Source organism: Manis javanica, chromosome 8, assembly GCF_040802235.1.
Source record: "Manis javanica isolate MJ-LG chromosome 8, MJ_LKY, whole genome shotgun sequence".
NCBI lineage: Eukaryota > Metazoa > Chordata > Mammalia > Pholidota > Manidae > Manis > Manis javanica.
Window position 1 is genome coordinate 9196234 of NC_133163.1, and position 121896 is coordinate 9318129.

A 121896-nucleotide genomic window follows, 5' to 3' on the forward strand; every position below is an offset into this window, starting at 1 on the left:
GCGGCGCTCCGGCTCGGACCGCCCCACGGAGGCCCTCATTGGGCCGGCTCCGAACTGCTCTTTGTGATTGGAGAATATTGGCCCGCAATTACTCGGCTCTACCAATCAGGTTACTCATCCCTCCCCAACAGGTTGGAGGTGGTCCTTACTCCTGCCCCTCAACCTACAGCCTTACTGTTGGCCATCAACAACCGCTTTGTCAGTTGATTGGAGAGAGTGGATGTCCATCAGGGCCGGCCCAGAGGCAAGGAGAGGCGAAACTAGGGGGAGGACGACTTCCCTGCGGAGGGTAGTCGGGGCTGCTGGGATACTCGAGATGACTGGGAGAGGCTCTGGGCGGTGTTTGGCCGTTCCGCGGAACGCTGGGAAGGAGTCACTTCCAGAAGAAGGTTCCGGTTCCTGTGTTAGGAGATAGCTGAGTTGCCAGGGCAACGCAGTTGGCTGGCGTCAGGTTCGGGCCTTGGGCCGGTGGCCCGGCTGGAGCAGGCCTGAGTCCGCCGTTCCCAGCTGAGGTGAGCGACCGTCGCGCCTCCCTTAGGCGGCGGCCGGCTGCGGCGGTTCGTGGCGGGAGCGGGGGCCGGGCGGGGCACTAGCGGCCAGGCCTGCCTGGGGCTCCGGGGCCCAGGCCACGTGGCTGGGCCCTCCCTCGGCCTTGCGCGTACGTGGGAGCAGAGGCCCAGGCCGCCCCATGGCTCCTGCCTCTGCTATGAGATTATTTTCCCAAAACGACTTTTATTTTAGAAGTTTGTAAAGCGTTTTCATCTGTATGATCCCCTCAGGGGTTGGGGCTTCGCTGACTTTCCACCCCACTTAAGCCCATGGATTTAGGTCCAGGAAAGTTTTGTTGAATGGGGAGCTACGAAGGGAATTGGTTCGTTCGAGAACCGTTTTCTAAGCAGCTGCTGCGTGCTAGGGCCGGTGCCCCCCCGTGATCTCGAGACAGACCTGGTGCCCAAACCTAGTAGCGTGAGAAAAAGCAGGTGCACTGAAGCAGGGTACAGGAGAAAAAGCCTTCCTAGGCGCATTGCTTTCTCCATTCTCCACTGTACTTTCTACACCTTGACATGCATGCATTTATTGGTTGGGTTATTGACATTCCTCCCAGGCACTCGATTAAATTCACTCCTGTGTCCTCCATACCTAGAACAGTGCCTGGAAGAGCTGGGCTTAGTGAAATGGCTGCATTATCTGTAGTCTTGGAGCTGCACTGGGTTGGTGGTACCCTAGAGCACACCAGACTTGCAGAAAAAGCATACTCCAGAGGAAGCTGAGGCATGACTGCTCAAGAGCCAGCGGTTCGATGTGCAATTTTCCTCTGATAGTTCCTGGGTACTGTTGCCACGGTGGTAATGACTGTGCCATGTCATTATCTATTTACCAACAGTAAGAGAAGCTTTGCAGTCGAGATATTGTTTAACAGATGGAGTGGTTTCTGTTGGACACTAAGTACTGCTACAAATTACTTCTTAAAAAACCTTCAAAAGATTGTTGCTGGAGGTGACCTGTTTATGGACCTGTTTATGCTTTGGAGGTACTCAAATTTTAAATCAGAAAATAAACATACATGCTGTCATCAAGCGGATCTTACAGTCACTCAGCACAAAACTTGAGCCTGACAAACTGAAAATAAACCCAAGACATTATTCAGAAATACTCCTCAGTGACCTACTTATTTCATCTCCATTGATGTTCTTGATGTTTGGTCGTTTTCTGATGTGGAACCCAAAATTGATCAGCTTCTTAAAGAATTCTTCTTTTTTCCCCCAGATTCATTGATTCCAGGTATATCAGAGGAACAAGCATCATGAACAGAAACATATATGCAATGCTGTGATGCTGACGCATAACTGTTGTTTCAGAAGCCCAACAGTAGAGAATATATCATTTCCAAGATCACCTACTTTTTAGTCGTGCTTACATTGTACTAACACCTTTTTGGAATAAATATTGGCCGTTTGTTCCTGAAAACCCAAAGTGCTGATTGCCTACTTTAAACTGTCTAATCTGCTGTTGTGTTGACTGGAATAGGGAAAATTTGCACACTTAATTTCTGAGGATGCAGACATGGAGCAGTAAGGAGGACTGGCATATCTCTTGCTCCGTGTGTAATAGTGACTTCACAAGAGTAGTTGTGTTTTTTAGTTGTCAAACATTTTACTAAAGAGAATAATTCTATCATTACAGATGAAGAGTAATCCTTAAGCAGAAAGAATACAAAGCCTGTGTTTTTCAAACTTAGAGTTTCTGGGTGTAGTAGAGTATGAGTGAACACACATGAGATGTAAAGAGATGAGAAAGCAGGTCGGTGCCCTTTCAGGGAGCTCACTGGGGTGCCTTTGATAGCATGGTCAAGGGCAAGGCAATAAATCATGTATCCAAACCAAAGAAATTGAAACAATACATCTAAATTTAAGTTTTTAGTAAAGCAAACCACAGATACAAGATGTCCTATTTGTTGAACATACTCCTTTTTATATCTTTGCTTTAAAACCACTCTTGGAGTATTGGCACCAAACATCAGTGATTTAAAGAAGTGAAGAAAATAGTATTCAAAATGTTTCTTCCAAAGCATCAAACTCATATATGATTCAGCATATTAATTTTGAGGTTTCTCTGTAGAAATTCTGTAATGAAAGCATGACAAAAATACACTTCTTAAACGTAGTTGTCAGAAACCTGCAGTGATGCTCAAACGTATTTGGCTGTTTTTAACAGATAAGTCAATCTTTTATTGGTTCATGATTTCTCCCATGTGAATATTAATGGGGAGGTGAGGGTGGAAGTACACAGAAACTTAAGAGAATCCTGGGATTTGGGTCATAACATTAAATTAGGCCCCAACCTAAATATTCATGCCATGTAAATATGCTTAGACATCCTAAAAATATTTTTGTTTCCTGTGCTTATTTATAGATAATGCTTTACTACATTTGGTAAAATTCTTCCTTTCCACCTACACCTTCAGAAGCAAATTCACCATTGAATCCGTAGTTAAAAACCTTGAAGATTTGAGATAGTTTCTTTGTGTATATTAACCCTAAATGAAGAGGATTATTGAGCCTAAGACAATGTTTTACTTGAACCCTCAGCATGTCAGTGTTTCCCAAGCTTGACTTCTGTCTTAAAATCTGTAATGCATTCTAGCAAAGAGGGTGTGTTTCTGTGCATAGGATATGTGATAGAGAATCGTTTAGGTCCAAATTGGTCATTTTAAGAGAAAAGTGGCTGCTTGGGTTGCCCAAGCGGTTGAGCCTCTAAACATTCCTGAGCTAAAATAGCATTTGAAACACAGAATACCAGAGACCTGAGCTGGAACCTGAAGCTTTCTCTTGTGCGCTTACCTATTATCCAGTAGCTTTAGGGCATCACTGCAACCCTGGTTGATTCCCCAACTACCCTAAAAATAATATGTGTGTGAAACCAAGGCAATGCCCAACCCTCCGAGAATTTTTGCTAATCCCTAATACAAAGATAGAAATGCCTTTTGGATTTTTACTACATCTATCTGACAAGACAGCTGTTGTAATAAATACTTCTCTGGCCGTGGGAGTGGCTCAGTTCTGCTAATCGCTGTTTCCCTTATCATGTGGGCTCAGCCTAGACACATGAAGGGCCCACTTCCACTCTCCTGCTCTCCTTATCTGGGTAAAATGAAGAGAAATGGTGTAAATTGGGTTAGTTCAGTCTAGAACAGACCATGGAAGATGGAGGTGGAAATGGATCTCCCAAGAAGCATTTATGAAAAGCCTAGATGCCCAGCACAACCTGTATCTGTTCTGGGGTTTGGAATATAGAGGTGGGAGGCTTGGGTGCCAGTCCTAAGCTCAAGAGTTCTTTTTGACTCTTCATGGAATTTTCCACCCCCCTTATTTTCCCCTTCCTGGGTTTGTGAAAAATGTACTTGTTAGGTCTGCAAAGGGTTATGCCTATTTCAAGATGTCTTTATATAAGGGCTGCAGGGTTTGAAGGAATCTGTACTCTCTTTCTCAGCTCCTAAACATTTGCCCCCCCAAACAATATCATCTTGCATGCATAGCAAACTATTTTGTTCTTCAGGTTTCATGGACATGAATTCATTTACATTGATCCTAAGATAATGGTTCTCAGACATTTTGGTTCCCAAATTATATCCTCTTTCCGATATTTGTTTCTAACATCTTTTTGACAGGCTTGAGCACTTTGGGTTCCTCTCTTTTAAGTTTTGGTACTTCCACAGCACTTCTTAAAGTCCTACTGCCAAATCATAGCATTACCAGCAAGTCCCACAGAAAATTAAATATTCCTGAATTATCTTTGCTGGCTTTGCATTTGTGTATACAGTATATAGATGTACTTTTTATACTTTGTGAAACTAAAATGATAGCAATTTCAATCCAGAAATCCAATTTAAAAAAAAATAGAAGCCATAGCTTTTCACTTCTGGAAGATCTGTTCTCTTTTGTCCCTGCTGCTTTTTTGCATAGAGGACAGAAACTCCCAGGCATTTAAAATCAGACACCTGCTGGACTTTGTTGTGTTGAGAACCTTACTTTATTCAGATCTTATCTCCTAAGGTGATAATAAGAATTAAGTTGTAATCATATAACATGGTAAGGTTTGATTAAAGGTGATGAAAGAATTGACTTTCCCTCAACTCTCTGTGGAATGAAAGGTTTTGTTTTGCATTATGTGTTTGACCAGCAAAAGAGTTTCCATAACTCAAACTGTTACTTTATTCCAACAACTTCTGAAAAGGTGCCTGGACCACAGAATATAAACAACAAGGAGCCAATCATGTGTCAAACCTGTTAAGAAAATGTATCCGTTAGTGGTAGTTTATGTTTGCCCCTGGTGTTTACTGAGTTTGCAGCCAAATGAATACTTAGAACATGTTATTGTCCTCTTTTGAATGATTGCTAAGTTGTGTTGCCAAGGCCATAAATGCTCTTCATGATGACTCAGAATTTCACTTAGTGCTTCAACCTTTCAGCCTTAATAATTTCATGATTCCAAAGTTAAATCTTGCCATCATGCAAATCTATTGCTCCAGGCTTCTTCAAAAATTGATCTAACAAAAGATAAGAAATTCACCCAAGCTTCGTGAAGAGGGGCAGCGGTTTGGAAAGGCCAGGAGATACTAAATATTGCATTAAAAAATTAAATATTTGTTCTGCTTTTATGGCCAGAAAATCCCAATTAACTCTAAACTTTACACTTTCTTGAATGTGTAACCTACTGAGGTATAATTAACCGATACCAAATTTATGTAAGCCAGAGTTTCAGAGTTTTAATAAAAAACTCTATTATAAACTAATTTTACTCTGTAAAAAAAAAAAGGGTGGGAGAGGACTTTGTATAGACCTTACTTGCAAAATTGAGTGACCAAGAGGAGAAGAAGGTGGTGTATTTTCCGGCCTGCTTCCCCAGTGACCTGGTGTTTTCTCTTCCTATGTAGCCTGTGTCAGTGTGGCTCCAAGTGTACGTGTTGGTCCAGTTGGTGAGATATTCCCATTGGTTCATCTCTCTTCATACCATGCAGCTGCTGCCCTGTGATAATTCACATCTACTGCTGGCTGGCTGGGGACAATAATGTCTTCTTACATGAAGGAATTTTTACTTGTGTTAAAAATCATCTTTCAAAATTATGTGTTTTGAGAAACTGGAGGCACTTTGGAGAGTCTCTGCCTTTACCCTGCAAGGCCGCTAGGGGGCACTAAGCCACTTACTTAGGAAGCAGGGTCAGTGAGACCCATTACGTATCTGCGGTCCCTGTAAGATAGAATGTCTGAGAATCAATCAGCTTGCCTGATTGTAGAAAGAGTCTCAATTCTTACCCAAGGCTTGTTCTTATTTTAGGAAACGGCTAACTTGCTTAGTTTTCTAATAAGCCACAAAAGATTAGAAGCAGGAAGTTTGAAAGGCCAACACTAAAGCAGGGAGATGCAAAGACTAACATGTAAACAGATTTAGAAAATTAAGAAGCAGATACTCTGGGATTTTTTTGTTTTTAAAGCAGTATTCTGGGAGCATCTGATATAGGCAGAAGCAAACAGCCCTCGCATGTCAATATTTCTTAAGCATTAGAACCTTATATAATAATTCCAAGTCATCAAGAAAAGGAAATTGTATTCCACATGCTTTGGAAACGTAGTATATATTAGATTGCCAACAAAAAACACACACACATGGCTTAAAGGAGTTATGTTAAAAAATAGATCTCGGAGGAATGCTTTCTTCCCTCATTATGCCAAATAAACAACTCTATTCTACCTCTCTTATGAACCTCATTAGTCCATGGTAAGCAACTAAAAAATGCTAGATTAAATTAGGTGGTGAGGGATTGAATGACATTGACATAAATTGGGTTTTTCTCAATAGTGTGAACGAAATGCGGGGCTTGAGAAAGCTCCACTAATATTAGGCCTGGAGACAGCCATCCATAAGGCAAGTCAGTGCTTGCTGTTGTGGTGTTCTATCCAGGATGTACAGAGGCGCTGAAGAATATCACCACTGCACTGCCTACCCCCAGCCCTACTGCAGCTGCTGTTGAGGACCAAAACCCTTTTCGGGGGGTTTTGTATGTATCACCATTTTATTTTATATGCTCTTCCCCTGCCAGCAGACCGTCACCTTCTAGTTCTACAGAATTCATTTTCTGCCCCTGGTCCTTAGCACGATACCCAGCACTTAGTGTGTGCTCAATGCATCATCCCTGAATGAGGAGCATGGTGAATGGTACAGGACAGTATCTCAAATCCCTTACCACGTGAAACTCATAGTGTTTAGTGCCACTAAATGCATCTGCTGGCTAATTAAAATTTCCTATTTAGCAGATAGGAGCAACCCCCTGATGCTATCTATAGGAGGTGAAGAAACCATGGACCAATGGAGCACCCCCGAGCTCCGCGCTAAGCAGGACACGGAGTGGGAAGGCACTGCCCCTCGGAGGACCTCAGCCTCAGGATGGGGAGTGAGAACGTTAGGACACACCGGAGAGCCGTGGGCTGGGAGGCTGAGGCCAGCCAGCCAGGGCCTTGGGTCAGAGGAAGCTTAGCAGAGGGCGTGGCATTTGAACAGAGTGTTGAAAGAAGGGTAAAGAGCGGCTATTTACTAAGGAAGGACGTTCCAGGAAGAGGATACAACCAGGGCAAAGGCCCTGTGGCCCAGGCGCTCTGTGGGGGAATGCAGGGAGTTTCTTTAGAAATGTGCACATGTGGACACAGCTGAGGGCCTTAGGATTTCATCCTTGGGATGAAGGAAGGTCACAGAGAGCGTGTAGGTGGCAGGATGCTTGAGAGGAGATGAGCCAGCAGGGTGGTTCAGGATGAACTGGAGGCGGCTGAGGCTGACAGGGAGGCAGGGCGCGAGGCTGCGGTTGGGTCCCCTCCCGTGGAACTATGCCGGGCCTCTGGGTGCCATTGGGGAGCGAAGGGCTCCTGGGCAAGCAGACTTTGAAGGTAGGACTGACAGCGTCTGATGGCTGGCCGGATGTGGGGAGAGGGCTGGGAAGAAGAGACGGACTCCAGCTCTTTCCAGGTTGCTGGCTTAGCCACGTAGCTCCTACTTGCTGAGGCGGGAAATTCGGGAAGGGGGAAGGAGGATGAAGGGTTACTCGTGCACATTCTGAGTTTCAAGGAATCCTAAATCATCAGGTTATATCTGTAACGTAGGGGGCGATTATTCAGATTATTGCTTCTTCAGGTCTGCACCTGAATCAAAGCAAGTTGGGCAGGGAGAAGGAGAAAAAGAAGAAAACAGAGAAGAAATCTGGAGAATTTAGGCAGTTAGGGAGGGACAGACTGTGAAGACAGAAAAGGAGGCCAGAGGAGAGACGGCAGTGAGTGCTTCCAGGAGACGGGGCCTGGAGCAGGACGTGTGGAGCCACAGAGGCCCAGGAAGCGTCGGAGCGTCGCCTGGCTTTGCGCAGTGCTGGGTTGGGGTCCAGCTGTCGCCTTGCTCCATGACCTTGGTGTCCTCTGGCTGTTAATTTTGTGTGTTTGAGGCCAACTGAGAGTTTATAAACTGAGCAGACTAGGTCCAGTCCTTTTCTCCACCTTCACCAGTGACACAAGCACACAGACACTGCAGTTTGGGTTCGTTTGGGTGATGACACAGTCTCGACTGCTGAAACTGGCAGGACGTGTGGCTGCCTTCTCTCTTACCTGTTTATGGGGGTTGCTTGTTTGCTGAATATGGCTTTTTTAATTAGCCAAGAGGTGCATGCAGGGGCCATTGCCAGTTTTCTCTGCATCCCAACTCTCCCTCAAAGAAAAGATGTGGGATGAAAGGTCTTTAGAATCCCAGGCCGGGTGATGCGAGGTCGACATGTGCAAGGTCGTGTGGGTGTCTGGGGCCAGCTGTTTGCAGCAAGACTCTAAGGTTTGGTGGAGGGAGGCTCCTGCAGTGAAACGGTCTTCTCTGCTGGGAAATGTCTTGGGCCGTTCAAGAATTGTCATTAAGATCAACAGGTGTCTTATGGACTCATGGACCTGTTTGACACAAGCCCCTGCAAATCCACTAAAGGGGTGTACCTCACCCCAAGTGTGGGCTTCCCCAAAGAACACAACCTTGTCTGCTCTCCTGTCAATGCAGGGGTGGCACACATGCCCTGCCCGAGTTCCACTCCCTTAACTCATTGTCAAGGCCACGCCTCTGTGTGTCTGCCAGGCGGTGCTAGAGGCCTCCCCGGCTTCTGGGCACACTGCCTATCACACGCTGCTTCTAATATTATCACATGCTCACAGCAGCCCCGCCTGCCAGAGCAAGGAGAGAACACTTCAGCAGATTTCAAAAACATGTCTCCAAGGAGCAAAACAGTAAACGATTTCTCTTCCTCCTCAGTGGAGAAGCCTTCCTGACAGCCTCTTCATGAGTTGCTCTCTGTCGTGAAGTCTTGTTTGCAAGCATAGTAATCAGAGGATTTAATTTCCCCGAGGAGCGTATGTTTGCACAGAACTTTACGTTCGTAGTACATTCTGATCATCCTTGTTCTCTGTGATCCTCATGACAGCTCCGGCAGGGAAGACGGGCTGGAAGTGGCCCCATTTCTGGGTGTGGGGACTTGGGCGTGGCTCTCGGCAGCTGGGGGAAGCAGAGCCCGGAGACACACCACGTCAGGAGATTTTCATCCAATGGGCTTTTCACCCTGCCAACCCACCCCAGCACAGGCAACACTCACATCATCAAGGCTGCATTTCGGTTTCAGATCAAAAGCAAATAAGCCAGGTTCCTAGTATGATGTGTTGAAATCAAACTGATGAAGCTGGGAGGGCGAGGGCAGCCACCCCTGTGACAAGAATAATTGCACATCTTACGTGTTTAGCAACTGAAGAAAGAGCAGAGCGTGGATGTGACTTCCCAAGTGCCCAGCAATTCAGAGAACACAAAACCACAGTCATTATCTGAAATGGGCTCAGCCTGCCCTGTGTGTTAATGGTTTATATGAAGTTGGGACTCTGACGTTTTTCTTGCTGCATAATCAACATAACCAGAGAGTTCATCAGCCCTGCTGTTTACACACACACACACACACACACACACACACACACACACACACACACACACACACACACACACACACACACACACACACACACACACACACACACACACACACCAGACTTCCCAGCTGCTGCTCCCTTTATCCCAGCACATACCTCACATGCAGACTTCTCACCAGTTACTAGAGCTGGCACTGTTCTTTGAAAAGTCCCTTAATTGCTCATCAATAACCTTAAATAAGAAACACTTGACATTAATGAAGCCAGAGTTTAACATTCTGGGTTCCACATAGCTCTGGGTAAAAACATAACTGAAGAAATGGATTGGAATCTAATCATGACCAGAAAATGGTCCTCAGCTATGGCTACCAGACAGAATATGTAGCCATTAAGAGTGTGGGCTGAGGCCAGAGTACCTGGCTTTGTGTCCTAAATCAGTCACATGATAGCTGTGTGACGTCAGGCAAATTATTACTCTTTCTGTTCCCTCATTCGTAAAATTGGATAATAATAGTAGCTACCCTGAAAGGTGGGGTTGAGGATTAAATATGTTAGTATAAGAATAAATAAGTTAGTATATTTTAATAAATGTCAAATATCATTATTATTCTCCAACATTCCAGACTGTGCGCTCACATTCTGCCTTATCCAGAATGCCTTTTCTTAGACACTTCAGCCTTCACACCTCTGTCCTCTTTCTGGGTTCCTCTAAGGGTGAGTTCTGTGCCACGCAGTCTAGCATTCGATGACATTCAGTGTCGTCTTGTAATTTCAATGTGAGTTCAGTATTTCCATCTTAATATTGCTTGTCCCGTAGATTGTAAATTCCTGATGGTAGGCATGTAGCTTGCTTTTGTTGGATTTCCACAATTCACGGCCCAGTCTCGGGCAATTACTAAACACTTACACATCCTTGGAGTGTGGTATCACTATAAATAAGTAGGGAAAAAACTGAGGGTGTGGTAATATAAGCACAATAACCAATAGTTAAAACTTAAAAGTGTGAAGACATGTTGACACAAAAACTTGTACTAAAGGTTTATATATAACTAAATATAAATAAAAGCACTAAATGTGTTACTTATCATAGCCCCAAACTGGAAAAACCCAGTTGTCCTTCAGCAAGTAAATGGCTAGACAAACCTGGTCTGTTCATACTGTGGAATACTACTCAGCAATAAAGAGGTGTGAACTTGACACAGCAACAACCTGGTTGAATCACCAGTGAATTATGCTGAGTGAAAATGGCCAATCCTCAAAGGTTACATACTTTATGATTCTATTTATATTCTTGAAACAGCAAAATTGTAGAAATGGGAACAGAGTAATGCCTGGCAAGGGTTGGGAGGAGATCAGAGCAAGGGTGGGAACAGCAGAGGGCTCTTTGCAGTGATGGAAATGGCTCTGTATCTTGAAGGCCTGAGTGTCAGTATCTAGTTGTGATATTATATAGTTTTGCAAACTTAGGTACCATTGGAAAAAACTGGGTAGAAGGTACAGGGGATCTTGCCATGTAATTTATTTCAACTACATAATCTACAATTGTCTCAGAAGCAAATGTTTAATTTTTGCAAAAGAAAGAGTCAATTGGGTTGACCACTGATAGGAGAAAGCCTCTTTTAGAAGGACTTTATTTTTTAGGAGTGAAGTTTGTTGATTGCACCTTAACTTTTTGCGTCTGTTAGTACTTATTCTGTGGAGTAGACCAACGTTTAGTCATGCTAAATGATGTTATTGTCTAACACAATCAAGATTTACATCGTTTCTAAAATTGGGAGGAGGAACTTACAAATGATCTCTGCCAATTCTCTCATTTCTCAGATTCAGAAACTCAGAAGTGACCCACAGTTACACAGCTAATTAGCGGCATTAACAAGGACGGGAACCCAGTCTTCCCAGGATCTGGTCCTATGCTTCCAACACACTTCATATTTTTATTTTACAAAAAGCAGCACAATTCGTGTGTCTAGAAGAATATGTTGAATGACTCTGCTTCCCATACTTTGCGTCTGAGGCAGCTCATTGGCCCTGCAGCAGTGGTGGCCCGGCTCAGTCACTGGGTGGCCACGGCCAGGGGGAAGGCATCCTCCTCACCACTAACCGGGCTGGTGGATGTGCTCACCCTGCAAGCACATGGCAACCTGGAGTGGAACAGACTCACTCTTGGAGAACTGGCAAAAAAAGAAAATAAAGAAAGAAGCTGAAAGCAGAGCCAGGAGGAGAGCCAGTCTCCACGCCCGGATCAGGACTTGTCTGATGAAGCACCCTAGAAACGGCCACCCCAGTGTGAGTTTTTCATCTCTGCTTAGCCAATAGCACTTATTTAAGTCATCACTAAGGGGAAAGAAAGCCAGGCTAGGGGCAGAGAAATGGGAACATAAATGTCCAGAACACCAATTACCACCCAGGGACCCTGGGCACGGCCCCTCCTTTCTGCCCTCTTGCCTCAATTTACCCATTCCTACAACAAGGAGTCAGATAAGCCATAAGAGTCATTCTAGCTTTTGTTCTATGCTTCCTGCGGGGACCAAACACACAAACAGCTAAGGATCACACCTACCAAATCAGACTGGTACAGGATCCCTGTTGAAAACGGCTAATCAACTGCAAATGTGAAACAGACCCAAGACGTTTCCCCAGGCTTATTAAATCAGCCCCTGCTTCCCTGTGAGTGGTGCAGGGAACACACGTGGGGAAAAAGCAGTAAGAATTTCACTTTTTGGGAGACATTTTGTGGTGCTGCACAAACAGCCCCTACTGCCAAATGAGTCAGAATTTCCGGATGGCATAATTTTAGGGCCTGGTTGTGGTTCCCTCTCCGGGGCCACTTCTGAAAGGTAGGCCTCAGGGTGGGGTTTCCTGTGCTCAATTCCAGAGACGACAGGAGGGCTCTCCCCCTATCCTGTGCCAGCATTTTCTTTCCAGATAAGTTTCATTTCCTCTGCTTTCTGGAGCAGTGGGTAATGCTGAAGATGAGTTGAAGACTTCACACCCTCCCCTGTTCTTCTACGTTGCCTACTTAACTGTTTCCCCTTCTGGATGGACTACAGTGGAATGGCAAAAGCCTGCCCTAGAATTAACAAAAAATAAGGCCCTGTCTTTTTTGTCAGCCTTAAGAAAGTATTGGGAAAGTGTTCTGAGAAGAACCAAGCCCTGTAAAACTAAAGATAAGAACAATAGGAACAACAAAGATACTAATATCTGCATGGTATTTTGCAGTTTATGAAATATTTTTACCCCATATATTCTCATCTGTGAAATATTGTTGTTATCCCCACTTAACAGATGAGAAAACCAAGGTTCTAAAGATGTTACATGGCTTGTTAAGGTTCACTCAGTTAAGTAGCAGAGCTGGCCTGGAATTTGGGCTGCCCAGCTCTGAAGCTCTGCAACACATGAGAGGGACAGTTCATTTCTGTGCACAACACTGCCCTGTTCTCCATATTCCCAGGGACTAACACACAGTAGGTGCTCAGGAAATGTTTGATGAAGGGCTGGATAGCTGTATGCCAAAAACTAGTGGGCATACCACACCCAGAACAGCTCACATGAGCTGGGTACTCATAATACCAGGCATAAAACCATTCAACATAAATTCCTGTTATTAGACCCATTTAACAGAAAGGAAACCAAGGATGAGTAACAAGCTGAAAGTTGCAAACTTGGGCAATTTGACACCAGAGCTTGAGCTCTTTACTCCTACCTGCAACAGGGCATCCCTTACTGTAGGAAACTGACTTCCGTCCTTCTAGCAACCTTGCCAGGGCCATCTTAAACCACTGTGCAATCACCTGACCTGTTTATGCCTTACTTGCCTCCATAGAACAGAACTAATTAGGCTTTTCCTAACTACCTGGAGTATCTTTGCAGATATTTAATGAAGAGACCCACATGAAAGCATTTGGAAAAGCAAAGAGCATTATCCAAATCCCAAGTAGTCTTTAGTTATAATGGCTAATCGCCCTCTGCACCTTCAGCTTGGCTGGTGTCACCCCAAGGCCTAACTTCGAATGGAGTCAGGGTGATAATGAGAAACATAATAGGACACCTAGAGCCAGTAAAGGGCAAGGATGGGAGAAGCGCTTTGTGTGTATCTCCTATGACTCTTAATGACTATATCTTAATGAATGGGCACTAAGGGGGTGTGGCTGGCACTCTGGCATTCTAAATCAAGCTAAGTCTACCCCAGTGCTAATTTTGGGTTTTGGTATCCTGCTTTGCCCTCAATTGGGAACACACACACACACACACACACACACACACACACACACACACACACACACACACACACACACACCGTTACTATCTGGTCCTATTTTACAACTTAAACTTTCTCTTAGAACACTGATGAAAAATACCCTCTGGGAAGAATTAGATTTAGGTGAGTTACTTAACTCTTCAAGCCCTGCCTCTTTTTCTTCATCTGCAAAATGGGTGTAGCCACACCTAAATTGTAAAGACTGGAGCCTGCATGGTACAGAGTTCAACAAATTGTGTCTTCCCTTAGCGGCTTTCATCCCCATCCTAAGGAGGTGAAACCACCCTGTGCACCTGTAATTACTCCCAGGAAGAGCTTGGACTAGGGTAGAAGATCTGGGCTGGGGTTGAGGACAAAGGTCTTGAAGGCACTGGGAGACAAAGGCACGGAAAGGTAAGATTTAGACTTTCTCCTGCAAGGTGAAACAGGTGGTGGAGTCGCTGAATTAGGGGTTGGCGGACAGTTGGGAGGATGAGTCTTTAGTGGGCAGGGGCTCCTGGAGAGAAAGGGAGCAGATCCTTGGGCCTCAGGATCGTAGGGGGTTCAGATTAGGGGTGGGATTCACCTTTCTTGTGGCTCACCGCCCATCGCCGCCGCTCGTCATCCTGGCGGTCTCCCAACCTAGCCTGGCACCCAGAGGTCCCCTGCGCGGTGGCTCGCGAACCGTGGGTGGGAGGGGCCGGATGGGGCGCCCTCACTGTCTGGCTGGCTGATGGGTGTCACTTCCTTCTTGTATTTCGAGCCTCGGGGAGGGGTGCCCCTGCCTCTGCCCCAACCTCGGCTCTGAGAGGGCAACACCTGCCAGCTCCACAGCCCTCTCCTCAAGTCTGGACCCCAGAGGAACTCCCTCCCTAGATCTAACTTTCCCCAGGGAAGATGGGCTCCGCGCCATCTGCAAGGATGAGACCGGGGCGGTGGCAGGCGGGAGGAGGGGCCGGGGCTCGGGGCGCAGAGGGCACCCTGGGGGCCGGGCGGGGAGCAGGGATGGGGCTCCCTCCCCCGGAGGGGGCGGTCTGCGTCGGGCACCGCCGGGCTGGTGTCGACTCGGGGGCCCCCGCAGAGCGCGCACAGCCGGGAGCGTCCCTCCTGGACCGGGCCGGAGTGGCGGGGGCCCGAGGCGCCTCCAGCGACGGGTCCCCGGGGACCCGGGCGGGGGCGGGTGTCCGGGCTCCGCCCCGGCCCCGCCCCTCTCCGGAGCCGCCGGGACGCGGGGAGGAGGAGGGCGGCACGGCCGGAGCTGCCCGCGGCGCCGCGCTCCTGCACCTCCGGGCCGGGTGAGTGGCAGGGGGCCGGGCGGGTCGGGGCCTCAGCCCCCGGCCCAGCCCTGAGGCCTCCCCCGGGGTCGGGGGGCGCCGACCGTCCAGGGCAGTGAGGGGGCGCGCCCGGCGCTGGGGCGGGGGCCCGGGTGACAGCTGCGGCGGGCGGGTATTTTTAGTTTAAACCAAACCAACCGTTCCTTGCAGCCTGCGAAATCCCCGACCCTTTCCGCTCCCCAACCCCGGAGGTTCATTCCCCAGGAAGAAACTCCTAAGCCCCTGGCAGCGCGTCGCCGGCGGCCGGGGCGCCTCCTCCAGCCTTCGCTCTGCCTCCGCCTGGGGCAGGCGGACCTGTCACCGCGGGCTCGCGCCGCCGCGCGCCCTCGGCCTGAGCAGTAAACGCGGGCGCGAGTACGCGCTCCCGGCGACCACGAGTTCGCCCAGTAGTACTGGAGGGAACCCAGAGCCGGCGGTGTGGCGGGGTCGAGGGGAAGTCCCACGCGGCAGGCTCGGTTTCATTCAGATACCTCCTGGCTGTGCAGCCTTGGGCAGCTGCTCAGCCTCTCTGAGCCTCATCCCACATCTCTAAAAGGAGGCATAGTGAAGCCACAGATCTGCAGGGACCGAGGGAGCCCCAAATGGATACTGACTCCCCTTAGGCCTGCAGATCTTGACTCCAGTTGACCTGGTGAATGTGGCCCTGTGGTTAACCCAGGGACAGTGGGTGCCCCCAAATAGCCAGTAGACCTCTGTTTCAAAACTCTTGGGCAGGGTACTCGAACTGGGGTGGGTGATAATGAATACTACAGTATTATCACTTTGGCCCTGAAGCTCTGGCTCGTGGCTTCTTTGGAACCCTCTCCCAGGTTCAGGTCTCTTTCCCTTATGAAGGGTTAACTTTCTCATGGCACTAGTGAGGGGCTTTCTGCTGCCACGGGCTGCCAGTGGGGGAGCCTGGCATCCCTGGGGGTGTGCCCTGGCCTATAGGAGGAGAATAGAGGAGACAGTGGGGAAAGTGTCCTCCCAGAAACAGGAGCATGTCACAAAATCAGTGCCCTTCTGAGCTTGGGACAGCCTCTCGTTCACTGAGAAGAGAGGACACTGGCCCAAAGAGGGAGAGGGAGTTTTCCCCAAAGCTGCACAACCAGTAACAGAACCTGGCTCTCCTGGAGTGCCCAGCCCTGCGTTCTGCACTGCAGGGCAGCCCCCAGCCCCCAGGGGTCCGGAGCCTGGAGGCGGCAGGGGTGAGCCCCTGCCAACAGGCTGTTTGCTCCTTTTCCTGTAACCGTGCCCCAGCGGGGCTCTGACACACGTGGGTCTGCACATTCCTCAGCAGGACTGTGCTTGGCCACCGACAGCCACAGCTGTGCCAAGCCTGCTGACCTCGGGGCATCATTTACTGCCAGAGAGGCCCCTCGGAGGGCAGCTGGAGGGGGGAGGCGGCTGGGAAAAGTTGGTGGTGGTACCTGGCAGGTGGTGGGGACAGTCCAGACTCAGGTTTCTGCCTCGGGTGCAGGCTGGTCCCCGCAGGCACCCATCAGGGTAGGTTGAGCTCCTCCGTCTCTGTGGAACAACTGTCCAGCCCAGGTGCTTTCTTTGTAACTCTTGAGAAGCTGCAGACCTGACCATGCCTGGGTGGCCCTTCCGGCTTGTGATGCAGGAACCACAGGCGGGAACTGTTGGGGGATCCCGGCTGGGCTGCAGGATGACCTCTGCCCCTGGGGGCAAGACTGGGCTGGTCCAGCACAACCTCCACGGAATCGTGGAGCCCCTGGGAATCCAGGGGGCAGCAGGGCCTCTGGTGCTGCCCAGCGGTTAGGAATGGGATGGCTGGGTCCTGCCTTAGCTGTGGAACAGTCACTTCACCTTGCAGAATTTTGATTTCCTTCCCCACCAGAGGGGAGATAACCCTGATGCCTGTGTCATAGAGCGCCGTGAGCATCAAAGGAGGCGTTCCATGAACACCATGGTGTGTGGTGCCAGACACAGTCCATGTGAGCAGTTGTCACAGTTCGGGGTGACAGGGCCCAGTCGGGGCCTGATTCCCCCCCCCATTCCCCCAGCTCTGCCCTTTACCTCTCTGCCTTGATATCCTGGTGTTTGTCAAATTGTGGGGTGGCCCTGGATCATCCCCCTCAGAGCTGGACCTGCCCAGCGAGCTAGTCCATGATCCGGGCAGAGATTTGAGAGGGGCCTGCAGGGAGGCTCCGTGAGTCTCTAGGCTCTTCACGAAGCATGTCCTGTCTCTCCCCTCTTATGATTCTGACGGCAGGGCAGGCTGCCACTGCAGGCTCATTTACGGATGAGACAGATTCAGAGGTGGGGCATGGTAGAGATAGGGTTTGAACTCAGGGCTTTTAACTTGATGCTTTTCATTACACCACACAACCTGTCTCAAACAATATGAGGACAGTGTTGCACGTTAATCATCAGAACAATACAGATGAGGAAGGATGCCAGGCATCATTAAGACATTGATATTTGCTGGGAATAAAAAAGATTCTGAGCTTCTTTCTGCTGTCACATGTAAAAGTAGCCCACCAGGGCCACCAAGAAAGGAACCTGGGAGGAGCAGATGGAAGTTACAGAAGTGTTTGCTAACTCGGCACCTGCCAGGGAATCATGGCTTCAGGATTCAGGGTTGATGTGCCTGGGGATGAGCAGCTAGGAAGCAGATGGGACAGTCCTGCAGTCAAAACCTCAATTATTTCATTTCTGAAAAAGAGAGAAAAGGCCCCAACATCCCCTTGAGGGGTTGCTGTAAAGATAAATGAGACAATTGGAGACAACACTCAGCAGAATGGCCAGCAGGATGGGGACATGCTGTAAAGAGGGGTTATAACGGTTTTCATTATTACTAATCCTCCTAATGTAACTGTAACAATGTACCGAGCCCGCACCTCTGCCCGGATTTCGAGGCTGCAGAATTGGCCCAGGGCATCCAGCATCTCTGAAACGCTTTGAAACGCTGAGCAGAGAGCTACTAAGGAAGTTACGAAGCCCAACACACAAACGCTAAACAAGTTGTTGCGTGATCCTTACATGACAGGTGAAGTGGTGGCAAAAATCAAAAAGGTGATTGGCTACCTTAATTAAAAGTCAGATATCATGTTGAGGGGATGGATTGGCACTGGGAAGTCCATGGAGGGCTGTTACAAAGGAATTCACCTTGTACTTATTTGTAAGTACATGCTTGTTTTATGCAAGCCTGTATCCATAAATTCTGTTTCAACAATGTAAGCAAGTTAAAAAAGGCAATGGAATGTAATGCAAAATCAGGCTGGTTATCTTTGGTGGGGCAGAAGGTGCAGGATCAGAGAGGGCCAGCTCCACTCGCAGTGGGATCCATTATCTTGTTTCTTTGGACCAGTGGTGGGCTTGTGGGTATTACTTTAAAATATTTTTATGGCTCATCATTTACAAATATCTACATACAATACATAGTTGGCCTGTGAACAAAATAGGTTTGAATTGTGTAGGTCCACTTTTACAGAATTTCTTCAATAAATATATTAGAAAAAATTTTGGAGACTTGCAATAATTTGAAAAAACATTTTCTTTTCTCTAGCTTACTTTATTGTAAGAATACAGTGTAAAGTACATATAACATACAAAATCTGTGTTCATTGACTATGTTATGGCTAAGGCTTCTGGTCAATAGTAGGCTATTAGGAGTTGAGTTTTGGGGGACTCAAAAATTATATGAGGATTTTCCACTGTGTGGGGGTCAGCACTCCAACCCCCACATTGGTCAAGGGTCAGTTGTATATTCCATTGTATATATCAAATGGAACATTTTCACAAATCTCTCTTAGAAAATCAGAGTCTTCCCATGGATTCAAATGTTTCTTTCCACAGATTCAAATGTTAATCTGGCTGGATTTAAAAAATTAAACAACCACAAATCCCGTTTTATGACAGACACATGACTTCTCCTTCTTTAGGAGAAGTAATTTCCCTCTTCTGAAGTTCACACAAGAAAATGACATTAACACTCTATGATCTCAGATTATCAACAGGATAATTCAAAGTCCTCCCCTGAGGATTTTTGCTTCTAAATCAGAAAATGCTGAAATGTTGGAGCTGACAGGAACTTCAGGTCACCTGGACCAACCTGCTAGTGTCATGGCTGAAGGAAGTGCCCCGACCAAGGTCAACATGAGACACAGGCAGAGGAGTTTGCTCTGGGCTGCCACGCCTGTGTGACTCTCAAAAGGACACCACCGTCACACCTGTGCTACTTCTGTACAAGGGCCACAGCTTCCTCCTGGGGAAAGGTGGGAAAATCGGGGGGGTCAAACTAGTGTGATCATTTTAATTTTAAAAAGTCAAAAGAGAGCTACAACAGGCTGTTAGCACACACTTCCAGAATTTACCTGAACAACAACATCATCAAAAGAAACAGAAGAGCAGTATTTAGAGTCTCCTTTCCTAGATGAGCCCTCTTAGGACAGCTCCTTACATTCCCACTCTGCATGCTCCGTATCTGCGAAGTATTAGTGCCGTGAGCATGCTTATCCCCATTTTCAGTTGGGCAAACCCGTTCCGAGAGGTTAAATGCCTTGCTCCAGATCACATGGTAGGTAAGCGGTGGAGCGGTGTGCACGCAGCAGCTGCGACCCCCAGCAGCCCGGCCCAGCCTGGCGAGGGAGGCCTCAGGACATGCCCTTGTCCAGGGTGATTGGGCGGTGTCTCCCCAGCTGTCAGATCACACAAGGCTCTGAAGGCTGCCAGCTCCAACTGCCAAACCTGCCTCCTAGGACACAGCCTGCTCTGCAGGAAGGGCAGCAATGAAGTGAGAATAGTGGGAACCCATCCCATTGGGCCCTGGTGCTTTCAGCACTCACTTTGATTCCTGGCCACCACTTTTCTGCCCAATCGAAGGTGTTCTTTGGGCCTTCCTCTGCAGAGCTGTCCACCAAGGGCAATGGGACTCAAACAGCCAGGCACCCCAGGACTGTTGCTCCTGGTGGTGGTTTCCTGATGCTCTGCATGCATGGAGGCAGCCGTTGGGACCCCAGCCCATGTGTTCACCTGGGCAGTGGAGTCTGGGGGCAGGTCCCAGCCCTGCTCTGTGCTCTGGGGCCAGTCAGAGCCCGTGAACCCATTTCCCACCTATCTGACTGGGCTGGTGGTTCCTCCCTGTAGGACAGGGCTTCTGTGAGGCTCTGATGACAAAGAACTTTGCACAAGTCAGGCAGCTTTCTGAGACTGGGAAACAAACCCTTCCTGTATGTGCCTGGAGAGATCATGTGTGTGCAGCGTTCAAGAAGCATTCAGAAGCAACAGCTGCAGTGGAGTCTAAGAAAATGCCAGAACCAGCTGGAACCTTAGAGGTTATCTCATCTGAGCTTCTCTTCTTACCTGTGGGGAAACTGAGTCTCCATGAGCAGAAATGGCTGGCCCAAGTATCTCAGGTGCCTTGGAGCTTACCTGGGATCTAGACAGTGTCCTCTGGGCTAGTACCCTTCCCTTAGAACCATCTACCCTAAAAGTCCGTTGCGTCAGCGTTGGTGATGTAACACAATTTGCGGTGATGATTGCTCGAGGGAAACAGAGAGTCCAGCCTTTAGGGTTGGGCCCCGCCGGCCATCACCAAGGACTGGGTGGAGTAGGGGGAGCTACTGTCATCACTGGTTGGACTCTAAGCCAGGAGCTTTATTTGAGGTCTGAAAACAGCTGAGCCCCTGCCAAATTCACATTTGCTGAAATGATACAGCAGGCTGACCCACTGGGGTAGCCTCTTCCTGGTTGTTTCAAAGAGCTGGTTGTTCTTTGGTGATGGGAGGAGTCCACAGTTCCAGACCCGTTTGACCTCCACATGGGAGATTCTTGATTTCCTGCCCTTTAAAATGGGAGGTTGGAGTTAGGGGGTCTGCAAGGTGCCTGAAGGTCTGGATGTTCTCTTCCAAGAGCCACAGCCTTGCGGTGGGTGTTTGGGGCCTCGAGTCTGACCACTTCAGTCTGCACCCTTCCCCCACTGCAAAGGGGGGCAGGTCACTTAGGCAGGTGATTCTCTGCTTATCTGCCTCCTATGGCTCCCTCTTGCTCCCCCAAGTCCCTGGCCTGCCCAGCTGGCATTTGATGCTTCTATAACGGGGGCTAACTCTGGTCCCAAAGTAACCCTGATCTTTCCCACTTACAGCCCACTGTCCAGCTGTTACCCCTGCTTCTCCCCACCAACAGCTCCTGGCTAGACAACACCTCCTCCTAGAAGCCTGCCTCAGCCACCCCTACAGATGGTGATTTCTGTTTTCATTTTCCATTGCACTTCAATATGATATTTAATGTTGGATTCCCCTCTACACTGGGACCTCCTTGAAGACCAGGATACAGCAGTTTTCATTCTCACATCCAAGCTAGAGAGAGGTTGTTATTTTTTTATTCAAAGTCTTTTTGTACTTTAAAGCAGGAGCTTACAAACTTCAGGGGAGTTGATGCTCAGAGCACCCTTGAATGAAGTGATTAATATGATTAAGTGATTAATCATTAATGATAATGATTCCAGGATACAGGAGAAAGGTGGGCTCCAGAGTCATGGCCTGAGGCTGGGGAGAGGTGTGACACATGTCACCTCCCTTTGTGGCCCTCTTTGAGGGACTGCCTTCTGGGAGGACTGTCCGTTTTCCTAGGTTCTCTGGAAGCTAGCCCTGGAGCTTTGCACACATCTCTTGGCCCCTCTGGGACTCATATCTGATGATCATTCGTTCTCTCTTGAGCACACCTAGCTTTCCTGCTTGGGCCTTTCTTCCTGCTCTGCTCTCTGCCCGAAGGGTGCCCGCCCCAGGTGTCTCCGCGGCTGCTGCTTCTGTTCATTGGGATCTCGCCTCACAGTTACAGCCTCTAAGGGACCTTCCTGACCACACAGTAGCTCCCAACCCATCCCAGTCCTGTCTCCCTGTCTCATTATTTTCTAGTACTTAACACTACGTAAAATTATTTTTGGTATTTTTTGCAATTGGATTTATATTCTCTCTCCTCTCCTAGAACTGCATGAGGGCAGGAATTTTTCTGTCCCCAGAGCCTGGCCATAGTAGCTGCTTAGTATGTATTTATGGATGAAGGAAAGCATGAATGAATACAGTGACAGGGAACAGGTGCCATCTAAGAGTCACTGCAGAGTTCATCCTCACAGCGGGCATCAGTTCAGCCCTTACTGACCACCAGCCTTGCTCTAAATGGTCTCTGCATTTTCTATCCTACAAAGACTGAGCATATGAGGTATGCTCAGATATTCCCATTTTACAGAGAGGTTAAGGAACCTACCCTCAGCTACTTAGCAATGGAGTTGGGAGGTGAATTCAGATCAGCTGGCCCCAGAGCTCCTGCAGGTAACCACCAGCCTGTGCTGGCCTTTCCCTGCTGGGGTGCACGGACAGGCCATGGTGAGTCAGACTGGAACTTGGGCTTCCTCGCCAGGCAGCCAGCTCTTTCTCTGCAAACCCCAGTTGCTCTCACACCCAGGTCATTCCTCCAAGGAAATTCTTTCTGTGTGGCCACAGGTTTCCTAGAGTGGGATCCACCCTGGAGCCCTCCATCCTGACTGCACCCTTTTCTCTCTGGGTTCCAAGGAACCCCGTCTGCGGCTTGCTCACTAGCTGTTGGGAACTTGGTGACCACAGCCAGCACTTGTAGGTTGGATGTGAGCCAGTGGGGTTGCCAGGTTAAATTCCCTTACTCAGGACTAGGCAGAAAGAGAGCCTGACTTACATAATTTGCCTATTTATCTGTTTGCTGATTTCCTATTCAGCTTTGCTCAGAAATTATTTTATTCTTTATTGAAATATAATTGGTATACAGAATGATACTGGTTTCAGTGTACAACATAGTGCTTTGACAATTACAAACGTTAATAAATGCTCAGAAGTAATTTTAGAAAATGGATTTTTTAAGGAATTCCATCTTGTGGTACCTGCTGTCCCCATTTCCTTCTGGGTAAAAAAAACTGACTGCGCTGGGGACTGGGGGTGGTGTGGCAGGTGCTCCTGCCCAGTCTCGCTTTGCTCCTTAGCCCTGAAGTCCCTCCGTTTGTCCCCTTAGGAAGCAGTGGGGCTGCTCATCCAGCTCCTAGGTGGAGCCGACTTCGGTTTGGGAGCCAGAGGGACATGTGTTTGGGGCTGGGATCTGGGCCCCTCTGCCCTAGAAGCCCTTCTGCCCTAGAAGCCGTATGCCTCGGGCAGCCACATTCCTTCAAGGAGCTGACACTGACTGAGAGGGACACAGGACTCCAGGGGCACGCCCTGCCCTGAGAGTGGGAGGAGTCTGTGGGTGAGGTGAGCATTTCAAACAGACTGAGCCATCCTGGGGTGTGATGGCTCTGAGCTAAGGAAGCTCAGGGGGCTGGGAGGGGCCCAGGAAGGACCCTTTAATTTTGTCAGAAGGCAGTCTTTCTAGGCCTCAACTTCCTTCTCAGTTAAGTGGGAGGACACGTGCTACACATGTGTTACATGTGCTGGGTGTGTGTGAGCATGTCTTGCATACTACAAATCCCTGCCTGGAGCTGAGAGGTCATTAGTGTTGTTAGTTTCACCCACGGGGCAAGTGACAGCTGTCTTCCTGTGCAAAGAGACTTTCTACTTGGCTGAGTACCTCTCTGCTCCTGGCTCTGAGGTGTGAGGATGGCAGCTTTCAGTGGAATTAGACAGACCTGGGCTGGGACCCTGGCTCTGTCACCTGCAGTGTGATCTGGCACATCACATACCCTCCACAGGCCTGGACAGCTCTCCTGTTCATTGAGGCTGCCCATACCTTACCGGCTTGGTTGCTGTGTGCCACAGATGTGATCGGATGTGTGAGCAATTCCAGCCCAAAGCAGATGCCCCTGGTTTTGGCCTCTTCCCTTTCCAGCGTCTCCAAGCACTCCCCATTTTTCCCAGGTGCTCACTAACTGGGAGGTGACTTTGCTGACAGTGTGGGTCACTTGGCCTGCCTCTGCCCCCAGCGCTCACAGTAGCTAATCCAGCGCAGCTGCTGGTGGGTCAGCCCTTGGCTCAGGTGTTCTTGGCCAAGGCTCAGGCCCTGGCAGGTGCATGGCCACAAGAGGGGCTGGAGTCAACCCAGCGAGCCTTGTCCCCTTTTGGAGGACACTTCTACTGGGGTACAGGGTGCAGACCGCATACCTTGATCACTTGTTTCCCTCCCAGGGTCCCAACCATCCCTAATGGCCAGGGTGACTTTCTTCTTTTATAGAATTGGCCATGGGAAAGAAGTCAGTGTCATCTAGTCAGTGTCACCAGCCCTGAGCCTCGGGGTCCTCCTCAGTACAGCCCAGGGGCTGAAACAAGGTCAGATCTCCGAGTTTGGACCACAGGCTACTAGAAACCGACAGTGTGAAATCGGTGTCCCCAGCTCGCTGCACAGAGCAACGTAACTCCCTCCGCCAGCTTCCTCTCCCACTTCCTTTTGTCTTTTTCTTTTCATCCTTCTGATTATTCGATGTTCTTGTAATCATCTGGGCTCCACATTATGCCAGTGGGTGAATCTCTGGGCCTGTGGCCACTTCTCTTGTTTTTAAAAGCTCCCCAGGTGATCCTGCTGCACAGGATGCTGAGAACCGCTGGGCTTGGTCAGGAGGACTTGGTCTCCGTGTGGTGCTCTGTGGTCTGGCAGCTCTGTAACCCCGGCCCACCGCTAACTATGAGCAGCCCCCTGGCGCAAGCTCGCAGCAGCTCCAGATAGAGTTAAATAAACCGCACTTATAGTCATTGTATTTATTCCTTATAATGGTCTATACTTGGCAATTGATCCTCACCCTGGTTTTCTATTTGAAGTAAAGATAAGAAGTCTCCTTCTAAAATAAGCCAAAGTTTAAATGGTGGGATTTTTTAAGAAGCTAATGAGAAAAAACAGTCATGACAGCATCCCCACATGTGGCAAAAATCATGGATGTGATTTGGCTGAAGTGTGTGTAAGCACGGAACGACAGACTCTAAGGGCCCTCCAGGCCGGCATCCTGGCAGATCGAGGGGCCCTCTGGTACTGGCCCCAGACCTTGACTTCTCAGATCAAGGGCTCCCCCACCCCTGTGCTCAGATCATAAATTCTCCAGGAAGGAAACAAACAGAACTTCAGTGAACAGACCCTGCCTACCCTGCCGACTTTTTCTCTCTGTGTCAGGTGGCATCTGCTTGTCATCACTGGAGAGTTGGCCCGTGTGCCTGTCTTTCATGATTGTGTGAGGTTCCTGTTGTCTTTTGACTGGGGATGTCTGTTAACTAGGGAGTCACACCATGGCCCCCTGGAGAGGGTGGATGCCCCAAACCAGAATCCAGCCACGATTCAGATCTTGGAGGCCATGGGCAGGTGGCACTAACAGAAGGTCCCTGGCAGTGCAGGGAAGACCTCAGCTTGCTGGCAAATATCACGTCAATGTCTAAAGTAAGGGAAACTCCAGAGGAAAAACCCCAATGGAGACACAAGTCCAGCACCTGAAAAGCTTTGTTGATTAGCCCATTCTGGATATCAGAGATTTATTCTATTTGCTGAATGTCAGAGTATGGACTCTTCTAGATCCTCAGGCCTGGTGGAATGCTGTGCTGGTAGGCAGGGGTGGGGTGAGGTATTTCCTTTGATGTGATAGTGTGCATCCCTGCAGCTTTAGAACAGATCAGATGTTTTCTATGAGGGGGTAGATAGTCAATATTTATTTTTGGCTTTATGGGCCATACAGTCTCTTGAAATTATTTACTTTTTCCACTGTATCTAGAAATCAGTTTCCTCCCCTGTTCACCACTGGACTTACTATTTTCTGAACGAATGAACTAAGTCATTGACATGTGGTTCTATTTGAAAGAGCAGGCACAAGATTGAGACCTGTTTCAAGAATAGAAATGATTAGAACAGGGACTTGCTCAAATCAACAAGCCGCATCCTCAGCTGTGCAGAGGGCCCCTAGAACAGGGGCATGCAAATGAATGGGCACGGCTGTGTCCCAATAAAGCTTTACTTAGGAACACTGGAATTTGAATTTGTGTAATTTTCACCTGTCACAAAATGTTACTCTTCTTTTGATTTTTTTTTCAACCACTTAGAACTATGAACATCATCCTTTGCTAGAGATCTGTGCAGACACAGGCAATGGGCTGTGGTTTGTGGCCCCCTGTTCTAGGGGCCCTTTGCACAGCCAAGGAAGTGGCTTGCTGATTTGAGCAAGTCCCTGTTCTAATCATTTCTGTTCTTGAAACAGGTCTCAATCTTCTGTCTGCTCCTTCAAATAGAACCACATGTCAATGACTTAGTTCATTCATTCAGCAAATAGTAAGTCCAGTGGTGAACAGGGGAGGAAACTGGCAGCAGAAACTTGTCCAACACTGGCTGTGGAACCTTGGGTTGGTGTGTTAGCCTCTCTGAGCCTCACTCTTCCATCTGGAGAGGCAATAATTGTGAAACCTGCCACATCAGTAAAATAATCAGTGCTAGCCTTAGCTCTTACCTGGCACACAGCACACTCTCCATGCAGGGTAGCTCTTTGCTCTCCCCTCTGTAATGGGTTCAAGGGGACAGATGGGTGAGTATGCTTTATCCCTTTAGCCAGCCTTGCATAGTTTCATGGAGAAGGAGGCCTAGAGAAGTTACGAGCTTGGCCAAGGTCACAAGCTAATAATAAACAGCAGAGCTAGGGGACTCTGTGACTCGGAAGACCTAGCTGGTTGCACGTGATACCCTTGCAGGGGCTCAGAAGGGAGAGAAATCTAGTGTATCTAGCTATATCTAGGTACTTTCTGAGGGGTTTATTTCATCATTAGCATCTTTCCTGTTAGAGCCCTGCTCTTGGAACTCCTGCATGCTGTGCCTCACATTCATGGGGGACCAGCTTCATTTGGGGGACCTCACAAACCGCCAGCAGCTTGGAGAGACACCAGGCTGAGGGTGTTCTGTGAATATCTCAGGTGGGATTTTGTTGTTCTGTATGTAGGGAGCAGAAGCCGCCACCTGGATTGAGGCATCAGGTGAAGGCCAAGTTTTCCTGCCTTCCCCTCGGGAGCGGATGTCAGTGCAAAATGTTGGTTTTCCCTTGTGTAAAATGAAGATGGAAGTGCCATAGTCAGTCACCCGTTGCTGCTAACAAGCAGAGCCCATGGGAGTTGGGTGCCTGCATTGGGTCTTGCTCTGAATGCACAAGGAAGGCCGGGGAGGAAGCCTGGCCTTGGATTGCAGAGGGCTCGGGAGAGAGAGCTCATAACAAGGTAGACAGCGAAGGGATCAGAGAGTGTGCTGCAGCTGTGACTACCAGCCAAGCCAGGTGGACCCAGCCAGTGTTTTCTGCACACCTTGCAGTTGTCTGAAGCCCTCCTCAGAGAGGGTCACACACACAGGAATCAGATTCCACAGTTGGCTCTCCCGTCTGTCCCCTGGAGCAGCTCCCTCTTGGCTGCGCCAGACTCAGGCTGTTGGAAACCCAGCCTCCACCTCTGAGTGGCTGAGAAGTTGGGTGGGGTGGGGTTGTCAGGACTTGGGGGAGGGTGTCTTAGGAGAGGTTGGTGAAGGGTGAAGCGGATGTGACCACTGTCCCCAGTTTGCCAGAGAGTGAGGGGTTTCCTAGGGCACATGGCTGTCAGGGCTAAAACTGGGAGAGTCCTGGGCAAGCCAGGAAGAGCTGGCCACCTGAGGTCAGTGCAGTCACGGCACCCTGCTTGTGGCATTGGGCGGTCCTGGCCACGGGTGGGCAGCAGCAAGAGGGGTCCACTCCCCCGGGCCTCGGGCCTTCTTCAGACTGGATTGCTCCTGTTCTGCTTACAGAGCCCCTGAGCATGAAGAAGGACTGACTCTGCTGACCCCAACCTGTGAGCACCCAGAAGGCAGAAGCCACCCTTGTCTGCAGGCCAACCCCTGCGCGCCCCAGAGCACAGAGCGTTTAGTAAATGCTGAAGGCTGAATGCTGTGGGGTTTGGGTCTCCACCTCCATTTCCGCCACACTGGGGTGAATTACTCAGTGGCTAATTCATGCTTTGCCACACTGCACATGCTGTTCCCTCTTCTGAGTCCCCTCCCCTCCCACTGCCCTGCCTCTCTGACTCCTCCCATGACCGTCCATCACCACAAGTCGAGTGTATCCCACTTCTGCTCTGTCCCTCTGAGCTGAACCTCATTGGCCCCCCATTGGGCTTCTTTGTTTATGCATCTTTCTCCCCCAGACACTGAGTTCCTCAGGGGGACCCCCCCCCAGCTTAGCATTCCTCTGCTGCACTTGGCACCTGGAGGCCCTGTGAAGGTTCATTGAAGGAGTGAATGGTGCTGAACACATAGAGATTCATTCATTCATTCACTCACTCACCAATTCCTGGCTGAAGGCCTACTGTGTGCCCCAGACAGTGGAACAGGAGCAGTGGACATGACTAACTAAGTCTTCGCTCTGATGGAACTTAACATTCTAGAAGGATCTAGAATCATGTCGATTCAACAAGCGAACAATAAGTAAACAAGACCACACCAGAGGGTTTCTCATGTGCTCCAAAGAAAATACAAAGGAGGAGGCGAGTCGCTGAGCCCCTGCCAATTGCTTGCAGGCCGGGGATAGAGCCTGAAGCTTCATGGAGGGGACATGGTGCACAGGCCCAGCACATGCGGTGCCATTGCTGTGGAGGCAGAAAGAATGCACCCTCTGGGGTGGTGGCAGCCCTACTGTTGAGTGTGGTCAACTCGGGGATGGTGGCATTTGCCTTTCATGCAAAACATGTTAGCCATCAGTCCCATCAAGGAAGTCCATTAAAGCCAGCATTGTATGAGAGGAGGGAGAAAAGACATTTTAAAAAGTCAGATGGTGTTCTGTGCCTGGTGTGGGAGGCTGAGTGTGTGCCTGACCTGCCCCCTGCCTCCGCCCTCGGCGAGAGTACATGCTGATCCCCCAGCCCCCAGCCCCCGGCTGCAGGGTGATCTTGCTGAAGCAGCAGTGAGAAAGGACATGGGCTCTGCTAAGGAGCTGTTGGGGAGAAAGAGGCATCAGGATCACTTGCTGGGTGATCTTGGGCAGGTTATACCACTCGGAACCTTGATTTCTTTATCTATAGGAAGTAGACAGTCATTCCTAGGTGACCGTGGATGGAGACCTCAATGAGCTGATGTACATAAACCCCTAAAACAGTGCCTGACACCCTCTAGGTGCTTACCAATGTTAGTCCTCTACCCCTGACAAATCTTGGGAGGCTTCCTGGAGGCAGTAACGGCAGCGCTGATGGGTGAATGTAGCCAAGCAAAGAGAGTAAGCGGAAAAGCCCCATGGAACTCCGACTGCAGGGAGAGGAGGTGGAAAGAGGTGGGAGGTGAGGCTGCAGAAATGAATGAGGAAGGGCTGCAGCTGTCCCGCTAAGCATTGTCAACTTTCTCGGGTGGGGGCTGAGGTGCACTGGAGGGTTTAAGTCAGAAAGACCCTTGACCCTGGCCCTTCAGTGCTCCTTTTTGCCAAGAGCACTCTGTTCCCTCAGCCTCCTGCAAGACTGGCAGATTTCCTGGGGAAGGAGTCCAAGTCCCCGGGTGCCAGAGCCTCCTGGGCTGGGCATGGTTTGGGTCTGCAGGGACACGGGCCTCCCCTGGGTTCGGTGAGTACAGCCCTGAGAACTGCCATTTGGAATGAACGCTGCCTTCCTTGGGCTCTTCTTACCACAGCTGGAGTGACTTTTATTAATTAAAAAGCAAGGTTCAGGTTCTGTATGGTTTTATAAACCAAACCTGAAAACCCTGGAAGGGCACTTTCCTTAGCTGCAAAGTAACATGTGCTGAGCTTTCTTGTCTGCCTTGTTCCTGGTGGTGACATAGGCCCAAGGTCAGCAGGACGGGGCCTGTGTGGGTATGGGGGACAGCTTCTTTGCACTGAGAGCCTGCAGTGCCTCAGACTCAGTGCCAAGCCTTGGTGTGCTTATTGGTGCCATTGTTATCCTCACTTTATACACAAGGAAACTGAGGGAACAGAGAGGTTAATAAATTTGCCCAAGGACACACAGCTAGTAGGTAAAGAAGCGAGACTGAATCCAGATGGGCCACACCCCCAGCCTTTCCCTTTTCTCTGTAGCATTACGTGAATGCTGGGCCTGAGACTCATTGTAACTTACTTTGAAAGTCTCAGAACTGTGAATCTCTTCATTTGTTCTTAGAATGTCTGTGTCATTAAAGTCCTTTAATTTTTAAAAAACTCTTACTATCGCCTTAAGGAAATTGAAGTTTTAAATATGCATATGATTTCACTGCCCTAAGAGAATTCCTTTTTCTCTGTATTCCTTGCAATCTTTTTTCTTTCTGACACAGTTTTTACATAACTTGCACAGCAGGGTTGGCAATACAGTCCACTGGCCCAATGCTGCATGTTTTTGTAAACAAAGGCATTGGAACACAGCCATGCTGGCATTTACATATTGCCTGGGACTGTTTTCACACTACAACTGCAGATTCGAGTAGTTGTAACAGAGACCATCTGGCCGGCAGAACCTGAAATCCTTACTCTGATCCTTTCCAGAAAAAGTTTGCCACCCCGGGTCTAGAGTACGTACGGTTTTGCAGCCTGCTCTTTTTTAACTTTAGTCACAGTGTTATTCCATGGTGTTTCTGTAACGTTTCTCACTGTAAATGGCCCAGAATATTCCATGGAGTGGATGTCACATACTTTTCTTAACCATCTCCTGTTTGCTAAGACTGTTACTTGTATCTTTGGTGGGTTTTGTTTTCTCTCAGTAGAACTGTCACCTTTGCAAATGTGTTATTTGTTTAATAAAACATACAATGCCTACTGCTTACCAGCACTGTTCTAAGCACTTCATATCAGTATAACTCACTAAATCCTCAGATCACTGAGAAGTTCATGTGATCATCACTCCCATTTTACAGATGAGAAAGTCAAGTCAGAGGGATTAAATTCACTTGGCTAAGGCCACAGAGTTTTTCAGCAGCTAAGTGAGGCCTGAATGGGTTACTAGGTAGGATGGCTCTGGAGTCTTAACAGCTGTTAGGAAGTGTCCAGAAGAGACTGGCCTTTGTGACTCTTTGTGAGGGTGGGGTCCAGGACACTGACTCACCAGAGTGAGCCCCACCCTGCCCCACCCAGTACAGGCTTTCCACGTTACCCAGATTTGGTTATTCTCTCCTCTTCCTTGTTGCAAGTACAGTCATGTGACCACAAACTTTGTTTCTTTGTGACAAATGTCCCTGAAAAGAAGGCTGGCTGCTGATGCTGAAGGGAAAGTGCAGAACCTAAGAAAATGATGTCCCCTGGTCATAAAAATGCCACTTGGGCGGAATAAAGTAGACTGGGAGTTCTGCTTTGTGGCCAGACGGGTCCAGGGCTTGGTCAACTGTTAAATAAATGACAGATCTGCAAATGTTCTAGCTGAACTAAAAAAACCAGCAGCCAGGAAAATGCTGTATTACTGTCCAGCAAATGGAAATGGTCTAGGAAAGTTTGAGACACCCACCCCATGGAATATTCTGAAGCATTTATGATGAGAAATCTTAATGATTAACAGTGTAGTGTGGGGGGGGGGTGTTTGGGTGGGGAGGGGGGCTAGCTTATTTTCAGTCTTCCTCAAGTCAGGGGGTCTTCAGGAAGCTGCTGAGTCCTGCAGACCTCACCAGGAGAACAGACAGACAAAATGCTGCACAAGCTGTCAGGGGGCTCATGGCAGGGGGCCCAGCCCATCAGGGGGTCCCTACACGTTGTAGGAGGAGGCAGTTGAAATTCCCTGTTCCGCTGAGACCGTTTGATTCATGAATCTAGTGAGTGCAGGACCTGCGATTGGGTGGATTCCAGAATGTCTTCGGCGGAGACAGGTCAGGGGTGGGAGGAAGTGTTGAGAACGCTGAGCGCTGTGCCCACCTTCCAGGAGGGAAAAGGGAGGCTGAGCAGGTCATCTAAGAGCGCAGGGTCTGGCCGGCTCATTCCTAGATCTTCAGCACCGACCAGAGCGTCTGAAGCAAGTGGGTGCTGAACCAAGATCTGTCATGAAGGACACTGAGCATCTCCCACGCTCTGGAATGCAGGGAAATCAGGCCTGGTGTGGTTCTCCGTTGGAAGATAGGCCGAGCCCAGCCCTCTGCCTGGGTACACAGGGTCCTTTGAAGGCATGCCCTTGCTCTTTAGCTGGCCTGTCTGGGGGGAATGAGAAGGTACAAGGGAGCAGGGCTGCTCTCAGCCATCAGTTCCTGGAACCCCGGGAATCGGTATCCCTTTTCTAGTGTTTCACTTTGAGCCAACACCCAGGCTACAGGGGAGGCATTGCCAGGCCCATCAGCAGTGACTGTGCATGCCTCTTGGGCTTGTCCCCATCTCAGGCATGCTCCCTGCAGAGGGGCTGGCCCTGAACCCTGGCCTCTGCAGCCAGCGCAGTGTGTGATGGGAAATCCTGTTCTGACTCATGAAGGAACCCCCTTCGTTTGCCTTCCTGACTCACTTCCTCATTTTGCTGACCACTTGGTAGCATGGCACAGGCACTGGAGCCAGACAGGCCTGGCTGGCTCCCGACTCTGTGTCTCAGTAGCTGTCTGACAGGCAGGAGAGTTGGCCCCTCTGAGCCTCAGTTTCCCCGTCTGCAATGTGGCTGCCCCCTCTGCCTTGGTGGCTGGTGGGTAATGGACGCATAACGTCTGCCCAGTGCCCAGCCCACAGCATGTGGCTACATATGCAGGAACTTCTGTTGACATTTTCCCCAACCCACAAGCACCTCCTTGGTCATCTGATGGTCAAGACCCATGGTGGCCTTGATACCCCTTCGGGGCAATCATAGGGTCACAGATGAGCCTGGCATGGGGACAGGGTAGGAGCAGGCAGGACTCTTGGTACCCACCAAACAGCATGGCTGCAGTGTGTGGCTGGGTGCTTTGCCCAGAGAGGACCCCTAGAGACAAACTTCGAGTGCGCATGTTGGGAGGATGTGGGCTGCTTCCATAGCTAAGCAGATGCTTGCATGTTCAATCAGTTGTTGAGAAAAAGTCCTTTGACTTGAACTCTTGGCCCTTTTCTTAAAGAACAGAAGGATGCTTGAGGATTCCATGGCACTGTACAAGGCAGTCCCTAGCAGTCACCTAAGATGTCACGTGCGGGGAGCCAGCTTCTGCACAGTTGGTCAGATGCTGCCTTGGCTGCCTGTGGATCTGTTACTGACCTGAGCCTGCCACTCCCATCCTCACAGACCCTCACTGGCTCCCTATTGCCCACAGACTAAAGTCAGTGCACCGCTTTGAATCCCATGCCATCCAGGCCAGCCTGCCTCCCCAACACTGCTTCCTTCTGTGTCCCTTTCACAATTCCCAAGCCCACTCTGCAGCCTGAACTTGGCCTTGCACTTTCCCGCCTCCCAGGTTTTGCTCACCCTGGAGCATCCACCTGTCATGCCCTTTCCCACTTCTCATCTCATCCAGACCCTGCTCATCCTTTCCATCTCTCCCAGGGTGTCTCCTCCTCTGTGAGCCCTCCCTGGGTCCCCTAATCAGCATCATTGCTCCATTCTCTGCGTTCCAAGAGCTTCTTGTGTGCCTCTCCATTGGAGCCTATAACAGCTTCACAGTTCGTGATCATGCAGCCCATGAGTTGTAACCTGCAGGCCCACGCCTGGCTCAGCACTGGGCATGACCCTGGGCACATCTGGATGTTGAAGTCAAATGGTCTTGGATTTGACTCCTCATCTGCCAACTACTTGCTCTGAGACCTCAGGGTCCCCATGAACTTCTCCGTCTCACTGTTCTCATCTGTAAAATGGAAATGAATATTAAGACCCGACTCTCAGGTATAGAAAATATTTTTATTATTAACTCAGAAATGCTGTTGAATTGAATTGAGTAGCTTCTCACAGGCGAGGTTTTGTTCCTTATAGGAATTTCAAATACCAGATGATGTGTCCTTGAGTTGGAAACCCTGGTGCCCAAGGCTGAGTGCTTCTGAGGGCCTCACTTGGCTTTAGTGTCTGCTGAGACTGCCCAGGCACAGTCAACTGGCTTCCCACCGAGATGCCGTCACTGGAGGCCACACGTCACGCTCCCAGGCCAGCACTTTGCCCATGCCATTGGCTGCATTCAGCCTCTCTTTTGAGAGGAAGAGTTTGTTTTCTGTTTTTCTCATCATTTCATTCAAAACCTTCATGCCATTTGTAGAATGCTTGTAAAACCAGTTTGGAAGCCTTACTGGTGTCAGGCTCTTAGAGGCTATCTGGTTGAAATGGCTGGGTTGGCTGCAGCTCTGGAGGCCTGCAGACCCAGTTTCAAATCCCAGCTCCAGTTTTGGGCACCAGCAGTGACCAGTTCTGAGATTTTAAAGTCAAGTTATTATACTTCTCTGAGCCTTGGGTTCCTTATCTCTGCCATGGGGATGATGATAACCACCTTCAAAGTGGCCTTAAGTATCAGGTGTAGTGGATGCCTATAGAGGGAGGGGCATATAGACTGGCACCTGATTCGTGCTTGGTGATCGGCAGATACAGGTTCTACTTTTTGAAACAGATTTCAAGTGGTCCCTAAGCTTTCCAAACATCTATACAACATTGATAAGGGACAGGTTTCAGATCCCTGGAAGAAAGAACTTCCTTCTTGCCCTAATTATATGAAAATTAGGCTGTTTGGAAGCAGTAGTGAGACAGTCATACTGGAGGTGTGCAAGAGTCTTGGAGGCCTTTTGATGGGCTTATTTTAAGGAAATTAAAGCAAAGATAGGTACTTTGAATGTAGCTCCGTTTGAATGGCTCTCTTAGTTTTGGGCTTCTGATTGCTTCTTGGTTAAAAAAAAACAACTTTATTGAACTATAAGTCTACAACATACAATTCACACATTAAAGTGTACTATGTGATGCTATTTAGTGTATTCAAAGTTGTACAAACTTCACCCCAGTCATTTTCAGAACACTTTTGTTACCCCCAAAAGAAACCACACACCACTCCCATGCCCCTACCCCCAGCCCTAGGCAACCACTAATCCCCTTTCTGTCTATAGATTTGCCTGTTCATACATTTCAGATAAATGGAGTCATGCTCTATGTGGTCCTCTGAGCCTGCCTTCTTTCATTTGGCATGATGCTTTCAAGGTTCATCTGCACTGCAGCATCATCCCTACTCATTCCTTCTTATTGCTGAATAATATTTCATGGTATGGATATAACATCTTTTATTTATCCATTCATAATTTGATGGACATAAGGATTGTGTCCACTTTTTTGGCTATTATGAGCATTAGTGTGCAAATTTTTATGTGAACATATATGCTTTCCTTTCTTGGATATATACCTAGGAGTGGAATTGCTGGATCATACGGTGACTGTGTTGAATCATTTGAGGAACTTCCAGGCCGTTTTCAAAGTGGCTGCTTCATTTTATACTCTCATGAGCAGTGTCTGAAGGCCCCCCTGCTCCACATCTTCACCAGTACTTGGTGAGCATCTGTCTTTTTGAGTAACCAACCTAATGGCTGCGAAGTGGCATCTCATTTGGGTTTTAATTTACATTTCCCTGATGGTCAGTGATGTTGAGCATCTTTTCATGTGCTTGATGGGTATTTGTATGTACATCTTCTTGAAGAAATGTCTATTCAGGTCCTTTGTCCATCCATTTCTTTTTTTATTTTGGTATCATGAATCTACAATTACATGAGGAACATTATGTTTACTAGACTCCCCTCATCACCAAGTCCCCACCACATACCCCATTACAGTCACTGTCCATCAGTGCAGTAAGATGCTGTAGAATCACTACTTGTCTTCTCTGTGTTGCACAGCCCTCCCCGTGCCTCCCCCGACACATTATACATGCTAATCGTAATACCCCTTTCTTTTTCCCCCCACTTATCCCTCCCTTCTCACCCATCCTCCCCAGTCCCTTTCCCTTTGGTAACTGTTAGTCCATTCTTGGGTTCTGTGATTCTCCTGCTGTTTTGTTCCTTCAGTTTTTTCTTTGCTCTTATACTCCACATATGAGTGAAATCATATGGTACTTGTCTTTCTCTGCCTGGCTTATTTCACTGAGCATAATACCCTCTAGCTCCAGCTATGTTGCTGCAAATGGTAGGATTTGTTTTCTTCTTATGGCTGAATAATATTCCATTGTGTATATGTACCACATCTTCTTTATCCATTCATCTACTAATGGACGCTTAGGTTACTTTCATTTCTTGGCTATTGTAAATAGTGCTGCGATAAACATAGGGGTGCATCTGTCTTTTTCAAACTGGGCTGCTGCATTCTTAGGGTAAATTCCTAGAAGTGGAATTCCTGGGTCAAATGGTGTTTCGGTTTTGAACTTTTTGAGGAACCTCCATACTGCTTTCCACAATGGTTGAACTAATTTACATTCCCACCAGCAGTGCAGGAGGGTTCCCCTTTCTCCACAACCTCACCAACGTTTGTTGTTCTTTGTCTTTGGATGGTGGCCATCCTTACAGGTGTGAGGTGATATCTCATTGTGGTTTTAATTTGCATTTCTCTGATGACAAGTGATGTGGAGCATCTCTTCATGTGCCTGTTGGCCATCTGAATTTCTTCTTTAGAGAACTGTTTATTCAGCTCTCCTCTGCCCATCTCTTAATTGGATTATTTGCTTTTTGTTTGTTGAGGTGTGTGAGCTCTTTATATATTTTGGATGTCAACCCTTTATTGGATCTGTCATTTATGAATATATTCTCCCATACTGTAGGGTACCTTTTTGTTCTATTGATGGTGTCCTTTGCTGTACAGAAGCTTTTCAGCTTAATATAGTCCCACTTGTTCATTTTTGCTTTTGTGTCCCTTACCCAGGGAGATATGTTCATGAAGAAGTCACTCATGTTTATGTCCAAGAGATTTTTGCCTATGTTTTTTTCTAAGAGTTTTATGGTTTCATGACTTACATTCAGGTCTTTGATCCATTTCGAATTTGTTTTTGTGTATGGGGTTAGACAATGATCCAGTTTCATTCTGTTACATGTAGCTGTCCAGTTTTGCCAACACCAACTGTTGAAGAGGCTGTCATTTCCTCATTGTGTGTCCATGGCTCCTTTATCGTATATTAATTGACCATATATGTTTGGGTTAATGTCTGAAGTCTCTATTCTGTTCCACTGGTCTGTGGTTCTGTTCTTGTGTCAGTACCAAATTATCTTGATTACTGTGGCTTTGTAGTAGAGCTTGAAGTTGGGGAGTGAGATCCCCCCCACACTTTATTCTTCCTTCTCAGGATTGCTTTGGCTATTCAGGGTCTTTGGTGTTTCCATATGAATTTTTGAGCTATTTGTTCCAGTTCATTGAAGAATGTTGATGGTAATTTGATAGGGATCGCGTTGAATCTGTAGATTGCTTTTGCAGGATGGCCATTTTGACGATATTCTTCCTAGCCAGGAGCATGGGATGAGTTTCCATTTGTTAGTGACCTCTTTAATTTCTCTTAAGAGTGTCTTATAGTTTCAGGGTATAGGTTTTTCACTTCCTTGCTTAGGCTTATTCCTAGGTATTTTATTCTTTTTGATGCAATTGTGAATGGAATTGTTTTCCTGATTTCTCTTTCTATTAGTTCATTGTTAGTGTATAGGAAAGCCACAGATTTCTGTGTATTAATTTTGCTGCAACTTTGCTGAATTCTGGTATCAGTTCTAGTAGTTTTGGAGTGGAGTCTTTAGGGTTTTTTATGTACAATATCATGTCATCTGCAAATAGTGACAGTTTGATTTCTTCTTTACCAATCTGGATTCCTTGTATTTCTTTGTTTTGTCTAATTGCTGTGGCTAGGACCTCCAGTACTATGTTGAATAACAGTGGGGAGAGTGGGCATCCCTGTCTTGTTCCCGATCTTAGAGGAAAAGCTTTCAGCTTCTCACTGTTCAGTATGATGTTAGCTGTGGGTTTGTCATATATGGCCTTTATTATGTTGAGGTACTTGCCATCTATACCCATTTTGTTGAGAGTTTTTATCATGAATGGATGTTGAATTTTGTCGAATGCTTTTTCAGCATCTATGGAGATGATTACATGATTTTTATCCTTCTTTTTGTTTATGTGGTGGATGATGTTCATGGATACTCGAATGTTGTACCATCCTTGCATCCCTGAGATGAATCCCACTTGGTCGTTGTTTATGATCCTCTTGATGTATTTTTGAATTCGGTTTGCTAATATTTTGTTGAGTATTTTTGCATCTATGTTCATCAGGGATATTGGTCTGTAATTTTCTTTTTTGGTGGGTTCTTTGCCTGGTTTTGGTATTAGGGTGATGCTGGCTTCATTCCATCCATTTTTATAATTGGGTTTTGTCTTTATAGGTAAAAGTCCCTTACCAGATAAAAGATTCGCAATATTTTCTACCATTTTGTGGGTTTCTTTTTACTTTCTTGATGGTGTCTTTTGAAACACAAGTTTTGAATTTTGGTGATGTCCAATTTGTCTCTTTTTTTCTTTTCCTTATGGTTTTGGTATCATGTCTAAAGTACTGCCTAATCCAAGCTCTGGGAGATTTACACCTATGTTTCTCCTAAGAGTTTTATAGTTTTTATTCTTACAAGTTGGCCTTTGATCTATGTCGAGTTAATTTTTGCATGTGGTGTGAGGTAGGGGTCCTAGCCCATTCTTCTGTATGTGGACATCCAGCTGTCCCAGCACCATTTGTTGAAAAGACTATTCTTTTCCCATTGAATTGTCTTGGCACTCTTGTTGAAAATTGTCTATAAATATGACAGCTGATTGTTTCTTTGTGGGTCATTTTGGAGAAATATAATGCTTCCCTCAGAGGCACAGGATGTTTTTATATCAAGATGAGTCCTGGCCATAGCTCTGCCACTGAGCTGCTGCAAGGTCTTGGGTGAGTCTCTTTCCTAATCAAAGCCTCAGTCTTCCCATCTAGGAAATGACACAACTAAATAAGAGTATTCCTGAGAAGTAGTCCGATTGTTACATGCTGAGACTCAGGGAAGTTTCTGCAGAACATTTCATTGGCTGCTCTGTGGCTGTTGCATCGGAGGCCTAGCCCTGCAGCCTGAGATCTGGAGTCCGTCTCAAATCTGGGGGCAGTTTCCTCCTACCCCAGCCCTGCCTGTCCAAGAAGGTTTGTGTTGTGCTCATTTAGCACGCAGCCCTGCTGTCCTCCTCCATTTTTCCACCCTTGAGGGCGACAGTCCATTGGGAAGATAGACACAACAGTTATGGAGCTGAGTAGGGCATGCTGGCTGGTCTGTGTAGCAAGGTCCACAGTTCAAAGGGGTGGCTGGTAAAGCATGGCTTTGCTGATAGGGCCATAGGCCTGGCCTGAATGTGAGGACTGCTCTGGGCAGTATCTGAAGGATGGCAGGTGGAGCTGTGGAGGACAGCCACCAGAAAGGACTCTTCACAACTCTCCTGTCCTCCGTGCAGCAGCGGCTCTCACTTCACTCATATCTTTGGCTCTCCAACCAGCCCACGCATGCTGGCTGGCTAGGTCCCAAACTCTTGTCCACAGATAAGGTGCTGTGGTCAGCAGGAAGCCTCTGGGGCCGAACTGCCCAGTTCCAAGCCAAGCTTTGTGTGCTTTGGGGAAAGTTATTTAACATGTCTGTGTTCTGTTTCCTTATCTACAATATGGGGTTAATAAGAGAACCTACCTGACAGAGTGTTTGTTTCTGAAGTACTGTAAAGTGCCTTAGAAAATGGTGTGACACGAAGAGGGAGCTGCTGTTCAGGTCTCCAGACATTGCAGGTTGGAACTACAGGCTGGAACAATGTGGCCTTTACTCCAGCCACCATGCCTGCCCCACAATTGGTTACCGCAGCCTGTGACTCATACACTGTAACCTGGGAGCATGGTACAGTTAGCCGGTGGGTTGTCAGGACAGAAGATGATCAATGCAGTCGGGTGCATTTGGATAGAGCAGCATATTCGGCCCTTACTGACAGTGATTCTGTTGGGAAAAGTCACACCGTCAATCAGATTTGCCCCTTCTCTTTGCGACAGCCTCCCAATATATTATCACCCATCTTGGGTGATATCACTGGAAGTGGTGGAAATCAGGGGGCAATGATTGTTCCTACTTTACCAACGAGGTGACTGGGTTTTGGGAGCCAGTTGGTAATCCACAGCCTGCTCTGGACCCACATTCCCACATCCCATTCTGGGGCCCACTCTGTCCCCAACCCGAGTTAACAGTCTCTGCTGATGCCCACCCTCCCGCTCCCTGCCTCCTCGAGTGCCCCTGAGCCTGCAGTGTGTGTACGTCAGGGAACAGTGAGGCCAGAGAGATGCTTCCCTGGTTCTACACATCTACTTTTTAGCAGAATTAAATGGACAGTTATCAAGTATCTACTAAGTGCCAGTGGGGACGAATATAATTTTTTACATTTTCCAGGATTATCTATCTGTTCACAAATATTTGTGAGCACCTACTATGTGTCAGTGTCTGTCTCAGGTACCTTGATCAAGACAGCAGTGATCCAGATCAGTGAGGGCTGGGCCGGTGCAGCTCCCGTTCCAACAGGCTGATTGCTCAGTGGCTTGGCCTGCCAACTGGAAGGTTGTTGGTTTTCATGCCTGATGCTAGAAGGCCCCGTGTGGTGCAGGCATCTAGGTCCCTTTTGAACAACAGTGCCTTTCCAGCCTGTCTGGGACTGCAGGGGCATAGAATAGGCACCCCAGGGAACTGCTCTGTGGGAGTTCAGAGAGCCCCACCTGCAGGTGAGGGCCTCTCTTTTCTGTGTTCTCCTATGCTTGGCTGCTGGTTCAAGGTGCCTGGTTTGTACTCAGACAACTGCCTGTTCACAGAGTTGCAGACAGCGTCCTTGAAGTTGGAGCAGGTCCTGTTGATGGCGTGTCTCCTTGTCTCTCAGCTCCTCACTCCCTCAGCCTTCAGCCATCAGGTCTGATGCCAAGCCCGCCAGCAGCCTTACAGGGAGAGGGGCCTGGGCATTGCCTAGCATAGATCTGGGAGCCTGGTGGGGTTTCCTAAAGTACAAAAACCAATGAGATATCATTGCCCACCAATCAGAAGGGGCAAGATGAAAAAATCTGACCATGGGAGGATGTGCGGGAACCAGAATTCTTGCACACTGCCCACGGGAATGTAAAGTGGGGCAGCCACTTTGGAAAACAGTTCGGTAGTTTCTTAAAAGTGTAAACATACATTGACCATATGATCCAGCCCTTGCATGCTGACTATTTCTCCCAGGGAACCGAAAGCATATGTCCACACACAAGTGCTCAGAGCAGCTTTGTTTGTAATAGCAAAATACAACGGGTAAATGAATAAACAGCCTGTGGCCTACGCAGCCTGGAATCTTAGCAACCAGAAGGAATGAAGCTGTGACAGAGGCAACATCACAGATGTGTCCCACCGTCAGTGTGCTGAGTAAAAGTGACCAAACCCCTCAAAATAGAACAAACCCAAGGCTACATACTGTATCGTCCAGTTTACGTAGAAACCTTCAGAAAGTGCAAACTAACCTCAGCCCGGTAAGCGTACCCGTGGCTGCCTGGGATGGGGCGTGGAGAGGAGAGAGGGATTAGAATGGGGTCAGGAAAGTTTTGGGGTGATGATGGGCCCTTTTTGGGGTGTTGGCTTTATGGGTGTATGTGTCAAACTGTACAGTTTAAATATGTATTTATTATTTATTGGTTATGCCCTAATAAATCTGTTAAAAATGAAGGAAACCCCATCTGCAGCCAATTAGTCACTAAGATGAATCTGCCCCTGCCCTCCTGAGAACTCCTGTTGTTTGTGTCAACAAATATGAATGGTTAAATATGAGCAGCGTGGGTGCACTGCGGGGTCCCGCCCGGCCCGTGGCTTAAGAACCATGCCGTGCCTCCTCAGGCTCCAGGATTCCCCCCACGAGATGGACCAATAATCGCACCTACCTCCTTGGGTGCTTGGGAGGCGATATGGGAAAATCCAAGTGAAGAGCTTAGTAAAGGTGCAGTAGATGACAGCACGCACACGGCCTGGGGACCCCCGGAGGGGGCCGTTCCTGTGGGGGAGAGGCAGCTGGAAAGGTCCCCCTCTGAATGGCTCTGAGCTGCATCTAGGGAAGGAGAACAGGGAAGAGTCCGCTGAAGGAAGTGGGTGGGGGGGAAGGACCCGACAGACAGAACCAAGCAGGGGAGACAGCACCCCAGGCTAAGCTCCCAGAAGCACCCGCAGTGGCAAGGAGGGCCCAGGAGCAGCCCCGCGAGCTAGGACGGCAGGGCGCAGCGGGAGCGCCACCCCTGAGGGTCCCGAGGAGGACTGGCTTCCTCCTCCTGGCCAGGGTCTCAGATGGGGAACTGAGGAGGACGTCTGCAGAGATCACAAGTTCTAACAGAAGTTTAAAAATGTTTGTCAAATGAAAACAAAGGTTTAAAAAACCCCAATTTTGGTGCAAGGCTTTTGAATGGAAAGACATTTTCATCTAGTAGGAAGCTCTTGTTTCTGAAGTCCTCTTTGGTCGGAGTCCTGAGGGTCCGGGCATTCCGTGTTATTCTGGTCTGAGGGCTGCGGGAGGTGTGTGGCCAGGTCTGTGTGGTCATGCCGGTCACACCTGCTCCCTTGAGCAGCGCTGCGGGCAGCCTGGGAGGGGCGCTGGGTCTGCGGAGATGCTGGGGCAGGTGGGGCCATGTGTCTGTCCGGTCTGCTGGGTTCAGGAATGACTCCTGGGATCACTGCTCAGTGGGAAAGAGGAGGTGCAAGGCACTGGGGGCCTGGCATGTGCCTCTGACTGCCAGGGCCACTGAGAGAGGCCTGGAGGGGAGGCGTGGTGGTGTCTGTCACTGCCATGCCATCAAGGACACTGCATGGGTCACTTGGGAAGGAAGTTGGGGTCAGGTGCAGGAACCACTGCCAGCTACCATTAATCAGTGATGGAGAGCTGATTGGAAGTCCCTCCTATTGCACCTGTGAGAGCAGTTGCTGGCCCATTCCCCGTGTGGCTGCAATTGTAAAGTGGACCTTACATCCCTGTCACCAAGCACGGTTTCTTGCCTAGCCATTAACAAGCCCCTGGACAGATGGGGGTTATGGCACCCTGAAGTCTGTGAGGCTGTGGGACAGCCCCTTGACCTCTCCATGCCTGTGGTCGCCCCTATGGTGGGGTAGAGCCCAGTAATGGTTGCCAACTCTGGTTGCAGGGTTGTTGTAAGATTAAGTAAGATGGGGTAAGAGTTCCCATCCCTCTGTTTATGCACTTTGCTCTCAGAATCACCTTCTGCGAATGCCACATGAGAAAGTCACCCAGGGCCATCCTGAGGCTCTGAACACAGCCCCGAACAGAGACCTCTCTACCACACTGAACACAATAAGTAAACAAAAGACAGCGTTCCCAGGAGCCACTTGGAATTAACTCTGGGATTAAAACCAGCTGCCCGCTCATTTCCTGAAATTCCCTCTGTGTGTCTAAGAGCCGTGGAATGAGTAAGGATGGAAACTCTGCGGCAGGGCAAGAATGAGTCACGGGAAAGCCAAGCAAGTCACGGGAGGGGGAGGGCTCCCCATGCCAGGGCTCTGGGTCAGTTTGCAGCAGGCTGGCCGGGTAGGGGAGCCGGCACAGGCTGTAAATGCCTGTAGGGCCTGCCACGGGAGCTGGGCTTTACTTGGGTCTGAGTCCCGAATCCTTCTGGGCTCCAGAACAAAGTGCCAGTGGGCAGCTGGGTTGGCACAGGGCCGGCATGGCTGGGCACCGTATGACTGAGGCTGCCTGGCAACTGGGGCCTGTTTGTTGTCTCTGGCTGTAGATTGTTAAGCTGAGGCCCAGATTTATGCCTAGAGTTTTCTTCCTGGAAGTTAGATGCCCATCGAGGATGACCCACAGAGGCCGCTGCCCTGAGCTCCCTGCACAGTGTGGGCAGCCCTCAGTGAGGCTCTGAGGGTACAGGCTGGGATGCGGAAGCCCGGAGTCTCCCGTGTAAACTCAGGCCGTCCTGAGTTCAAGTCCTGCCCCTGCTACTTAAAGGCTCCCTGACTTGGGCAGTGTTCTTACTATTGTCGATTCTCGGTTTTCTCAGTTGTAAACTATGGGTGATAATAAGTGTCTCACTGGGTCTTTGCAGGATAAATAAGTTAACAGCTATACGCCCTTTATCACAGAGGCAGGCCCATGCAGAATGCCAGGTAGATGTCGGCTTACGGTCATGAGCTGTCATTCCCACATCCACCACTTTTGGTAAGCTACTGGCTTTGCTGAGACTCAGTTTCCATCTTTTAAAAATAGTACCAACGATGCCAGCCACAGAACTCTGTGAACCTGCCTTCGGCCCTCTGTGCTCGGGAGGGGTTTGGTATCTATCATGTGCTCCCTAATGGGCAGGATTCTTAGAGTGTGTGAATCACCGGATAGCAAACAGTATAATAGTATTTGCGTGTTCCCAGAGAAGTTGTTGAAGGGATTGAGGAAAGAGGCTGTCCCAGCCTGGTTCTTATGTGTTGTCTGCCCCTTACTGGTGGCACCACAGAGCCAAGCAGGGATCTCTGCCCTGCAGCCACAGCTTCCCAGGGCCCAGGAAAAGGAGTGGGGCGGGGAGGGGTGGGGAGGGGAGAAAACCCATCTAAGTCACTGACTCCCAGGGAACAGGGTTCTGAGCCCTGGTGGACAAGCTGGATTCCCAGTCAGCCCACCAGGTAATCCGTGTCAGGAGATTTGTGGGTGCCAGTACCCTGCTCCTGCTGCTCAGCGGCCCCCAGCCGGGTCGGGTAACATCACTCCCACCTTCATCCCTCCAGCCTTGTGGTAGAATTGGGGAGCTCTGGGTCCTATTTTGCCTCCTGGCAGCTGCTCAGCAGCTTCCCCACTGTGTAGCTGGGTCCGTCTGGCTGGGCTCACAGTGGATTCTCTCTACCGGTTGGACCCTGTACAATACAGGTCGCTGGGGCAGCCCTGTCAGGTGCCCTGGTGGGCGGTGGAGCTGAACTTGGTTTTGAAGGCAGTGTGTTCAGCAAGACAAACACAGGCTTTGGAAGCTGACAGAACCAGGTTCAAATCTTAGTGCTGCCCCGATGGCTCTGTCACGGGCCAGTCCTGTCTGTGACTGGAGGAGGAGGTGGCAGCCCCGCCCTCAGCGCCTGTTCCTGGGTAGGTGCCCCGTGAGTCCCCACAGCACCCTGAGAGGAAGAGGGGGAAGCTCAGCGAGGTTCCCTGCGAGTCAGCCGCAGGCCTTGCACCGTGGCAGCAATGTCAGCTCCTGTCTCTTCCCTGACTGGTCTTTTCTGTAAGTCTACGTCATGTTTTCCAGCACCTTCTGTCCACCACAGACCTCTTCGTGACATTTCCGCCCCAGTTCACCCTGCACCTTCCCTGTGACTCTAATTAAGATCTCCTTTTTTGAGGCAATGGCTCAGGCCTGGAGCTCAGATTCTGGAAGCTTCTCGGTCTTGCCCAGAGTACACTCTCACAGTCCACTCCTGGGAAGCCAGGTGTCCAGCCATGCCCATGGGTCTTGCCAGCCTCCTGGGGATTTGCCCGTCTCATGGGTCAGTGGCTTCTGACCAGGCTCCATCTGACCACATGCTCTGTCCTGACGGCTCCAGTGTCTCTGTGACCTGGTCTGTCTGTTGTCACAACAAAAAAGTCATCTTCAAGATGTCATTTCTGATAACCACACAGGATGCTGAAAACCAAGACAGTTTCATTTCTATTTCTGCCTGTGGACCAGCGTCCCCCCGAACCACAAGGAGCTGTACCCTTGTGCCCAGCCCTCTCACGGACTCCTCAGGGACACCCAGAGACTCACCCATGGGCCCTGCCTCCCGCCGCCTGCAGCCACACCCCAGGGCTGCTTTTTGGACTTGGAAATGGAAACAGCTTTTTTTTTAATTTTTAATACTGAGCACATTTTTTTTTTGCCAATATGTTTGGAAAATACACAGGTCCATTTTTTTATATTATGTTCACTCCACTAATCCAAGCAGGACAAACTTGTCAAAGATGAGACACCTGCCCTCCCAGAGAGGCACGCATTCCCCACTTTTTCCCATGACCTTCCCTTGGCCTCGGCCTCACGAGCTGCCTGTGTCTGCACTGACCCCCCAGCCTCTGCCGGCCCCTCTGTGAGTGCTACCCCACTCTACCTTCAGGAGACCAGCCTGAAGCTCAGAAGAAGTCATGTCACCCCACCTGAACCCTTGCTGGACTCCCTGTTGCCCCCAGGGACTGGCCCAGCTGCTACACCAGGCTTCTAAGAAGGCTCTGTCTGATCTGGTCCTTGTCTCCCCCCTGTCCGCATGCTCCAGCCTCGCTAAACCCCACTGTGCCTCAAGCCTGCCCCCCGCCCACAGCATGCAGCACTTCCCGCTCAGCCCACCTGCCCAGGCCAGGTGACAGTCCCTCCTTTGTGGCCACGCACAGGCGCTGCATTCCCCTCTCTCAAAGCCCACATTGGTCCCCCTCACGGGACAGGAAGCCCATGAAGCCAGAGCTCCACCTGGTTCCTCCAGGTCCTCAGCACTTGGCCCCTTAGCAGCTGGTGAGGTACACATAGGCATCAGTCTATAGCCAGTGACCCCCAGCCCAGCCCCAGGGCTTGGGACAGTTGGAGAGCCACTGTGTGTGTGTGGATTCAGGTTCCTAAGGAAGGAAAACCTTTCATCTGGCCTGAGGCATTCGGGGTAACAAGGAACCTCTTCCAAGCGTGGAGTGTGATCCAGGCGCTGGACGGAGGGTTTTTTCCATTAGTCAGATCTAAGTGCTACCACTATGCTGGGCTCTGAATGTTTGTGGGCCTCTAAAATTCACATGTTGAAACCCTAACCCTCAAAAATAATGGTGTTAGGAGGTGGGGCCTTTGGGTGGTTAGGGTCATGAAGGGGAAGCATCATTAATGAGATTAGTGCCCTTATAGGAGGGACCCCGAAGAGAGCCCTAGCCTCTTCCAGCTTGTGAGGACAGAGGAAGTCTGGGAGCCAGAAGAGGGCCCTCAGCTGACCATGCTGGCATCCTGATCTTGGACTTGCAGCCTCCAGAACTGTGAGAAATACATTTCTGTTATTTATAAGCTACCCGGTCTGTGGTATTTTGTTATAGCAAATGGTATAAAATAACCCATTTTCCAGATGAGGAGATGAAGATTCAGAGAGGTTCAGTGACTGGCCAGATGTCACACAGTTAGTGAATAATGGGGCAAAGACCCCCAGCACCAGTTCTAGGTCCTTCTGGGCTCAACACCTGCCCTATCCCAGGATATGTGCCTGTTGGCCACTGTGACTTCCTGAAGCTGCTGGTCGTAGCCTTGGACCTTCTAAGACAGAGGTCTGCAAACAATAGTCCATAGGCTACATTCGGCTAGTGGTCTGTTTTGGTACAACAAATGAACATAGAATGATTCTTATATTTTTAAAGGGTTGTAAAAGCAAAGAAAAATATGCAGTAGAGACTATATATAGCCTGCAAGGTCTAAAAATATTTACTACATGATCCTTTACAACAAAGTACATCCCCCTGCTAATGTAAAAGTCCCCTGGATCATCTCCCTCGGAAGTGCATGGGGAATAATTACACATGGCCCCAGGAGGCCACGCCCCTTGGCCCATCTTAAAGAGGGCACTGTGCTGGAAGTGGTGCTCTAAGCTGGCTGAGGAGGGGCTCCGTGGGGAAAGAAGGGGGCCAGAGCCCAGATCAGGCTGGTAGTCTGAGGGTGGAGGGTGGCCCCCCCAGGCCCAGCTTGGGGCCGGGCTTGGCCTGGCTTACAGATTTCAGCAATACTGTTACCCACAACCTCAGGGGTTCCTCTTCAACACTCACAGTGTACAGATGGGGAAACTGAGGTGCGGAGAGGTAAAGGCACTTGCTCAGAGTACATGTGAGGACTCCGAGTCCAGGGCCCTCTGTCCTACCTTCCCTGCCACCACTGGCCACTTAGGAAGGCCCAGCAGCCCGCTTCACCCCAGCTGCAGCCCAGCTGCTTTCTTTGCTCACTGGCTCCTTCCATCTGTTGGGGGAGTGTTGTTTGTTTTCCTTGGTGCTTGTTCCTGCTGCAACAAAGAACTGAAGGGCAGAGACGCAGCAGTGAAGCAGAGTGTAAGTTTTATTTAAAGTTATACACTTAAAGAGAGAGGAAGTGCGGGCAGCCTCAGAGAGGAGGGGCACCCTGAAAGGTTGAGAGAAAGTGTGGGTGACCTCAGGAAAGGCACGCTGAAAGATTGGGGGTTCCCCCTTTTAAGGATTTCTCAGGAATGTGACGTGTTGACATCACCGAAGGGCTGATGACTTCACTGCCAGCACTGGGGTGCAGCAGTGGGAAGGCATTGCCATGCATCCAGCTAAAGGGGGGATGGGCCTGCGCAGAAGCGAGATTGGTGGTCACAGGTGCTCTGGGGACCCCATGGCATGGCACTGCTCTGGGGAGGGGGCTTGCTTCCAGCAGAGGGCCAGAGGTTATGGCTGGCTGTGTCAGAGAGACGCTGCGTGCTAAGGACACATTTGCCATGGGTGATGGTTGTGAGGAGGTGGAGGAAGAAGCATGGCTAGAAACAGGGCCATGTGGGGGCTGGAAACGGGAAGACTGCGCTGCTGCAGATCTTCGCAGTGGAGCAGCGGCTAGCTGAATTTGTGTTGTAGAAAGCCCCCTCTGGCTGCCGCCTGGGGGAGGGAGGGGAAGAGTCCCAGAAGCTTATCTGAGTTCATGGAGGAGAGCTCCTTTCTTCAGAGGGGCAAGTGGCTGCCCCCAGCTCTCCCCACCCGGGTCTGTGCACCACCTCGCTCACCTGGCCGTGTGATCCTCTTGAGGCTTCCACCGCCACCCTGGCTTCCACAAAGGGGGGTCTGTGAGATTCGGTGATGGATGAGCTTTCGCTGAATGATTCTTAGGAGGTCGTCTGTCTTCCTGGTCTTTAAATCCACTGTGATGGGCTTTTCCTGAGCTGCTCATTTCATCTCTAACTTCAGACTTTTCAACTTGGGTAAGGAAACAGGCGCTCCTTTCCCTTGGCTGTTAGGAAGCTTAGAGCAGTATTCTCCCCCTAGCCCATGGACCAACAGGGAGCTACAGGTAGATGTTAGGGGCCAAGAACATGGACAGGACATAAACTGTATCTTACTGCTTAACCTGTAGCTGATAGTGATTCAGTTTCAGTTTAATTCGATTTCAAAATTACAGTAGTTATTAGACCCATTGTCAGATCTTGTGACTTAATGTGTCAATAAAGAAGTGTGTATATGTCATGAATTCAATTTTTAGTATTTTGATAACGGTGTTTTAATATGATCAGTTCCTTTGTAATTCTTTGCATTTTATTCTTGGCATTTAAGGCCTTTATTGTGGGAAAGGGTCCACAGGAAAAGTCAGGAGCTCTTTCCACTCCCCTCAAAACTGCCACGCCGGCTTGCAGCTCATCTCCTGCAAGGCCCCCTGTGTGTTCCCTCTGCTGCTTCTCCTGGGGTCTGCGGTGGTGCCTGCTGTTTGCTGCTGATTGGAGCATCAGGTCTAGCAAGGAGCATGTGCTCAGTTACTGTTTGTATCATTGAACTGGATTGAATTGGTTTGGCCCCAGTCTCTTGAATGCTGCCTGCAACCTTGCCCAGCCCATGGTAGTTAGGTCCCTTGGCTGAGGGTGATCCATGAACCTGAGGCCTGCCTGGGCCTGCCCCAACCTGCTGGACCCCTAGTGTTCTGTTTGACGTTCCTCAGGGTCTGCAAACCAGCACGCCTCCTAGATCCTGGGCACTTCCAGATGGAAGGGTTCTCTAAAACCTCACAGCCTTTTAGTGATTAAAGCTGTACTTCTCCAAGGTCCTGTCATCTGAAACTCTGGAAGATTCCTCGCTGCCCCTCCCATTCCTTGTTTTGTAAAAATACGCATAAAAGCCAAGCTTCTGGAAGCCAATCAAGTCACATGCTAGAGAGGAGATTAAAGCCACAATGAACCAGTTTACACGCCTGCATATTCTAATGTGCTTTCAAACAAAGTATTTAAAGATGGGGAGTGGCTGCAGGGAACATATTAAGTTGTCAGAAATGAAAACAGCTCTGAGAGGAAAACAACAGGATGGGATCCTGAGCTGTGTGCCCAGGTCCCAGAGCAAAGCTCCCTCCCCAGCCTAGATGGCCTCCTTCCCCATGTGCGTATCTCACGGTCTGTGTCCTGCAGTCTGATGGCAGAGCCCGCCTGGTGCAGGGCCTGGGGAGATGCCCACATTCTCAGTCAACACTCATTGAACAGCCAACTGATGACTGAGAAGAAAGGGCCAGCAAACAATTCAGCCAGTTAAGAAACTGATGTTTTGTTTTGTTTTGTTTTAAGAAACTAATGTTTTTAAAAAAGTTATGATTGCCTTTTTTGGAAAATTCACAGTGCCTAAGAGGAAAAATAAGAAAACTGACAAACTTCCAATTGTGCTTGTACCAATCACAGACAATTGTCCTTAACCAAGTGGCCTCCCAGGGCACCACGCCGGAAAAGAAGGCCTGAGGGCCCGTGGGGTGTGGCCTCGGCCACGTCTCTCCCCACCCCCGTGTTCCAATTCAATCTCATGGGTGTGTAATGGCGAGACTTCCAACCTTTTTCTATGAGCATAGTTTTTGTGCTTGTTTATCTTTTATTAATTATAGGGTTGTGACTACTAAATATGCGATTTTGTATCTTTTTTTGGTGTTACCATTATATCCTAAGAATTCTCCATCACAAGTTCATTTTAAGCATACTTCCTGTTGGCTGCATAATAGTCTGAAGTGCAAGTATACCATGCTTTACTTAACTAAGCCCCTATTACTGGGCATTTGGGTTGTTTCTAGCTTTGCCAGTTTAATTAATGCTGTGGTTGGTTTTTGGTGCATTGAACTTTATGCCAGCTTTGGGTGAGTGTCAACATTGGTGGAGGATTTACTCTGTGCAAGGCATCATGGAAGATTGGAGGCTAAGCTAGGCACAATCCCTTCACATAAGATGCAGATATAAATAACTTTAATCCAAAGTAGGTTACAGTTGCCATAAGCAGACAGCTAGAACTGGAATACAGAAGAGTTTGGCCTGGGCTTAATGGGATTTTAAGAAAATTACACGAGAAAATCTGAGACGTGGGTCCACAGGTACAAGGTAATGGTAAAGGGGGCAGAGCTAGTGTCACAGGGCTGGTTTAGCTGGGAGACCTATGCCAGCAGGCAGCTGTCACTTGAGGCAGGCGTAGCAGCGGGTCCCATCTTAAGTGCTAAGTCAGTTGATTGTCAGTGATTGCCGTGACACAGGCCACAAGATACCTGATGAATGTGGCCGTCCCCAGCCCGAGATGTTAATTTCAGGTGAGGTTCAGGGGTTTGCACCAGCTTGACCAATGCCAAAAATTGTGTTTCTTAGATTGAGGTTTTTTGACCCACTCAGATGAAGATTCATTATCTGTCCCAGACAGGTCACACTGTGTTTTGGGGTCCTCCTTGGGAGGGGCTTCAACCCAGGAGACAAAGAGACTTGCCGCTGAGTCCAAGGAGGGGGAAGAGGGAAAGGGAAGCAGTGAGGCCAGAGTCCGCCAGCCTAGTGCCCTGGGCTGCTCCCTGCTCAGCCGCGGAGAGGCCGGACCTGTTCTCCTTCCTGCCTACTTCCTGTCCTGTGGCCCTTTCACAGACCCAACCGCCTATAGCTCTGCTGCCCAGGTCGGAGCACCAGGAGGGGTGTTGGTGGGGGGTGGGGGCCTCTGCCCAGTATTGGTCTCTCCCCCCTTGCCACCCATCAGCCTGCCTGGGGCCTCTTCTCAATGGTCCTGCCTTCAGCCCCCTCAGGTGCCATGACTCAGCAGCCCCAGGAGGGCTTCGGCAGGAGCGTGGGGGACGCCCAGGAGTGGATGAAGGCTGTGCAGGAGCGGCTGCAGATCAACGACAACACCCAGGGGCCCCGCGCGGCCTTGGAGGCGAGGCTGCGGGAGACCGAGGTATGCAGAGGCCAGGCCGTGGTCCACCAGGGTGTTCCTCTCCCTTAGGCCTCAGGTTTCCCAGCTGTTAACTGTCAGGTGTGGGCTAGACCAGTGTTTCTCAGACTTCAATCTACATGAACCTCCTGGGGATTTTGGTTTAAGCACAGATTCTGACCCAAGTGGTCTGGGTGGGCCTGAGATGCAGCATTTCTGACATGAGCCAGGTGATGCCTTTGCTGCCGGTCCTAGGACCACAGCCTCCCAGGAAGGGCCTAGCGCCTGCCCTCTATCTCTCCCGCCCTGGCAGGGACATGTGCAGCCAGGTAGGGCCCAGCACTGCTGGCCCAGGCCTGGCTTCCCACCCGCTTCCCTGCTTCCCTGTGCCTGAGGCCCCTGCCAGGTCCGCCGGTGCCCAGGTCAGCCTTCAGGGGAATGAGGAGGGGGCTCTGCCCAGTGAGAGGTGATCCCTGCAGCTTCTCCAGGGCTGGGGTCTGGCTTTGTCCCCGCCTGGGCTAAGGCAGGGCCCAGTGGTGTACACATCCCAAAGGCCTGTTTGCTAGAGTGACTGGGATAGGAGTCCTGATCCAGCTCTGATGCTTAGTAGCTGTGAAGCCAGAGCGAGTCCTGTGTTCTTCTAGGCCCTTATTTTCCCAGCTGTGAAGTGCAGCATGAACCCTGGCCTCTTGTGTCCTGAGGGGCTGTGGGAAGGACCCTCATGGAGGTGGAAGCCTTCCGTGAATGCAGCCTGGAGAGAGGGTTGCTCTGGGGAAGCAAGACTTGCAGAGCTGAGAGTTTGTTCTGGGGCCCACAGGCCAGGGTTCAAATCCCCACCATGGCCGTGACACCTCAGCAGAGTCTCCAGAACTTGCTGACCATCAGCGTGCTCTGGGGAGAGTGATCCTTGCCACCTCAGGAGGGAGCGAGCATGCAGGTGAAGAACTTGCTGGTGTGCTTGGCAGAGTTCAGGGCATGCTGGCAGAGCTGGCCCCATGGAGGGAGTTGTTTCTGTGGTTTCGATGCGGGGATATTTGCATGCCAGCTCTCCCTGCCCACGCCCCGAGCCCTTGGGAGCTGGCCCGTTGCTTTGTCTTCTGGTTCTCTGCCTCCCCAGCCCTGCACTGGGGTCTGGCCTCACCAGGCTGCTTCCTGGCTGGCTTCTAGACCCTTCTGTGGTCAGGGACGTGGTACACTTCCTAGGACCTGGCTTCCAAAATCTAACACATGGTCGCTAAACATGTGTTGCTCTACTTATACTCAAGCCATCTTAAATGTCTGCACAGCACAGTGCCCAGCAGAGCACCCAGCAGAGCACCCAGCACAGCACCCGGCACAGCACCCAGCACAGCACCCAGCCCAACGTCCAGCACAGCACCCAGCACAGCGCCCAGCACAGCGCCCAGCACAGCACCCACCACAGCGCCCGGCACAGCACCCAGCACAGCACCCAGCACAGCGCCCACCTGGTTGAGGCTGTGCTGAGGGAAGGCCCTGACTAACCCTGTTCCTCCAGCTTTCCTGATCCCTGGTTCTTCTCCTTCTGAGATTTTCCCTCCAACCAACACCCCCCCTGACTTGCCCTCATCAGCTCCTTCAAATCAGAATTGCTCTGGGCTGTGGTTCAAGTGCCCTTCCCAGCTGGCCAGGGTCCCATGCCGTGGACCGCGTCCTCACTGGTGATGGCTATACGAGAGCCTCACACCAGCCAGAGAGCACATCACCCGCAGCCAAGAAGGGTGGAACCTGCTTCTGGAAAGCGCAGCCTCCTCTTCCCCGGCCCCAGGCCCACAGCAGACACCCCACTGGGCGGCATTTCGTTCTCTGGGCGGATATCTCTGCTTCAGGCCAGTTGGGCTTGGTGTTCTGGCTTCCTCTGGGACTGGACTGCTCTTCTCTCTCTCTCTCTGGCAGGGAAGCAATCATTCCCCTGCAAAGGGAGTGGGTCTCAGGGTCTCCCATGTCCCCCCAGTTCAGTCTGCACCTCTCTAATTAGGAATCAGGAGGGCAAAGGTCAGAGGCTAGCAGAGTCATGCAATCAGGACACTCAGCTTTGGTTCAGGGGCCATTGTTCTCATGGGAGCTTCCCAGGCCTGGCTGGCTCCGTCTGGGTGTGGCAGAGAGAGAGTTAACCCAGCTTCTTCCCCAGACCTGCTGGCTGCCCGGATTTGTGGATCCGGATTCCGATTGATCTGAAATTGGGCAGCAGGCAAAGGGAGGCCTCCTGGGCTGCTGCAGAGAATTGTTCTGCAAAGCTCACGGTCTCTGGTTCCCCAGTACCCCCGTCTGTAAAACTGGAGTTACTGGGGTGCCCGTCTTGCCCACTTGGGTAGTGGACATGTAATCAGAAATATCAGATTCTTCACTATCAGTATTTCTAACCCAGTTAATTCCCCCTTTGAGGCAAGAGGTTCATCTTCAGCCACATTGTGGGACCCTTGCCCCTGTGTGGTATGAAATGTTCTGTGCAAGGGGTGGGTGATCTTACCGGGCCTAGAACATTCCACAGCGTCCCTTGGATCTCCTGGCCACCCTAATCACTGGGGTACCTTTGCTGTGCACTGGGGTTCTACTTCGGCCGAGCTGGACTTGGTGTTCAGGCGCTCGCTGCAGCGTTAGCCTCTGGGGCCCTCTACATCCTGCTGCTTGGCCAGTCGCTAAAGCCAGATGAAACCTTTCCCTCTCTTGGGGTGTCTTCTCGCCCCACACTCTACCTGCTGCCCCCACCCCCACATAGCACGTGGGACAACTTGAGGATTGTCACTCTTCGGTAACCTGTGCAGGAGGGCAAGTCCCTCTAGGCTATCTTATTGCTGACCATCCTCATCTGGAGTAACAAAAAGGATTAAGACTGTGGCCCATTTACCCACACTGGGGAAAGGTCTCTGCATAATTGCTCAACTGCTTATAAAGTATACTAACCTATCAATGTTTTAATTAATACTATTTTTAAAAATTAATGTTATAACCCTATGAGCTAGACCAAGTGGGGATTGTTACCACTATCTCAGGGTGAAAAAGGGAGGCCCAGGGTAATCAGGTGACCTGTCTGGGGTCACACAGCTATCAATGGGGCAGCATTTGACAAGGTAGCCCCCCCCCCACACACACACACACAACCACAGAGGAGGGTCAACCCTCCAGCCAGCCCACTGGGACGTCAGTCTGAGAAAACTGCTGGCCCTCTCAGGCTGGGGAACGGCGGGAGCTTTAGGTACAAGTTGTACTGTCAGTTAATACATATCAGAAGGTAAGTAAAAGACAGTAATAGCAGGGAACAGTTAGTGATTGAGACTGTGGCGTGGGCCGGGCAATGTGCTATGACTCTCCCTGCGTCACGTGATGTTACTGTAAGCCTGGGTGTTGCCATCATTATCATCTGCCCTGTGAATTTAAGCACCATGATGAAGGTCACACAGGGTGTAGGGCATGGCCCTGAGATTGGAATCCAATCCTATTTTAACTCCAGAGACCAAGCTTTAGTTGCCAAAGAACTAGAAAAATAACAATAATGACAGTAGCTAATGTTAATCAGAGATGTGCTATTTGCTAGTCACTGTGTCTGAGTCTTGGTTCTCCAAGAAGCCAACACCAAGGTGAGATTAAATGTGCAAGACGTTTGCTCAGGAAACTTCTGTGAGTGAAATTGGGGTGGCAGCCTGGAGAAGTGGGAAGGAGAGATCTGTCCAAGGCGGGTCTGACCCCCAGTCTGGGACTGTCGTGCGGGTCTAAGGAAGTCTGGCAAAGCCATGGGCACCTTGGACCAGTCACCCACAGGGAGTCTGATGTCCCCCAGGAGCAGGCTCGCCCTAGTGTTCCTTTTCCGTAGCTGGTGGGAGCTGCTGAGGGAGCAGGGCCCTGGTGCACACGGAAGACTGAGATGGTTGCGGAGCCTCCGCTGGGGTGCTGAGTCAAGCCTGCTCCCCACATAGACCTGAGAGACAGATACTCACAGCCTCACATACTTCATGTGCATTTTCTCATTTAATTCTGAAAAAAAAATGGGGGAACTAGGTACTATTACTCTCCCATTTTACAGATGAGAAAACCAAGCCCAGGGACATAATAAGACTTGTCTGAGTTCACACAGGTGAAAACAGGCCCAGTGGAGGAGAGAGGGAAGTCATATCATCAGACAGCTCTGGGCGGTTCTGTGCTCATCTCCGTCACTCCTTGGAGCCATTAACAGGCTGCCCAAGGTCGGGGGAGAAGGCAGGGCAGCAGTTCAAACCCCAGCTCCCTGGTCCTGAAGTCCCGGCTCTTTCCAGCATGCCCCTGTCTTCCCAAGGCTCTTCCTGTTTGCCTTTGTCTAATCTCTGGAAACTGGCTTTTGTGTCCATGACAGAAAATATGCCAGCTGGAGCCAGAGGGGCGCGTGAAGGTGGATCTGGCTCTGCGAGCGGCTGAAGCCCTCTTGGCATGCTGCCATGAGGACCAGAAGCCCAAGATCCTGGCCCAGCTGAGGGACCTCAAAGCCCAGTGGGAGGAGACGGTCACATACATGACTCACTGTCACAGGTAGGGTGGCCAGGGACCTTGCCAGGCCTTTGCAGTTGCTGCTGACCTTCCTTGTCTCCCCTGCCCCACCCCAGCATCCCAGCTTGGGCCACCGCCCAGGGGACGTTTCTCCTGGGATTGCTGGGAACAGGATTTTCTCTTGGGATTTCAGCCAGCCCTGCCTGCCTCTTTCAGATTATAATCCAACATAATGATGATAATGGGTAGTGGGGGCCCAGGGGGTTTGGCAGATGATTAATTCTTAGTAGACTTGCCGTATTTGCCCACATGCACACACACACAGCCCGCCAAGTACTGGTTAGGGGGCAGTGGCCTGGCCTCCCTGCCCAGGAGCCACGTGGGTGTACTTCTCATGGCCCTGTGGCCTCTGTGCCCACAGCCGCATCGAGTGGGTGTGGCTGCACTGGAGCGAATACCTGCTGGCCCGAGATGAGTTCTGCCGCTGGTTCCAGAAGATGGTGGTGGTGCTGGAGCCCCCCGTGGAGCTGCAGCTCGGCCTGAAGGAGAAGCAGTGGCAGCTGAGCCATGCCCAGGTGCTGCTGCACAATGTGGGCCGCCAGGCTGTGCTGCTCGACCGGCTGCTGGAGGAGGCGGCTTCCCTGTTCAACAGGATCGGGGACCCCAGCGTGGATGCAGATGCCCAGAAGAGGATGAAGGCCGAGTACGATGCGGTGAAGGCCAAAGCCCAGGTGAGTGGGGCGTGGTGGGCTCCATCTTCATCCCTCCACCCATTTACCCGCACTGGATACCCATCCAGCCACCCTTTTACTCACTAACCACATATCTATCCATCTTCTTACCATCTTCTGTCCATCTTCCCAACACCCACTCACACTATTCCTCCGTCTATGCACCCTCCATCTCTCTCCCCACTAAGCTGCCAAATCTCCATTTACCATCCGTCCACTCACCACCCCAACCACTTACCCACCTAACCATCTATCCATCCACGCACCCTCCTGCCCGTCTGTTGACTTAGTCATCCACCCACCTCCCCACCAACCTGATCAGTCTCCTATTCATCTATGCAACCACTTAATCACCCACCCATCCCTCTAGCTACTCATCAACCCACCCACCTTTTCACCATTCACTCATTCATCTCTCCATTATCTGCCCACCCACTGTCTACTCCTTCACCCACCTACCCACTCACTATCTACCTATCACCCATCTGTTCATCCACTCACCCACCCACCACCTAAGTACCCACCCACTAATCTTCCATTGGTCCATCCACCCAGCCACTGACCCAATATCTACCACCTACACACCCAGTGTCGCAGTGCTTAATACACATGTGGGTGCTTAATATGTGTGCATAGACTGACTAACTGATGGACTGTGATGTTCACATTACCCAGCTACCCCTGTCTCTTCCCTCCTTCCCTGGTTCCCTCCCTCCTTCCCTCGCTTCTCCTGCCCTTTAGCCTTTCCTCCTCTCCTCTCTCACCCTTCCCCCAATCCCTCTGCCCATTCTTTGTCTCCATTCCCTCATCTCATTTTTTAAATGATTTTTAAACAGTCCATTGAGTTATGAAGTTCAATTATTGTTATTTTTTAAAGACATTCTATTTGGTTCTTTATTATGTCCACTGATATTTATTTCCCTTAAATTTTGCACACCTTCCAGATATGGATTGTATGTGACTCAATTCTAAGCATACGTGTTTGACAATCTCCATGAGACTGTTCCAGTAGCAGAGGTCCTGCGGCCTGATGTCGCCGTCTGCTGGCTCTCCTGAGCTGGGTCATTTCCTTGGGGGCTTTGTGGTTTTGAGCTGGGAGGTCCGCCTAAGTGGGGCTTCATCTGTAGACCGCATGGCTGGGGCCTGGCCCTCAGAGCAGCTTATGTTTGCTTCAACCAGGCTGCCCTGGGAATTTACCTTCATTATTCCTGTTTTTATGTCAGTGTATTGGGTTGGGGGTAACAGAATCAAGTGGGTGCTCTAAACTTGAACCCCAAGTCAAAATTATGCATTAAGTCCCTGGCTCCATACACTGAAAGGTAACTGTTTTTTTTTTTTTCATTTGTTTTTGTTTTTGTTTTTATCCCAGAGCCCAAGCTGAAACACAATCTTGTTTCTTGTGTTGGCTTATGGGGGACACTTATTGTTTCTAGTTCACCCTTTGATGGAGGGGCAGCCCCTCAAGGGTCTGCCTTTTGCAGTGGCTTCTGTGCCCTCTGGACCCAAAGTCTTACTTCTGTAGCATGACCATCAAAGTATGCATGTGAGGTAGCAACCTAGGCATGTTAGCTTCTGGTTCCCCAGATCTCTTACCTGGGTGTACCTGTGGGTCTGCATTTTAACAGCACTTGTTAAATTATATCCAGTCTTTGGTTGTGTGTAGTGGAAGGGCATGCAGGCTGTCTAGTCCACCCAACTACTAGAACTGGAAGTCTCCTGGGTCCTTTACATTTACATAAGGGAAGTTGTTCTGTAATAAGCAAAGACCTGGGAATCCATGAGCAGGAACAGGACTCTGGCCCCTGAATGCTTGGGAAGGGATCTGGGTCCAAACCAGGCTTTGCTGCATCCCAGCTGTGTGGCTTCAGGGCAGCTCATTCTACCCGTAACCAGGTGGTAAGGACTGAATGAGTTCACATATAAGCTCTTGGAAAACCGGCAAGCATTTATTTTCCTAACAATAAAGGACAACATCTATTCTCAGTGGCAATGAGAATAAATAGCAACAATGATGCTTGACACACAGCAGGTGCTCAGAGCTGTTTACTGAACAAATGAGAATCTACCCCTGCAGCTTGATGGCTCACAACCCCCTAGGCCCAGTGGGGAGTGACAGGCGGTTCTGGGGCAGCTGTGAGGGGCCAGAATGGACAGGTGGGGTGGTGTGGAGTTCAGCTCTCATGGTTATGGGCAGTTGGTGCTCACCACCTCCAAGTAGCAATCTCTCTCCAGGTCTGTCCCCGTGGCCCAGACAGGGAAGGTGCCTGCCCCCATGGCCCCCTTGGGTGACTTGACAGAAGACAGGTGCTTGTGTCACTCAGAAGGGAGCCCCTGGCACAGGTGCGGGGGAGAGGAAATGGGAAGTGGTCGGGTGTGTGTGGGGAGGGGGTTGCCAGCAGTGCCAGGTGGCCACCAGTACTGCCCACGAGCACAGATGTCACCTCAGAGATTCTCACGGACAGTCCAGGGGCCGCTCCCCTCACTGGATCCCCAAAATCACTGGAATCACAACTTTTATTCATGACTACTATCTTGTCTGCTATTCTTTTTGTGTCCTTGACCTCATTTGACCCTCCCAAACTTATGTGGTAGATAGAGAAGGTGTGACTGGATCCATTTTTTAGACTTAAAAAAAAAAACCTTAAGTGGCAGACACCACTAGCTGCTAGAATGAGCCTGGAGTTCTAGGGGGCTCCCCATGTGGGCTCTGCCTCTGGTTTTGCCTCAGGTCCTGGGGGGGTCACCACACCTGTGCCCAGAGGGGAGAGCCGGGTGGGGGTGCAGGTGCTCCTGTGGGTCAGGCTGGGAAAGTGGGTGGCTTCCGAGCTGCTGGAGCGGGGAGCTCGTTGCTTCCAAGGGTGTTCATGAGACAGGCCAGCCAGCAGGTCCTGGGGGCAGGAGTGGGGCCCTGGGCTGTGGGGCAGGGGTGTGGGGAGGAAGCTGCCTCCCTGGCAGAGGCCCTCAGAGTTGCCCTAATTGCTGCTCAGTCCTGACCCCAGTTTGAAAATGGGGTGCCGGTGCCCGGATCCTACAGAGAGACGTAGATTCACTCCAGCCATTGGTGGAGGCTCACAGGCACTAGACTTTCTCTTTCTGGCCGTCAGAGGTTGGGGCCCTGCTCTTTCTCTCGGGAACCCTGTTAGCTCCTGGATGGGGAGGGGTGCGGGAACCGTGGAGCTGTCTCTTGTCTCCCCCAGAGCTGGTGGTAGAATATTGAGAGGTGGCAGGTGGGGAGGTGCCAGGGCAGGCCCCAACGGGTCCTCTGAAGTTATATTCAAACTGTGTATGAGTGCAATTTGCCAGGAGAGGAGCCATAGCTTCCATCAGATTCCAGAGGGTTCCATTCCCTCAGGGACTGAAGCTACTGAGAGGGGCCGACTCTTACATTGCCCTTAGCATGAGATTGACTCTCTGGCTCCATCCTAAGCAGGGTGGGGAAGGCTGCATGTCCAGTAGCCCCCAGAGATTCTTGGTGGCCCAAATGCCTCCTGTCCCCCGCTCTTCTACATTTGATGAAGGCCTCATGTCACTTAAAGTCTCTCTCAAAGCAGCTGAGACAGCAACCCGAAGCAGGCCTCTGGAATCCAGCGGCAGAACGAGGGCCATGTGAGGACCCCCAGAGGTCCAGGCCTATTCTCAGAGTGGGGAGGCTTTCTGTGATTTGGTTCAGCTGCCATAACAATACCGTAGACTGCGGGGCTCAAACAACAGACATTTTTTTCTCACAGCTTTGGAGGCTGGGAAGCCTGTGACCAAGGGAGCCAGCATATCTGGTGCCTGGTGAGAGGCCTCCTCTTGGGCTGTGGCCTTTGTGACCCCCACTTGGAGGAACACAGATTCTTGACTAGGGCACCCGGCCAAGCCCCAGGGTGAGCAACAGCACCCTGTCAGCTCCAGACACCTGGAAGTCAGGAATCAGGTGGGCTGGTTGCTGTGGGGGACCTGCCTGTTTATTTCGTTTGAGTGTTTTTAATCGGCCGCTGGATTCTGTTTTCTAAAGGCCACGTAGTAGTGTCGTCTTTCTCCCTGCTTCCCGTGGCGGCCTCAGAGGACGTGTTTATCTGGCATCTGGGCTATGAGTCAAAGCCTTCCATGCAGGCTTTGCAGAGGCTTAAATCCACGCTGCCCTTAACTGTTCGGGTTTTGATGGTCCCGACAACTCTTCCCGCTGTTGATGGTTTAATTGTTTGGTCTAATGAGAGAAGCCTGAGAGGTTCCATTTGTCAAGCCTGCCATTCGCTGACACGGCTGGGTCGTCAGTGGCTGAACTGTGCTCTGTGATCCTCGTGCCTGGCACAGAGCTCATCTGGACGCCTGCCCTGCTTGGCCGCCTTCTGTCCGAGTGCCTGCTCACTGTCCTGGAGGCTTTTATTTACTCCGGATTTCCCGAGTGCCAGCACCTCGTCCCTCACACGGGAGCTTTCACTGGAAAGTCCTCTTTGCGGACACATTTATCACCATCAGTGTCAACCCGGGCCCAGCGTTTATTCTCTGCCTAATACTCCTGGCCCACTTTGTTTCATAAATGAGCCTTTCCTGTGGGTGGAGGAAGCTCCGGGAGGGTTTTGATGGATGCGAATAATCCTGCCGGAAGAGGTCCAGCAAGAATGCAAGAAGGAGATGGTCACTGTCTCTTGGTCCACCTTGGGAATTCAAGCGTCTACGGGGCACTGTTGGTGAGCTCTGAGCCTTATTCTCATGAGAGCTGTCTCAGCTCTTCACCAAAGGACTCGGTCCTGTGCCTTGGTGTCCTCATCCCTAAATGAGCATATTTTCTCCCAATTACAGTGTTGTTGCAGAGGTTTAAATGAGTTTGGTATTTCTAGATTTGACGAGGAGCTTCTCAAAGGGAGGGGAAGGCATATGCAAATAGCTGGGACGTTTTCTGAATCCATGTGTCTGTCCACGTTTCCCATTTGAGAACTTTGACTTAGTTTCAGAGAGGGTCAGGGCCTTCCTGGACATGGCCTGGCTCTGTGGCTGAAAGCTGAGGTCAGCAAACTGATCTATGAGCCAAATCCAGCCCACCTCCTGATTTTATATGTCCTGGGAGCTACAAAGAGTTTTTACATTTTTTTTAATCACAGGGCAAAATAAAAAGTAGAATATTTCAAAATGGTGTAAAATACAAATTTCAGTGTCCATACTTAAGTTTTACTGGAATACTACGATTCTTTAGGTGTTTGCCTGTGGCTACAACATAAGTGGCACATTAAGTGGTTGAGTTTGCAACAGAGCCCCAGTGGCAGGTAGAGCTGAGAACATCTGCAGTCCGCCAACCTCTGGGCTAGAGCGGTGATTCTGGAGCGTGATGCTTGCTGTTTAAATCTTGTCCAGAAGACCCTAGAGGAGTTATGTGTCCTCCCAAAATCCACTTGGACATTTGCATAATGGGAGGGTTTGGGACTGTTGTGAAGATTAAATATGAAAATGCTTATCAAGTTCCAGCCACATAGTAGGTGCTTTTTACATAGTAAGTGCTTATTAAATGGGAGTCCCCTCTTTCCCTTTTCTTGACTCTCCTTGATCTGCTGGTGGACACTCAGGCATTCAGGAAGCATTTATTCACAGAGCCTGCCCCAGCTAGACCTGGGGGAAGTACTCAATAAGGGGCAGCGTGTCTCAGGGAGCTCTTGGTTCCCCCAGCAGGAGACGTCATAGACAACGCTGGGGGATAGCTGCCATGCACAGGGAAGGCTGTTAATTCTGCCCAGGGCAGTGGGCAAAGCCAGAGAGAGAGGGTAGGGCCTGGAGGTTAGCGCTGCCTGGTGGGCACCCACTCGTTTGCTCACTTGGGTGTGACAAGACAGAGAGACGGTGACGATGCACAATGGCTCACGGTTTTTAAGCACTTCCTACTTGCCTGGTGCAGTTGTGTGTGTGAGCTCTGACTCTAATCCTACGTGAGGTGCGTGCTGTTTAACCACATCATACAGCCAGGGGGACCCAGGCACAGCGGGGTTAATTATGTGCCTGAGACAGACCAGGGCGCAGAGGGCTCCCAGGCCCAGAGTCTTGACTGCTGGACTACAGAGCCACATCATAGGGTCCTGCCCTTGACCGCCAGGCTGGGGTGTTTGGACTTGAGCCTGGGGACTCAGGTTGCTGGGAAGGGGTTTAAAGAGCGCTGCTGTGATCAGGGGTGTTTTGAACAATGGAGTCCCTGGGCACGCAGTAGGTCTTATAGAAGGGGCACGGTTATTTTCCAAATGTCAGCCACCTTCAGGACACCGCCTTATCCCTGCGTGGCTAGAGCATCAGTGGGATTGTCTGAAAATAAATGATTCCAGCCCTTGCAACCAACATCAGCACTCCTGGGGAGCAGCCTGCTGTCTGTCTGTGCACCCTGCAGACACCACCTTAATGGGGCAGAAATGCCGGCAGCCCAGCTGTGCCCCTGGGTTTGATTCCTGGTGCTTTCCTAGCCAGGTGACCTTGGGCGCATCATTTCACCTCCCAGTGCCTGTAGTTCCTTGTCTGCCAAGCTGGGATGATAATGCTGCCACCTGATGTGTGGTCAGGAGTGTTCACTGAGAGGATATGAGTGTTCACATAAAGTCCTTCAAGCAGTTATGGACCTTGGTAAGCGCTCCGCTGATAGTGTTAGACAGCAGTAGTTGTTACCGTGCCCCTGTCTTGAGGGTCAGTCCCAGGTCAAAGGAAGCAGCCGTATGGCTTACAGGCCCCATGCCGACATGCTTTGGTCTCCAAAGCCTGGAGTCCCTTGGTTTATTGCTAGCAAGGTAGAGAAGAGTATCTGGGGTTTCTTTAGGGGCAGCCTCATGGCTGGTGACTCTGCTCCCCTCCCGCAGGCCAGAGTGGAGCTGCTGGAGCAGGTGACCCAGGAGCATGAGCATTTCCAGGCAAGCGTGAATGAGTTCCAGCTGTGGCTGAAGGCGGTGGTGGAGAAGGTGAGCGGCTGCCTGGGACGGCACTGCAAGCTGAGCACCAAGGACCGGCTCTCCGCGCTGCAGGTAAGTCCAGCTGTGTCTCCACCAGTGGGGTCCGCTGAGGGCGCTCCCATATGGCGGGGCCTGTGTTATAGTCTATTTAATAGGATGTGCCGGGGGCCGCAGGAGATACAAACATCCATGGAATGCAGCTCCCCCAGGAAGAGAGGCGTGGATCTAGTGCAAAATATTTGGGGCCTCAGCTGCTCTATGGAAATTAGTGAGCCGGCAGGGCATTTGGAAACCCAAGGCCACAGCAGCCTGCTGTAGACCCGTGGGACGTTTGGCAATGTCTGAAGACATTTTTGGTTGTCACAGCTGAGGGTGAAGGTTCTCCTGGCATCTGGTGGGTGGAGGCCAGAGATGCTGCCATATACCCTCTAATGTACTGGACAGCCCACAACAAAGAGCTATGCGACCTCAAATGTCAGTAGACCCAGGCCTGCAGTAGGGAGAAGCTGGGGCCACTGGGGCCTTCCTGACTTGCTGTGACCTTGAACGAGCTCTTGACCCTCTGTAAAGTAAGGTAGATTATTTTCAATAATTCAAGGGCCACTTTATAGTTTTGCTACAGCTATACAGCACCTGTACCATTTAATTTTTTTAAAAATCAACTCTTTGTAAAAGACCAATGAACAATGACCAAAAATTACCTTATGTGGCTTGTATAAGAATGTTTACGCAACCTTATTCATAATAGCCCCAAACTGAAAACAACTCAGATGTTAATCAGCAGAGTATTAGATAAACGCACTGTAGAATACAATATTTATACAAAGGAATCCCACTCACAATAAAAAGGAATGAAGTACTGATATACATGACAGCATGGAAGCATCTAGAAAACATAATGCTGAGTGAAAAAAGCCAGTTTCTCCAGCTCACATATTCTCTGATTGGAAATACATGAGGTTCTGGGATGTTAGAAATGCTCTATATTTTGATAAACATGTAACTACATGGGTGCACATATTTCTCAAAACTCTTTGACCAGCAGCACCTAGAATGTGTGTGTTTTACCCCATGTAAAATTATGTTTACTTCAAAAAAGAAGTAGAATATTCTGGAGGCCTTTTCAAATAAAACAGATTTAAAGCTGTTTATATACATTTTAAAAACTAAAAGCCAGTGAACATTTTACTTAAAAAGAAAATTTAAGTCATTGTTGTAAGTGGAGAACTAGTACTCATTCACAATTAGTAGGTAACCACACAAATAAATGCAGTGAAACCAAATGGGGTCCTTCGGTGCTACCTGGCTCCTTACTTTTGCCGGCTGGCGGCGCTGGGCCTGTGGCTGCCTCTATCTTTGTTCAAAAAGGAAGACTAACAAATGTCAGAGAGTTAAAGACAGAGAAGCACCGATAAAGACTTTCTCATTGACTTAATCAAATGGCTCGTAAAAGACCTGGGAAGGGAATTACATTCTCATGTTGGAAGTCAATAAATGTTATTAATAAGGCAGACAGTCAAGCCCCTGGAAAGGCGCCTCTGGCTCTGACCCAGGAATCTAGGAATAATGTTCAGTATGATGTTCCAGGGGCTCCGGAGAAATGCAGCAAATGTTTTCTTTTCCCCTCTGGTTCGTTCCCATCCCCCACTCTCCTCCCACCCGCCCACCCCCGTAGGACATTGGCGAAGATTTTTCCAGGGCTGAGGAATCTTTGCAGAGACTGGAGGCACAGGCTGCGGGGGTCATCCACAACACCTCTCCTTTGGGGGCAGAGAGGATCACCGAAGAACTGGAAGAGATGCGGAAAGTTGTAGAAAAGCTGCGAGTCCTGTGGGAGGAGGAGGAGGTGCGGCTGCAGGGCCTGCTCAAGTCCAAGGAAGCCTATGAGCGGCAGCGGAGGCAGCTGGAGGCTGAGCTGGGAGAGTTCAAGAAGGACCTTCAGAGGCTGGCTGAGGAGGGCCAGGAGCCCACAGGGAAGGCGGGGACTGAGGAGGAGCTGGTGGCCCTCTGGAGACTCTACTCGGTAAGCAGAGTTTGGCTAAGCTGGGGCAGGCCAGATGCTGTGTAGGCCTCTGGGCACTGCCTCCTGGAGCTCCTCTGCGTGGCAGAAGCGCGTTCACGTTGGCCTTCCTGGATCTCTACGTTCCCTGAATGTAGCAGACAAGCGATTGTGCCCATTTTCCTGATGAGAAAACTGAGGGCCAGACAGAATTTTTTTCCCAACATTCCCAGGATCATATAGTGAGTTGGTGGTAAAAAAATAACTAGAGGTGGATTGGCTCCAAGTTCACCCTTCCCCTGCCCTGAAGATGGGATGTGGGGTGGGTTTCCTGAACACAGGGCAGGGGGTGTTAGGTCAGAGGGAGAGCTCCTGGTGTAGAGGCGATGAGGAGCAGGCACAGTGGGGGCTCTGGGAAGGTCAAGCAGTGCCCGTCCTGGAGAGGGTGTGGTGGGTTCCGACCCAGACATGATGTCCAGTCACAGCACCCCCAGACTCCCCGTGTGCACACTCTCAGGAGGTTTGACCTGTGGACGGAGATATTTTTTTTAATAAGGATTGACACCCTTCCCCCACTCCTATCTTTATTAACTCAACAGGCTGGTTCAATGTCAGTTTAATGTTTGCCCATATTTTTTTTGCAAAAAAAAAAATGTTTTTGTGTAGGTAGAAATGAAACATGTATATTCTTTAGGGCTCACTCTGCCTTGATACAGGCCAGATTCCACTGCTGCAATCAACTTTCTGCAAAGGGAATTGTTTCCATTTTAGGGTCGTCTGCGTCAGCACAGGGTACAGGTAGTGTGGCAGGCGGCTGGGGGCAAGGGAGCTGTGGACCACACTGCCTGGCTCCAGGACATGGTTCCTCTCCTTGCTCACTGGCCAGCTTTGGGAGAATTACCTTAATCTCAGGTGAATGTGAAATGGGGCTGATGGCAACAGGATATCCATCCCACATTCCTTACGAACATGTGAAAACATAACTGCTTAGAAAGGCATCTGCTAGAAAGTCAGTGCTCAGAAAGTACTGGCTTTATAAGAAGAAAACAGATCCTACCATTTGCAACAACATGGATGGAGCTAGAGGGTATTATGCTCAGTGAAATAAGCCAGGTGGAGAAAGACAAGTACCAAATGATTTCACTCATCTGTGGAGCATAAGAACAAAGCAAAAACTGAAGGAACAAAACAGCAGCAGACTCACAGAACCCAAGAAGGGACTAACAGTTACCAAAGGGAAAGGGACTGGGGTTGGGGGTGGGAAGGGAGGGAGAAGGGATTAAGGGGCATTACTATTAGCAGACATAATGTATGGGGGGGCACGGGGAAGGCAGTATAGCACAGAGAAGACGCTATAGCATCTTACTGCACTGATGGACAGTGACTGTAATGGGGTATGTGGTGGGGGCTTGATAATGGGGGGAGTCTAGTAACCACAATGTTGCTCATGTGATTGTATATTAATGATACCCCCCCCCCAAAAGTATAGGCTTTTACCATCAGATCAGGGGAGGGGTAAGGTTCAAAGAGTACAGCTGGGGAGGGCAAGGCCCATAGAGCTGGCCCCTCTTCCTATGTCACAACAGCCACCTGCCTGTGTCTGACTGTGTCTGACTGTGTCCCAGGAAGCCGTTCCTGAGGCAGGAGGCTGACCACCTACCTCCCTACAGAGGCTCTCTGCCCCACCTGAGTCAGGTGTCACCTCAATTATGATCAAGTCGTGACTAACCGGAAATCAATGAACAGCAATTCAGAATTTATTACTAAAGACTTTTGTTCTTAAACTAACATTCATGTAGTTACTATTTGCACTTCGTAGTATGTGTTCAAGAGTGAGAAGCACACACACCTGACTTGCTCCAAACCCAGCCCTCCAGAGTGGCCGGGTGCCCTGTGAGAAGGCCAGGTATGTGGCTGCAAGGCGGCCTGACCTGCTTTGGGCAGGGAGCACCCTTGACCCAGTAGGGCAGGGCAAAGGTAGTGGGCAATTAGCCTATCTTAACCAGAAAAGAAATTTGTACTTTTCCCCTTCTGAGAAACAGGCAAACGTCATGGAAGCAGGTTGTGTCAGGGCCTCAGTTGAAAGAGCAACTTGTAAAGAAAGAAAGAAAGCCTCTGCAGGACGAGATCATCTCCAAAGTAGTCCTAGCAAGGTTATGATTTGCCCAGGCGCACAATTCTGTACAGCTCCGTGTGGAGGGCACTGCCATGATCTCCCTTTTACGGTGGGGAAACTGAGGCAAAGTGAGGCTGACAACTTACAGGTGCACACCCCATGGGTGGAGGCAGGAGTTTGAACTTGAGCCTAGGCGGTCCACTCCAGAGCACATGCTTCTAACCGTGGTCAAGCTCCCAGCTCCAGGCTCTCGCCAGCTCAGGCTGCCGGTTTCAGAAATCAGCGTGAGAGGCATGGACAGGAAGGAGTTTGGCCGTGACCACGTCCTCATCTGTCTGTCTGCAGTCCCAAGATCCTCCGCCACGGGGAGCAGGAGGGCAGGAATGATTTGTGACGTCCCCGTGCAGACCGAGGCGGGACAATTTATCCATTTCAGGGAGACTTTTAGCCCCTCAGGGTGAAATCAGAATGGCTTTGTGCTAAACCAGAGTGATCACAGCTGCCTCGCAGGGTCACCCTCCCAGGCATCCCAGGCAATCCGAAAACCGAAGGTGAGCCCATCATAGGTGCAGATATGCATGGCGGGGCTGGCAGGGCCCCTCTCATTTCACAAGGAAGGAAGCTGCACGTAGAGAGGGGCAGTGCTTAGCCAGGCCAGCACTGTGGGGCCACGTCCTGCCAGCTGTGGCTCCCTTGTGACCCTCTGCCTCTCAGGACCCAGGGGCCTTGGCATTTCTGGGACCCACACAGCCTTAAATGGGCTCTTGATCTTCCTGTGGTCCAGACAGGCCTTTCTCCCAAGGCAGCCCACCACCCCACTCCTCCCCTGCGTTGCCTCGGCCGGGTCTTGGCTTGTCTGCAGGCCAGCCAGCCTTCCTGGGGCTTGTTCGTGAGCGGTTTGGAAACTAACAGTCCATGCATCTGATTGTGTCTTCATTTTCTATGGAAACTTGTGCAGATTTCATTACATTTGCTTAATAGTTGAATCTGGACAGGACTATTTCTGAGGAGGGCTGGCAGGGCTGATTCTACGTCCTGCTGCCTACACAGCGTTCCCCCCTGCCCCTGGCTGCCGCCTACAATCCTCTATCTGAGCTTGCTCCCTCAAGCTTAAAACCTCAGTCCTATTCACCTGTGGTTCACCCAAGGCTGAGCCTGATCAGAGCTGCCCCAGGGCCCTGTGCATGGAGACTCTGGGCCAGAGCACAAGGGTGCCTCCTGGAAGTGGGGCAGAGGGTGGGGGGCAGGGTGGCTGAGAGGGGCACAGCTGGCCTCCTGCTCTGTGCTCAGTGCCTTGCCAAGTGGGGGCCCCATTTAGCAGGGAGGAACGGCCCAAGTTTGTACCACTAGGAAGGAGTCGGGGGCGGGGGGAACTCCAGGAAAACCTGGGGCATGCCAAAGCCCATGCACGTACCACCATGCCATCCTGCCTCCTACTGAGCATGGGCCAGCAAGAGTCAAGGGCAAGGTCAAACTCTGTGCTTCCTGGGACAGCAGGAAAAGGCCCCACCTGCAGTGTGGGAGCACAGTGAGGGGTTCGGGAGTGCTCAGTGGACGCCGCCCCCCAGCCTGCTGCTAACAATACCTGGCTCACAGGCACCATCTGATCGCTGTTTCCTTTGGTGCTCAAGAGTCAGCTGAAGAGCCAGGGGACCAGCGCCAGTGTCAGGTCCCCCGTGTCCCGGCTCTGCAACGTCAGAAAACTCTTAGCCGGAGTTTCCTTGTGCATGTAATGAGGACTCAGAGAATTACCTTCCAGGATGCTTGGAAGCTTCCACCAGTGGGACTCCCGGGCACTCAGCATGGTGTCAGCATTCCCTACGCATTAGTCATTTGCAGTGTTAGGGGTTAGTACTCACGACAACCCTGTGAGGTCGGTGACAATAAAGAAAACCCAGCGGGGGGAGAGGACCTGCTGGGTTTGGGGTCGCGGGGTGGGAGGCAGGAGAGCAGGGGCTGGGCTCCTGGGTCCCAGTCCCGCCCTTGGTGACAGTTTTCTCCCAGGAGGCCACTCTCGCCAGGCACGCTCATGCCCCTGCCCCACATGCCTGCATGGAACCTCACCAGCCCCTGTCGGGTGTCCTCTGTGTGCTGCAGGCCACGCGGGAGGCGCTGGCCGCGGAGGAGCCCCGGGTGGCCCGGCTGCAGGCTCAGCTGAAGGAGCTTATCATCTTCCCCCACGACCCGCAGCCGCTCTCCGACAGCGTGGTTTCGGCCATCCAGGAGTACCAGAGGTATCTGGGCAGGCTGGGGGTAGGCAGTGGGATGGGGCTGTGCCTCGATCCCCACACTCAAGGGGTCTTCTTTCCCCAGCTAATGCCAGCTTGAGGAGGCGGGCTTGATTTCTCTTGCATCCTGGTAACTTGAATAATTCGTGTACCTCTCAACAGCTGGCTGTGGCAGGGCCTCCCAGGGCTCAGGCCTTGGCCGCTCTTGATAGCGGTCAGCATTTTGCTTCCAGAAGGAGGCCTGGATTTGCCTTTTTTCCGTGCTGAGTGTCTCATTCACCCGTTTCCATCAGGTCTCCTGCAGCTTAGCATGGGGGAGGGGCCTACCTACCCTAAGGGCCCAAGAGGAGGGCTTCTCAGTAGACAAACCCATTCCCCCCACCCTGTGGACGGTGCTGATGTGGCCTCTGAGCCTGTCTTCAGACCAGCCTCCACCTCCCCCTCGGCCTCTGGGCTCGGGCACAGCAAGGGGCTCCCGTTTCCTAGCTCAGCAAAGACCAGTGGGTCAAACCTAAGTGGAACTGAGCACAGTGTAAATGTGGAATCTGTAGCTAGAGCTGCGTGAGCCTCCGCAGTGTTCTGAGCACAGCACAACTGTCTACGTGTCGGAGGCCCTCTCATCCTCTGCCTGTCACAGGGGGCCCTTCAAGGAGAACTCAGGGGGCTTCCTGCTTGCTGTGGGTCTCTTACCCCACAGTGTGCGCAGGCCCCACATTAGTACAAGCAGAGCAGGGGCCAGGATTTCCTGTGGGATGCTAAAGAGGTGGCAGGGACCTGACTTCCCTGTCTGCAAAGTGGGCGATGGGCCAGGGTGGCTGAGGGCCTCCGTGTCTCTTGAGGTTTCACGTGCTGGCCGGCTATGACTGGGTGCTGGATATTGTCATTGAGAAACTACTTGTAGAAATTATTTGGGCCTAGGATGATGGTCTCTTGCTGGCTTCTGGGAGGTGCCTGGGAGCAGGTGGTACCAGTCTAGGGTCTCTATAATTCCTCTTCAGTGCTTGAGGTTCCCTGGTCTGGAAGCTGGGCTGAGTCTGTTTGAGAACTGGCTACCTTCCTTTGCCCTTTTATCCAGAGGGCATAGACCTCTGAGGTCCCAAAGACACTCCCAGAAGCCTGAGGGCCAGGAGGGAGCCCACCTGGGGAGCAGCACAAGCTCACTCCTGGGCTTACCTTCTCCCCCACCCCTGCAACGCCTGTCTTGGTTTCTCCTGCATGGCCTGTGCAGCATGAAGGGGAAGAGCAGCAGGCTGCGCAATGCCACGGGGGTGCAGCTGTGGCAGCATTCCCAGCGGCCTCTGCAGGATCTGCAGCTGTGGAGAGCCCTGGGCCAGAGGTTCCTGGATGTCACCGCCAGCCTGCCTGACCTGCCCTCCATTCACACCTTCCTGCCCCAGATCGAGGTAACTGTGGGCCTTCCAGTCCCCTGCCAGGGGAATGGCCGGTGCAGCTGGGAGAGGGTGCCAGCTAAGTGTGGCATTTCAGTCACTCTTACAGGGAAAGGCCTGTGTCTGGGTCGTCCAAGTATCTGGGAAGAGCTCACTGCACCTGCCTGGCAAATCCTAAGCCTTCCCAGGAAATGTTATCAGCGACAAAGGTCATCCTCAGTTCTTGGGTAGAAGCAAAACCTGGTGCCTGGTATGGCTCCAGGACTCAGCACTGACCCTCCCACACCCCTTCCTTTCAGATCCCCTGTAGGCAGTCCTCTGGTGGAAACAGGAGGGACAGCATGTTAGGCCGTCACTTTTACTGTGTATCAATTAGGATGCCTGTGACAAGTGACAGAAAACCTGACGAATGGTAGCTTAAAGCAGAGAGACCTTCAGGAGGTCCTAAGGCTGACTTGATAGCTCAACAGCATCATCCTGGACCCAGGTTCTTCCCAGCTCTAAGCCACGTCTCCCTTCATGGCCCTAAGATGGCTGCCACCCCGACAGGCATGCATCGTCACACCAACAACAGCTTGTTCAGGAAAGAATGGTATGGGGGCAAAAGGGCTTTCTCCATCCACCATTTCCAACAGGGAGGCAAATCCTTCCCAGAAGCCCCTATAGAATCCTCTTATCTCTCATTGGTCTGACCGGGTCACGTGATCGTCCCTGGACGAATCAGGGGCTTGAGGTTGGTGGGATTGCCAGGGCTGGCTTGGACCTATTATAGACATAATCCTGGGTTAAAAAATGAAAGAAGACAATATAGGTGATACAAACTTTGTTTACTACTTCATGATGTGGACAAGCAGAACGCCAACAGGCATATGAAAAGATGCTCCACATCACTCATCATAAGGGAAATGCAAATCAGAACCACAGTGAGAGACACCCACACCCATCAGGATGGCTATTATCAAGGAACTGAATACAGCAAATGCCGGTGAGGATGTGGAGAAACTGGAACCCTTGTGCACTGGTGGCAACAATGTAAAATGGCTCAGTGCCGTGGGAAACACTAGTCCCTGTTCTCACACTGGGCCCTGGGAGCAGCTCTGTGAGGCAGGCAGGACAACTTTATTATCATGGACTGTCTAGGAAACCACGTCCCAGAGCCGGGAAGCCACTGGCTCAAGGTCACCAGCCATTAAGTGGCATGTCTGGCTTTGACTCAGGCCTGTCTGACTCCACGGCCAGTGCTTTCCCCACTGTGTCATGATTACATTTCTGTCCTGTCCTTCTCACTGGGGCAGAAAGCAAACAGACTTCTGCCAAGCAGGAGGGAAAGGTACTGACTTTCTGGAGTGCGACTCAGGACTCCTGGTGCAGGAATCTCGAGGGTCAGTGGGCTGGAAGAAGCTGGCAGGGCCATGGTTTGTTCATGGAGCTCTTTGCTGACTGCGAGCACGTCTTACATCATTCTCACCAGCCTTCCCCGGGCAGGCTGGATTTCATAGGCCGGGGCTCAAGCTCCCAGCTCTGCCTTGTCTTGATTCAGCTCCTGCATCTAGCCTCAGAGTGCCTGTGGACCCATAAAGCTCCTCGAAAACTAGTCTTCTGATCCCCCAAAGTTAGACATGGCTGATGTATTGTTTCCTAGGGCAACTGTCGCAAAATACCCTTATCTGGGTGGCTTAAAGCAACAGAAATTCATTCTTTCATGTTCCAGAGGGGAAATTCCTAATCAATCGGGTGTCAGGAAGGCCAAGCTCAGGGGAGAATCCTTCCTTGCCATTTCTAGCTTCTGTGAGTTGCTGGCAGTCTCTGGTGTTCACTAGTCTGTGGCCACATCACTCCAATCTCTGTTTCCATCATCACAACGCTGTCCTCTACCCATGTGCCTTCGCATCACCTTCCCTGTGTGTGTGCCTAGGTCTAAAATTAGTGGACCTAATAAGGGCATGAGTCATCCTGGCTCAGAGCCCACTCTAATGATCTATTTTAACTTGGTTACCTCTGTAAAGACCCATCTCCAATTATGATCACACCCCAAGGTAGTGGGGGTGGTTGAAGACTTCATATCTTTTTTGGGGGACTCCATTCAACCCATGACAACTGGTTAAATGCTGATAGCTGAGAAGAGCTGTCTCTTGTGTGCTCAGTGTGGTCGTGCACTATGATAAAAGCTTTATGAGCATCGTCTCATGTAAGTGTCATGACAACCCCATGAGTTGGGGTATGACTACTCCACTTTACAGATGAGGAAAATGAGGCTCAGAACTGCCCAAGGCCTCCCAGCTAGTGTATAATTTAAACTCTTGATTGCAACTCCCCAGCCTGAACTCTTAGCCCCAGTGATATTGTGTCCAGGTTTGGTAAAAAGGGGGTGAAGGTGACCTCTTACGTAAGGAGGCCTGACCTCTGCGTGGCTGCTCACAAACCACATGCCCTCATCCGCAGGTTATACCGTTCCAGCCCTATCAGCCATGTTCATGCTGCCCTTCCTCCAGGGACTCCCCCTGCCCTCCAAGGGCTGTTGTCAGTACTGCCTTCTCCAAGGAGCCTCCTTGCATTGCATTCTCCCAGCCAGAAGTGTCCACCTCTGCCTTGAACATCCACAGCACTTGGTCAAAATTTCACTTAGGAAAACAATCGCTTTCTATCTTGAGTTGCAGTTACCTACATGGGCTGGGGCTTTTCTTCTTCCCTTCCCAGCCCCATCCTAGCTCACTGTCTCAGTAACATCATCAGGTACAAAATGGGAAGACTGGCCAGCTACGGACCTAACCTCTAGGCCTCTCCAGGACCCTGGACCCTCCAAGCAAGAATGCTTGCTCAAAACAGCTGCTTAATCAGCGGGAGCCTGGAGCTTGGTGCAGGGCTTTAGGGCAGGAAGAGTGAGAATAGGCTGGGAATGTGGTCAGGGAAGGCTTCCTGGAGGAGGTGGGGCCCAAGCTGTGCACAGTTCAGGCTATTTGGGAGGCTGCCCAGTGCACAAGTGCCCTTTAGGTCCCTTCTTCACCTGGTGAGCCTCTACACATCACTACTACACTCTTATGTCATCTCCTCTGGGGAGCCTTCCAGAATTCCCACTAATTGTACTTAGCCCTCTCAAAATATCCCACCACCACCTGGAGGTGGTCCCACAGCTGTCGGTGTTGGGGAATCATTGAGTGGAGGATCAAACTGGCTTAGGTCAAGGTCAGATGCAGGGTGGACAGTTTATCTGGGGGCCAGCAGCAAGGCAACAGGCTGTCAGGAGCTGCTGTGGTCCAGGTGGGTGAGGCTGAGGGTCAGTGGCAGGGGGCATGAGGAAGGAATGGGTGTCTAACCCACATAGCAGAAAGAATTCTTGCACCGGGTTCGGTACTAACATGGATGTAGCAGGTGAGAAAGGAGTGAGGTTGACCCTGAAATTCAGGGCCTCCGCAGCATGTTCCTGCCAGCCTTGCATTTGCTGCATCCTCAAACTGGCACAAAGGTGCAGCCCCCTAAGCAGCTGCTGCCCAACAGATGTGCACCTGGCACCATCAGAGCCTCAGCCGCCCTGCCATGCTCTGTGACAGTGGAGGCCTTGTCTCCCTTAGGCGGCCCTAGCAGAAAGCTCCTGCCTGAAAGAGCAGCTGACGATGTTGCAGCTGAAGAAGGACCTGCTGAGTAGCGTCTTCGGCCAGGAGCGTGCCACGGCCCTCCTGGAGGAAGTGGCAACTTCCGTGCGGGACCGGGACCTGCTGCACAACAGCCTGCTGCAGAGGAAAAGCAAACTGCAGGTGAGCGTTGGGGGCCCACCCAGCATGAGAGCCTGGCCGCAGGGCTGGGGCTGCCCTTCCGGCCAGTGGGCCACACTGCAACCTCAGCTCAGCCCCATTGCCTGCCACTGTGCAGCCCTGGGCATATCCTTTTGTCCTCCACAATCACAGGCTTCTCATCTATATAACCTGGGCAGGATTACTGTGTGATCCTCTGGCTGCTTCCACGCCACCTGCCTGCCCCCAGGTCCCCTCTCTACCCTTCAAGCACACTGAGCTGTCTTGCACAGAGAGCCGGAGAGTGTCAAATAAGAGCAGGCAGAAGCAAACACTTTATAAACCACCACAGGGCTGGAAGCTACTCTTATTAGAGAGACATTCCTAAATGGCTACACTAAATCAAACACAGAATGTGGCGTGTTGTGGACGGCTTATTCTTTTTTGTAACAAATGCTTGCTGAGTACCTAATGATGATGACTGTGTTGACAGTGGCTATGAACTGTGGGATGCTGACGAGGGACCAGGCACTTGCTAAGAGCGGTACATCCATGGTCTCAGCTAATTCAAGTAACAAACATTTGGCAAACATTTTAGACCATTTGCAGGGCAGACGGTCTCTGCTGCAGCCACCCAACTCTGCCATTGTAGCATGAAAGCTGCTGGAAATGAAGGGGCGTGGCTGCATTCGGATAAAACTTTATTTACAGAGACACACCAGGATTTGTCACATTTGTGATATGAGATGTAATTTGCCTGTCTTGAGGGCAGAGCAACTGTAATGTGAAGACCCTACAGTGATTCTAAGGAGGGAGGTCCAGCCCCATCAAGGGCTCCAGGGAGGAAGCTTCCTGGAGGAGGTAGTGCCTAAGTGAGTATGAGCTGGCAGGGGAAGGCCAAAGAGCCGTGTGGTCCTGAGTATCAGGCTGTGTGACAGAGTGCCAGTGAGGGAATTGCTTGATTTCTGTGCTGCCTGTTCTGTGTCTCTGCAGAGCCTGCTTGCTAAGCACAAAGATTTTGGGGCTGCTTTCAAACCCCTGCAGAGGAAACTCTTGGACCTGCAAGCCAGGGTCCAAGCTGAGAATGGGCTTCAGCGGGACTGTCCTGGGAAACAGGCCCAGCTTTCAAGGTTGCAGGTAAGGGGTTTGTGGGGCCGAGTCACCTCTGTTCGGATGCTCAGCTGTGCCTAGTAGCGGCTCCCCTCCTGAGCAGTCACCAGCCAAGGAGCAGCTAACCGGAGCCTCTCACCTGTGATCTGACCTTTCAGTTCAGCTGAATCTCTGCTGATTTACCTAGTGGTTCCTGGCCTTGGCTGGGCTTGTAGTACCTGCAGACTGCTGATTCTTGAGCCTAACAAAATGATAAGCTATATCCTATTATTTACTCTGTAGTTCTGACGTCTAACAATGGTCTGTTTTTAAAATGTCTTTGCTTAATCTTCCTAATGAGTTCAGAGGCCTTTGGTTAAATAAACCGATTTCAGAATCGAGAATAAATGTTTTCAACACATGCAGACTGAACATAGGCTGATCATCAATAACTGTTGGCTGGATAAGGAACTTCTGGTTTTTCAAATGCATGTAATAGTTATCTTTTTAAAATGCAAACATAGCTCATACCTAAACTGAGAGTGCTCTGTGGAAGACATTAAAAATGGTGCATTTGAGGCTTGAAAACTAAAGTTGGGATGTGATTCTCCATAATGAGAGGTGGTCATCAACTAAGAACCCACATGGGAGTTTGTCCTCCAGCCATGCCGTCTGGTCTTTAGCAGAGTTTATTTTCATGGTGTCCTAGGACATACTTATCCCCTTTATAAAATCTCACCAGTCCTGAGAGTGGGCCTATGGGATGGCCACGTGGTACAGCTACTGCGGTGGGGCGATCCCACTGTGCTGTAACCATTCTGAGCTCTGCCACTCAGGGCCCCACACCCGTTGAGCTCCTAAGCCAAGAGGCAGGAAGGACGGCCCCACTCCTCCTTCTGCAGGGGCTGCAGGAAGAGGGGCTGGACCTGGGGGCACAGATGGAGGCTGCTCAGCCTCTCATCCAAGGGAACCCCAACCACCAGCACAAAGTGGACCGGCTTTCCGCTGACTACCAGGCCCTGCAGAGGTCTCTGGAGGTAAGGGGTCGATGGGGGACGTGTGCTGGGACACACACTAGGCCTCTGGGACTTTCTCCTCCTTATCTCCTTCACTCCTTCCAGCCTTTCTGTTTGCTTTCTCCCTTCCTTTCTTCCTTTCCTCATTCACTCGGCAGATGATCATTGAGCACCTCCTATATGCCAGGCAGTGTTTGAGCCCTAAGGGTGGAGGCAGCCTGAGCAAGACGAGCCCCTGCTCCTAGGTTACGTTCTAGTGGGTGTTTGGACAAGGAGTCAGCAAGCAAACAAGTAAATATACGACTCCCCATGTGCCTGGAGACGGAAGAACAGAGGAGGCTGATCTGATCCTAATGCAGTATGTCCAGCTGGTTAGCTACCTCAGTATGAGGTTGAAGTGTCCTGGTCAAGGCTAGTCTCATCTGCAGTGCCCTCTAGTGGCCACCTGGATCTTGGGTGTCTGCAGTTTTGATACGGGAAGGGAAAGAAAGGGGCTCCTTCAAAGTGGGCCTAGAGTTGAAACGCAGGCTCCAGGCCCACCCTGACGCTGATTCAGATGAAGTCCTAGGTCTGTCTGCATTTGTAACAAGTGTCGGAGGGGTTCACAGGAAGGCCGACTTCAAGAAAACAGGCCATGAAAGGGGTTCTCCACCCTATTGAGCCTACCCTGTTTTAATAACAAATATTCCTAACATCCTCTGCAATCCTGAAATTCATAGATAGTATAAGTTAAAATTAAAATTTTAATGTAATGCCCTGTTTGTAATAGAAAAGGGAAATAAAAGGGAGGTAATTATAATGAAATAGTGTCTTTCAACATGTAAGTGCCCCAAGATGTCCTCACCAAAAACATGAGGAGGTGATCTGAACACACCCCTTTGTGTGGCAGCCCCAAATGCCTCCAGTGAGATGTCCTGAAGTGTGGACAACCTTTGTTAAAGTTTCAATGGATCCAGAGTGCAGTTTCCTCCAGTTCATAAAATAGATGCATTCCTGGAAAAGTTGATGTGTTTATTAAAACTTGTAAAAACCTCTTTGTGTCTGTATGTTAACTGGAGAAAGACTCTAAGCTCAGATCTTGATAAAGAGGGTTTTCTCCATTGTGGATGTTGGTAGAGCAGAAGAAACCTGGCAGGGGGGCAGCTCCACTTGCTGGACTGTCCTCCCAGAGCGGGTGGGAGCACCCATAGCTCTCACGGGGTTTGTGGTTCACCCCCATGCCATCGTTGTTGCAGCCACCAACCCCGATGAGTTTTCAGCAAACACACCTACAGGGACCCACTGGGCTAGTGAGGCATAAGGTCTAGGTGAATTCACTTAAGTCCACTTAATACATTAGTAGCTAGGGTCTCAGGGCTGAGGCAGGGGGAGTAGAGAAACAGGAAACACTGACCCTGCCCTTTAGGAGCCACAGAGCCCCTAGAAGCAGCAAATGTCAGCTTTAATGCCTACATCAAATGGTGAGCCAGCTGGATCATAATAATTGGAAGAAGCGGTAGTAACAGTGCCGAGTAGTGGGGTTTTAGGTAATTTTTCAGGCTCGTTAGTGTTGTGGGCAAGCGCAGTGCATCCTCTCTGGGGGCCTGGCACCCAGTGGGGTCAGCCAGTGTCTGCGGAATGCAGGAAGGCCGAGAGTCACACGGACCTAAGCTGGGGATCTCAGCAATAGAGGGGGGACAAAGCCTGGGGGCTGACAGGCCTGTGGTGGGCTGAGAGGGAGGGGCTTGACGGGTCCCAGGCCAGGTGACCAGGAGCTTGGAGAATGGCCACTCTCCTTCCCTGGAGACAGAGAAGAGTGAGGCCCCAGCCTCAGAGCAACGACTGACCCAGGGAGAAGGAAAGAAAAGACCATGTAAAAAAATTTGTGTGTCCAAGTATGACCCCACACAGAAAAGCAAACATCTAAGTGTGCAGCGTGGTGAGTTCTTAAGACCTGGACCCATCTGTGTTACTAGCACCCAGATCATGACGCAGAATGCTCCCATTCCCCAAAGTCCCTCCTGCCCCCGACAGCCACTGCCTAGCACTCCTGATACCTGCAGGTAACCCTGACCTTCGACTTGGAACATTGTAGGTTGGGTTTGCCTGATTTTTGTGCTGTTTCAACTGAATGGGACAGAATGGTTTCTTTTGCATCTGGCATCCATCTGTCCGCGTGATGGCTGTGAATTCACCCATAATGTTGAATTAGATTTTTGCACAGATTGCTCATTCTCTCTGCTATAAAATATTCCTCAACTTACTTATCCACTCTGCTGTTGAGGGGCGCTTGGGTAGTTTCCATCTGGGGACGATTATAAGCAGCACCACACATGCCTTTTGGTGCAGGTATGCATACCTGCTGGGTGCACACCCAGGGCTGAAATGGTTGGGGCATAGCAATGCCTGTGCTCAGTTTTAGTAGATACCAATCTATGGGTTTCCCAAGTGGTTGTCCGGATTTGCATCCCATCAGTGGGGGACAAGGGCTCCGATTGCCCACACCCTTATCCAGACTCAGTATTTTCCATACACGTAAGACAGTCTTGGAGGCACTTTAAACCAGGGCTGGTCTTTCTGGGGTAAATTCCTTGCACTGTGCAGAAGGCAGGAACAGTCTCTGTGTTCCTCTTGGGAAGCTCTGGGGGTGTCCTGCCCCAGGCCCAGACAGGGTGGAGTGGCCCAGGGTCTCTGCCTTGCCCAGAGCTCAGGATACCTTGCGCCCCGGGCTGTGCCACAGGACCTCGTGGACAGGTGCCGGCAGAGCGTGCATGCACATTGCACCTTCAGCCACGAGCTGTTGGAGCTCCGACAGTGGATGGCCATGGTCACTCAAAAGCTGGAGTCACACCTGGGGGATGCAGGCTCGTGGGATGCCCAGTCCCGAGAGGTGGAAGTCGAGGTAAGTTGGCTTTCCTCACAGAGGTTCCAGTGCCCTCCCCTGCATCATCCCCAAAAGCAGGCTGGGGAGGCCAAAGCTGCCATACTGGGGTGCAGAGACCCCTTCCCCAGGACCTCCCTGTCCCACTCTGTATGTCCATGTCTGTGCGTCTGTGCATGTCTGTGTGTGTGTCCTTCAGAGGCTGCTGGCTGAATTCCCCGAGAAGGAGGCCCAGCTGCCCCTGATTGAAGCTCACGGCCGGCTGGCGATGGAGACATCTTCTCTGGAAGGGGCTGCTGCGGTCCAGGAGGAGCTGGGGGAACTGGAGCAATCCTGGAAGGCCCTGAGGCTGCTGGAGGAGAGCCTGCTGAGGTGAGGGGGTCTCCCAGCTTGGGGCCTGCTCTCAGACGTGCCCCCTTCCAGCCAGGGCAGTTCAGTCGTGCTGGGGGCGCCAAAGTCTGGGGTTCTGCTGTGCTCCAGGCACGATGACGCCAGGTGCTCTGGGCTCCTCCAGTCTGGCCCACTTCGTGATTCTGGCAGGGTAATAGGAGCAGGGAAGTGCCTCAGCTCAGGAGTCAGCCTCTGGCCCCTTCTGGCTTGGGTCCCCCCTGCCTCAGTGGGTATGTGTGCCTGAATGACAGTAATGTGAGCCTCCAGTAGAAAGAGGACATACACATGCCTTGGGGACATTCTGGCAAACCTGAAGGACAGGCACTGACCCGGGAGGCCAGAAGTTGTTTCTGCCCCAGTTCTCTTCCTTCTGCCTGACCGGTGAGTCCCGGTCGCAGCCCCACACTGACTGGGTGAGTTTGTCTCCTCAGCCTTCTCAGAAACCAGCAGCTGCAGAGGACAGAAGTGGATTCAGGGAAGAAAATGATTTTCACCAACAACATCCCAAAGACTGGGTTTCTCATCACCCCCACGGACCCCATTCCCAGGCATCGCCGTCAGGTGGGTATGTCCAGTGGGACTTCTGGGGAGAGGCCAGATCCTGAGTCAAATAATGGGAGGTCTCCAGCAAAGGCCCCTCCCTGTCCAGGGCCACCTGCTTAGCTGGGGACCTAGGCACATCCAGCCTTGAGTGAACCTGCCCCCGCTGTGGCAGAGGTGTGCCTTGTGCCTCTGAACAGAGGGACTCAGAGACCCCAGACCCAAGCCGATAGGGTGGGTTACGGGCATCCCTGGGCAAACGGTCCTCACCCCTCAGAAACACCGGCAGCCGCCAGCAGGGAGGAACATCAGCATTGAAAGCTTCCTGCTGGCCCCAGATGGAAAACTGAAATCACAAGATGGGTATATTTTAGTGCCATAGTTGTATTTTGTAAAAATAACCTAACTCCATTGTGTCATCCATCCCTTCCCTGACTTTAAAAAAAGGAACCACATTAAAAAGAAATTCATTCCATGTCCTTCAAATACAACACATCAGCTCTTTCGTTCTCCCATTCATTCTTTCATTTCCCGATGCAAATGATGCATATGGACTGTTGCTCTGTCCAAGCACTGCACTTGGAGCTGAGCTACAGCTGTGAGGAAAACAGATGCTCTGTCCCCGCAAAGAGCTTAGAATCCAGAGCAGAGCTGAAAATATTGTGATGTGTACCCTGATCGTATTAAAATGCAGACTCTGATTCAATAGGACTAGGGTGGGGTCCCAGAGCCTCCATTTCTTTATGCTCCCAGGTGGTACCCAGGCTGCTAAGCCTTGGAGCACATTTTGAGGAAGAAGGAAGTGGGAACCACAGGCAACTAGATAAGGGTTTACAGAAAGCATGGGACTCAACGGCAGAGGGGCACATGCTAGGGAGCCTGCTGCAGAGTAATTGTGACCCCATTCTGGGGTAGCGGAGCCCTCCCAGGAGAAATGAAATGTCTGGGAATAAAACCTCACTGCTGAGCGGGAGGCAGAGAAAGGAGTGAGAGGTGTGTGTTCCACTCAGAGGAGACAGTGTGCATAAGACCCAGAGGGAGGCAGCACAAGTGCCCGGGACCAGATGTGTCCACGAGTTCAGGCTCAGAACAGGGAAGGTGGCGTGAGCTGAGGAGGCAGGCAAAGCCACAACCTGGGGCTCTCAGGCCACATCCAGGAGCATGAGAAGCCCCCGAGGTATTAAAGCAAGGGCTTAGCTGAATGGATTTGCATTTTTGATAGATCGCACTGGCCACCAAGCCTGGAGGGGGCAAGAGTGACAGAAGGGTGGCCACTGTTACAGCCATCCTGGTAGGGAGGATGGTGGCTGCCACTAGGAGACCAGGTTGGTGACCACGACCATCCGCTGCCGCAGCTCCAGCTGCCTAGGGCAGGAAGGTGCAGTGTTCCCACATGCTATGCCGGCACCCGTCCATGAAATCCTGCAGCACAGCCCTGGGTTCCCAGGGTCCCCTGAGCACGGGCTGAGACCCAGAGCCACCCCAGTCATGCAGGACCCCCGAAACTCTACCAGAAGTTAGCTCCTAGCATTGAGCAGAGAGACATTCCTCATCCCCTCCAGGCCTCCCTCACCACCTTGTGAGCATCCTCATCCGTACCCTCTGCCTTGGTTGGAGTCCCCAGGATGCGTGTCTCCACCTCTGATGCTGATCATGCTGTGCATTCCTGCAGGCAGATCTTCTCCAGGACGGAGGCGGCAGCCACGAGGATTTCCCCCAGCTCCTGAGGAACTTTGAGCTGTGGTTGCAGGTGGAAAATTCCAAGCTGGTTAGAATCATCTCAATGAGAACTGCCACAGCCTCGGACATGAGGTCCAGAGGAAACAAGCTGCAGGTTTGTCCCCAAGGAACAGCTGCTGTCCCATACAGTCTGTACCTATAGGTATGTTCACCGCCCAGGAATTCTTCAAGAAAAGGAGCACATGGCTTGTGAGCTATTTTCATTTATATATAAATAGCTTAAAACTTTTTTTTGGTTCAAATATTTTAGAAGAACTTTACAAGAACCATTTATTCATTCATTCATTCATTCATTCATTCATTCATTCATTCATTCATCAGCTGACTTGGAAAACCTACCTTGCAAAATATCACCAGTAATCACCACTCTCAGTTAGCTATTGTTGTGTAATAAATCGTCCCAACAGTTTGTGGCTTTGTACAGCACCTATTTTAGCTAATGATTCTGAAGGTTGGTAACTTAGGCTGCGCTCAGCTGGGCAGTGCTTCTGGTCTTGGCTGGGTCCCCTTATTTGCTGTCAGTTGCAGTCAGCAGAGTGGCCCTACTTCTGGGGGTTGGTGACTTGTTGGAGATGAACATGAGCTGGACCACACTTTTCTTGTCCTGTGGAACAGCCTGGGCTTCACATACCGGAGACATCATTTAAGAGAGCAAGTGGGAGCATGAAGGCTTCTTGAGGCTTAGAGTAGGAACTGGCACAGTATTCCTTCCCCCGCATTCACTGGACAAGTCAAGTAATGGAACTGCAAAGTCATCTTGCAAAGGGCATGGCTGTGGAGGATGGGGAGGTCATGGCCATTTCTGCAATCTATCTACTGCGAATTTTCTTTCTCCTCCACTTTCCCATCTAATCAGTCACCAGCCCTCCTTGCTTCCACCTCCTGGATATTTTTGTTTCTGTCCCCTCTCACTACCACAGTCTTAATCTCGGCCCTTAACTATTTTTGACCTTGATTATGGCAGTAGGTTGCCAAATGGCCTCCCTTTTCCTGTTGGTCATCCAGGTCATGGCTCATTCTGCAGCCACAGTGACCCTTTAGAATCACAAATATGACCATGTCCTTGCCCTAATAAAAACCTGTCAGTATAGAATTCAACCTCCAAGTGTATTACACAAAGCCTTTCTCAACCAGGCCCTAGCCTACCTTTCTTTTTCCTTGTTTTCCTGCAATTTCAGTAAGAAGTGTTAGAGTTTAGGTTTCTTTTTATTTTTCCTACTTGGATTCATCTGAATTCTTGAATCTGTGGTCTAGGGTCTTTCCAGAAAAATCTCTGACATGTCCTAAAATGTCTCTGCCTTGTTCCCTTTCTGTTCTCCTTCTTGATGTCATTTAAATGTGTTACCCCTTCCCACTGCCTCTATGACTCTACGTATTTTTTCATTCTTTTGTCTCTTCAAATTGCATTCTGGATAGTTTTTCTAACCTGTCTTCCAGTTCACTAATTCTCTATTTAGCTGTATCTCATTTGCTGTTACACATGTCTCCTAAATCCTTAACTTTTGATACTGTATCCATTCTAGAATTTCTACCTGGTTCTTTTAAAATAATTCTCTCTTTTCATAGCTTCCAGATCCTTACTGAAATATTTCAGCTTGTCTTTTCTTAGAATACAGTAAACATAGCTGTTTTGTGTCTAATAATTCCAACATCTCAAGTCACTTTAGGAAAGTTTCTGCTGCATGTTACTTCTTTATGTTCTTGGTGTCTTGCATGTATGTGACAGCTTTGATTATGGCCATGTGTTTGGCAAAATAGGTATAAGAGTAATTTGTGATGTAGGATCATCTCTTCTCCAGGGATGATTTTGTTTGTGACTTCCAGGCAAGTGAGGTCTTGATCATTCTGAAACCACTGAATCCAAGTTCAAAGCTTGAGGATCCCTGGACTACTGAGATGACTTGGAACTGGGCTGCAAATCCACACAAGGTCTAAGTCAGGTTCTGATTCACCTTTAGGAGTCTCAGCTGAAGGGGGAATGGCTTTTCAGATCTCTGCCTCTGCAGGGCCCAGACTTGGACCTTTGTCTCCACGGACCTGCGAGACTGCCAAAAGCACGCTCTGTTTCACAACTACTTCTTCCAGATTGGCAAGTGTCCCGTAGGCAGAAGCAGGCCTGGTCACTGGCTCACTTCTCTGGGTCGGTGCTTTCCTAGGTTTTAGCCTAATGTGCTTTGTCTTCTTGTTAACTCCTTGGTGCCTTTTGAATGTTTTTAGTATTTTGTCCTCAGTGAGAGGTTTGGCCCAGTTACCTAGCTGGCCGTGAGGAGGAAGTCCTTCCTGCCTACCTCCTGTCTCATATGCTGACACTCCTCTCATTTCCTGACACCACCACCCAAATCCAGCCATTTCAGGGACAACTTTCTCTCATAGGGCTCACGTTCTACAGGGATGGGAGACGTCAGCAACTTGCCTCTTATCACACACAGCTGGTAGGATGCGGCAAAGCCAAGATCCAAAGCCAGAATTTAAACCCAGACTTGCATTTAGAGCCCTGCTCACTCCCCCACATCACACTGGGGTCTTGGAGGATAAAGAGGTGCCATCTTGGAGGAACACAGAACTGTATTTTGATAGAAAAATCTGTGCAATCCCAACATCACTCTGCCAGGCTTACACAGGCCAACAGAAAGGCCTGGTCAACAATGATAGCTTTTATGATGGTCACTCTTAGGTCAAGCCCTCTGGAAGACCTGATTCTAGAATGCCAGAGTTGGAAGTGCCTGTGGAGGTCAGCAGTGAGCTAACCCCTCTCATGCAGGAATCCTTTCTGTAACATTCTAGAAATCAACTGCCTTCGCTTCAACTTGCATGGGTGGGATTTTCACTTTACAGGTTCTATTAGCAGCCCCTCAAGTGAGATTTGACTGGCACCTCCTCACCAGCCGGGTGGGGCCATCGGGGCCATTTGGAGGGTGCCTGTGACAAAGCCTTTTCCCTCATAGGAGCTAGAGGCTCGGGTACCGGAAGGTCAGTACCTCTTCGAGAGCCTCCTTCGTCTCAGGCCAGCAAGGGGGACCTCGGATGAGCTGGAGGATCTGCGTTACCGATGGATGCTCTACAAGTCCAAACTCAAGGACTCCAGCCACCTCCTGGTAGGTGCTAAGGATGCCCATGCCCCAGGCCCCAGAGATAGGGCTGTGGCTGAGCCCGAGCTCACTGGGAGAGACACAGACATGCCCTCATTCCCTTCGCCCTGTGCCTCCCCGATCGAGCTGAAATGACTGCACAGAGGAGGGGGAGACTCCTGGGCCCTGGGTGCTTGACTCGCAAGGTGTCATTTGGCCACCCTGCCACCTTGCAAGGCTGGAGCTCCAGTAATGACAGCAGTCACCATCACAGTTGACATTCGAGGAGCACTTTGTTACCCACTAAGCTGAAACCATTGTGTTCATTATCCCATCAGTGCCTGCACAGCCCTCTGCCAGAGTGATCATTCCTCAGTCTCCAGAGGGGAGCTGGGACTCTGAGAAGTTAAATTGCCCCAAGTCACAACTAGCAAGGGACAGAGCCGGCATGAAAACCCCCCTTGTTGTGGTAGGCTTCCCGGAGGGGAGCGCTGGACTGGGGACCTGGAGCCCTACTTCTGCTAGCCCCACTCCCCCACTAACTTGCTTTGTGACTTTGAGCAAGCACTTCCCCCTTGGGGCCCTCTTCTCCTACAGAATAATAAAAATAGCTAAGCTATTAACTGTAGCCTTTATTAAATGCCGGGTCCTCCTAACAACCCTATAGAGGGGATACTGTTATTATTCCCTGAGAACCAGTGAGGAAACTCAGGCAGAGAGGCTGGCCCAAGGAGGAGGGTGGTTGAGCAGGCCTCTGCAGGCCCCTTTAGCCCCCAGACCCCAGACCCCAAGCTCGCGGCCCCGAAGCAGGCGTCCCGGCCACTAGGTGTCAGCCTCGCACCAGCCAGGCTGCAGCCCCCAGCCACCCCGGTGCAGGCCTTCCCAGACGGAATCCCACCTGGGCCGACGTGCGTTAAAAGGCTCATTAAATCGAATCACCTGCTGGTTCAGCCTGTCCAGATGACCAGGTTTTAAAGCAACACTCCCCTGACAAAATGAATATTCCATTACAGGCTCTGTTGGGATTTGAGTTTCACTCACTTAACTTCTTTTTTTCCCTTTTCCTTTCCTTCGCTAAAATAACAGACCCAGAGTTCTCCAGGGGAGCCGACTGGATTCCAAAAGGTATGGCGTCTGCCATCTGCTCCACATGGCTAGAGGGCAGGGCGTCTGGAGTGTTGGTGGGCCTGTGACTCTGGGGCAGGACCCCTGGGCTTCCTGGAAGGTTCTATGAGGTCTAAGGAACATTTATGGGGAATCAGCTCTGGGCTGCCCCGGGCGGGTCTCCAGGGTCCTGGTGCTGGGGAGGCCCTAGGGGTGCTTAGAATGTACTCAGTTATGACAGGCATGTGATAGGAGGAACCCTGGAGTATTGCATCCAAGCCGGAGTAAGCAGAGTGAGCGAGGACACTTAATAATAAGGATGGGACAGGTGTAAACCAGGACTGTCCTGGGAAACCTGGACCGTTCGGGCAAACCAGACCAGGTGGCCACCCAAATGGTAGCCAGGCATATGGGGTTCAGTGGGGGACAATAGAGGAAGAGGCTGTTATGCCTTTCTTGTGCCTACCTATGCCCGCTGAGAAGTGCTCAGAGCCGCTTCCGTGGTGCTCACAGGCCAAAGCCATAACAATAACAGCAGTCGTGGTAGCAGTAATAGTGAGCCGTAATTATCTTTGCTCCACCAATTATTTGTGACCGTCCACTATGTGTTTGCTAAATCATAATTAGGGCATTTCATTTAACCATCCCATCAACACCCAAGAGGCATCATTACCTCCATTTTTGGCATGAGGAAACTGAAATGGCAAGGTAGGAACGACTTACTCAGCAAAGGCCCGAGGCTCCTGTGTGGTCTCTGGACTCTGACTCCAAAGCCCACATCTTAACCTTCTACCCTGTGTCTTGGAGAAAGCATCCCTGGGGCCTGATGGGTCTCCCTGCTTCTGGGAAAACCCAGTGTAAATTGATGTCCCAGTGCTTTCTTTTCCAAGGGAACACACTTGTTTTCCTGCCAAGCCCATAGTGACATGAGCCTCCAGCATGCCGTGCTGCAAAGCGCTCTGCGTTCCCCAGGAGCTCTCGGGCCACGGAATCTCTGTTTCATGCTTTGCACACCAGGATTTCTTCTCGGCCTCCAGCTGATGTTCATGTCTCCACTCTGGGAGAGTGGGTATCCCCTGGGCTGGGCAGGCCCAACCTGCCCAACACTTTGCTCTGAGCCCCATGTCAACCGTTTATGTGCCCTTGGGCAAGCGGCCCTGCCTCTCAGAGCTTACTTTCCCCATCTGTATAATGGGGCTATCAATACTGATTTTACTTCAGTATGAACTAATTTTGAGGATCGTGTGAACTATTGTTTGTAGTTCTTCTGAGAGTCCTGGTTCCTCCCACCCCCACCCCCGATTTAAGAAAAAGAAAGAACCTCATCATGAAAGGGGAAGGAGGAACCTAAAGAGCACCTGGTGGCTCCTGGTGGGATGGGTGACCCAGGGCCGGGTGTCCAGGCTGCCTCTAGCTCTCTTACTTTAAGCCCCTCACTGGTTGGGAGCCCCCTGCTCCCAGGCCAGAGTCCATGGGGGGTCATGCCTTGGTACCTGGTACCTGGCATATAGTAAGTGCTCACTAAAGGGTTTTGACTGACACCCGCCCTGCAGTGCAGGCTCAGGTTCCCGGCAGACTGACTGGGTTCATGTGGAGTGTTCACGGCTCTGTGTTCATTTGCCGCCTCCTCATTCATTCACTCATTCATTCCACAAGTATCTACTGAGTGCTGACTTTGTGCCCAGCACTGTTTTAGGCACTTGAAATGCATCCGTGACCACGAGAACAAAGATCTGCCCTGGTCAACTGTGCCTGCTGGCTGTGGGGAGGGGGTATAGCAGAGAGGGTGCACACATCTAGCTGCTATTGCTCAGCACAGTGGCAAGTCTCTGGGTCAGGGAGCTCTGAAGGGCAGCAGCAGCAGCTTGCGGGTCTTCTTATTTACAGTGTTTATCCTACTTATGGTTGACAGATGTCAGGTACAGTTTCATAAGATATGCAAAGCAGACAGGCTTTAAATGGCTGAACAATATGCTTATTCAGGCTATGTTTCAAGCAATTGGATGCATGAAAATTTGAATTTGGTGCTGACTGGCTTTTGAGCTAATGGGTCTTAGCCCACTGGGAAGAAGCAAGCAAGCCAGGGACCAATAGACAGAGGCCACTTTGGGCTCATTTTCATGACAGCTTGTTTAAGCCAGATGTCTGGATCCCAGAAGTTGACCCATTAGGTCTGGAGTGTCCCAAGAATCTGCATTTCTAGCAAATTCCCAAGCGATGCTGATGCTGCAGACTTGGGAGCCACACTCTGAGAACCACTGCTTTATGATCTTGTTTTGAATCCAGAATCCACCATTAATGTATGCCCATTGGCAAGTCACTGAATCAGGGTTTTCCAATGAATGAAATAAGGGTACCCCCTTACAGGAGCTAATGGTAGCCAAGTTCTTGTAACAATGACCAATAGGTCGATTCTGAATTGCCATGTAAGCGAGGACTCTGAAGACTTCTGCAGACACTGCTTCTCTTCCTGAGAACAAAGGGACCGATGACACTTGTGCATCCTCCTTTGGTCTGGTACTCGTGTTGTTTTTGCTGGTTGTGTATGCACATGCACGTGGAAGGGTCTGCACACACATGCACATACACACATAGGCCTGACAGGTAGAAAATAGGTGCTGTCTGTAGCAGTTGTAATCTTGCCAATTTAAAAACATTCCATATATTATTTTTGGTTCTGACGGGGAGAAAAAAAAAAAAGAAAAAACCTGCCTGAAAGCTAATTATTTATGAGCAGTTGGTTTTCCATGCTTTTCTGTCTCCGTGCACCAAGCCACTGAAAGCTCCAACTGTGTCAGTGGCTTCAGCCTACTTGTTTGTATAAACAGAATAATTAAGGTTTATTAAATTTTCAGCTGCCTACACACTTGTCAGCTCAGTGCCACCGGATATGTGTGCCTGCAGCATTCAGGCACATGAAATGTAATTGCTTTTCAAGTTGCAATTGGCTCATGAGTCGACTGAATTCCTGCCTTGACCCAGGGAAGCGGTGTACTCCTTACCTGGGACAGTTGGTGGGGGAACAGATTTGTGAATATTTGTTTGCCTGGGTAAACCAGGGCAGGGCCAATGTGCCAGTTGGCAGGAGTGGAGAGCAGGCACCTTGTAGGCATTGCATGTGGTGGCCTCTTGGGAGACAGATCCAGATGTTAAGCAACTTGAGAGTGGCCTTTTTTATTTACTTGTCCGTATTTCATAGGTGTTAAGACTCCTAATTTTCTGTGTTTTCACATCTCCGGGATTTGGATGTCTTATTTCAATCCAGTTCTTTCAGTGCGGATTTGCATTTGCTTCCTTCCACCACCCAGGACACTTACCCTCCTGAGATTTCTCTAAATTAAAGTCTTTGCTAGCGGGCTGTGTTTTGTTTGGCATTCCCGAGGACCACACTGATGGTGTGAACCTAGGCGGCCACCCTCTCGGAGCTCTGGCCCACGGTTCAGAATTCTCAGGGAAGAGTTTTGTTTCCCTCCTTTCACCCAGTGCCAAGCTAAGACCTCCAATTTCCTTCTTCCCCTTTCTGGGAAGTGAGATTATTCCTCATTTCCCCTGACATTGAGATGCAGCCCCCTGGCACCCCAGCTGTATGTGGGGTCTCCGATCAGACTCTCCACCTTGGTGGTTGGTTATTTTTCTTCCCTAGTGGAATGTAAAATAATGGTGCATCTTATAATCAGCATCTTACATGGGATGAAATACTGTAACACCAAATGTCAGAGAGCCTTAGTGAGTTTTCCACGTTACATAGTAACTTTCTGTCACAGTAACTGTAATGTTGTAAAAGTCTCTGTTGTGCTCCAGGCACTGTGCTGGAATCCCCATGTGCCTGGTCTGTGATGCTCACACCACCATCTCATTTTTGTGGGAGAAGAGGGGCCGCTTGGCACTTTCTTCATATGTGGCGACAGGCCCAACTGGGGTGGTATCACATTTGGCTGTTCCTGGTCAGGGTCCTGGGCTTTGCTGGGGCTGTGCTGCCTCTGACCTAAACAAGAGAAAGCCAGGTACAGGCCTCACACCCTGTGCTCCATATCCCCTGGGGCCCAGTCTGTCCGTCCACCTAGGAAGCCCAGAAGCGGCTGGCCATTGCCAATTTATGACCGTCAATGCTAACACATTGAATATCAAGTTTCTAGAACTTGTCTTTGACCATAAATATCCAGAGAAGTGTTATCTACTTGTGTTCATTCTATTTCTTCAAGCTTCCTTGCTCAGCCCACCTGCTTCCGCCCCTCACCTCCTCTGATATTCATCCTGATGGGGGAACAGTAGCTCCCTGTCCACTAAGCCCAGTAAATGTATTTCTGTTCCCATCTACTTGGCCTCTAAGCAAACGTGGGGCTGAGGGCCACGTTCCCCTCTCGCCAATGCTCTGGCTGCCCTTCTCAGACTCGATCCTTGGGACCTCTCTGTTTTATTTTTTCCAGTTACCAACATCAGTGTGAAGAAAACTCAGGGTCGATGAAATATCATTACTTAATCCAGAGCCCATATGCAGAATTTCTCAATCATCCTTAAAAAAGAAAAACAAACTTTCTTTTTCTTTTAAGCAGTGTTAGGTTTACAAAAAAATTGAGCAGATCATACAGAGGGTTGCCACAGACCTCCTCTCTTCCACCCTTTCCCACGTTTCCGTTATTATTAACACCTTGCAGTAGCATGGTATATTGGCCATAACCATGAACCGATACTGACACATCCTTGTGAACTGAAGTCCACAGTTTAACCTCAGGCTTCACTCTTGGTGTCCATTCTGTGAGTCTGGGCAAATGTGTACTGACATGTACCCACCCTTACAGATGGTGTCATACAGAGTTGTTTCACTGACATAAACATCCTCTGTGCTCCCCTGACTTACCCCTTACCCCTCTGTACCCCCATCTCCTGGCATCTGCTGATCTCTTTATTTTATAATTTTGCCTTTTCCAGAATGTCATATAGCTGGAATCATATAGTACGTAGCCTTTTCAGATTGACTTCTTTCCCTTAGCAGTATGCGTGTAGGTTTCCTCATGTCTTTCTGTGGTTTGACAGCTCATTTCTTTTTATCACTAAATAATATTCCATTGTATGAAAATGTACCACTTACAGCCTTTTTTATAATTTTTTTTTCTCAGTACAGAGTCCATTCCAGGATCACATTGTGCATGCAGTTGTCACATCTCTTTAGCTTCCTCTCAGCTGGAACTATTCCTCAGTTTTTCTTGACCTTGATCTTCTTGAGTACAGGCCAGCTATTTTACAGAAGGCCCCTCAAGTTGGGTTTCGCTGATGTTTCCTCGTGTTTGCAGTTGGGTCATGTATTGCTGGCAGGAATGGTACAGGAGAGATGCTGTGTTGGGAGACCCACACAGCCGCTGTGCCCCCACACTGGGGATGCTGATCACGTGATTATGGCGGGACAGCCTTCTTTCTGCCCTGGAAAGCTACCATCACTTCATCTGCAATTATTAAGGCATCTATGGGGCCCTGGTGAGAAATCCCTTCTTTAAATGGCCGTTTGCTCAGGGTCTTCTTGGCCTCCCTCCCCCTCATGGCTCCCGCCCGCCCTGGCAGTTTCCTCCGCTACCTTGGCTTTGTGCCTCGACTCTAGGCCTCTCATCCTCTCTGGTCCATCTCCAGTCCCTGCCTCTCCCTGTTCCTAGCTTCAGTCCCAAATCAGTCCCAAAGGCCCACCACCTGCTGAACGTCGACCGGGGAGTCCCACAGACCCCCAGGACGCAGCATGTCTGAAGCTGACCTCATTGTCTGCCCACACGCAACCAAGCCCCTGTCTGCACCTCAGTGAAAACCATGACCACCCTCTCTCCCAAGCTGGCTGTCTCTGGGTCATCCTAGACACTCGCCAACCTTGGTTCTAGACTTAGGCTTGGATCAGAGCCTGGCCATGGAGGGAATCTCAGGTGATCAAGATGAGCAAAGGCAGGGAAGGGAGGGCAAATGTAGGCCCACCCACCTGATCCCAAATGAGGTTCCGTGCCTGCCTGAGTGGTGACACCATCAGTCCTCACCACTGCCCTCCGGCCAGAGGAGCATCCCGCCACTTACCCAGCCACCCGACAGCCTTTTTGGTTCTCATCCCCCATCCCTCTCCCAAACCAACCCAGGCCTCTTGAAAAATATGGTTCTATGGTCTGACCATCATGTGCAGGCCGCCGCAGTGAGGAGACGAGATGAACACAGCCCCACCGCAGCCACTGGCGGCACGTCCCGGCTGGGAGCTCTCCGGAGCCTCCGTGCGCTCACGGGAAGTGAGGCTTGGGGTGTAACTCAGTGTTTCAGCACCAAGAACTCAGTGAAGGGATATCCAGGGCACTGTGCACAGGGCCTCGCCCAGGGAACCCTGGTTGTTCTGACTTTCTGGAGCAGCTGGGGAAACACGGTGTGACCCCAGATACAGCCCCCTTCTGAGGATTCTGGGGGAAGCCAGCCAGCATGTGGGTCTGTAGCCCTTCAGAGGGACTGTCAGGGACTAAGAGGTTCATGAGGGGCATCGGGGCCGGCCCGTCTTGAATGGTGCCTGTCCATCACGTTGGGCTCCTGGGGCTGCCAGGAAGCATCTCTGTGGTGGAGAATGAGGCCCCACCAGCTCCCGGGGAAGCCCCTGTAGGCCAAGTGGGGCTGTGGCATGGCTTCCTCACTCAGGGCCCCGGGTCAGGGTGGGGCCAGCTGCAGCCCATCTAGGATGACTGACAGGGCCCCACAGTGAGTTTTGTTGTTGTTTAGCTGTTTCTTGTGAGAAACGCCATGTGGGAGGGTGGACAGAGCCTGGCTGTAGAGTGGGCTGGCGATTTGAGCCTGTGTGTGACCTCGGGCTGGTTCCTTTTCCACAGGCTTAGTTTCTTCCTCTGTGAAATGGGCATAAGAAGCCCACCTCACAGCTGTGCAGTGGCTCAGGAAGTCCTGAGCGCAGGGCCTTGAGGGGCATGCTCGGGGAGCCCAGATGTCCTGGGGGGACAGTAAGAACAGTTTGCAGACAGTGGTCAGCAAGTGTCTGCATGGCCTCATCACAGACACCAAGGAAGGAGTAGACAGCCAGATGCACAGGGAGGGGAGGACCCTCTTATTCATTATTTCACTCATTTAGCAATGATTTATTGAGCACTGCTGGGGATACAGCGATGAACCAAACTAATGGGGATCCTTCCTCCAAGGGGCCAAGGGGAACACAGACTTCAATAATTCATTCAAAGGAAAGGTATTGGCTGCTGTGAGAATGCGTAATGGGGTTTTCTGGTCTGGAGGCAGAGAAGGTCCCCCTGAGGAAGCGACGCACAAGCTGATTAGAGTGATCAGTGGGTGTTAACCAGGTGGACTGGAATAAGGAGAGAAGTGACTATTCCAGAGAGAAGGGATACCCTGCGGCAGGAGGATGTGAGGGCCTTTAAGGGGCAAAATATGGCATTTAAGGAGGGCAGTGCTTTTCTCTCTGATGGGGCTGGGGAGGGTGGTGGTGCCTGATCCTTTGCATTGGGGTGGAGGGAGAAACTAGTAGGGCTAGTAGTTGCTGCCCATCTGCCACAGTATCCATCAGTTAGAGGAGGAAGGGAATGAGCATTTATTGAGCAACAACTGTACGTGTTAAGCATAGCATGCATCACCTCATTTAGCCTTATAACTTTGGTAGGCAGGTATCATTTCCCTTTTTTCCTAGTAGATGAAGGAACTGAGGCTCAGAGATCCTGAGTGACCTGTCCTCAGTTACAAAGTAACTGAGGCTGGGTCAGAATCCAGAACTCCAAAGCTTTTCTTTTCCCCTGCATCTCCTTTCATCAGTGATAGATTAGGTCGCATTTACTGTTATAAACTCATCTTGTCTGAACTCAGGACTCTAGAGTACCAAGTTCCTATGCGATTTGAAGGACTTTGAGACCCTCTGCTTCCACACCCTCAGGGATGGGGAGCTTGCGACTGTCCGAGGAAGCCTCATCTCTCTCCAATAGTTCTAAGTGTGTGGAACGCTGGTAGTGCTTTTTGTGGGGAAACCGAGGCACAGAGAAGTTCCCAGATCTGAGAAGGGCGGAGACTGTCACCTTTTTTGGCTTCTTAGAAGGCAGTTCATCCCTCTGTGTGTATGTTTTCTGAGCATTTGAGAATCATCTTAAAATGTATCTTTTATTTTTTTTAATTTTATTTATTTTTTTTGAGAGGGCATCTCTCATATTTATCAATCAAATGGTTGTTAACAACAATAAAATTCTGTATAGGAGGGTCAATGCTCAATGCACAATCATTAATCCATCTCAAGCCTAGTTCTCGTCAGTCTCCAATCTTCTGAAGCATAACCAACAAGTTCTTACATGGTGAACGAATTCTTACATAGTGAATAAGTTCTTACATGGTGAACAGTACAAGGGCAGTCATCACAGAAACTTTCGGTTTTGATCACGCATTATGAACTATAAACAATCAGGTCAAGTATGAATATTCATTTGATTTTTATACTTGATTTATATGTGGATCCCAAAAATGTGTCTTTTATTTTAAAGAGCATTTTAGAAGTCTATTCCTTCAAAGCTAAGATGTGAGCTCTAAGTGAACAGCCAACAGGCAGGCGGCAGGAGTCATTTGGAAAAGACCACCCCTTGCCAACAGTTACAAAGGCAAACCCACTTTGGACCTGCTGCGATGCTTTCCCCAGAGGAGTGCGGCCAAGGCCCAGCTCCTCACTTACATAAGGGAAGTGTTAGCTCCGAGAGCGGACGAGCAAACAGGCAGGACATGGTAACAGAGTCGTGCTTGGGGCATCCATCATTCATTACAGGCTTGTAGTCTGGGATAAACCCAGGCGAGAGTGAGCCTGCAGCATGTCATCCCACTCTCCTTCCCTCTTCTGGATGGATCAGAGGTCTGGAATCAGGCAAAGTCAACCAGAAATGTGAAGGAGTCAAAGTCGAGCCCCCACAGACTGAGGCAGCCCTATGTGAGCCAAGCAGGTAGGCAAGAGCAGGTGCCAGCCAGGTCTGACCCAGCCCTGCCACCCTGGCAAGAGTCACCCCCTGTGAGAACTCACGCTCATTCACCTGCTTAAACTTACCACGCTCTGCTCCCAGAGGCTGTGCTGGAATGACTGTGGCCAGGAGCGCTCCCTCATTGTGTGGGTTAGGAGTCTGTTCTTACCAAATCAGCGTCTAAGGACTTTGGTGAGTGAGAATTTGAGGCTGGAAGTGCAGGGTCAAGCGTTATCAAGCTGGAGGAGGTAGTTGTGGCAGGAGAGTGAGTGAGATGACCCAGGTATGAGAGGTAGACAGAAGCACCAGGTCAGAACCTCCCGGGAATACCTGCATTTAGCAATGCTTCCTTATCACCATCACCACCATCATCACCATCCTCCCCACCATCCTCACCATCAGCATCACCATCCTCACTGTCAGCATCACATCCTCACACCATCCTCACCATCATCACCATCCTCACCGCCATCATCACCATCCTCCCCACCATCCTCACCATCAGCATCACCATCCTCACTGTCAGCATCACATCCTCACACCATCCTCACCGTCATCACCATCCTCACCATCAGCATCACCATCCTCACCACCATCCTCACCATCAGCATCACATCCTCACACCATCCTCACCATCATCACCATCCTCACCATTAGTATCACCATCCTCACCATCAGCATCACCATCCTCACCATCAGCATCACCATCAGCATCACATCCTCACACCATCCTCACTGTCATCACCATCCTCACCACCATCCTCACCATCAGTATCACCATCCTCACCATCAGCATCACCATCCTCACCGTCAGCATCACCATCAGCATCACCATCCTCCCCCATCCTCACCGTCAGCATCACCATCCTCCTCACCATCCTCACCATCAGCATCACCATCCTCCTCACCATCCTCACCGTCAGCATCACCATCAGCATCACCAACCTCCCCCCTCCTCACCGTCATCACCATCCTCACCATCAGCATCACCATCCTCCCCACCATCCTCACCATCAGTATCACCATCCTCACCGTCAGCATCACCATCCTCACCGTCAGCATCACCATCAGCATCACATCCTCACCACCATCCTCACTGTCATCACCATCCTCACCGTCATCACCATCCTCACCACCATCCTCACCATCAGTATCACCATCCTCACCGTCAGCATCACCATTAGCATCACCATCCTCCCCCATCCTCACCGTCAGCATCACCATCAGCATCACATCCTCACACCATCTCACCGTCATCACCATCCTCACCGTCATCACCATCCTCACCACCATCCTCACCATCAGTATCACCATCCTCACCGTCAGCATCACCATTAGCATCACCATCCTCACACCATCCTCACCGTCAGCACCATCACTTGACTGTAGCTTCTGGTAGCCTGGATGGTGAACCTTTGGTTCTTCAGGGAGCCAGCAGATACATTCTACCATGCCAGTAATATGAATAAAAGCTTGTGTACTTTTTAAGTGGTGTATAAATACACTTTGCTTTGAGTCCTCACTATAACCTGGCAAATAGGGGTAGGAGTCCGTTTTGCAGAGAAGGAAACACAGGCCCAGAGAGGTTATTGACTTGCCCAGGGTCCCGGACATAGTCTGCATCAGAACCTAGTCCGCCGGAGAGCTGGGCCCCTGCCCTGCTGGTCCGCGGGGGCCTCCCCTCCCCTGAGCAGCCAGCCCTCGGCCCCACACTCCTTGGCACTGAGGCCCTCCCTCCCATGAAGTCAAGCTCAGCCAGTCCCTCTGCAGTCTAGGAAATGTCCTTTGGCCTCTTTCACGGACACTGCAGTGAAGAAGCCAGTTAGGCATGTGGACTTGCGAGAATGACCTTTGGGGGATATTGATGGGGTCGGTGGTGCATATGGTGGTGGAGGTGGAGGAGGGGAGAAGGGGAAAGTGACGGTGGTGGACGTGGTGTTGATGATGAAGATGGTGGTGGTGGCGATGACCATGGCTTAGTGATGATATTAATGATGCCCAACAATAACCTCGGCTTCGAGTACCTACCGTGTGCTGGGCTCTCTCATTTAATCCTCACAACTCTGCCCGGTAGGTACCATTACCACCCCAATTTTTCAGTGAGAAATTTGAAGTTTCAGAAAGTTGAGTGGCCATCTCAAGATTCACGCCCAGGACTCTCAATACCCCCAAAGATTTATGTCATGATTTCAGATCCTGGCACTTTGTATTTTTTCTTCTTTTCATGCCTTGAATGGTTTGAGAAAACTAGAGATCTTTGGTTCTGGCGAAACCAACATGAGCCCCACTTCCCAGATGGGAAAACCACAGCCTGTGTGGCCAGCGAGCCCAGAGCCACCGCTGCCTGCACTCCGGGCCTGGCGCCCGCTCACACCTCCCGTCTGGCTCCGCAGATGCGGCCGCGGTGCGGACGCGGCTCCTTGTGCTGGAGGCTGTGCTGCGTGGCTCTTCCCCTGCAGCTGCTGCTGCTCCTGTTTCTGCTGCTGCTCTTCCTGCTCCCGGTGGGCGACAAGGACCGCAGCTGCGCCCTGGCCAACAACTTCGCCCGCTCCTTCATGCTCATGCTCCGCTACAACGGCCCCCCACCCACCTAGCCCACGGGGGGCACGCAGGTGACCTTCTCCCCCAGCCCTTCGCCCGCCCAGGGCTCCTGAGGACTCCCAGGAAACTGGAAACAGGGGTGGAACTGCATCAGTATAAATCCTGTATTAATGTTCCTGGAAGAAAACTACTTTTTATACAGTGTTAGTCTATTTATACTAACTGTGTACTATGTGTGACTAGGGAATCATGCATAGAATTTTTATATACTCTGTATGTAAGTGCTCAGTATGTATAGTTTCATATATGATGTCTGTTTGTAGTTGGAAAAACTCATAGCGGTTTGGTTGTCCAGTGAGATTTGGGGGCTTATTTGCCTTGGTCTGCGGTCCGCCCTGGAAAGCAGGAACAGTACGTCACGTTTATGGCGACCTCTTCTCCAGAAGCCAACGCCCAAACCCAGATGTTAGTGCAAAGGCCTCCGAGCTGCCCCACCTAGAAGGGCAACACAGACCCTCACTCAGGTCCCAGTGACTCTTGCTTTAGGCACAATGAGGACAAACGTGCTCGTGTGGGGTTTTCAGAGGCAGTGGATTAGAAGCAGAAACGGTGATGATCAAGACAGGCCCAATGACAGCAGTGAAAAGTAACAAGTGATAGAATGATGTCAAGGGAGGAAGAGAAGAACCGAGAGCAGACCCAGGACTCGAAAAGCACAGCAGAACCGGGGGCACCGTGTGCGGGAGCCCTGCGCCCCGCAGCTCAGCTCCCGAGTGCACACCGACGTGAGCACCTGTGGTCGTGACACCGAGTCTTCGGGAAGCGGTTAGGCTGTGCTCTGGGTGTTCTGCTCAGGGGGCAGGGAAGAAGAGAGACTTAATTGCTTCTCTGTGTGTGCAGAATGGTGAGCCTACTGTGTGCAGCACCAGCTGCCAGTGCCCGGAGGAGGCCTTACTTCTGTCACTCCTGGGCTCAGTTACTCATTCTGTACAACTGAAGCTGGAGGGACAGAGGGCAGCACCTGCCACACCAGGGACCAGGGATCTAGGGCCTGAGGCAGGTGGATGCTTGGCTTCGGAGTTTGGTCTATCGGAAGGGCTCTCCCTACGCCCCTCGCAGAAGGGGCTTGGGAGACGGGCGGGTGCTTGGGACCAAGAATGTCCCACATGTGTCCCCACACGAGAGCCCTGGCCCAGGCTGCCCAAAACCAGGCCCTCTCTGTCCCAGGCTAGGCAGCTGGACTCCAGGCAGCACCTGGGAGGGGCTAGGTGGCCTCTGTGCTGGGCCCAGAGGCCAGAAACATGTCCATTCCTCTGCAGGGAATTCTGGAATGGTTCCTGAGAGCTGTATAACTGGATCATGTTTTCCCTAAACCAACACTAAGTTTCCTCTTTAAAAAAATGCTTAGTGCCCACTCTACAAATTGATTTTTTTTCTGTTTTGCTACAAATAGGAGACCAAGAGGGGATTCATCAGGCCTTTGGAATCATGAACTGTTTATAAACCCAGAAAGGTCCTTTAATAAGGGGAGACTGAGGACCCCCGGGGTCCTGACTGACAGTACCAGGTCCCTCCCACTGCTCTGTCACACACCAGCCCCTCCCTTTCTAGCCTCAGGTCCAGCCTGGGCCAAGCCCTCACCATGGGGACCCAGGCCCCCCTGGAACAAGGAAGAGCTGGACATTCATGGGGTGGGAAAATGGTGTTGCCAAGAAGAGCTCTTGGCACTAACCCAAGAAGCACATTTTTCTCAAGATATTTAGAAACAAGTCACAAGATCATTCTCTGCAGGTGACCACTTTTCTGGAAAATCAAGGGTGGGCTTACCCAAGACCCCAATCCCAGGCAGCCAAACCCAGATGCCCACTGAGTTGTGAGGCTCCCGCCCCAGAAGGCCAGGGCGTGGCAGAGGCCTTCGAACATCTCTCTTTCTACTCGCCCACTTCATAGGTGAGAAGGCCGAGGCCCGACAGGCCACACAGTGGGAGGTGGCAGGGCCAGAGCCGACCCAGTCACCACTGCCCCAGGTGGCCCCCCTACCCCCATGCCACCCCCATCAGGAACTTTGAAAAGAAAAAGCCGTTCAACACGAATGCACTGAGTCACACTTACTGCTTGTCAGGGAGGGAGAACTGCACTATGTGGCTGGCGGGTGGGAATGTCTACATGTATTTCTTAAACTTTGATAATGATACCATAGAGTCTGCTTTGCATACCCTTTTTTAAAAAGTGATATTTTCATTACTTTCATATAAATACAGTTGTGATATAACAACCCATTTACTGGTGATTTCCAAGTGTAATCTCTTTTGCTTAAAGTGAATGCAGACAGTCATTAGGATATGTGCGACTTTACAGCTTCCCAAACAACAACCACAAAGAGCTTTCAAGTGCCATTTGAGAAAGGTGCTGTGGTGTGACCCAGGTGTGTTTACTGTCCCTCTGTCCCCAGACTGAGAAGGTGGTAAGAAATGTCAATATCACTGCCGAGCCCAGCTGTGTGCATGTGTGTGTGTGTGTGTGTGTGTGTGTGTGTGTGTGTGCATGTGCGTGTGACAGAGACAGAGAGAGAGAGAGACCAAGACAGGGAGCGGACGACAGAAACATGAGCCAGTGGGATCCCAGCTGCTGGTTACCCTCCTTCGCTGTCTCACACTCCCCTGCGATTTTCTCTTAGTCTGCTGTCTGCCTGCAGAGAGGCCATGAGGGGTCCAGAGGTGTTTACAAAGAAAAGGTGGGGGTGGGTGGGATGTGTGGGTGTGGGGAGACTCCCAGAGGACCTGGACAGCTGGGGGCAGAGGCTGTGATGGCGTCAGACACACGCGGGCCTTCCATGCTGTGCCATTAAAGAAGGCTTCCTCCAGGGCCATGAAAGAAGCCATATTGTCTTTAATCCTCACCACAATTCTCAGGGTTTGGTATTAAATTTACCTACATGTTTGAGATGAAGAAGCTGAGGCCTAAGGGCACAGAGATTCTTGCCCACGCAGAAGGGGGATCCGAAGCCAGTTCTGTCTGAGCCCAAGCCCGTGCCGGGAGGAGAGGGTCGGGCTGGCTCTGCCCGGGCGCAGCCTCTGTAGCCTTGGGATGGAGCTCCGTGAGCAGACGCCCTGCCCTCCGCTCCACGGGCTGGGGCCTGGCTGGATCTTCACGTCCACTTCCCTGCAGGGCAGGTCCCAGCAGCAGGGTCATGGAGGCCCTCACCTCACATCGGTCACTTCACATGACTCGGCAGCAGGACTGTCTCCCTGTGAGGTCTGCCTGACGTAGCTGCAGCCCCGGTGCCCAGCACAGGCTAGGAACGTCAGCTGTGCTTTGTTGCATTGCTGACAAACCCCAGAGTAGAGTGTGTTTGATGACACCCACTCCCCTACTGGATGTGGAGGAAATGGGTCCTGGGTGATAGGATCCCCACCCGTCCCTCGTGACCCCTTTGCCTCAGGCAGCTGGCTGGAGTTCCCAGCAGGGACCAGGGGCTCCAAGGATGCTTGCCCCTGGGCACCTTCAGGGGAAGGAAGCTGAAGACCCTTTGCAGCCTGGGGGCCAAGGAGAATGAGAGGCAGAGGGTGGAAAAGGCCCATAGCTGGCAGTTTGTGCCAACCGAGGGCCCCTGCTGTACTGCTGCTTGCAAACTGGGAGCTGAGGGCGCTGGCCCACCTGCCTCACAGGGAGAAGGGCGTGGGCTGCCCGGCAGTGAGGAAGTGATCTGATCTGGAGCCAGACCCGTGCTGCAGAGGCCTTGGAGCTCATGTGGTTGCAGAGGGCAGGTGGAGAGGGAAAGAGGGCGTGGAGGACAAATGAGGGCCCACAGCAAGAGGTGACATCGGCCTGGATGCCACTGCTAACTGCACCCGGAAAATGGGTAAGATGGTGACTTCCGTAATTGCAATTAAAGAGAAAGGCAGAAAGTGAGAGAGAGAATCAGGACAAGGGCCGGTGGCAAAGCTTTCACTGACCAAAGACAAAATGAAAAAAATAAGGACAAATGCCCCAAGGTTTCCTTTACACAGGATGTTATTTCATGTAAGCGGCAGCTGTTTATTCTGAGACCTCATCCTTCCTCTTTATTGGGTGTTCAGTGGCCTCTCGGAAACGAGGGTAGGGAGAGGATAGCTGAGTCCTCCTTTATGCATTACGCGTTTTCAGAGTCCTCAGTGGGCCTAATTAAAAGCTGCCAACTCTATGTTGGTTCTCCCCAAATGCAGTGCTCTTGCTGGAAGGACCTGAAATGCCAGAGTCAGGAAACTCCTGCCAGAGAAGGTCGGGGAGCAGAGCCTGCAGTTTGAAGAGTGGGTGCTTTGCGCTCAACTATCAGGGACAGAGAAGGGGGAGAATAGAAAGAGGGTCCTGGACGGAGTGCACTTTGCAGTAACAGGGCTCAGAGAGGCCAGGAGCCGGCAGCCATGGCCTTTAGAGAAAAAAACAGGTGCCCATCAGCCCTGTGTGCATGTTGGCTGTTTATGTGTCACCTGGCATCTGTGACCTTCTCTGCTTGGGTACATAGGCAGCAATGCCCTCTGCCTCTTTACCTTTAATCCAGTGCAACAAGCTTTGTGTGCCAGGCTTTGTGCCGGAGGGTTCAGGGCCTATAAAGTCCAGGCCCTGCCCCCAAGGAGCTCACAGACCAGGAGAAGGATTTGTGCTATGGAAGATGGCAAACCAAACTGAGTTCCTGCCCCTGGACTTGCCCACCTTTCCTCCCAGAGACAGCACACCGCTGTCCGGAGAGCTGGAAGGGTAACAGGAGACACTGGGGTGGCCCAGGACATGGCATAGCAGGTCCTGGTGCCTCTTGGAGATGGCTGTACAACCATGAACCAAGCTGCAGGGGAGGGGGGTCAGGGTGGTGGCAGAAGGAGATGGGGAGAAACAGCCTGGCTGGGCAGCAGGAATTGGGGGAGGTTTTCCGGGCTGGGCTGTGTCTTGGGGAGGGCTTCTGGGGGCTTGGTGGGGAGGCCCAAGCCGAGGCTGTGGCTGTGCAAGTCTTCACACACTGCGTGTTTGTTCTTGTTCTTTCTATTCCCAGCACAGTCACTAATCATAATCATGGCTCAGAGTAAACCTCTGTGGTTGGAAATAGCAAACTGAGAAACCCACTCTTCCCCACTGGAGATTTTCTGGGCTGAAAGTGTACATTCCAGTGATCAGTTTGGCCGAGAATCAGGATAACCTTTTCCCCCTGGCCCCACCTCCTGCCTGCTGTTACCTCCAGCGCAAGGGAGCTGAGGGACCCCCGGGAGCCTGTGCCTGGTGTGGTGGGCTGGGGATCCTGCTCTGTGAGTCCTTCCAAGTCTGTTATTGGCACGTCTCTCACTGGCCTTGAGCGAGCTTCCTGCCTCTTGGCCGGGTTGGGATTATCCTTAATCCCCTCTCTCAGGGGAGTTTAGCTGATTGGGGTGGGGGGACTCCCCTTGCAGCTCTCACCCAATCTGGGTCAGCAAGAGAGAAGAGGTGGTGAGGATGCAAGCTGTGAACACAAACCCAGCATTGAATATGGGGGTGTTTACCCCCCAACTGCATCCATGGCAGACATTGGTAATCAACCACTGAGCTCCTCCCCTCCCCGTGTTAAGTCCAAATGGACCTCACAGTCCTTCTCAAAACCACTCCACATAGCTGTTGCCAATCAGTTACATTTATCACATGAGAAAAACCTGTTTGATGCCCTTGTACCAGAGACCAGACCCTCAGAAAATTTTTAATTCAGGCCTCCTCCTATTTTTTCTAAATTTTAAAATTACTTCCCCATCAGAAGTCCCTTTCCTTAGTCTGGTACCTACGTAAGACAAGCTAATGCCACAAAGCAGGTAATGGATGAATTACCAGATAGGACTTTTAGGGGAAGCTACATGGATTGGGAGATGCTAATTACCAGGGTTTCAGGCTGTCAGAGGTGGGAGGGCTCTTAGAGTTTGTCTTGTTCCTACTTTGTGCCCACTTTACAGGTGTGCTAACTGAGATCCTGACAGCAACTCCTCACCCAGCGAATTCAGGATAGTGAATTCAGAAGTGGAGGTAGATGTCTGCATCCACTGGGGAACAGAGTGACAGCACTCAGGATGGACAGGGTCGGGACAGAGCTGTGTGCCCCTGCCGAGTTCCCTGCCACTGTCCCCCAACCATTTGTAAAATTAGCCCCGGATCCTCCCGTGCTACCTTAAATGTTAGCTATTCTAAGAAGATGATGGTTGGGCCCCTGTCTGAGGGGAAGTCTCTAGATTTAGCCACAAGTGTCAGAATACCACAAACACACACACACACACACACACACACTGCCAATTTGGGCTCAGATTAGGGACCGTGCTTTTCCCATTGGGAGAGCTAGGCCATTTTCAGCATCATTCCTCAGCTCAAGGATGTCAGAGCCAAGTTTCTGCAGCTCTTCCTTTTCCTCGGGGCTACCTCATGGCCCAGGATGCTTGCTCTACCTCCAGTTTCTCATCTGGGTTCCAGGCAGAAGAAGAGCAGTGGGCAAGCTGAGCCTGCCCTCCTTCCCAGGAGCCCTCCCAGAAGCTCCACCAGAGACTCGTTGTCACCTAGTTGGCCAGAACTGTCACATGGTTCCTCCATATCGCAAGGCTTCTGGGAATATGCCCCCTGCCCCAAAATGGGTGTCTCTTAGCAAGAAAGAGGGGCAGAGTGGGCTGCGCTGGCATTTAGATTGCTCTGCCTCGGTCATCCTGACCCTCCCTGTCTTGGTCTCACGCTCTGTCAGCAGAACTTGGAGGCGTTCGTCCCGCGTTCGTCCCTAAGTGTGAGAATGACCTTCCCTGCCACCCCTGTCTCACCAGCTGGTGGGGGTCCTCGAGTGCTCCAGTCTGTCCCCTTCCCAAGGCATTGCAGATGTACATTCCTTGCAAGACTTGGGAACAGGCAGAAAAGTCAAGGGCCCGTGGCTGGCGCGCAGAGGCGGCTCCTCCGCCATTCTCGCTGTGTCAGCCCAGGGCTAAGCCTCTGAACACCTTTGCGTTTGGATTCAGCTCAGGAAATTCATACTGGCTCTTTCTTTTCTCCTGGAACATGAGTTAGTCCTGGGTGAAAATCCTGGAAAGAGAGGCTCTGAGCTTTTCCAGGCCAGCCTCTGATTTTCTAGCCGCCCACTGAGGCCTCAAGAGGGAAAGTGCCCACAGGTGGCCCCCGTCACCCCGCGGGCAGAGCCCACGGGCGCCTCCCGCAGAGGGCCAGCTGCAGAGGACTTAAACCAGCCACCATTCCCCACTTGGCTTTAATTACCAGAGAAATGCCTTTTGCCTGTCAAAGTAAGAAGAAGGAGGAATTTGTGTTTAAAAGGAAATTTGAAAGCGTAGCTCATGATCTAAAAACAGATCTTACTTCCGAGCTCCAGAGCTGTAAGGAAAAGTCAGCCGACCCGGCACCCCCCAGCACCCGCCTTCGGCTGTCACGGAGGCGTCACAGTGGCCTCAGGTTGGTGCCCCACCACCTTGTCCGGACAGATGACAAGAATCATACAGAGGGACCTCAGTTTCCCCAAAGGCCCTGGGTTTGCTTTCAGGAGTGCTAATTTCTATTTAGCCACCAGGACACAGGCCTGCAGCCCCTCTTTGTGTTCTAATGCAAGAGAAAGGGGAAGAAACATCAATGGAGGGCCTACGCGACGGCCCTGACCCCTTCCAAAAGCCAATGCTGCAGACTCGTGACTTTGTCTTTAGATATTGAAACCAGAGCACAGAAAGGGCTAGCAGCTGGCCTAAAAGCCACCAGCTGGTCGATGAAGGATCAATCTGGGACCTGAACCCAGGGATGATGATAGGCTCCAGGCCTCTCCACGGAACTTGCGCTTCTGCTATTTATCCTTCCTTTGTGGGCCACGGGCTGCTGCTGCTCTGCCGCCTGGTAGCTGTCACCTGAGGGTGACATTCCAGAGCCACGATTGAGGGCTTTTGCCCTGTGTCCACTCCCTCCAGGGCGTTTGTCAGCTCCCATTGGCACTGGGAGTTGGCAACACTAGTGTGCGTGCCAGAGGGTGGGGGCAGTGCTTAGGAAGGACAGAGACGGCCCCCTCTTGCAGGGCAGGTGAGGACAGAGTAGGCTTCGTGGCATTGCTGCCTGTAGAGCAGCTCTGATTCTTTCCCCTGGAGGAAAAAATGAGGCATTTTCTCTCCAGAGGCAGTGGCCGTGCATGTTGTGGAAATTTTATTGACAAGGAAGAAGAGGGCAGAAGAAGTTGTGTATGTATGTGCATATGTGTGAGTGTGGTGTGCGTGTGCACATGTATATGTGTGTGTACTGTACACTCAGGTCCACCAGAAGCACAGCTGGGCAGCCCTGTGCTTCCAGACAACAGACACCACGGTCTCTGGGAACCTCAGGATGACCACGCCGACCCAGGACAGGTCCCCTGATTCCATAACGGGAGTAACTCGTTGTCCCCACTGCCATTTTCCACACAAAGGAGAAGGTCAGTTGACCCCTGGGCTCTCTGCCATTTGGTTTGGGAATGATGCCCTCTCTTTGTTGGGTAGCATAGAACCTGCTTATGACAGAGGACTTAGCCCGGTGCATCCTACTCCCATTTGTCTCCTGCTGTGTGTGTGTGTGTGTGTGTGTGTGTGTGTGTGTGTGTGTGTGTGTGTGTGTGTGTGTGTGTTAGAAACCAGGGATGTTCACAGAATTTGTTGAGCACCTCAGCTGCTAGAAGCAGGAAAAATGGCACATGTCTAGTACCAGTTTTGGAGGAATGAGTACCCTCTGTTTCAAGCCTAAAGACCAGCCCTTTCATTACAGAGCCCACGAGCCTGATGGATTCGGTAGTTTCTCTTGTCACCCCTCCCCACGGAGGGCTCAGGAGTCCAGAACATGGAGGCATCAGCAGCTTCCCCCAACTCTCTCTACCCTCAGCCAAGTCCACAAGGGCAAAATCACCCCATCTTTGCCCCCAAAGACCTGGTGACACTGACCAGGCATTCACATGGCTGGACTAGTGTGGTTGATGTGGTGTGGGCCCACTGATGACATGGTGGGGTGAGTGAGTGTGAGACGATGCTACACAAGTGGGTCTTGGTGCTAAAAGCAAGCAAACTTCACTGTTTAAAATGTTCTATTATGTAACCAGCGTGTACAGGGACCATATCCACTCAGTCATATTATTTGTGATTGTAAAACATGTATTTCCAATAAATTAAGCTTTCTGGGAAGGCAAGCAGTGCCAGAGCCAAATGTCTTGGAACATGTCAGTCTTATCTTGGTTCATATCAAGTCCAGAATGCCATAAGCCTTCCCTCCTTCCCACTCAGGACGGAGGGATGAGAGGACCCTTTTTAGTTTCTCCTCAGGGCTGTGTTCGAAAGTCACATTGACGTTTTCATCCCCTTCCTGTTGCTCAAGCTGGAAGTAGCAGTGTTCTCAAAGATGGCTTGGCATTTCTGTTGTTACTTTATGTTTTTAAAAACACGTCTGCTTTCTGTTTAAGAAATAAAAGTATCTATTTTGGTCTATGAAGCATTGCGTGGTTTGGACATTCTTTTTCTGAAGACATGATACGTGGCTGAGGCCAACTGGGTTTGAAATTCTGACTTCCAAGCAGAATTAGCTCCCAGTTTGTGCAGAGGCTCAACTCAAGGCAATAACAGCTCTCAATCCAAGTGAACCTGAGGAACACCTGGGAAGCATCTCCAAAATCATTGCCAGCATCTCTCCAGACCTCCTGGGGTGCAGCTTCGAGGGTGGGTGGCAGGTGGAGTGGATTTTGAAAATCCCAAGTGCCCTCTAACTAGAGAGAAGGCCCCAAATGCTGGCACCAGAGGCCTTGCCAGGACTTTGCTCCCACCCCCCTGGATCAAAGCCCCATTATGATGGTTTGTTTAACAAACAATTCTTGGGTTTGGGGATCTGGTTTCCCAGCCCACTGTACACTGGAAGCTGCAGACAAAGGCGAAACTGTGAGATTCCGGAGAAAGAGGGCTACTGTCCCCATGTTCAAGGAGAGGTCTAAGCAACCAGCACGGGAACCCCAGTCCCACCATATGGTAATGAAGTCTCCTGACAATGGCCCTGGCCTGCCAAGGAAAGGTCAGTGTATGTCCAGAGCTTTCTGCTACAAAGGCACAGAACTATGCACCTGAGTTGAGAGCACTTTCTCTCAGAAGGATTTAAAACAGAAAGGCTTTGCCTCTTGCATAACTTATCCCCAAACAAATTTCAAAAATGTGCCATTGTTTTAAGAATGCATGTAATACCTTTCTTTATCTGTTATCTTAAGAAGCCCTGCCCACCTTTTGGTAGGAGAGAGAGCGCAACCCAGCAGGCAAGCAGCGCATCTATAAACACTCACCTCTTAAGTGGCTGGTGAAAGGTAGAGACAAGTTTTAGACTCCGTGGTCATTGAAGTGGCACCCAGAACTGTAAGACTTTGAACCTCCTTAGATCCGGGATCCAGTTCTGTGGCACATGCCCTGAAGCTCCAGCCCCTTCAAGTCACTCTCAGAGTTTTTGATTTGGCAGAGCAACTCTACAATTGAGCGAAAGATGGAAAAGCCTGTTCGGCTGGGATGGAGTCCTTGGTTGCCACAGGTCAGCCTTGTTGAAGGTCAAGTACAAGGAGGAAGTCACCGGGCTGCATTCACACAGCTGCTGGCATCAAGGTCAGAAGCCTCTCCTCCACCAGGCTACAGCAAGAAAAGCATGTATTTGGTAAGAGAAATTTACAACCGAAAGAAGTGAGTCGGCCAGGCATCTGGGGCCCATTGCCTGAAGTCTGAGTGGGGCCAGGTGCCCTCGAAGAAACCTGGTGAATCTTGTGGCCCGGGATGAGGAGCTGCCTTGCCTTCTAATGTGTTGTCCAAAAAAGTAAAGCATATTCAGTGAAGAGAGACAGAATTTTGCCCAATGGGACACTCTGCCCTTTAGGCATATATGGAATCGGTCACCGTGTTCAGCTGATGTTAAGACACCTTAATCCTTATAACATAAAAGTGTGCCGTGCATCATTTCTAGGAACTAAACATGGTGTACACATTTATTTGTACAACAGAGGCATTAAACCTTGGGTCAGGAATTTCAATATCAAAACATAATTTCAATGGGAAAGTTACAGTTTGAAAATCTTTACTAAGCTTCTCTCATACTCCTGGCTGGCTGATTAACTCACTTTTATGACTGATTTTTTTTCACAACCAGGTATGCTATGGAAGTAACTATCTTGCAGCTGTTTTCATCTTACCTCTGTTTCCCAAACCCAGCTATGGCATGTTTAATTGGAGAGATGCATCATCTTTGGTGGAAATCCCTTGGTGAGAACATTACTCAGCTGCTCGGCCTTTCCTGTCACCATCTCGCGGGCCCTGGCTCCCACCGCTCCTGCGGTGACCTTTCTCCACCCTGCTTTCCTCGTTGACACTTCGAGAGGAGCAGCCCGGCTTGCTCGGGCTTCCACTGCTGGGCGTCCGTAGTGCAGTTGTGTTCTGGCGTGCACCCTGGCGCTGCTCCCAGCTCCCACCTGGGCTTCACTGTGACCTTCTGCTGCCAGTTTCTACTGGGAGGGCTCCTCCACCAGGGGACGGCAAGGGAAATTGTTCCAAATTACCCTGCGCCCCAGCCTTTCTGCAGGGTGACTGTTTCCTGGCCTTGAGCATGTGCAAATAATTGAGGCCCTTTTGCTTTGGAATGAGGTGACGGAATGACAAAAAGAAAAGCGGATTTTTTTTTTAAAAGGCTAAATGCAACATGGTATCTTGGATCGCACCCTGGAACGATAAAAGGACATGAGCAAAAAGCCAGATGGAACACAAATGAAGTCTGTAGTTTCATTAATAATATTGACCCAGCGTAAATTCCTTGATTTTGACAAGTGTCCCAGGGTTATGTGAGATGTTAGCATCAGAGCAGACTGGGTGAAGTGTTTATGGGAATTTGGCGCTATTTTCCAACTTTTCTGAAATTATTCCAGATAAAAATTTTATTTTTTACAATGTAGATTATTATGGCCTTGGGAAAAATGTGAGGGTTCTCTTTTCCCCTGAACTTGCTCTCTCAAAAATGGGGATGAGTCCACGCTGTAGGAGCAGGCTGGGAGTCTGCCTGACCTGGGCTGGGCGGCCGGCAACCACATCTCCAAGGGAGGCAGGAGCTGGGGAAAGTTCTTCCATCTTCCTGAGTGATACCTAAAGGAATGTGGCTGTGAGGACACAGGAGACAGTGTGTGTAAAGAGTTTGCACAGCACTTGGCACACGGTAAATACCACCGAGCATCCCAACACCTCCTCAGTCACGCTCGGCAGGTTCAGGAGAAATATTGTGTTAGACATCTGAACTTGGAGTTTCTAGGACAATTGTTTCATCCCAAAGTTCTGCCCTGCAACTACTGCTGGAGTGTCCCCTATGGGCTTACGAGGGGACACTTGTTGGGGAAGATTCTGGAATCAGTCAGGGTTCAGTTGCAGACAAGGTCCACTCTAACTAGTTTAAGGAGAAGAGGATTTATTATAGGGTGTTAGGCAGCTCACAAAACCATTGGAAGGACTGAAGGAAGACACTCTGGTCTGAGATTCTAGCAAGAACTCGGGCCCCAGGATCATTCTGCTCTTCCATGATGGCAGAAGCAGCTGCCAGCAGTGCCCCAAGCTCCAAACCAGGAAACCGCCACTGCTGACCAAAGAGTCTCGCATTCACTGCCACCCACAGCAGTGAGACAGGTGCCGTGCCAGGCTGTGTCCTCGTACACTTCCCTTCTATCCCAAGTATCGCGCAGGAGCATGTGAGCTTGCAAAACCTAGGGCATGTCCAGAACTGGGCAGCCAAGGAGTCAGGAAATGTCATCACAGCTTTGCCCTTTCCACATTACAGGAAGGGTCTTGGAAGGTGAAAAGTGAGCAAATCCACAGTGCCCCCTCACCCCCTGCAACAGTCTGCACCTTTGGGTACTTAACATCCCTGCACACGCCTACTTCTATATCTAAACTTCCAAATGTAAACAGTAGCAGAAACGAAGAGCTCCCACCCTAATGTACTGACCATGTGCACAAACAGGTACACGTTTCGCTACCATGTCTTACTAGTCCATGTGTCCATGGCTGTCCTCTGTCAGTTTCCCTAGGGTTCATTCACAATCGTAACTTGATGTCCTGAAGTTTACCAACTAAACTTTAAGGTGAACCACCCCATTCTGCCACCATGTCCATGTGGCTCATGAGCAGGCACCGGAGTAGCTGGTGAAGGAGGCTGGGTGGCGCCCACAGGGCGGACTGTCTTTCCCACCCGACTATCGGGAGGTTCCTCTGCCTTGAGGGACTTTCGGTGAGTGTCCATGGAGCCCACACGTGCTCTGACACCCGAAATCCATTCCTAAGGGGCTGCATGCACATCTCTTCCTCAAACCTCCTTGTTATCAATCCAGTCTTATTCTTTTCAAGCCTTTGACCATCCTTAAGTCATGGGTTAAGTAAAGAATATTCAAGTAAAGAATATTATTTAGCTCCTCCCATATGTCAGGTATAAATAAAATGGTCAAAAACCACAAACCCGAGGCTCCCGCCTCCCTGGAGCTCACCTCCTAGTGCTGGCTACTGCCTACCAGTCCATGGAGGTAGGACCCTGCGCTCCCAGCCAGTTCCTCCAGGCACAACAGACAACCAAATGCCTCTCAAAGTGAGCCCCTGGGGGTCTTGCATCCCACTGTCTTTGACTGCCAGCCTTCAGCAGGGCTACAATCCTAGAGTGTTATATTTCCAGCTGGGTTCATCATATCATCCACGTGCCCACTAGGCTCAAAGTCTTTACTCCTTAGACAACTGGTCCTGGGGGCCTCCACAGGAGGACCTGGGGGCGGGCTGAGGGGGAGGGGGCTGTGCAGCAGGATAGGTGCCCCTGGGTGTGAATCACCTGTACGTGCAGCTCCCAGGGTGGCCAAATGGGACAGTGGGTGGAGTCTCCAGGCCTGGACACTCATCCAGCAACTGGGCCACGGCACTGGGGTGAGGTAACATGAGGTCCCACTCATGGAGAGACTGGACAAGCATGGTGAGATCTTGGCTGGCACAGCTCCTGAACACTAGAGCACCACCCTCACCATGGAATTTCTCGCCACTGACTCGTCTTGGTGGTCCTGGGACACAGACCTCCTCTGACTACACTCAGAGATTGACCGTCATCCACCTGGGACGCTGACCTCCAGGTTTGGAATGCCAGTTGGTGAGCATTGTTTTGCACCTTTGCACACAACGCCCTCCATCGCTCTTCCATCGACGCCTCTTCTTCTCTCAGCCACTGCTTCCCACTTTCCTGCCTTTGCTCGGGTTTCTGGTCCCATAAATTCAGATGTGTCTGTTTGTTTTGATGCTCACATCCCCGGCCAAATCCAGATGCCACCATTTTCATACAGCCCAAGATGATAAGAATGGCTTTTAAATTTTTAAATGGCTCTGTGTTTAAATGGTTACATTCTAGATGGTCATCTAAGGACCTACCTAATAGTTTCACGTTTGCCTCTTAGCCTATACAGGCTGAAACTATTTCCTATTTGGCCCTGTAGAGAAGCATTTGTCAGCCCTGCTCAAGAGGGTTGATTACACCATTTCCTGCCTAACCGCTCCTGTATCCAAGCTGTTCACCCCCAGATCCCACCAGGTCCTTCTGAAAAACCAGCTCCCTGGCTGGCTGGCCTTTAACCCCTTGAAGGGGGCCAGGGAGAAGGCACATTGAACTAGGTTTTGGGAGAAATTGCTTCCGGACCCAGCGATGGCCACCAGCTTGCTCTGTGACTCTTGGTAACTCAAGTCCCCTCTCTGCTGCTTGGATTTCCTCACTGCCAGATGGGGAGTTTGGACCGTAGTCACCTTGGAGATCTCCTACAGCAGCATCAGTCCTCTTTAGGTCATGGCTCACACACAGCCAGGAAGGGCATGTGGAGAGGACATGCCCCAGCCTGGGAACCGCAGGACCAAGCCTGGGGTTAATCCTTCATGCCGGGGGCATGGGTGATGAGCCACGCAGGTGTGTGTGCATGTCACACAGATGCACGCTGCCTCCCACAGACACATGCACATGCTTGCACATGTCTGCTACATACCTGCAAGCATACACACATCAAATACCCACAGGCAGACCAGCTCCTTACCACGCACACCACACACAGACACACATCACAGACACATGCACACAGCCCTCTTTGTCCAGCCTTTGTGACAGAGTTCTCCTGGGTCATTAGCTTGGGACTCCCCACCGAGTTCTGGGGTACATCGCTGGGAGTTCCCTCCTAGACTCTGGGCCTGACTAAGACAGCTCTTTAGAAGGCAGAAAATTAAATTTGGGGCCACTTCTCTGTTCCGGATATTGTGCATAATTTGAGGATTACTCTGGCCAAGGAAAAGAGAATGGACTTTTTTCTCTTTTTTTTAAACTGGGCTTACAAAGAAAAACACTGTTGTGTGGGCTAATGAGCATTTTGGTGTCGAGGTCAGAGGACATGGGGCCTGGAGCAATCAGAGCCAGCATCTGAGCATAGGAAGTCTTGCCTCTGGGAGTCGGGGAGCGGGGTCAGTAATGGCAGGGCTGTAAAGAAAGAGATGACATTTATTTAAAGAAACATCTCACAATCATGCTTCTTGCTGAAAGGCATGTCCAACCCTGATCAAAGGTCCCAGATGGGCTAAACACAAAATGTGTAGTCCAGGTTGCCAGACCACCTCCCACAAGCTATGTGCTAACCTGTATCAAAATCTGAATTTATCCACGAGTTGGGGGAAGCCAGGGAGAGAGCCCTTTATTTTATGAGTAATGCAAATCAGGCTTCATAAAATGATAACGTAATATTTAGTTTGCTGGGCACTTCCACCTGCATTATCTCATTTGGTTCTTACAACAGACTTAAAAGGTATAATTGTGTCTAACCCCTCAAAGGCTTGGGTGCAGAAGAAAGAACACAGCCTCAAGGTTGATAGAGCAGAGTTAGAAAATATCCAACAAAATCACTTAGCCCAGATGTGCCTGATAGGTTACCTGAATGCCTGCCCAAAGAATGAAGCTAAGAAGGACTCTGAGGCTATAATTAAGCGAAGAGCCCCGAGATCTTGTAGTGGTGTCCACCGTGGCGGCAGTGGAGAGGCCATATTGGAATTCCTTCCTTTAGCCTTGGCTTCTGTATCTAATAGGTGTGGGGCTTGCTCTCAGTCTGGTCCCATAAGCTCAGGTGCTCACAGAACTGAGACAGGAAACACAAATGAGAGACTAGGGAAAGTGTAAAAAATACTGTGAAGGAAGGTTTGGCGAGCCCTGTGCATTTGCTGCCAAAGTGGGTCTGTGAGCTTTGGGTTACTATGTCTGACAGTTTTGAGATTAGATCAATGGTTAAGGAGCAACTAATCTGAATACCTAAAAAAATACCGGTGTGTGCAAACCGTGTGTGCATGTGTGTATGGTGTGTGTGTGTGTCTTTAGACTGGCTGTGGCCCACCGGCCTTTGCTTTGCTTCCTTTGGTCTAAATCTCCAAGATTCCCTTCAATTAAAAAATTCTAACTTTCTGTGTGAGATGCAGACCCAGAGGCCATGCGCATGTGATGATTTCTCCATGGACCAGTTGCTCTAAACCTGGTCACTTACCCACTTGCCCTCAGCTCAGTTTAAGCACCTACTATGTGCCTGTCACCAGGCTTTTACATACATTGTCTCACTCAAGCTTCTCAGTGACTCTTCCCAGCTGGCTCTTCCCCTTTTTAGGCAGCTGAAGACACAGGCTCAGAGAGGTTATAGACTTGGCCAAGGTTGCACAGCACATAACCAAATCAAAATTTACTCCTTGGTGATTTTTCAAGCTTTGGGTTTTATAGGTGAAAATTCCATGACATCATCACTCTCAGTTTTCCACTTAGTGGAAAAACATTCTCTGAACACCAATAACCACCTAAAGCTGGTGAGGACCTGAACCCAAAGTCACATCTAGATCTACTGTGGCATTTCCAGGGTTCAAAGGATTGTAACTTGATCCTCTTCAATGAATAACCCAGCAGACGTTATCAGGGCAGGGCTGGACCTGAGGCCCCTGGACAAGCAGGCCCTTGGCTGCCTTCCAGCCCATAAACTGTCCTAAAGGACTGCCTAGGTTTAGCTGTTGAGAGAGATGGAGAGGCCCTGAAAGGTGGTATCTTTCCCATCTGTTCCGCATTACAATGCTGTTAAATATTTCATACCCTGCATTGTACCAACAAATAAAAGCAGAACTAATCTCTTTAAGTTTCCTTGACTAACATAACCGGTGATTAAGCAACACACTTATTTTCTCACAACTGGAGGAGACTGGTTCTGCAGGAGGTTTGGAAAGAGAATAGGCTCTCACCCATGAAGCCATGTGGGAAGCGTCCTGATGCTGCTGGAGATAGAATAAAATGACAGCTCTAGGGTCGGGCGTGTGACAGAGATGCTTTGCAATTATCTTAGCCATGGTGATGAGAACTTAGGGGAGGCAAGAGACCTCTGTATGTCCATGCATCCACCCACCCATCCATTCATCCATCCATCCATCCACCGTCTGTCCATCCAGCCAGTCATTCCTTCACACCATAGCTGGAAAGGGCCACAAGCCAAGGGATGCTCACAGCCTCTAGCAGCTGGGAAAGATGAGGAATAGACTTTCCTTCCCCTAGAGCCTCCAGAAGGAACACAGCCTTGCCAACACCTTGACTGTAGCCCATTTTCAGACTTCTTATTAATCATATTAAGAAAGTCACTGACATAATACATCTGTGTTATTTTAAGCCACCAAGTGTGTGATCATTTGTCACAATAGCAACAGGAAACTAACACACAACCTCATAGGGTCACTGTGATCATTCATCAGAGCTGGTATACAAGAAGCACTCAGCACAGTACCTGGCACACAGTACGTGCTCAAGAAATAGTGCTCTTGTTTTTATTCTGGCTTTTATGATATGCTATGGGGACAGGGCCCATGTCCTCTGGCCGCCGTCAGGCTAGTGGGAGATGCAAGCATTCACATAGCCCGATGGGACCTGAATAAAGGGAAGATAAACAGAAGCTTTCAAAGTGAGAACGGCTGCAGCACTGCCCCCTGAGATGGGCCGTGGGAGCCCCGGCATTCCAGGCAGGTGAAGGGGCGTATTACCATGGCACCCTGAAGTCACAGGTGATCTCTGAGCATCTCAGCCCAGTGCAGAGCAGACTGCAGGACTTTTGCGGGGAAGAGCGCTCCGCACCCTGCCGGGGGCTTGGTTCTCTGCACATGGTCCTTCCAGGCCCCCGGCAGTTTGCGGGGCATGTCCTCATGCATTGCCATATTTCAAGCCCTTTTAATCTTCAAAAGAATCCCCTCTCATTTCCTAAGCCCTACTTTTGTTTCAAAGTAGAAATAATTAAACTTTTTTCTGATTAAAATGTAATGCATACTCACTGAACTGAAAAAGATTTGGCAAAGAAGGTATGATTCTCTTATTGTCTAAAACAATACTTGTGACAGGTGGATTGATTATATTAATTTCCCCAAATCTTCGCTCCTCTATGGCCTCCCTTGGGCACGTCACTTATCAGGATCCTCCTGATCCAGCTGGGTTGCTCCCCATGCTTGGTTCTGGGCTTGGCTGGGTGACCTATTTTGGCCACTGGGATGGTAGCAAACCTGACAATGAGTGGAGGCCCGGAAGTACCTGTGCCACTGCCACCTCCATGAGAACGTGCCTAGACAAGCCAGCTGGAGGCTGAGAGGCACATGACTGGTGTCCCCAGGGTTCCATCTGTCAGCCAGCTGTCACCTGTGGATGAGCCAGCCGAGACCAAGAGAACCATCCGGCTGAGCCCAGCCTAAATCACCGACCCACCTATTTATGGGCTAAATAAACGTTTATTGTTTAAAGCAGTTAGATTTGGAGGTAGTTTGTCATGCACCATTATTGCTGTATAGCTGATACAGGGTAATAATTACAACCACCAGTGACTTGTACTGAAGGCATACTGTGTGCTGGGCTCAGTACCAAACCCTTTTTAGGCATCAGTTTCTTACTGACATACCTGGGTGAGAATCCCTTAGAGGCTTGTCAGAATGTCTGAGCACCCCAATTTAGTTAAACTCAATCAGAAAAACAAGAACAAAAAGGGACCTGAGAACTGCATTTTAACCATGTTTCCCTTGTTTCTTGTGCACTGTAACGTCTGGGAAGTATCATCACTCATTGTGTCCTTCAGCTCCACAGCCTCCCCACAAGGCAGGGAGCCTCAGTTCCATTTTAAGGATGAGTCAAGTGAGGCTCAGAGAAATTAAGTTGCTAGTTTGAGGTGGAGCCGGCACTTGACCCCATGCACTGTGAACGTCAAAGACAAGCTCTCAAGTCAGTCACCAAATGCTGCCCACTGTGGTCTGGAGCTGGCTCCATGCAACCCCACCCGCTACCTGACGACCTGGGGGCCACCCTGGTGACCGGTGGCAAGTGTTGTTCTGCACCCACCTGAAGCTGGGCCTGCTGCAGGCAGAGGTGAGGGCTGTGAGGTGGCTGATGCAGTCAGCTTTCTGCACTAAAATGCAAATTGCTGTTAAATAAGAATATAAATATTTAATTACCCACCATGACTACTCTTTGCATAATAATCTCGAGTCCAGATTCAATATGAAGCAGGCTTAAGATAAAGACCATGCTGGTTCAAGTCCCATGCCCCCCTGACGGGACTCGCTGGCTGTGCACTCACCCCAAGGCCGCCGTCCTGTGGCCAGCCCACAGGGAAGCCTTGTATTCTGTCCTCAGCCACAGTTCTTCCCAGCGACCCGAGCGCCAGGTGCCTGTCCACAGCCTGCTGACACCACTGTCAGCTCTGATGACATTTAAAATCTCCCTTCTGTGCTGTGAAAGACCCCGTGGGCTACTCCTCATCACTCCCCTCCCTAAACATCAAATTTCAGGGAGTACTTTGTTCCCTCTAGCACTTACACCCTGGAGCCTAGATTTTCCCCCTCTTCTAAGTTCAGAGCAGAGAAGAGGCCACTACCTGCATCACACCCATCTCTGCATGGTGATGAAAGGCTGCATCTCACCCGCTTGTGATGCTTTCTGACCTGGGCGCCAGTGGGTCCTGTTCTCTCTGGGGTGTTCTCTTGCCCATAAAGTGGTTCATGGTGGCAAATCACTTCCCAGGAAAGCCCTCTAGCATTTAACACTTCATCTCCAACTCTGAGGACTATTCTGGGGGACCTGCAGCTTCCAAGTGCCAGACTCCTTCTTTAAACACATCAGCAGACCCTTGAACCAGATTGCGTGGACATTGCTTCAGCGGGGTGGAAATGTGAACTGGGTTAGTGTTCATTCGAGAAGCCAGAAGTGCCTTGAGGTAGCTGGAGAGTGTAGGCAGGGGAGAGGGTAGCAGGAAATGGAGCTAGAAAGGACAGCCAGGTCACGAGTAGGCAAGTAGCAGAATGTAAGTAAGTGTAATGGTAATGGAATAGCTACGTCCTACATGGTGCTTACCTCTGTCAGGTATGCGTAACAGCCCACTTGATCCCCACCACACCTCTATGAGGCATCCTGTTATTATTCCCACTACACAGATCAGGAAACTGAGGCTACCTTGGTTCTGCTCATTTCTAAGCCAGAGCTTCCAGCCTCTTGCTATTTTTGAGGAATGTCCCCCTACCTCTATCATACCCTTCCTATACCTTGCCTCTTGGGAATTGACTTCTGGCGTTTGCTCCCAAAGGCCCTACCAGGATGCGGCAAGCCGAGAAGCTGCTGTTTGTTCCAGTGACGGGATCTTTGTTCACTCTCTGGAACCCCAAACCCTTTGGCCTCCAGATCCCGCTAAGCCTCAGCCAGCCCTGGGGACGTTGAGCAATGTCTGGAGACATTTTTAGTTGTCACAAGTGGAGAGGGAGTATTCCTGGCACCTAGTGGGTAGAGGCCAGGGACGCTGCTGAACACCCTCCTAATGCCCAGGACACCGACCACAGCCGCCAGCAGTGCAGTTCTGAGGGCAAGGATCTCTGCTCTATGCCTGGGATCCAGCTTGGCTCCTGCCTGACATGTAGCTCACCCCTGATATGAGGGTCTTCCTTGGGAATCCCCCACCCCTCTGCTTTGATGAGACCTCTGAGAGCTCATCCCTGCCCGCACTTAGTGTCTGCAACCTGGCAGCCTGTGCTGCACAGTTGATCCTAACTACTTGCCCAAGTGTCCCCTGCTCCCTGCCACCATCACCATGTGTCATCCTTCCCCACCTGCCACGGGTCCTCCCCACCCAGCTGCCCTCCCACAAGGCTGGCCTTGCCACATGGGCCCCACTGCACCCAGGTCTGGGCCAAGACCAACTGCTGTCACCATGTTCTGCCAGGACACAAAGGGTCTCCGCTGAGACAAGGGCTTCTCACCCAGGACACCATGTCCAGCTTGGACAGAACACTACCCACCCGGCTTCCTGCTGAAGCCATTCATGTCCCAGGCGTCCAGAGGCCCAATTCCCCAGAGTTCCAGCGTGGGGGCAAACCGGCAGTAGAACAAAAAGACTTGGTGACCCATGCCTAAAAATAAAATGTTATTCAATTGTGTGTCTGACAGAGCAGAGCGCCTGATGCGGAACGTAAACCCATGGCAACCAGATAAACACACTGGAAACCTTTTCATTGGGGTGGATTAAAACGGATCTCGGCTGGGCCTTCTGGTATTGGAGAACGGACAGGAGTGTCCCCACCTCTCCAGTTTCTGGGCCTGGACGGCGTCGGCTGTGGGTTTGTGGGAAGAAGGCCGACGGCTTCTGCTTTGGCTGGCCCCACCTGTGACACTCCCACTGCCCTCTTGGGGTGTCCCCAGCTCTCCTCTGCTGGAAAGCAGCTTTGGAAGTAGATTTCCACCGAAAGGTAAATACGGTATTCCCAGAGGGTAAATACAGACCCTCCATTTGCATCCCCAATTAAAGAGACCCTCTTTCCTTTTGTACCCATGGGATAGTGTGGGCTCTGGACTAGACAGACAGAACTAACACTTCATTCACTCAAATGCTTTCCTGCCTTCAGGTTCTTGTTGGAAACATCCTTCCCTGCCATCTCTGCACAACTGAATCTGGCCCATCCTTCTGGACCCAGATAAAACATCACTGCCTCCGGGAAAGATTTCCAGATTTTTCCTTCTGCCAGCCCTACTCCAGACATCCACAGGCAGCAGGGGTGTCTGCCTTCCCAGGCTTCCCTCAGCACTTTATCAACATTCATATTGTGCCCTTATCTCAGCAATGTAGAGGCCTGAGCAAGCTGGACACAAAGGCAGAGCTCAAACCCCAACCCTGCTCCTAAGTAATTGCATGACCTTGAACATTCCACTTCTCCATGCCTTAATTTCCTCACCTATAAAATGGGCCGGTGCCCACCTTGCAGAGCTGTTGTGATTTTAGAGTGGGAACCGTAAGGACTGCCTGCACACAGCAGCACCCTGAAGATGCCAGTTGTCCTTATCAGCACCTTCGGACAGAGAAAATGTGCGCTTGGCAGTCAAACGTGTCTTTGAGTCTGGCTTCACTGCCTAATAGGTTTTAGGGGTCAAAGTGTGCCCTCTCCTCCAAAGGCATGTTGAAGCCCTAATCTCCAGTGCCTACCTTAGAAAGTGACCTCTGGAAGGAGGGTCTCTGCGGACATGATTTAGTGACGTTGAGGTCACACTGGGGTAGTTTGGGTCCTTAATCCAATGTGCCTGGTGTCTTTATGAGAAGACAACATGAGACACACAGAAGATGGTTGTGTGACAAAGGGGCAGAGGCAGGACTTACGCACCTACAAGCTGAGAAATGACAGTGATTCCTGGCAGCTGCCGGAAGCTTGGACAGAGGCATAGAACGGCTTCTCCCTGACCCCCCTCAGAAGGAACCGGCCCTGCCAACGCTTTGATTTTGGACTTCCGGCCTTCTGAACTCTACAAAAATATATTTCTGTTTTTTTAAGCCTCTCAGTTGGTGGTCATCTGTGACAGCAGCCCTGGGAAATCAGACAAAGTGTGTTCACCTCTCTCAGGTCTGCTTCCTCAGCTGCAACCCAGGGATTAGGGGAGATGGCTGATGTGGGAGCACCAGGCACCCAGCAGCGGGTAGATTACTATGAAGGGAATCTGAAACTCAACCAGCTTCAGAGAAAGGAAGAGAGAGGTGGGGACTGTTTGTATTCCCAGCCCTGCCTAGAGGGCGGCCATGTGGACCTCACGTGAGACCTCTGCTTGTATTCCGTCTGTTTATACCCTGGTTCCCTTCATGGTGGTGGGTAAGGTGTGAGAACATTCACCAGACAGTAAGATAGAAACGAAACCAGCCAGAGAAAGTACAAACGGAACAGAAAGACAGGCAGTTGAATGAATCGTGCCGAGAAACCCAGGAGTCCTGCCAACCTGCACCCCCAAACCAGGCAGTGAGGAGGTCATGTGCAGTTTTTCT

General features: G+C 50.6%; 2 protein-coding genes, 2 long non-coding RNA genes and 1 other non-coding gene across 12 annotated transcripts in view; 3 read left to right on the forward strand and 2 right to left on the reverse strand.

Moving 5' to 3' along the window:
* GLRX5 (glutaredoxin 5) overlaps positions 1-7 on the reverse strand; it is a 9677-nt gene extending 9670 nt beyond the window's left edge. Inside the window, exon 1 of the mRNA XM_017665009.3 lies at positions 1-7. This exon is cut by the window's left edge and continues 376 nt beyond it. The gene's annotated coding sequence lies outside the window, so the exon portion shown is untranslated.
* Positions 8-149: 142 nt separating this feature from the next.
* LOC108399944 (uncharacterized) lies at positions 150-1968 on the forward strand. Its single transcript, XR_001853770.3, has 2 exons — positions 150-512; positions 1768-1968. It is a non-coding gene; the product is annotated as an uncharacterized lncRNA (long non-coding RNA).
* Positions 1186-1460, forward strand: LOC118967177 (small Cajal body-specific RNA 13). The gene has a single exon (XR_005054071.1).
* A 9114-nt stretch (positions 1969-11082) lies between the features above and the next one.
* On the reverse strand, positions 11083-14769 carry LOC108399943 (uncharacterized). The gene is made up of 2 exons (XR_001853769.3): positions 14303-14769; positions 11083-11650 (listed from the first exon to the last, which is right to left on the reverse strand). It is a non-coding gene; the product is annotated as an uncharacterized lncRNA (long non-coding RNA).
* Positions 14770-14772: 3 nt separating this feature from the next.
* On the forward strand, positions 14773-120101 carry SYNE3 (spectrin repeat containing nuclear envelope family member 3). 8 transcript variants are annotated; one of them, XM_073241893.1, is made up of 19 exons: positions 14882-15011; positions 46686-46810; positions 51543-51700; positions 56022-56194; positions 56574-56883; positions 63696-63857; positions 65461-65808; positions 69998-70134; positions 71357-71531; positions 75086-75268; positions 76238-76381; positions 77236-77370; positions 80069-80230; positions 80409-80581; positions 81031-81160; positions 82812-82973; positions 85825-85974; positions 87034-87072; positions 106803-107427. In XM_073241893.1, the coding sequence occupies exons 3-19, from the start codon at positions 51557-51559 to the stop codon at positions 107181-107183; spliced, it is 3108 nt and encodes a 1035-aa protein (XP_073097994.1). In that variant the 5' UTR covers positions 14882-15011; positions 46686-46810; positions 51543-51556; the 3' UTR covers positions 107184-107427. The 8 variants fall into 8 exon arrangements, with proteins under 8 accessions (XP_073097998.1, XP_073097994.1, XP_073097996.1 ...); XM_073241895.1 differs by lacking the exons at positions 14882-15011; positions 46686-46810 and adding an exon at positions 50212-50315 and having other exon boundaries at positions 106803-106962; positions 107289-108002; XM_073241897.1 differs by lacking the exon at positions 46686-46810 and having other exon boundaries at positions 14773-15011.
* The last annotated feature ends 1795 nt before the right edge of the window (positions 120102-121896 follow it).

Bases quoted from the DNA above. Each gene is read 5' to 3' on its own strand.
- SYNE3 (XM_073241892.1), top strand. The intron at 56,195-56,573 runs GTAGGGTGGCCA...CTGTGCCCACAG, and splicing joins TACATGACTCACTGTCACAG to CCGCATCGAGTGGGTGTGGC. The intron at 71,532-75,085 runs GTAACTGTGGGC...TGTCTCCCTTAG, and splicing joins CCTTCCTGCCCCAGATCGAG to GCGGCCCTAGCAGAAAGCTC.